The 121,896-nt window shown below is 42.3% G+C and overlaps 3 protein-coding genes and 1 long non-coding RNA gene across 7 annotated transcripts; 3 read left to right on the forward strand and 1 right to left on the reverse strand.

Annotated features, from left to right (window-relative positions):
- Nucleotides 1-16,981: 16,981 nt before the first annotated feature.
- On the forward strand, nucleotides 16,982-37,422 carry LOC117270327 (E3 ubiquitin-protein ligase pellino homolog 2). 2 transcript variants are annotated; one of them, XM_033647857.2, is made up of 7 exons: nucleotides 16,982-17,329; nucleotides 25,565-25,694; nucleotides 26,093-26,194; nucleotides 27,722-27,919; nucleotides 29,003-29,188; nucleotides 29,318-29,535; nucleotides 29,667-37,422. In XM_033647857.2, the coding sequence occupies exons 1-7, from the start codon at nucleotides 17,250-17,252 to the stop codon at nucleotides 30,049-30,051; spliced, it is 1,299 nt and encodes a 432-aa protein (XP_033503748.1). In that variant the 5' UTR covers nucleotides 16,982-17,249; the 3' UTR covers nucleotides 30,052-37,422. The 2 variants fall into 2 exon arrangements, with proteins under 2 accessions (XP_033503748.1, XP_033503749.1); XM_033647858.2 differs by having other exon boundaries at nucleotides 29,318-29,523.
- A 5,164-nt stretch (nucleotides 37,423-42,586) lies between these two features.
- On the forward strand, nucleotides 42,587-105,923 carry LOC117270484 (uncharacterized). 2 transcript variants are annotated; one of them, XR_004502806.2, is made up of 5 exons: nucleotides 42,587-42,648; nucleotides 43,950-44,025; nucleotides 62,393-62,459; nucleotides 103,381-103,454; nucleotides 105,335-105,923. It is a non-coding gene; the product is annotated as an uncharacterized LOC117270484 (long non-coding RNA). The 2 variants fall into 2 exon arrangements; XR_013493085.1 differs by having other exon boundaries at nucleotides 42,603-42,648; nucleotides 43,950-44,029.
- LOC117270483 (homeobox protein OTX2-like) lies at nucleotides 72,491-77,533 on the reverse strand. 2 transcript variants are annotated; one of them, XM_033648117.2, is made up of 4 exons: nucleotides 77,443-77,533; nucleotides 74,580-74,794; nucleotides 74,190-74,341; nucleotides 72,491-73,906 (listed from the first exon to the last, which is right to left on the reverse strand). In XM_033648117.2, the coding sequence occupies exons 2-4, from the start codon at nucleotides 74,674-74,676 to the stop codon at nucleotides 73,277-73,279; spliced, it is 879 nt and encodes a 292-aa protein (XP_033504008.1). In that variant the 5' UTR covers nucleotides 74,677-74,794; nucleotides 77,443-77,533; the 3' UTR covers nucleotides 72,491-73,276. The 2 variants fall into 2 exon arrangements, with proteins under 2 accessions (XP_033504008.1, XP_033504007.1); XM_033648116.2 differs by lacking the exon at nucleotides 77,443-77,533 and having other exon boundaries at nucleotides 74,580-74,961.
- An 829-nt stretch (nucleotides 105,924-106,752) lies between the features above and the next one.
- Nucleotides 106,753-118,425, forward strand: naa30 (N-alpha-acetyltransferase 30, NatC catalytic subunit). The gene is made up of 4 exons (XM_033648269.2): nucleotides 106,753-107,837; nucleotides 108,621-108,744; nucleotides 109,064-109,119; nucleotides 116,626-118,425. Exons 1-4 carry the CDS (start codon nucleotides 106,974-106,976, stop codon nucleotides 116,761-116,763), a joined length of 1,182 nt encoding a protein of 393 aa, XP_033504160.2. The 5' UTR covers nucleotides 106,753-106,973; the 3' UTR covers nucleotides 116,764-118,425.
- The last annotated feature ends 3,471 nt before the right edge of the window (nucleotides 118,426-121,896 follow it).

The raw sequence follows: 121,896 nt of genomic DNA on the forward strand, positions 1-121,896 counted from the left end.
CTGTGCATGTGGAAATTCCAGAGTAAAACTCTTTTTTTTCGTCGCTCAGGAGAGGAAATATGGAAAGAGAGAGCAGTCTGAAACAGCCCCCGATGTTACATCAGCGTTGAGCCGGTGAATCACGCTGCACATGTCAGGGGCCTTTTGTACAGCTGTCACTGCTCTCAGCGGCAGATGCAGTTGCACACTTTGGCTGGTGTCAAATGCTGTCAGGCTCACCTGTGGCCCTCAGTTAAAGGACACAATTTAAGAGTTTGTCACTCTTACTTAACCAGGTCTGTTTCACTGAATTTTTGTCAAGGAAAAAAGTCAGCTGCTGCTCATACTACCCTGAAACTGCTCATTTACCCTGCAACCTCACCGAGACCATGACACATTTCTTTCAGTTCCTCCTCATCATCATCAGTCACATCAGGACTTCAGATGTGATTCACTCGCAACGTGTTTCCTGTCACCAGTCTCCCAGTGAAAGCTTACTACGGAAGTGTTGGATTTGAATGAAAGCCCGAGCAGACCTGCTTCGCTTTCGTTCGGCTTTAGCTCCCAGCACTGCCATTGTGCGCTGCTGGGTGGGGGTGGACTGAACTATTGTACGCCTTTTTGAAGGGGGGAGGTTTCAAACAATACTTTCAGATGGAGCTCACTGGCAGTTTCTCTGTCATTTGTTTACTCAGGCTCTTTGATTTTAATCTCACCTCAGTTCTTCGATCAGCAAGCGAGGAAACTGTCACACACGGACAATGTGCCTTTCAACATGAAAGCGTCAGCTGCTGCTCATGAACTCATATTTAATGAAATATGACACAGAAAAATGCCTCTAACATGCTCTCTAGGAAATACTCACCTTTTAGCCTGGTGCTGAGCCAGCTGTAAATAATGTGTGCTAAATGCACAAGCACTGATTGTATGTATGTTAACTACAACCACACATAACTTGAAATCTAGTGAGTCAAACAAACAAACTTCTCATCGTTGCTCTTCTCACACCTCAGGCGGACGTTCCCTGTCTCTGCCCACAGTTGTTTCCACAGAGCTGGGGACTTTAAAGACAGTATGCTCACTTTACTTAAAGAGTCAGAGACTCAGTGTGTGTTTGACCCTCAAGCTTTTGTACAAAATGTGTGTAAGTGTGTGTGTGTTTGAAGGCTGGAGTAGATATGTGCAGAATCTGTGGAATGAAAAGTGAACAGAGAGACACAAGTTTATGATTTAGAAAACATCATTGCAATGCATGGAGCTCCTACAACCAAGCCTAGTATGTTAACTGCAGTCATGTTTTACAGTCATTAATGTTGGAATACTTCTCATTACATTCACTATGTAATTATTTAATATTAAAGGAACAGTTCGACACTTTGGGAAATACACTTATTCGCTTCTTGGTAGAGAGTTAGATGATACGGAACACAATTAGGGCCACATATAAACACATTGACATGAATATAAACTTTGGTTAAACACAAATAATTTTGCATGTGGCCCTGATCTTCTTATGTAAAATGAAAAGATAATGTTTCTGTCTGTTCAATACAAAGCTACAGCGGTTAGCTACCAGCCTTCCAGCACCTCTAAAGATCACAAGTTGACAGGTTATATCTTGTTTGTTTAACTTGCCCAAATAAAGTTTCATTGGCGGGTATGTGTCGGACTATTTTTTGCCGGGAACACTAACTTCCTGGTGTCTCCTCTGATTCCCTGACAACTGCTCCAGACCAAGGTATAATCATATACTTATGCTGTGTTCACGCTACAAGCGACACAGTGTCAGCATACTGCGAGTCGCCATTAAAGTGTTGCTCAAGCGTTTGTAAACATAGTTTTTGTCACAGGCTTGTGTGACTGCTACTTGCCACAAAGCACTCTGACTGAACATCATCTAAATTTTGTATTTAGTCAAAAAAATGCATTTAACATACATTTTGCTATCCCATTGCATTGGTGTTTACGTGGTTAGTCGTATAACCACCACCGCTATGCAACGGCAACATGGACGCTACTATCAGCCTCTAGAAGCCACCAAAGCAAGCTGTCATGAAGCAGTAAATGCACAGGCACAGTGACAGAGAACATAAAAGATGAGCCCAAGTGAAATATCAACATTTTCCTTGTACATAAAGTTAGGAAGAAATACTCTATTCTATTGTTTCAACTCGTGAACTCTAAGCGTTTAAAAGATTTCAACTTACGAGGTCATGAATACCACAAGAGGAGGGCGTTTAAATCGACTCTTCTGGTGAACACGCTATATACGGCCAAATTTTAAGGCACAAAAACCTCAAATATCGTATAATATCATCATATACATAGAGAAGGATGTGTTAATAAGGAGTGTTAGAGGTGCTGGGTGGCAGATTTTGTTACCTTTGGACAGAGCCAGGCTAACTGTTTCCATCTGTTTCCAGTCTCTGTGCTAAGCTAAGCTAACTGGCTGCAGGCTGTAGCTTCATATTTAACGGACAGACATCAAAGTGGCCTCAGACCTCTCATGTAACTGTTTGTCGGAAACTAAATAAGTGTATTTTGTAAAACATGTTGAACTTTTACTTTATGCAACATAACGTAGAGAAAGCTATCATAATCTGAAGTCTTTCAAAGCTTTATGTTCATCAGTAACTGTCTGAACCGGTTTTGGGATTTGCATGTAAAGTACACAGAGGCTGCAGCTGTGACTTTGTCTATGAAATTGGAAATTCATTAGAAAAGCGTCAAACTAATCACTGATCATCACCTGCACACCTTGTGTTTCCAGTCTTGGCACTTTTATAATCATTTACTTACTGTCACATCCTCAGCCTTTAATACCTCTGAGGGTTTACCAGCCCAGGACAGTGCATCCTTGGGTTGCCAAGGGCAACAGGACAAAAAAAAATCCCGTGCTCCTCGAACACACCCCTCTGCCTAATCTTTATCCAGCCAATTCTTGTCCAGCTCATCGAGGATCAGATCCACCCTCGGACAGCTTTTGTTTTTCCTCATTTCAAAAAAAAAGACACTGTCTTTTGATTGAATGATTATCTTCACAGGCATTTCCTGTCCAACAACATCCACTATTGACACGCACACAAAGGGACTTTGGGACTGGCTGGACGGGCCGGAGCTACGGCTCAGAAAGTCTCAGTGTCTCGGTTGTCATGGAGCCCGTTTAAACAGTGTCGTAAAAGCAGCGTGCAGAGTGACATTCAGCTTCCAGGCAGTTGTAAGCTCCTCAGAATCTCTCACACATTGCGTTTCCCTCCGCCTCGGACAATGTGCTAATAATTACAGGGAGCCCGAGGCCCGTGTTTGCATTTGGCTGAGAAGTTGTGCATTGGAAGGGATGTGTGCGGCAGTAATGATTCAGCCTCGCAGATGTAATTAATGGAGGCTGTGCATTGAGAGTATTGCTTTCTCACATCTTTCAGAGGCACTTCTTTACCACAGTCTTGAAAAATGTAAAAGAGGAGCAGGTGGAGAGGCCTTATGTTTGCATACAACAGTGTAAACAAATAACCTCAGGCCTGATACACAGATTTTCACTTTGCATGGCTGAGGTTTGCTCACAATAATCTACACTTTTAGCATCCTTAGTGCAGTTTTGATCATTGTCTTATCTTATTCTACACACCAATCATGACTTTCATGGGCCACAATGTCTGTAAACTGAACTCAGACAGTATAATATATTCAAATATGCTTTAAGGTCCAGTGTGTAGGATTTAGGGGATATATATAGGCAGAAATTAAATGTAATAAGTATGTTTTCTTTAGTGTATAATCACCTGAAAATAAGAATTGTATTGTTTTCCCTGAGCTGTTTAAATCTACAATAGCAGGCGGGTCCTCATCCTCATCCATGTTGCACCGCCATGTTTCTACAGTAGCCCAGAATGCACAACCAAACACTGGCTATAGATAGGGCCATTTTCCAAAGAGCAACCTCCAGGGCTGAAAAATGAAGCTACCAAGTAAATGCCAAAAATTCAGTTCCTCTAATGACCACTTGAGGCTGGCTCCAGAAGCGAGTAAATCCCCATAGACTCCCATGTCAAAATGCAACTTTACAGTAGAAATAAACATGTCTTGGTAAGTGGACTGCACTTGTATAGTGTCCTTGTAGTCTTCCGACCACTCAAAGCGCTTTTATACTACGTCACATTCACCCATTCACACACACATTCACGCATTGGTGGCCGAGGCTACCGTACAAGGTGCCACCTGCTACACAGTCACCATTCACACACTGTCAAACGCTAATGGAACAGTCACCAGGAGCAATTTGGAGTTCAGTATCTTGCCCAAGGATACTTCGACATGCAGACTGGAGGAGCCAATCTTCCGATTAATGGATGACCCGCTCTACCTCTGAGCCGCAGCCGTCTCTATAGCTAATTTCAACATTTCAACTGCACAGGGGGTGAATTATTATAAAACTCATCCAATTACATTTTATAAAGGCTCAGAGTTAAACATAATTAAGGGTTGTCAGCTTTGACTGACGGATTGTCTGCCGATAGTGTCCCGGCTTCTCAGTCAGATCCACCTCTCGCTCCTTCACAGCGCCAGGTTCTCATACAAATATGGTTATTTCTGGCTCCAAAAACCCAAGATGGCTAAAGCCGAAATGCCAAACTCGAGGCTTAAAAACGGGATTTGACGTCAGGGTAGCTACATCCACTATTTTCACAATCTGTGGCATTTTTGTGTCGTCCACTGCAGCTAGCAGCCCTTCTACAGCAAGAGCATCAGAAAAACACTGATTTTCTTTACATGAAACTGCTTTATTTAGGGTTTAAATAACCAGATCCGTTTACTCCAGGGAGGAGGAGACCTCTGCAGATAACTCCCATTTAAAAACCTCTTGAACAATGAACACTGAAGGAATTCTAACTTAGAGAAGTTTCAGCTGGTTGCAATCTGTAGTCCTCACCATTAGATGCTACTAAATCCCCCTAAATCTTACACACTGGACCTTTAAAGTGTCCCATCAATACATAATAATCATTAGCAAATGTAATCAGAGTCGCAAAGAAACGTAACAAATTGCCACCATTATTACTGCTACTACTAGCTCTAGTATCAAAGTGTACTCAGGTCTGTGTGTTCATTCATTGCATATTCGTATAGGATATTATAATATAATCTATATAATCTTTTAGTGAAAATATGACTCTTTGCCCTGAAGCTACAGCAGATAAAAACTATCTGAAACAAATAACAGGAAGCTACACGGTTTTCTAATTACGGAGAAACTTTTTTTCACTATAGATAAACACCTGAACTGATGGGTAGAGTTGGAGTTGTGTTTTCACATGTGACAGGAAGTGACATAAACTGCAACCTTCCTGTGTGACACATGGCACACCACAGCGACAGATGGACGCGTTGAGATAAAAAAAACGATTAACAGGATAGAGGCACAATAGACGTGTCTGCCTGGGTTTGAATTGAAGCAGGGTTAAAGTAAAGTATGTGTCTGGTTAAGAGCACTGTAATTACCTGGACTGACTTTCTGCTGAGAAACACAAGCATGATGCATAAACCCGAGGACTTTATTATGAGTTTGGCCAAGAGGAGTGGAATGAACATTATTTATATGAGTTTACTTCTCAGTTAATTTCCCTCTGTTACATCATCTTGAGTGGTACTAAAACAACAAGTGTCACAATACCTTAACACATTCTTTAAAAGCTGTGGTGATAAAAACCTGTGGTGCAGGTCAAAGGCTGCCATTCACACTTTGTGTAATTATTAATAGGTCTGCTGTGGAATATTGTCAGACAGAACAGGGAGCCAATTACTCCAAATGTTGCTCTCTTTCTCTCCGCTGCCTGTTGGCAACCTCCCACTTACACAAACACAGAAATAGAGTCACCAATACAACTTTCATCCCGAAATAACACACAACACTGAGTCCAAAAATAACCCACCACACACAGCCTCCCCACCGGCTCTTATTAATGACCTGTCTGAAGAGCCATCTGCTTTCGTGTAAGGCACTCACACCAGCAGCTGTGTGCGTGGCCTGTGTGCTTGGGTCATGTACATGTATGGCAGGTTGTTGGCAGGTGCTCTGTAGAGCTCAATGATTTGTGAAGGGACTCAGTGTGCTGAAGGCAATCAGAGAGGAACGTCTCAGCTCACTAGTCAGTGTTTAAGCTGAGCTGCAGCCGCCTACTGAAAGGTCTGATAACATAGAAGTGTAGTTTCATGTCTCACGCTGGGACAATGTTTCCTGTTTCTTGAATGATTTCTGTTTGTAGGTGTTTCACAGTACGCATGAATGGGTTACTGAACAGGCCTACCAGGCACAGGGCCCGGGGCCCCTCAGCCTTCACCTGCTAAATGTCACTCACATTAACAATTACAGACCAGGAGGGGACTCAAAATGACTATAAAGAGATACAAAGAACTGCAAACAGGCACAAAATAACTACAAAAACAGGGAAAACAACCACAGGCACACAAAAAAAGACATGACAAAAAAAGACACAAAATTACAGCAGGGACAAAAAACAACTGTGCACTAAGAGTCACAAAAAACCCACAGAGACACAAAACAACTGCAAAGAGACACAAAAGGACCCAAAAAAGACACAGAACTACCACAGAGATGCAAAACAACTGCAAAGAACTCAACACAACTACAAGAAGCAATAAATGACTAAAAAAAAGAGACAAAGAACAGCTACAAAGAGACACAAAAGGACCAAAAAGGCACAATATTACAACAAAGACTCATATAATGACGGAAAAAAAGAACACAAAACAACCCAAGAAGACACAAAATGACTAAATTAATAGATATATTAATTATATAGAGAGACACAGACCACAGAGACATAAAACGGCTACGAAGAGACAAATAACGACTGCAAAGAGACATGAAATTATCCAAAAAGGCACAAAAATACCCCAAAGAGACACAGCAACCACAAAAAGACACAACACAACCACAAAGACACAAAGTAAATATAGAGATACACACAATTACCTCAAAGAGACATAGAACGACTACAAAAAGACACAAAACAACCACAAACAGACACAGAAGGACTACAAAAAGACACAAAACAACCACAGACAGACACAAAACAACCACAAAGAGACACAGAACGACTACAAAAAGACACGAAACAACCACAAAGAGATACAGAATGACTACAAAAAGACACATTACAACCACAAACAGACAGAAAACAACCACAAAGCGACACAGAACGACTACAAAAAGACACAAAACAACCACAAACAGACACACAACAACCACAAACAGACACAGAAGGACTACAGAAAGACACAAAAAACCACAGAGACACAGACGAACTACACAAAGACACAAAACAACCACAAACAGACACAAAACAACCACAAAGAGACACAGAATGACTACAAACAGACACACAACAACCACAAACAGACACAGAAGGACTACACAAAGACACAAAACAACCACAAACAGACACAAAACAACCACAAAGAGACACAGAATGACTACAAAAAGACACAAAACAACCACAAAGAGACACAGACCGACTACAAAGAGACACAGACCGACTACAAAAAGACACATTACAACCACAAAGAGACAAAAAACAACCACAAAGAGACACAAAACAACCACAAACAGACAAAGAACGACTACAAAAAGACACAAAACAACCACAGAGACACAAAACAACCACAAAGAGACACAGACCTACTACAAAAAGACACATTACAACCATAAAGAGACAAAAAACAACCACAAAGAGACACAAAACAACCACAAACAGACACAAAACAACTACAAATAGACACAGAACGACTACAAAGACACAAAACAACCACAGAGACACAAAACAACCACAAAGAGACACAGACCTACTACAAAAAGACACATTACAACCACAAAGAGACACAAAACAACCACAAAGAGACACAAAACAACAACAAAAAGAGGAAAACACCACACAGTCTGTGTGTCTTATAGGAGAGGTGTTGGGGCCTCCTGCATATCTGTGCCCAGGGGCCCACTGTGTCATAATCTGCCCATGACGGTACAGTTGTCCTAGCAAGTATTCAGTTATTCCTCCATATTGTGATGGGACATAATCAATAATTCATTCAAAGTGAAATACTGGAGTACGTAAAGTGTTGTGCTCTAACCAGCTGACAGCAAAGGTCAGTGTTGTGCAGCATGTGCGGCAGATTTATTTGGTCTATATGTGACTGTGGTTTGGCTCAGACGTCGTTTCTGTGAGGTCCATAAATGACTTCCTTATCTCCTGCTTCACACGTGATCTCACATGATCTTCTCTCATCTTCTTCAATGTCAAAATTGAATACGTGCAATCAAACTGTCCTAAAATCAGCACATATTGAAAACCTACTGAAACTGCACCTGTGTGTGTGTGTGTGTGTGTGTACGACGGTGTGTTAAAGCTGTTATGTACAGTGTACACAGTCAGTTTATAATGCCGCTCATTTTCAGTGTTTTGCAACAAACCTGCTTGTGTGTGCAATTAGTCTGTTCTGCAGGGAGCCAGAATCACAAGCAGAGCCTGTTGAGTCTGAGGATGGGAATATGCTGAGCCATCTGCACCATCATGCTGTCTCTACGTCGGAGTCTGCCTCCTCCTCGAGTACAGAGAGTGTGATGTCTCTCACACACACACACACACACACACACACACATACACATACAGCAGGCGTGTGTGCACTTGTGCATGTCAGGTAGGACACTCTCTATTTTGTTCTAAGCCTGGCCTCATGCGCTCACACCAGCATGCATTTAAGTGAATTAAAAACTCTTGCTGCTCTGTGTGGTGTGTAATATCCAGAAGTCTTAGCTTCTGTTTCATGGGTCCATCTCAGCTGAAACTACAAACAGGAGACAGGGCTGCTAAATGACAGAAATACCTTTTCTTTGTTTGCTCTTGTCTCTATGGCAACATTGACAAAGGCTCAGCAGCAGATGGCTGTGGCACATCTAAGCGGTCTACATTGACTGTCTTGACTCCCGTCTCTTACTCACTTTATCTGTCTCCATCTTGAAAAGCGCTGGTGTGTAGGGTTAAGGGGATATAATGGCAGAAATTTAATATAATACGTATGTTTGCTTTAGTGTAAAATAAGAGTCTTCATGTTTTCGTTACTTTAGAACAGCAGTCGGCAACCTTTACTATCAAAAGAGCTATTTTTATGGCCAAAGAAAATTTTGAAAACTCTATCTGGAGCTGCAGTACATATTTGGGCCTTTTAGTGACGGCCAACACATTCTCGCTCCGACTGATCATGCTGACGTTAAAGTACATTCCAATTAGTTTTAAACAAGCATTCACTCGTAGCTACTCTGCAGTGGGCTATAGATGATTATCGGTACTTAAACTTGAGCTAGCCTCACTGAGGAGACTCAAGACCAGCTATCGATATTGAGATTTGGCAAATTTTAGGAAAGCGTGCCAGGCTGTAGACGTATGACGCACACAGTTGACAAGATGCTAAAACATTTTTTATTTTCAGTTTATATACACATTTATATAATTCGGAAATGTAAGGATGACTTTCAGGCTACAACGACACTCTTAAAATGTTGAAAAATAACCGTTATTCATTTCCACATAATTTTTTTGTCAAAGCCACAGGGAGCCACTCAAGGGCCAAAGAGCCGCATGTGGCCCCTGCGCCACAGGTTGCCCAACCCTACCTTGGAATGAGCCGTTATATCTTCATAGGCAGTGAGCAGGTCCTGGTCTATGGAGAATGCCATGTTGCACCGCCATGTTTCTACAGTAGCCCAGAACGGACAAAACAAACACTTGCTCTAGATAGGGACACTCGTGTTTTCCAAGTGGTCACTGTAGTTAGCAGCCCCCCTCGACGACAGCGTCATTAAAAGACTGACTGGGTTTATTTGTTTTGGAGAGAAAGACACCTCTGGGGATAACTAAACATCTGGATCAGAAAAAAGGTAAGCACACATTAGCAGGGGCCGGTGGCTAGTGGCCCCGTCTACAGTGTTGTGTAACATTACAATTACACCAAAAACCAAACAACTCGTTACATCATTACTTTTGTTATCACATCACTACTGACATCACATACAACAGTCACATCAGTGGACTCATTTTAGTAATCCTTGCGCTGTGCACGCACATCACAAAGCAGCAAGCTAGTTGGAGACTCTTACCTTAGCAGCTGGAAATATTCCCATTAGTTTGATTTTGTTGGGAGGAAGAATGACAAGAACACTGTTGCTGCAGGTAGTCAGACTAAAACTCTTTCCACTATGAAAAACACACCTTAAAACCTCTGGTCTGAAACACCTCGGCTACTACGACAGACAACACAACAACATAAAGCCCCAGGAAATACACCCCACCAAAGGTGAACCCTCCTCGGCTGCAGAGGTCGGCTGTAGCCCTGCACTGGCTAAACAACCCAAACTGGATTTTGATCATGGACAGCTGCAGGATACAAAAACCCTCCATCTTTCAGGCAGAGCCTTGAGAAAATACCAGTCACAGGCAACTGAAGACCCCCTGGTAAAATAGCAGCTATTAAGCCTTAGCTACACTTAACGGCAATTACCCTGATATTCACACAGACGCACTAATCTGAATTTTATTCAGTGTTTTTACCGGTGTAAATCACCTGTCTTTTTGGGGGGGTTCAAGAGGAAGAGACCTCTGTGGATAATTCAGCTCCCCTTAAAAACCTCCTGAACAATAGGCTCGTTTTCACCGCAGGAACTTCGGTAATTTTACGGGGCCGGGGTCGTTGGTGCGTGTCTCCACCGCAGGAACCACCCCCGAAGGACAGAGTTCCGGAACTTTTACAAAGGCTAAACAAGTCCCTGCCTCGGGGTAGGTACTCAGAACGGCCCAGAGAAACTCCTGGCTGGGGCTTGGGGATTACTTGGTGCTGAATGGATATACTCAAGGAGGGATGTGACGTTTTGTAAATAACAACATGGTTATTGTAGATTAGCTAGGCTAACCGTTAGCTGTTAGCAGTGTCTGTAATAACTCAATAAACGGTCCGACCTCACAGACCTGACTTCTGCACAACACAACTGATGGTCCCAACCCCATTGATAAAGCAAGAAATTCCACTAATTAACCCTGATAAGGCACACCTGTGAAGTGGAAACCATTTCAGGTGACTACCTCTTGAAGCTCATGGAGAGAATGCCAAGAGTGTGCAAAGCAGTAATCAGAGCAAAGGGTGGCTATTTTGAAGAAACTAGAATATAAAACATGTTTTCAGTTATTTCACCTTTTTTTGTTAAGTACATAACTCCACATGTGTTCATTCATAGTTTTGATGCCTTCAGTGAGAATCTACAATGTAAATAGTCATGAAAATAAAGAAAACGCATTGAATGAGAAGGTGTGTCCAAACTTTTGGCCTGTACTGTATATATTTATAATTTGTGAATATGTGGCTATATTTGTGTCTGTCCGCAGAGCTGAGTTCCTCCAGATCCTCATTTGTGTACATTCTGCATGAATGCACTCACAAATGATCAGTAGCTGCTCCTTCTACTATGTTTTGCTTGACTTGAAATACAGCCGCCTGCCAAAAGCTGCATAATGATAGCAGAGGCAATGCATTCCACATGTTCACAATTAGGCATACAATCTGTGATTTGCACACCAAATATGGTTTCTAGATGACTCGTGTGATGCAACATGGTTGTTCACTACTGTGGTACAAAGTAGACCACACATTGCTTCCCAGTTTGGGTGGTTACATCCCTGTGACATATAAGCTAAAGCAAGCTGCCATAAATGGAGATTCTCAATTGCTGTGTACTGCTGACTCGCTGAGGTGAACTATACAGTAGCAGCTACAGTAACACCAGCTGAGACCTCACGCTGTGATCAGCTCGTGAGAATTTGTCTGGCTGACAAGGCCATCACAGAACAAAGTAGCCGTCAATCAAAACTGCCATGTCCAATTTTTTTTCTTGTTAATTAACATCTGCTTCTCTTTATCACCTCGATAAAGCTGGTGATAGAGCTGGTGACATCATGGAAAGACTGTCTCTATATAAACTTGTTTCCTCGCCTATTTGTGGCAGTGGGATGATGTTGTGAGTAGAAAGAGAGTTTCTAAACATAAAGTCAACTCTGTAATGACAAGCATCTGCCCTGCTAAGTGCTCCTGAGCAGGTTGATGAATCCCTCCCACTGTTTTTTTAACCTCGGCGAGAAGAGAAATTCTCCTCTGGGGATTAATGAAGCACTAAATAATCGTTTTATTCATTCTGGTTAGACTGAGTAAATAATCCCTGGATCTTTGCCCTGCTGATCGATTATTTTGGACATCAAAAATGTAAATTAAGGCCAGACATATATTCTAGTTTAAAGCAACAGTTCACTCCAAAATCAAAAACATTATTTTTCAGTCTAGACTGTCGCAGAGTGTTGGAGATATCAGCCGTAGAGATGTCTGTCTTCTCTCAAATACGATGGAACTAGATGTCTCTCAGCTTGTGGTGCTCAAAGCGCCAAAAAATACATTTGAAAAACCCAACATCAATGTCTCTTTCCAGAAATCATGACCTGGCTAATCAAGATAATCCATACACCTTCTTGTGAGCAGTTTGATATAGGAACTATTTTCTTTCTACCGAACTACACTCGCAAACCGTATCACTGCGCAGAAGGAACAGTGCATCTACTCATGGACGAGAGGCTCATGATAGCGCAAGATGTAAACATTAATGGCGTCCTCCTCAGCTGAGCTGTAACATTAGCTAGCTCAGTGGTGCTAGGTGAGCTAGCAGTAGATCATTGCTTCTGTGTGGATGGTGATATGGTTGGCGGGTGTAGCTCAGTAGAAGAAAAATAGTTCCTACTCACCTGGGCGACCTGGGGGGAGACCATGGGGTGGCCACAATGTTACTAAATGGTAAATGTACCTTTACTTGTACACTACACGTCACAATCATCCATTCACACACTGGTGGCCGAGGCTACCAGACATGGTGCCACCTGGTACTCAGTAACCATTCGCACACCCACACACTGATGGAGCAGCCATTGGAAGCAATTTGGGGTACTTCGACATGCAGACTGGAGGAGCTGGGGATCAAACCGCCAATCTTCCGAATTACGAATATTGGGCTGCACTGCTAGCTACCTTCCGATCCTTGTGATGCACAGTGCAGAGCAACCAAGGCTAACGTTTGGTTACCAGCGAAGACCAGAGGGTAGGAAATGGGGACAACCATTGCATATGTTATCGGGGTTAGCCACCTGTCTGTCAGCAAAACCAATAAAAAATAAAATAAAAGTCAAGACATGCTACAAGATAGACTAAATGTGGTGCTAAAGCTCACTGAGTCAATGGAGCACCAGAGCAAGAGAAGGGGCCTCTTGTAATTCACTTCATTTTGCATTTTTTCTTAAAATATAACCCGTTAGTCACTAGTTAAGGAGTGTCAGACCATCAAAAGCAAAGTTAACCGAAACTGGCATCCCTTGTAGAAAGAAACTAGTTCTGACATGAATCTGCTCACAACGAGGTCTGTGGATTATCTTGAGTAACCGTGTCATGAATTGTGGAAAGAGACATTGCTGTTGAGTTTTTCATATGTATTTTTGGGCATTTTGACCACCACAAGCTGAGTGACATTTGGTTCCATTATATTGGAGAAAAAGCTCCGCAACTCACAGCAAAATAATCTAGACTGGTGCATAGATCTACAGGTAAAAGAAAAAAATGGGATTTTTGATTTGAGGGTGAACTGTCCCTTTATTGCTAATCATCAGCCAAACATGGACGGAGACAGCCAGAAAGCAAACAGCAGAGAGCAGAGGAAAGAGACAGAGAAAAATGAGAAGGGATAGAGAGATTGAGAGAGAGACAGGGAGTGAGGAGGGTGTGACCTTAATCCCAGAGTGGGAAGAAAGACACTTACACTCACTGAAACATGCACACACACACACACACACACACACACACACACACACACGCACACACATCTGGTCCATCCAGTTTCTACTTTGTACCTCAGATGAAAAGTATGTGGGAGGTTAAACTTCTGCAACTACTCTATACCCTCAAGAGGTGAGTCAGCACTGGAGTTGGTTGATAAGTAACACAGTGGGCTGTCATTCATAAGATGAAGGGTGTGGTTGTTTGGTTTTGTTTATGCTGAATCTCATTCATGAGTCATCACCTCTTCAACAGTCTCTCTGTAGTTGCAGCAGTGTGTGAGGGAAGGCACAGCCATTTCCATTCTGTACTCCTATCACTCACGTAACATCTGTAAATTTGCACAGGCAAATATTTTAATGACAGCGACATACCTGATAGAAAGGGCCAAACTCACCACACACACACACACACACACACACACACACACTGCGGAGTCACACAGAATACTGCATGGCGCCACTGTGCCTTACCTGGTGTGCAAGCCAGTACATGTTTCTCCACCCCGCCAAGAACACCAGGTAGGCTACTGTTCCCAGATGAAGGCAGTCACGCTGCTGTGGAGGCTACACAGATTCTGTTACTGACACCCCAGCTCTGTCCAAAAAGCCTGCAGCCAAGGCTTTGCTTTCCGTCTCATCAGATAACAATGAACAGCAAACCAGGTTGCTGGTAGAGTTAAATGTGTCTCCATCCCATTCATTCACATTACCCTAAACATTTGAATCCCAAAGCATTTCCCTGATAAAAAACACAAATGGGTGTTAATCACTCAGTGCACTCAGGCAAGGGAATATTCAAATATATTCAGAGTGCCTGGCTATGCTATGACAGGCATCCATTCACCATGGCCTGAAATAATCATTAGCAAATCTAATCTTTTTTGGGTCATTTGTGTCGTTATGTGGTTGTTTTGTGTACTTTGTCGTCATTTTGTCTCTTCCAGGTAATTTTGTGTCATTTTTTTGCCTCTTTGTGCAATTATTTTGTGTCTCTTTCAGTCACTTTGTGTCTCTTTCATTCATTTTGAGTCTCCTCCTGGTCCGTACATATGAATTTTAGTGACATTTTGCAGGTGAAGGCTAGAGGGGCCCCTGAGCCTTGGCCCGGTTGGCCCATTCCGCAATCCATCATTGTGACTGAGTGCCATTTTAAGCAGTCAGTCAGTTATTACAAATAGTTCTAATAATGTGGTGTACAGTAGTTCTGTGTGTGGTTTGTGCACAGTATAGTATGTCATAAAAAAGTCATAGTATGGGGCATCGGTGGCTTAGTGGGTAGAGCAGGCGCCCCATTTACAAGGTTGTTGCCGCAGCAGCCCGGGTTCGACTCCAGCCTGTGGAACCTCTGCTGCAAGTCATTCCCCCTCTCTCTCCCCTCTTCATGCTTAAGCTGTTCTGTCAATTAAAAAAATATCTAAAAAAAAAAAAGTCACAGTGTGTGCACTTTTCCTGTGTGGCCCTCAATCATACGCTGACTGCCTAAAATGGCACTCAGTCACATGGATGGATTACTGAATGCCCCTACCGGGCCAAGGCTCAGGGGCCCCTCTGGCCTTCACCTGCAAAATGTCACTAATATTCATACGTACTGACCAGGAGGAGAGTCAAAATGACCCCAGAGATACAAAATAACTGCACAAAGAGGTAAAAATGACACAAAATTACCTGGAAGAGACATAATGACTCTTAAAATTAATCTCAAAGAGAAATAAAACAACCAAGAAATACAGAAAATGATCAAGAGAGGACACAAAATGAATAAATAGAGATGCAAACAACAAAAAACTTGGCAAAGCAACAACAATGTTTGTGTGTCTTGCCCCTATGAAGACGAGCTGGTGGGGCCTTTTGCATTTCTTTGAACTGGTGTCCAAAGAGTCAAGGGGCCCCCCTAGGCCAACATGTAGTGCCGAATTTAAGTTAACTGTCACGGAAAAGAGCTCATAGAGACAGAAAGGAACCACAAAGAGACACAAAAAGAGGCAAAACAACCAGGAGGAGACAAGAATCAACCAAAAAAGAAACAAAATTAACTTAAAGAGACACAAAATGACCCAAGTGACTACATAGAGGTGCAAACAACACAATGTGATGCAAAGCCAGCACAAATGTAGAAGAGCTGGTGGGGCCTTTTGCATATGTGCCCTGGGTCCCATTGTCTCATAATACACCCACACTCAGTCATCAAAACTTGAGAACTCCTGATCTTAGATTTTTATTTCAAAATGCTCCAAGATGACTAGATGTCCAGGACTCCCCTCTCGGGTTGGGTTGCACAAGGCTTAGATTAGAAATGGTCCCAAATAGACAAGTATGGCCCTGCTCCAATGCACATGTAGTACTGCTGTTTAGACTTATAAATTAGTGTAAATAGTTCCAGTTGACCAACTTCACTGGCTGGAAAGTTGCACTTTGCAGCTGAGGTGCACTGCCCTCATGTGGTCACAGCACTGTGAGTAACTACACAGACTCTTCTTCTCTCTGTGTGTGAGACAGATACAGACAGGGAGAGAGATGGAAGTGTGGGCTCCAGCCGGCCTATATCTGTCTCCCGACTCCCACATGAAGCGCAGACAACAAGAAAGGAAGGTGTCTTGTCTGGGGCGCAATGGTGACCCAAATCCTAGCTACACCACACCCCCCGGAGCATCTCATTACGTCAGACTCCATAATGACCCACGAGAGCAGAGCGTTATGATTTCCATACGTGATGTAAAATGGCCTGGCCTTTAACTTTAAATGTGCCAGCACGCGTGAACGTGCCAAGGGGATGTCGGCACTTCCTCTGGATTTCGAAATGCCTCATTTTATTCTATCAGTGGGAGCCAGCTTCTCATCGCGGCTGCGTCCATTTCGTGTTCCATGCGGGGGGGTTCGCGCTTAAACGCATTTGTATATTGAGCTGTGAATGCGGTTTTTTTTACTGTGATCGCTAGTGTAGTGTTTTTATCATTTATATAACGTGACACGAATATGTTTGTGCTAGTAGAGGTATTTCTTTGGACTATTTTGAGATACATTTCAACAGACCTCCCCTACAACACATGGTACGCCCCACTCCCTGCCGTTAGCCGTTGTTGTATCCTATGCTACCGAACAGATACGTTACGCTACTAACTAGCTACACACTAGCATTAAAGCCACGAAAAGATGCGCCTTCACGGGATTAAAACAATAAAACAAACAACAAGAAGTCTGGAAAAACTTTACCCAACTGTGCCCAAACTTTGATAGACCACCACCCCAAATCACTTGCCTTCAGTTTCGAGTGTGTTAGCATTGTTTTATCTCACCACTATTGCCGTTGGACGCGTTTTTTTTCTTCTGGAGCAGTCCAGTCTGATGAATTCACCGAAAAAAGACGGAGATGATGATGTGCCCGTTAAAGACCCGGTAAAATACGGCGAGTTGGTCATTTTGGGGTAAGTCTCTTACAACCTAAACCGATAGTAACAGATGTGTAGGGACGGAGAAACGCTCCAGCGGCAAATTAACGTTTAATATGTAGCGGCACCATCAGCACAATAAACCAACAGATGACGTGTGAGTTGGGGTTTAATCCACCAATATCCTCTTTATGGTGGTTTTTCTGGTAGTAAATCCACTATAGTGGCACATTTTAGCTCCTTTATTAGACAATGCTGTCGTTTACAAGCAGCTCATGGCTGTGTAGTGATGTTACAAACTAACTTTATGTCACAAATGAAGGCTTATTCTCTGAAACTATGCCGCCGCGGTGTTTCCACATCATGTATGGTGCGTTTGAGTGCTAAAAAGGTGCAAAATGTGCTGTGAGCCATAGCACATAAGGGTACTACGGATGTAGCCGCTTTTTCATCAATGGTTGTATAGTGGGGGTAAAGCGGCGCTGGATTGCTCAGGCTGAAAATCCCAATGATGTCATACTATGCTGGATGTGGGTTTGCTAAAAGTAGGACTGAGGGTGATATCATTGTCTGAAAGATGCATGAATCTTGCAGATATTATTTAGTTCAAAGTCTCTGTTATTACTAATTAATAAACGTCGCAGCAGCCAGATGACCACCCATGCCAAGGAGGAAGGAAGGAAGGAAGGAAGGAGGAGGAGAAAAGCCCTTCTACATCACCAGCACACACAAGCACACAGTAGGCAGGATGTGCTGATGACAGCCACCAGCTTCCACAGCATTTCCACCCCTACAGCTCCACACTGTGCAGAGTCTGCAGGGACCAGAAATGCCACAACACACACATATACACAGTCATATCCAGGCGTACACAGGCCTCCCTCTTGCCCTGCAGAGCTTCCTGTGTATGCCAAAGATAACTGACCTAATGGCCTATCTCTTCCCCTCCGGCTGAACATGGAGTGAGGAGGCTGTAGCCCGCCGGCATCAGAATACTGATTAGTCGTCCTCCTCGTCATCTGACTGTTTGAACAGAGCGGTCCTTTTACATCCTCAGACCGGGACGAGGAATTGATTGTTTAATGCCTATTTCGACGTTCGAGGCATGCAACTTAAACACGAGCGAGCTCTGCGGCGTGTGCCACGGCACTTAATGTGCCTCGTTGAGGGTTGAGAATGCATTTGTGTTAGCTCACTTTAAAAGTGCAGTGATTGAGGTTTGGTTTGATGTGCCAGAGTGATGGCCACAGGCTTTCAGGCTATTCTAGGTATCATCTCTGAGGTTTTGAACAACGGCTGAGTGTTATCGGAAAACTAGATATCGGCTGTCTTCTGATATTGCTGTTTTATGATATGTAACATGGTGGTCCAGACTCATGTTCCCAAACATACAGCAGGTAACTTTGACAGCAGATACCTGGCGTCAGAACAGACTGTTCTTGCTACAGCTTCCTGTCAGATACCATGTTTTTCTGGCCTGTTTTGTGCAAGTGTGGTTTGACTTTGCATCTGTCAGCCTTGATGATCACATGCCCCGTGTGGTCGATGCCTGCTTCACTGCAGGCCTTGTGATCTTTGCAGTGGCTGCCTGCCATCGCGTGTTACCTTAGTTAGCCTGGACACTGTGTACAGCGCTGCCCCGGCAAAGCTCAACTCACTCATAACCCGCTCCCATCACCCTCCTGTCCTCTGCATTTATCTCACCCCTAACCCCTCTCAACACTGTCGCATTCCTCCATCTCCTGCCCAGTCCTTTCCCTGCCAGCCTTCTAGTGTTTTGCTGAGTGCTGACTTTCACAGAGGCAGGCCTCCTTGGTGGCTTGCCCTCAACGAAAATAAACTCTGTGTCGAGGGGAAGAAGGAGTGAATATTTCATATTGTGCTTTATGGTGTGCGCACATGCGTGTTGCAGGCCAGAACTGCCCAGGCAAATTTTACCATGAGGAGCTGCTCTTTCGCTGGCCTTTACCCTCGACCCTCTGCCTAACCTCGTCTCCCAGCCACTTGTCACCCTGCACCCTGCCCTTTGCTTCAGTTCATTTATGTAGCTTCTTCGTCACCACTACTCACGATGGCTTCTGACTTCTTTTCTGTCTCTGTTTCTGTCAAGGCACTGGCTGCCTTTTCTCTTTCCATAAGCTGATTTTCTCTCCCGTGCCCTCTTATCCTCAGTCCCATTTCATATCTTCTGCCTTTTAACCAGACCCCTCTGAAGCCCGTCCTCGTGCGTCTTCATTTCCTGACCCAGACCTTCCCTTGTCAGCCGGGGTCCAGTTTAAAGGGATAGTGCACCCAAAACTGAAAATTCAGCCATTATCTACTCACCCATATGCCGAGGAAGGCTCAGGTGAAGTTTTAGAGTCCTCACATCACTTGCAGAGATCCAAGGGGAGAGGAGGTAGCAACACAATTCCACCTAATGGAGGCTGACGGCGCCCCAGATTCAAACGTCCAAAAACACATAATTGAAACCACAAAATATCTCCATACTGCTCGTCCGTAGGGATCCAAGTGTCCTGAAGCCCCAACATAAAAAGTTGTTTGGAAAAACCTCATTTGAACTCTGTTTTTAGCCTCATTATTTTGTGGTTTCAATTATGTGTTTTTGGATGTTTGAATCTGGGGCGCCGTCAGCCTCCATTAGGTGGAGTTGTGTTGCTACCTCCTCTCCCCTTGGATCTCTGCAAGTGATGTGAGGACTCTGAAACTTCACCTGAGCCTCCCTCGGCATATGGGTGAGTAGATAATGGCTGAATTTTCATTTTTGGGTGCACTATCTCTTTAAACTGACAGGCAGGGCTGCAGAGGGAGCAGGTAGCACTGAGTCATCTTCTGTGATTACAAGTAAATGTGGCCTGTCTGAAGGTTTTTCCAGGTAACATACCCGACCCTCTCTTCAGCATCCCGCTGACTGCCTGCGCTGATCTGGCCTTAAGGTTGTTATCCACAGAAAATGAATTTTGGCCCTGAGATTCCTGAAAGTACAGCTCATTAAAGATACATAATGTCAACAAACTCCCGTCAGACACACAACCAAATTTAACCACTAAAAACCGACATAGAAATTTCCCCAACAAAATGAACTGCAAACCCTGATGTGAATATATATCAACATAATACATGAAAGGGTTTTCATTTTGCTTTTGCCACAATTCTCATGTCTGAGACTGACTGGGTGTCTGTCTTAATTCCCTGCCATCTGTTCAGTTCGTGTCTGATCTTCTGGTTAGATTTGTGAACATGCTATTTTTTTCAAAATTTTGTCTCAGGAAAAAATCCAATCTAAAAATAGAAAACAAGTGGCATGTTGAGCTTCTAATCTTCTTGTCTCTTTAGCCCTTTTTAAACAGGAATTGTGCAAATTTGCAGGAAAGCCCAATCAGTCTTTTTTCAGCATTGGCAGTATAAAAACAAAATCGGGGAGTGCAGCAAAATGCCGCCTACCTACTTTTGTTTACAGAATGTGCCTTTTTCGGAGCAATGGGGGGCGTGAGCAAGTAACAAAATGTGTAGCTCAGCGTGTGACATAAACAGTGACGTGGGAGGGAAGCCGCGGCTGGTCAGTCCTTCAGCAGTTCTCTCATAAGTCGGCCCGTTCTTCACCGTCCCCGTCATCTGACGGTTAATGGCCTCTTCGTTTGCGAGGACAAGGAGGGCGCGCAATTCCTTGTCTCCCCAGTTGCTCATCTTTACAGTGTCTGTCAGGTTTGTGTTTCCCTCTTGCTACTAGCTGCTCGCTAATTCCTGCTATCAGCTGTTTCCTGTTTATCCACCGCCAGTGGGTCGCACGTGCGGCGTCATCAACAGCTCCTCCCACAAGTCATCAACAGCCCCTCTTGTTGCAGAAGGCCGCCTCGGTCTGTTTTAACCAAAAAGGGTTCCGCCAATATGTCTACACTACGAGGCGGAAAATTGGGCACCTCGGATCAACTCGCCAATCCGGCTCTGTGTGTCTAAACGCTCGCAGCTTGCCGGCAAAACGGCCCAATATTCGCCGAAAATCTGGCAGTGTAAAAGGGGCTAATAGTCTGGTGACCTGTTCGGGGTGTGCCCCACCCCTCGCACAATGACAGCTGAGACCTGCAACCCCTAACAGGACAAGCAGTTACGGAAAATGAATGAATTTTTAAATAGCTGGAGATAGCAAAAACTAGTAATGTTCAACATAGATCTGCAACTCAGTCACTTTAATTATCGATTAATCTGACGGTTATTAGCATGATAAGTTGACCATTTAGTCTGTAAAGTGTCACAAAAAAAGTGAGTTCCTGTATTCAGATGTCTTGTTTTGTCAGACTGACTCCAAAACCCAAAGATATTCATTTTACTATCGCAGAAGACAGAAAACTGGCAAAATATTTTCATTTAAGAAGCTGTGTAATGATTTTATTGTGTTTTTGCTTGAAATATTACTTAAATTATTGTAAAAAATGTTGGAGATTGATTAATTAATTGTTTCAGCTCCTCGGATAAACTCCTAGTACACTAATAAGTCCCTCTCACACATGCTGTAGTGGCCATAGTGGCCATTTCAACATACCAAAGTCCCTAGACCACTTAGTCTGGAAGGTGTCTCAGTTTTGACTCCTGTTCCTGTTCCTTTTCTGAAGATCCACAGTCCTTAGACGAGACAGGGAAAAAGTTGAGAATACAAAAAAATTAAAACAAAACGGCAGGCCAAGTCCTTCCAAAATTACATCTCATACGGTCCTCTACCGACGTGATGTCCTATTTCTATATATTCTCACGTGTTACTCGTTATTATAAACTTCAACACTGCATATCACGGTCAAAAACAATACGATCCAAACCAACACAAACTTCGTGTCGTCTTTACGCACAACGTTGTTCACAATCTTGTTTCAACACAGTCACACATTCAGATCAACACAGACATTTTTACCAAACATAAATATGTGCTCTTACACAGGCAGGCTAGCGCTAAAATGTTAAGGAACGTTTTCGGCATTGGGTCATATGTGAATGGCAGCAGGGATTGATATTCAGGGAAATCTGTATCACCACTTTCCCCCCTCAAGCCCTGACAACTTTTCAGGAAAAATGCCGGTACAGCCGTGCTGTGAATGAAAGACGTAACATTGCAGAGACTGTCTGTCTAACGAAAGACGCTTTCACATGGAGCAAGGGGACCACAAGGAATCACGAAACTCTGCTGATGATTGACTCTGTGACTTGTTTACGGTTCAGCATTTACGTCAGTGCATTCGCGGGTGATTTGATTACTAACTAGCAAAACAAGATCTCTTGACAAAACAGCTCCTTGTCTGCCGTGGTCCTGAAGATAAGAAGGGATGTCATTAACAGCGTAAACGCACATCCGGCCTTGCTCCATCTTGCAAACTGGAAATTTCCCTGAATGTCATGCATGTGTGAATACTGAAAATCACAAGCAGTGCCTGAAAGGTTATTCCAGTAATTTACCAGGAACTATGTGTGAAAGAGGCTTTATATACAGTGTTATCAATCAGCCTGTTTATTCTGTTGTCAGATGATCAGATACTCTATAATGTCACACATAACAACAGCCCACTGCAAGTTGCCAGAGCTGAAAGTTATGTCTTAAAACAGAAAATACAAAGACATTTTCACATTTGAAAGGCTAAGACCAGCAGCTTATTGGCATCTTCATTTTATGTATTAATTACTTAATCAATTTTCAAAATCGTCATTGATTAACTTCCTTATGAGAGAGTGCTTGATGAATCCATCACACTTTCAGCTTTTGTGTAAAACGCTGTTAAAGCAGGCAGTGGTTTCTTCAGCCCACGCTGCGAGGCCACTGTGAGACACATCAGAGCAGAGCCAGACCAGATGTCCTCTGATCTGATCAAGTCTGAAGGCCAGTGAAGACTGTTATTGTCCCTCAAAGTCTTCTTGCCCGCTGGGCATCCTCTGAATACTTTTTAATAAGGACCATGCACTGCTGATTAGTGAAGAGCCTAAAACCAGCACACTACCTTCTGCATGAACTCAAACTGTGACAATGATGTTCCGCTCTGCTTCAAGAAGAATGTAGGGCAAAGTCAGTACTTTAGTTAGCACCGACGGCAGAGCAGTTTAAAAGAGAAAGTTCACGCCAAAATCAAAAATACATACTTTTTAGTCTTATTACTATTTATCAGTCTAGATTGTTTGGCGATATCGACCATAGAGATGTCTGCCTTCTTTCCAGTATAATGGAACTAGATGGCGCTTGGCTTGTGGTGCTCAGAGCGCTAAAAAGTACATTTGAAAACATCCAGTTTCATGGAGTAACTGTCTTCTTTCTATCAAACTATACCTGCCAACTGTGTCACTGCGCAGAGGGACATTTTTCATAAAACAATGCGTAGGATCCATACCTAAAATGTACGTACAAAAGCCAAAAAAGGAGTACACCTAAAAACATTAGACAGTTTCTGTAAATAGGCTTCCACCTCACCATCTGTGTCGCCAATTTCACGTCTCCAAAATGTTCGTAAGCTAAAGTTTCTCCCATCAAGTCTGTTTTACAGATCTCCACTTCTGCATGGGAAGTGGCGTACGCATCTTTCAGGCCTCATTTTGTGTGTACGCAATGTTTATAAATGAGACCCTGGACTAGAGGCCAGCTAGCAGTAGAGGTATGCTATGAACCGATACCTGTACCATTACCCAATAGTACCTTTCTTCGGGACTTTAGTTTATCTGTAATAACAAAAATCTAGCTGCAAGGGTGGTGTAGTGGTCTAAAACGCAGTTCTTCTCTTTTCTAATCACACATAGAGGTAACGTTTGGTCACTGCCTGTCCGTCTGCTTGTGCAGCGATGCTAGGTTATTACTAAAATAATAGAAGAAAATAGCCCAGACGCCTAAACGATTGCAGCAGATCGGCACTGCAACAATAGTTTTGGCTTGCTGGGTAGCCATCGGAGCAGTAGTGAAGCTCTGTGGCCGACTTCCTGGGTTTGGGCTGCTTCTGCCTCCTGTCTGAAGTTGAATTTGGCCGCTCCAGAGCTCCTTTGCCAACTTTGGAGCTTCATGTCTGGCTTTCAGGGCGCCTTGCGACACTTCCACCTCTCGTCTAAACCCAGCATTCTCACCCTGATGTTCTCTCAGGTACCAATATTTGGCACCACTGGATTTAACATGAACCGGTACGCCGTAGTGCAAATGTTCTTCAGTCAGAACCCTGAGGGTGTTTTCACATATAGTCCTTTTTAAACAAACCAGACTCAGTCCTCTTAAAGTGAACCATAAAGTGGACCAACAGAAAAGAGACTCAGTCCTTTTTGTGTTCATATTGTCAGTTCATTTGAAAGAGGACTCAGTTCTCTCTCTCTCTCTCGTCAACTTCAGCTCTTTCTTTTCATGGCTCTTTGACGTGGCACTGCAGTGTGATTAATTATGAACTCCCTCGCTTTCAGGTGAACTTAAAACTGGAGGAAAACCTTAGTGTGTCTGTGCTGTAGACTGTTGTTGTTTGATGTATTCTACATTCCACATCTGGAGACGTGCAGTATTTTCTGTGGACCAAACTACTCTTCGTCCTGCGTCCTTGCAAGCGTTACAGGTGTATGTGGTTTTGTCTGTTTTTTTCAAGCATCCCAGTGCAGTAGCGTGTGATCTAGAGCTGTGCTTCCCAACCCTTTTCTTGAGGGACCAATATTTTTACCATTGTAGACTTTGGTCTGAGTTCTCTTGGAGAGTTCAGTACCCGACCCTACTTAGGCGCGATGATACAGTTAGCAGGTGTAGTTTGGTAGAAAGAAAAAAGTTCGTACATGAAACTGCTCACAACAAGGTCTGTGGATTATCTGGATGAAGAGTGAACTTCGCTTTAGTCAGTGTGTGAGCATCAAGTACAAGCTGTGTGAGTGAGATCAAGTGGTAGTTGTCCTTCTCATTCAGGTTCAGCAGTTCAATATGAACTGCGAGTGGCCTGAGTGCGCTGATTTTCAAAAGACTCTACGGTAATGTTGCTGTAAAGATGCCCAAATCACTGGAGCTTGCACTCTAATTGCAGTTATTTCTTCAGACATCTTGGCAGCATCGTGGCGTTTTATTTATAGCTTTAGTTTTCCCAGGAGTAATGGCAGATCATAAATACAGTATGCAAACAAAATAACAGTGTTTTCCCCATCATTAGGCTTTCTCTATGGAACTAGATGAACTGCAATGAAACACGTGCGAGCTTGTAGACGGTCTGAGTCGTATTCTAGTTGATGTTAGCCGAGTGTGATCATGTGCTTGTGACGGCGCTCCCCTTTAATTTTTTTGTCTTCCCCCAGGTACAATGGCTCTCTTCCAAGCGGAGACCGTGGGCGCAGAAAGAGCCGCTTCGCTCTGTACCGAAGGGCCAAGGCCAACGGTGTCAAACCCAGCGCTGTGCACATCCTCAACACGCCACAGGACAGCAAGGTACGTGTGTGTGAGCATGTTTGTGTTTTATCAGTGAGCAACATTAGCTTCCTTCCTGTGACTCCCTGTTGTCGTTTATAAATGAGCCAGAGGAAGGATGACTAAGCATGACGGCTGGCGTGTGTGTGTGTGCGCCTGCCTGCCTGCCTTCATACAGATGATTGCATTATGAAAGCCACATGTTGATGAAGTAAAATGAACACAGGTCACCGTCACATGCTGCTTTCACATGTAACAACAAAGTATGAAACTTTTATTTTATTTCTATCATGTAGGTTCATCTTATGGAATTTTTGAGTTATGATATGATTCAGTCTGATGTTTGTTCTGTCAAGAAAATGAAAGACTTTACCAGAGGACGAGTCTGTGACCTCAGCTTGTTGCCGTTGTCGTTGCAGGCTGTCCACAGCAGGGGGCAGCACAGCATCTCTTTCACTCTGTCCCGTAACCAGACGGTGGTGGTGGAGTACTGCCATGACAACAACACAGACATGTTCCAGGTAACCACCACGAAAATCAAGACAACAGGGTCATCTTTCCCAAACACCCCCCTCTGAATAATAGGCCTCATTTTACAGCTAAAATAATCCTACGTTTGTGACGAGTTTCTACAAAAATATGCTGTTATCTAACGCCATCAAAGGAATTTCTACAGATTATTTTGGTTCTGTCGTGACCATTAGAGTAAAGACTGGTGGAAAATCTCCAGGAAAGTCTATTTTTATACACAGAGTTCTGATCTTATATTAGTATCACAGATTTATTTAATTTCCAACAAATGATAACACTGTTGTAGCAGAGAGATCCTTTACTTAACTAAAAGTACTAATACCACACTGTAAAAATATCATGTAGGTATAATCAGGAAAATGTACTTAAAGTATTAAAAGTAAAAGTACTCAGTGCAGACAAATGTCCCATGCTACTGTAATACCATTATATACTATATCACAAGATTATAATGACTCATGCGTGAATGTAAAAGCAGAATTTCAGAGATGCAGTTGGTCAAGGTGCAGCTAAATATGAGCTATTTTGCATGAAAAATGACTTCACTGGTTATAAATGGTGGCCAATTAATTCTTTTGTTAATCTATACTGTACCTGTACTGGTAGTTTAATGTATAAGATATAAAATTGTAAATTAATGAGCACCTGAAGTTGTCAAATGAAGCTGCAGTATGTTTCCCTCTGAGGGTGCTGTCACACCTGCCCTGTTTGGTTCCATTCAATTTAGCTCAAGTTCATTTGCCTCCTAAGTGCGGTTCGTCTGGGCAGGTGTCAACAACTGCACTCGGGTGAACAACCGGACCGAGACCTTCTTGAAGAGGTGGTCTCAGTCTGGTTCCAAAGGAACTCTGGTGCGGTTGGTTTGTGGTGAGAAGGTGTTCCGACCTGGATGTGAAGCAACTGCAGTCACATGACACATTGATTGGGTTAAACATGAGCATGTTACAGTCCTGGAGGATTATTAATGTGCACCTCCACCTGTACTGCCTTAATATGCACATTCAGCACATCCAATGCATCAAAACATTGTTTTCTAGTTGGAGCCGCGCCTCGTTTTCAAACTGTATGGTTTGACTAAAATGAACAATGACAGCAATATAGTCCACGATGAGCAGCGCTAAAATCAACCTGCGTAGTTGTCCCTCCATTGTGACATTAGAAAGTGTCACATTTATCTTGCAAGTGTACTCTTCTTCAACGTTTGCTTTACTTCCTGGATTTTTCCCACATGGAAATTCTGACCAATCAAGAGCAGAGATGTAAATGCTGCCGTGAGAACACAAACCAACTCTAAGCAGTTGAACAGCTTTGTAAAAAAAGTAGTCCCTGATGCAGACCAAAGCAAGGGAACTCGAGGTCTGAAAGCACCCTGAGAGGTAGAGTAGAAGTAGAAAGTACCGTGAAAAGAAAACACTTCAGTAAAATGCAAGTACGAATAAATATACTATACAAAATACTTGAAAAATTCCATCTATGCAGTTATGTCAGCGAGCATTTCTCTGTGCTGTGCCCTACAGATCGGACGCTCCACAGAAAGTCCCATTGACTTTGTGGTGACAGACACCTCCGGAGGGGGGAAGGAGGGGGAGGACCCCTCCATCGCTCCCAGCACCATCTCACGTTTCGCCTGCAGAGTGGTGTGTGAACGCAACCCACCTTATACTGCACGCATCTACGCCGCTGGCTTCGACTCCTCCAAAAATATCTTCTTAGGGGTGAGTAGAGTGATGATCCAACCAACAAAGGTTTTTTAAGAAAAGTGTATTATTGGAATCAGTATTGAAATAATTTTAAGAGGAACTATCGTGCTTATTTCATTCTTGCATTTTGGGTTTCTACTAGAAGATGTCCACATGCTTGAATGGTCAAAATACACTTCATTTTCCTCATACTGTCTGTGCTGCTGGAACACCTGTATTCACCCTCTGTCTGGGACGCTCTGTTTAAGAGGATGTCTCTTTAAGCCCACTTCCCGAAAAAGCCAAGTCTGCTCCGATTGGTCCTCTGCATTTCAGCATTTCTGCATCATCATTACAGACGGAATAATTGTAACAGATTATAGTAACACTCTACTGTGAAAAATCATCAATAAAAGCCTCTAAACCCCAGCAGAACTTGATCCAAAATTGGGAAGAAATTAACATCTGCAACCAAGATTACATGTTTCCCTGACGTTAGCATGTAGCTACATGTAGCAGTGTAGGCTACGTATAGTGAACACTTGCAGCAGTGTGCCTGGAGAAGATGATCATACAAAGAAATCATGAAATCCAAAGTGTGGGATCATTTTGAGAAGGTGAAGGACGAACCCAAGGTGATATGTAAACTCATCTTCATTGGTCGACTACAAACATGACGTATCATCTGAAACATGGAAGTAGCTACATGCCCATTAGCCCACAGCGTCATTAACAGGCGGCTCGCTCAGTGTGTGACGTGCACTTGGAGATAAAATATAGGCCTATATTAATGAAGGTTCATTAGTACGGTTTTGTATTTCTCTGTAATGTAGCACAGTGTTAACAATGTTACTGATACTATTCTTTCTCACACCTTCAACTCAAACCACCAAAATATATCATTTAATCATTACATTCATATCAGAAACATGTAGCTGACTAGTCAACTAATGGCCCTAAATGGCGACTATTGGTCGACTAGGAAAATTCTTAGTCAGGGGCAGCCCTAATATCCAGCATTGGAATATTATATACATGACAGAAAATATGGAAAAGCATAATAGGTTCCCTTTAAAACACCGTTAAAACCTCATTGATCTCATGTCTTTGTCGCCACAGGAAAAAGCAACCAAATGGAAAAACCCTGATGGGCACATGGACGGCTTGACCACCAACGGGGTGCTAGTGATGCATCCAGAGGGGTTCCCAGAGGACCCCAAGCAGGGTCTGTGGAGGGAGATCTCTGTCTGTGGGGATGTCTACGCTCTGCGGGAGACACGCTCTGGACCCAGCAGGGGCAAACTGGTGAGTCACCATAGCCACCCGTGAGTCAGCAGTTTGGTGTCCACGTTGCCATTTGGCTCCATCGAGGTAGTGCGGTGTGGTTTTGGTTTGATTGTAAGCACGTGTCTGTCTGTGTATCATCCTCTGCAGGCGGAGGGTGAGAGCAGTGCACTACGTGACGGTTCCCTGGTTGACCTGTGTGGTGCCACCCTGCTGTGGCGTACAGGCGAGGGGCTCATGCGTGCTCCCACTCTGCGTCACCTGGAAGCACTTCGCCAGGAGCTCAATGCGTCCCGGCCCCAGTGTCCTGTCGGCCTCAGCACACTGGCCTTCCCCAGCTTGCCACGCAGCCACAGGTGGGAGCCACAGTATGTTTCAAGAATACTTTTTCTATCAGGATCCATCTTGTTATGTATTAAAAACAGACAGTGAGTTCCTGGCGCCAAGCGTGTGTGGACGCAGTTTAAAATATTGACTTTCTCTTGATGTCTTACTTCAGCCTTGAAGAGCGTCAGCCATGGGTCTACCTCGCTTGCGGCCACGTCCACGGACGCCACGACTGGGGCCAGAGATCTGAGGGAGTGGAGATGCCAGGAGAGGGCGAGGGTTCCACGACCCGCCGAGAATGTCCCCTGTGCAGGAGCGTGGGTCCCTACGTGCCCCTGTGGCTGGGCTGCGAGCCTGCTGTGTACGTGGACGCTGGAGCCCCCACTCACGCTTTTGTGCCGTGCGGCCACGTCTGCTCGGAGAGGACAGCCAGGTACTGGGCTGAGACCCCGCTTCCACACGGGACGCACGCCTTCAGACCCGTCTGCCCCTTCTGCTCGTCTGCCCTCAGCACCCCCGGCTGGACGCGGCTCATCTTCCAGGGCCCCATCGACTAGTCGCCACTCCTCAGCAACCACTATTACAGTAACAGGAAGATGCCTGAGCTTCATTCATGGTGCAAACGTTGGTCAGTGCTCAGTGTGGATGGGTAACATCTTGAGTGTAAGGCTGCATTCACAACATATCAGGCATTGCGATGGTCAGCTGCAGAGTTGGGCAGCAGTGTGGATATGTCACTTAAATTTGTGGGGCAATCTCAATCTCACCGGCTGAGTATTCGTCTTTAGTAGAATTCCCTTTCGATTATCATCACTGTAGTATCTTTACCGCCACAAAAGACTTGATGATCACGAGAATTAGGTAGGGAAGAGGATATATTGATATCGGTATTGGTAATCGGGCAAATGAGTTGTTGCATATCTGCCTAAAATCCAATATTGTGCATCCCTAGAGTGAACACAGAATATTTGGTCTCTCTGGCAAGAACTCTAAAACTACTAAAACTCTTTGTTCACTCGATGGAAAAAAATCAAAATGGCAGATTTTACAAAACACACGACCCTTCCCTTAAAAACTTTACGGAAGAAACACAAATTCTGCTTTCCAGAATGTCCAGAATGTTTCTCTCTGCAAGTCCTCTCCTTTGCCCCCTCCGTCACTCACACACTGATGAGGATTAGGTGCGAGCAGCTCTGTTTTGTGTCACGTGCATGCCAGGAAACATTTGGTGCAGCTGTATTGTTGCTCTGCAGTGCCAGAAGCAGGTTGTGGTAATGAAAAGGAAAAATAGGTGTGAAAATCTGTCATAAAGCAGGAGGAATTCTGGAGAATTGTGATCCCGGGATATCAGGAGAGGGCGATGACAAACACGAGTCTCCCGTGAAAATCAGTTCGTTTGGCAAGTATGACAGAACACACAAGCTTTCTCCTTTCTTTCACTCACTATAATATCTAACAATAGAAAGAGACTGTAACGCAGGTAATGTGTTTGGCGAGATATTGGGTTGCGTTTCTCCAAAAGATGATTTCTGTTTTAATGTTCTGCAGCCCCACTGCTGTAGCTGGACGCACTACCCACATTTAAAAGACTGGGGCGGGTGGCGATTTTGCCGCAAGCCTGATTTGGTATGAATGTAGCCATAAATAAACACTGTCCGACGTTGTTCCTGAATGCAAGCTGAAAAATCCTTCCCCTTGTTTATCCTTGTGCTTGTTGAGAGGTATGAGATCTGGAGAACAGGTGAGAAGATCATGACAGAATGATCTCTACCGTCGCTGTGCAGTCCTCCGTCATGGAAGAGTCTGCTGTTTTTCATTCCAACCAGACACTACACATTCACCAATTACCAAATCTTCATTAAGAGGGTTCTTATAAATAAAACTGTGTATACACAGGAGGTTAAACGATGCTGCTTCCCCCTTTTCAAACAATCATTTTCACTCCATTATCGATCCAAACACTTTCGTTTATCAGAAGCCATGTATGAAATGACACGTACTTTTTTGCACATAAGAGAGGAATGGCCTTTTTACTCAGTTCATCTGCAGCGTCGGTGCACGTCTGCAGCGCCTGTGTGTCCTTAACTCGGTGAAACAAACACCACCTCTTGCACTTCTCGGCCTGATATCCGACCACCTCTTAATTTCTAAAAGACATTATTTGTAGTCGTTGTCAAATCATCAAACAGTACAACCCATCAGGTCTCAGCTGCTGCAGCTTCTTGTTCCCTTTATAGATTTGCATGTCTTCCTTCCTGACCGGCTGATTTATATTTATATTCTCAGCAGGCCACATTCATAGTTAACGTGGGAGGTTACAAGGTGAGATCAGAGGCTTGTGCTTCTGTTGAGTGTTTCAAGTTACTATTGATTCACAAAGGGAAACTTATTATCAGTTCTTAAAATGAGTATATGCAGTTTTCATCTTGTCTTCGTACATCTTTTTAGCGTGTAATCTATGCAGCATAGAAACCCCACAAATAAGACCCCTCGTGTAGTATAAGGTTGGAATGAAAACCTGCAGACTCTGATTATCTCTGAAGCACTACACGCTTTGTGATGGCGCCACAAAGAATTCACCTCTTAAGGCCAGATCTTATCCCGATTATCAAGCAGAGCGAGGATAAGCACGGGCCGGGAGTGAAACTGGGTAAAATCCACTTCATAACTCTCTACAGCAATAACAGCACTCCCATAGATAAGCTAGATGTTGTGCTATGTTTAGCCAAGTGTTAGGTCGGCGGTCGCTTTTAAACATGGCTGAAATGGTTTCCAGGTTAAGGGCTCAACCAGAGGTGTGTTCAACGTAATGATTTATTTTTATTTCCAAATGTGTGTGTGATATAACCAAAGCACTAGAATTTAAAGATGAGCAACTGAATCAGCGATTAAAGGAATCCTTCACCCCTCAAATGGCAATTTGTATATCAGTTACTCATCCCGTGTTGCGGTGAGTTTGTGAAGAAAACCTTTGTGTGCATGCGTCCTGTGAATGAAGAATCCTAAAATATAGAAATTTCTGCGCGTAAACTATATCAAAACATCTGTTTACAAAGTCTCACACAGCTTATGCAGTATAATCCAAGCCTTGTCTATCCAGTTGTATGATCAGCACTTCTCAAACACATGCATTTTCACTAACATGTTACTATTTAAAATGAACTGAAAGTAAAACGTATTTATGCTCTCTTAAAACCAGACTCCATTGACAAAAACAGTCATTTTACATCACTGAACACAGGAGCAGCTGGTCTACCGCTGTCTCGATCAGTTAGTTTGTTTGTGTTATTGTGTGACTTTGGTGTTTTAAAGGGTTGGTTCAGATTCAGCAAAGTCACACAGAAACACAAACAAGCTTCCAAATGAGGCAGCAGTAGACCAGCAGCTCCTGTGTTCAGCGAGGTAAAATTACTGTTTTTGTCAATGGAGTCTGGCTTGGAAAATTTTGCTTTACATTCAGTTGCCCATGGGAAAGGGCCATCTGTTTGGGAAGTACCGAGCACACGACTGGATAAATGAGACTTGGGTTATACTACACAAGGGATGTTTTGATATAGTTGGCTGTGGTTTGACATGGCCCCCTATCACTTCAATTCAACGGCTTTAATTCGTCAAGAATTTTCCCGTTTTTGGATTCTTCGTTTGATGTAGGGAAGCCAGAAAAACTAAATTGTCTTCACAAATTTACCTGAACACGGGGTGAGTGATTCATGTACAAATTATCATTTGGGAGATGAATTATCCCCTTAAACCTGCCATTTATTTAAATTCATTTTAAAGGTGTTAAAAGCCGAAACATGCTGACAGAAATTAACGTGTTCAGGCTGCAGGAGAACACAGCAGCTGTTGTGTTAGTTTGAACACACCTCTGGTTACTGAATTAAGCTAAACAGGGTCCATGTTAGTGTGGTGGAGTGTCAAAAAGGTTTGACCTTGCATAACCTCAAAAGATAACCTTTTTTTTTTGTTTCAAAGAAAACTATTTTGTAAGGAAATGGGGTGGGATTTATTCGGGGAAACGGGAGGAATTCTTTTAGATGTTCAGTGTTAAAAAAAAACAACAACTATTTTTCTAACTGATAATTGGTTTTAGTTAACTGATGTTACTCAGTGTAAGCAAGTTATGTATGTTTCCGAATATTATCGTGTGGTAGATCTAGGAGAGCTTGTGAGTGAGAAAACATTGCCAACACTGTGTCCAACAAACACACACTTAACACACTGCTACCGTTAAAAAAAAAAACCATTGCCCAGACAATGAATGTAGCCAAATATTCGGGCTATATTTAGCCTTCCCTGGTGCTCATATTGAATGGTCTATATTGTGATACTATTTTTGTAACTGAATATTATGGTGTAGCTTGGTGAACTAGCTCGAAAAAGTCAGAATAATTTCAATAATAGCCTCAAGTGTGGAAGACGTATAATTGATAATACACACTCACATGGAAATTGTGTCTAGCTTGCATGTGCTGAACGTACACATACAGTATGTACACTACACGTACACTTACTCGAAACTTTGCACGGTTGATTGCCAACCTGTTATTCATGCTGAGAGCGTTTGTCGCAGACCAAGATGTCTTCCGAGTCCTCAGTTGTTAAAACTGCAGCATTTATGTTTTTTTTGTTTTGTTATATTTTGGAAGACCTCTCCAAAAGAAAAAAGAAAAGAAAAAAGAGGGAGAGCCTAAAAAAAAATCCTCATACTTGATAGATGCGTGACGTTTGTGAATGAGACCTATTGAATCCCACTTTGTACTACTATGCTAATGACTTCCACCAAACCAACTCACTGCAGAAAGATGTCCACATCCACACTTGTTTTCATTTTGTATTCAGACTAATTACGGTGCATTTCAGGCGATTGAAAGCCAGCCTGCTGTTTTCAAAATGCCTTGTGAAGTCTAAATACAAGATTTAAACTCCCTATAGTGCGGCGGATAATTGACGTAGTGTTGATAATTACTGTAGCTCAGGATTAGTGATTTCAGATTCGCAGCTGGCGAGGCCTGAAGGAAGCCTGGTAGAAGACACTTTGAGTCAAAATGTTTCACAGCTGCAAAACTCACCAGCTTGATGTGAGAGTAACCATCTAATACAAATGCCAAATTGTAGAGGGCACACTGTCGGGTAGATTGCCACAGGTCTAGGATCAGTCACATACGGGTCTTAAAGGAATACCTCACCCTCAAAGTTGTCATTTGTATATCAGTTTTTCACCTCATGTTACATTGAATTCACAAAGACAACTTTGTTTTTCTCGTATGCCTCCACGGAACAAAGAATCCAAAAATGGAGAAAAGTCTTGATGAACCAGAGTGAATGGGGGCCGCGTTTAACAACAGCAAAACTATATCAAAACAGCCGTTTATAAACTTTCACAGTTGTATGCCAAGTACTTCCCAAACACAGGCATTTCATCAAAGTGTCTTAAATAGTAAAGTTGTATGACAAAAAAGTTCAGGCTGCATAGTTTCAACAAAGTAGTATGTCCCAACTGTACGCATACTCCATGTAATACCAGGTTCACACTATACGAGATCGGCCCGTCTATAGCCCGACGCAGCGTTGTACAATGTCAGCTCGGATTGTGAATGACGTGTTGTACGCGATAATCCATCGTTTTATCTCATGTAGTGTGTCATAGTAGACAACAAACGATGCCACGTCTGGGACACCTCATGACGTCCCGGCAGAAAGTCTAGCATGTTTGATTTTCTTTTTGTCGTTCACGACTTCTCCCGTCACAGCCGTCACTTTGACCAATGGGAACACAGAGCGATCTGCTGCCGACACCTGTATGACAACAACACCTCGGCCTTTTAGATATTTCCTCTTGGGATGTTACCACAACAGAATAAAAAGGGAAAACTTATGGTGTGAAACAGCAGAGGCACTTTATCAACCCGCTGAGTACTGCCATTAGCATCAAGCTAGCAAACAATGTTATTTCTTTATAATGGGGACGGACATAAAGTAGGAAAATTAGCTACCAGCTTCATTTGAAACAGACTACATTATAGACGGGCTGTTATTTATCATTCCCTCTGTGTTCCTATATTTCTACTTTAAATCTGCTCCTGTTTGCCTTGATAAAGTTAATGGATGGCGCCGTCGTTTCAAACTCAACACTTCCTGTATCGGTTTCAAATTAAAAGCCCCTTATAATTTCAGTTAAGAGAATCCCCTCACTTTCCAAACAGGCTTTAATCAGGCTTATTTTTAGGAACTTTCTGTGGAGGATTCAGTGACTTGCAGAGATTGCAGAGTCACTGAGAGATTGCAGAGATTTTTATGTTACTACAATAACATTTCAGCTCGGACACAAACAGACACAGTGACTGAAATAATAGTGAAAGACAGCCAGTGATTGGTTGTGGACCAACGTGTAGTCTGTCATGTCTGTTTGCCAAGTCAAGGCACAATTTTTGACCTCACAATCGCCTAATCTGACATAGTGACTGTCGGAACGGACAAAAATGTCATCCATTGTGAACCCGGCATAACAGTACATACTTTGTAAGGGCAGCTGCACTATGCTAAGTCTGCAATGCGGAACGCAGGGTAGAATTATACTGTGCAAGTTATGTGAGTTTTTGTAAATGGATGTTTTGATATAGTTTTGCTGTTGTTAAACGCGGCCCCCCTTTACCCCAGTTCATCAAGACTTCTCTCCATGTTCGGATTCTTCGTTCACCGTGGAGACAGGAGTGAGAAAAACACAGTTTTCTTAGCAAATTCAACGTGACATGGGATGAGAAACTGAAATACCAAGGATTAGTTTGTAAGTGAAGTGTTTCTTTAAAGCTACAGTTGGTAACTTTTATAAAGAGTTCTTTTTTCATCTATGCTGACACTGTCACTACATGCACACAGCCCGAAATGAGACACATAATGAGAGAGTTTGTGACTCAGCAGCCATGTTGGATACAGTTAAACAGGAATACCAAGCGCCACCATCAACATTCTCATTTTACAGCTAAACAGTACACTAAAATATGTTTCTGGCAACATTTGAGGTGAGAAACAGGCAATGCAGTAACAGAATCTTGACTCATATTTTATCAGCCCTCCAACACAACTGCATTAGAGACTCCTCAACTGATTGGTTGTCGCTGACTGTGCCGCGGTCTGACTTTAAACGAATGCCACTAGAGGCAGTGGGAGAGGAAGAGAACGGGACTTTTGTCTTGACTTCTGTCTCGTGTACGTCTGTGAGAATATAGTGACAGTTTCAGCAAATATGACAAAAATTACTTCCATATAAGTGACCAAGTATAGCTTTAATAAAAGGGGTCAAGGCAACAAACAGGCTTTGAAATCAAATCAATCAGCTGCCCTTTACTCAGCACGCCAAATCCAGTGAATCCTGCTTTTGAAGATGATATATAAAAACAAATTAATGTAACATCATTGGCATGTGGATGGAAGAACCGTTGCAGCACCCTCATTGGCTTCTAGTTTATAACCTGATATATTTATTTTTAGTTACTTTTCCTTTGTTTTATTCTTGGTTTCAACCCTCTGTGGGTTCTAGGTGTTCATATGCAATTTCCTCTCTCTTGTTTTTAGATTTTAATACCTGTGAATTTTTCAGAAACAGTATTTTAGGTTGTTTGATACCACCAGTAACATCATTAGCAGCTCCCTAACTTTTTTTTTACTATATGTTTTAATTGACCTTCACTCCAGATGACAAAACCTCAACCTCCTCAACTTATGAGCTCATCTTCCTGCAGGTGAGTGAGTAGCTGACATGTATTATACAGCGTAAAAACCTCACAGCTAATAATGCATTCCTTTTAATACATCGGTGTTATGTACAGCTATTTTGTATTATTTTATATCATATTCTTCTGTAATCGCCCGGTGCACAGACAATCGCTATACACATGTCAATAAAGCTGTTAAAAAGCTGCTCTGTTCATCTGACTGTTTGATTGTGTTGTCTTCAGGGTGTGAAACGCTGCAGATCAGCAAGAATCCAGTTTGTTTATTTAAAAAATCAGGAGGTGTACTTCATATGTGCCAGCAGAGGGCGCTCACCACCAGCTCTGCAGTTGACAGCAGAGCGCGCGCACACACACACACACACACACACACACACACACACACACTCTGTGATGAGGTTGCTCCGAGTTGCATCACCTCTTTAAAATAATCAAGCGTTTTAATGAGCAGTTTTGGCAGTCGTGTTCATCACCACGCAAATGTGATAAGACGCCGCAAATGTCTGCAAAATCACAGAACCCCTGATTTAAAATAGCAATTTAAACGACTTAAGTTTGTTTCTTTGAAAAGTATTCAGGATGTCTGCTGAAAGACTCCCGAAGACCTGCTGAGAGTGCCGTCATTCAGAAGTTTGTTCAGAAATTATTTCACTCTTGAACCATGGGGAAGAGGCTTTTTTTTTCTTTCAAAGATTATGAAGCCTATTTCATGGGTATCTCGGCGCCACACTACATTTAATTTCCTCCAAAGCATGGCAGGAAGAAAACCAAACGCTGAAACTCTGCAGAAGAGACGGTGTGAACTGAGTAAATTCTGGTCCATGATAAGATACTCTGTAATTTTCATACAATATATTGTAATAAGTGATACGTGTCCTTACTTGTGAGTGTATTAACTAATTTGGTTGGACAGCATTTTATTATACAGTTTGCCAAAATGCTTTTATAATGACCAGAACATTTTTTCAAGTTGTAAGTGAACTTGAGTAACAGCTGTTAGGCAGCCTGTCCTCAATGCTTTAAATGATGGTAATGTCCTTGTAGCTGTAGCCTGGTTCTCACTCAGCGATATGTTTTAATAGGGAAGAGCATCTCTAGATTGTTACAGACAAATTCTAGTTTTGTTTGTTTGACCAGAATTCAAACAGCAGTAAAAAAAAAATACAGGCATACAGGACATATTTCCATCGAGGTCCCTGATGTTCCCTCAAAATATCCCAGTCATGTACATATATGTATGATTCAACAAGGTGCTGGAAACATTCCTCAGAGACTTTGGTCCATATTGACATGATGACATCACACAGTTGATCCATGATGAGAATCTCCCGTTCCAGCACATCCCAAAGGTGCTCTATTGGACTGAGATGTGGTGACTGTGGAGGCCATTGGAGTACAGTGAACTCATTGTCATGTTTGAGATGATGTGAGCTTTGTGACATGGTGCGTTATCCTGCTGGAAGTAGCCATCAGAAGATGGGTACACTGTGGTCATAAAGGGATGGACACGCTCAGCAACAATACTCAGGTAGGCTGTGGTGTTTAAACCATGCTCAGTTGGTACTAAGAAAATCTCCCCCACACCATTACACCACCAGCAGCAGCCTGAAGCGTTGATACAAGGCAGGATGGATCCATGCTTCCATCTGAATGTGGTTTTGTCTGTCTTGGGTCTCCTTGGCGAACCTACATTTTGGATTCCAAACCCAAAATAAAAAGTCTTGGTGGAAAATGCTGAATTTGATATTGCATAGACAGATTTGTTTACTTTCGCTGCAAGGTATCAAGTATTCACGAATACCTTACAGCAAAGTAGCCACCTAATGATAAAAAATATTAAAGATTAGACCTATTAGTGATGTTGATAAGCTAATTTAGACTCATTTAAAAGGCTGTATTATAAGGCTTAAATATATTTTGTGGCTCCAGACAGATTTAATTAATTTTGTTGGGGCCAAAAATGGTTCCTCTGGTAGTAAAGGTTGCCGACCCATGTCTTATTGAGTTTGGTACCCAACCATAGTGTAGCCCACAAGTGGCTAAGAAAACTGACTGCTGCTGCTTTAAGGTGAGTCCTGCTGCAGAGGCACCTAGTGTCAAAATCCAGCTGTAATGCTTTTATAATTTAAGATACTGTTGTTTTAATGCTGCATGATGAAAATATCCCATCATAGGAAACACTGAACATGTTGCTCAGAGAGAAGAGAGAAGAGGGAAGGGGGGTTGATGGGGGCCCAGCAGCTCTTTTGTGCCATGAGACTCCCTTGCAGATTTATCCGGCCATGCTCAGTGTGTGTGTGTGTGTGTATGTGTCCTGGGACCTAGCATAGATGATGGAGGCCGGGTTTAGCAATACAGTTCGATTCTCAGTGGAGGGATTTGTAGGTTTTGATCCGAGCTAATTAATGAGAAACCCTCAATGGGGAGTAATGGGTATCTGTGGCTGGGAAGTTTGAAGGGGACTCTGTATGTGTGTGTGTGTGTGTGTGTGTGAGTGTTTACATGCATAAGTCTGCGCGTGCATTCACACAAACACAGCGTATGAGCTCGTCCCAGTGAGGATCGTGTGAAGGCATCTGAGCTGATGTGTGAGTGTTAATCAACGACTCAGAAACCTTCCTCTCTGCGGACTCACCCTGGAGGTAGCAGTGGGAGTTCATGCCATTGTTCAATCAATCCACCCATTAACTACAAACACTGGGAAACTTTAATTAATCCGAGGCCACAGACGATTAATTAACTTTAAGACTTTCACTTCTTTTTTATTCCCTTCGACACATTTCACTAAGTCACCCAGCCATAGAAAGTGTTAATTTAGCCACATAATTTACAAATCCAATTAAAGCCCATATTAAGGCATCACAAGCTGCTGTCCTGTGTTCTCCACTCTTATAAGACTTTCCTCTTTTGTGGCTCGACTGGCAGTGAATGCCAGCACACGTAAGCTGAGCAGAATGTATTAAACAGGGGTTAAGAGTTGTAATAAGTTTGATTATTTTATGGAGTTTATTATGCGGTGTTATCCTGTTAGGGAGGTGATGTTGTGGCAGTGGGTTGGTAATCCGGACTGTCTTGTGTCTCACCGAGTGGTCTCCCGCTCCGCCGCCACACGTCACCAGGAAGAGAAGGCCCAACCTGGATGTGACTGGATGAGCGTACGACAGAGGAGGGGATCTGTTTCAACACCTGTCACAAACTATATAGCTCACTTAAGCTTCGCTGCTGGTGACGCTGCTCCACCTCTTCACACTCCACTTTTATCCAAATACCAAATCCTGCTTATTTTTATATGAACATCATTTCAACAATTTCATTTGGTACACAGCGTTGGTACAGTGAGGTGACACAGAGGTCGTGTCCTCACTTTACATACAACAGTCAGAAACTTGCACATGGTGGATACTTCATCCTCCACAGCAACTCATATCTGTCCTCTGTGGGGACACGACACTGAGGCCTTCATCGTAGAAACTATGCATGCATCTATTTGACTCCAGATAAACTGTGAAAAGGACATCCTGGGTAACACACATGTTGGTGTGACCAACACAACATGTTTTTTGTCCTTTCAAAAAGGGGGGAACTGCAGCAAACACATTTTACAGCAGTAAAGGACACAAGTGATTCAATTTGTAAAGATATACTGTTTCTGTTCTTCATATGGATGCTTTTTGGGATTCTAACTAGTATATTATATTAAGATTTCAAAAGTCTATGTTCATTTTAAGCTTTTCACACCTTTTAGCGCACGACCATTTTCCATACCTCAGAAAGCACTGATTTTGAATGAGAAGTGACACCTAAGTGAGGGTTCTGATATTTTAGCTATTTAGCACAGATTCAAGGGGGGGATAAACAGATTTTTTTTTTCTTGAACACACATGCAGTAGTAGAACATCCTGTATTTTTGGCATACTGCATTTGACATACTATTCAGTGGGACTAGGGATGCAGCGATCCGATATCTGGATCAAATATCGGCCCTGATATCATCAAAATAGATGGATCAGGTATCTGAAAATGCAACCTATACCTGAGGCGATCCTTTGCCTTTAAATCTATTGTGACACAAGCTACGTCATGCGCCATGGAGCGAAGGAGAGAATCTGCTTTTGTTAAAAATAAATAGTTCATCTTTGCATTAATCTGTTTCATCTTGTTTCATTTTATCTTAGGAAAGAGCTGTGTAGTCATCAGTGCCTGATGCCTCTAATCTTTTCTGTTCTTCATGTAACGGTATATAGCTTTTTAGGTCAACCATGGTATCGGATCGGTATTAGCTGATACTCAGAGCCGCAGCATCGGGATCGGTATGGAAACTGAAAAAGCTGGATCGGTGCATCTCTAATTGGGACATACTAAATCTTTCTCTGGCATACTTTATAGTATGGTAGTATGGGTACTGGAACACACAGTTTTTCTCCACCAGGATTTCATCCGTGCAGCGTGGTCGCAGCTTTAAGGCCCCCATGTACAGAATATTAGTAAAGCAACCAAATCTCCTGCAAACCACACGTGTTACATTTGTCAATATTATGTTGAGGATACGTTCAAACTTTTTACATTTCAGCAATACGACAGTCAACGTGTGGTGATGTTTAGGCGCAAAAACCACTTGGATATGGTTACAAAATCATAATGTTTGAGCAGTTTTGGGTATCTCTGTACCGCACTTAGTAAGGCTCGCCTAGGTGACCCATCATCGACCATCCCCTCCACCTCCTGATGACACAATCACCTCATATACTACTAGACTTAAGAAACACTGATATTCTGTACGAATGAAACGTACAAATGTAACGCATTCCTGGTCTAAAGAAACGTACAATGCCAACATTTTCTTCTGGCAACAGGGATGATTATTACGTATGAAAAATCTAAACAAATACGAAAAAATATTTAGACATTATTTGTCTTTCTTTATTTTTATTTTTTCATTTATGTGTTTATTTTTTGCCTCTGATGAAACTGACCACATGACCTCAGTATTTCTCACTTACATGGTATTAAATTAGCATAAATCTGTATTTAAATATTTAAGTAGAGCCATAACTGTATCACACTACTGGAGATAAGTGAAAAATGTGTCAGTGATTTGGCTGAAGTGATGCCTATTTATTTTATTTTTAAATTCACAGATTATTTCATAACTTCAGACAAAGCTCTTCAAATGTCTGAAACAAAATCTTCAATAACTTTTTCAATTTTCACTTAAAGTTTGCTCTTTAAAAAAAAGGCAAAGTCTGCTTTACAGAACCATGTCATTCAACCCGGAAACCGTGGGAAAACGACGCACACCTTTTTTAGAATGCACGTGCCCCTCCCACAGTCTTTAAATGCGACGGGAAGCCCCGCCCACCTGCTTCCGGTTTTACACAGAACTGAATTTTCGCCGTTTTTTCTCCACATAAAAGAACTGAGGTAAGTTTCTCCTCATTATCTATCAAAAGTAATATTGTTGGCGTTTGGCTTAAACAGTATTTAGTCTGACTTTGTATTATTTGCTGACTAAACTTACAGAAACTGGTTTTGCCTCTGAAACTAGTGACCAAACAGCTAATGTTCTTGTTTGTTTGTTTGTTTTTCACATCTTATTAATAAACAGCATAAAAACAATACAAATGTTTGAGATACATTAGATAGAGTATGCCAGGGGATTAGAACAGAACAATAAGAGATATCTTACACTGCTCAAGAAAATTAAGGGAACACCTAAGGGAGCGTTTGTCAGACCTTAAACTGGTGCAGAGGGCCCTGGGTTCCTCCTGATGCAGAGGGCCCTGGGTTCCTCCTGGTGCAGAGGGCCCTGGGTTCCTCCTGGTGCAGAGGGCCCTGGGTTCCTCCTGGTACAGTGGGCCCTGGGTTCCTCCTGGTGAAGCGGGCCCTGGGTTCCTCCTGGTGCAGCGGGCCCTGGGTTCCTCCTGGTGCAGAGGGCCCTGGGTTCCTCCTGGTACAGTGGGCCCTGGGTTCCTCCTGGTGCAGCGGGCCCTGGGTTCCTCCTGGTGCAGAGGGCCCTGGGTTCCTCCTGGTGCAGAGGGCCCTGGGTTCCTCCTGGTGCAGCGGGCCCTGGGTTCCTCCTGGTGCAGGACAATGCTTGGCCTAATGTGTCCAGAGTGTGTAGGCAGTTCCTGGATGACGAAGGCATTGATGCCATTGACTGGTCCTCTTGTTCCTCTGATCTAAATCCAACTGAGCACTGATGGAATATTATGTATCCGTGAATCTGATGCTCCATACCACCACAGACTGTCCAGGAGCTTCCTGGATCCCCCAAGACACCACCATCCGAGAATAGAATTGAATTGATGTTTGAGTTCATATTCAAACATGAAGAATGGAGGGTTTATGATTTATGTGTCGGTCTCTTTTTCCTGTTTGTAATTTGCTGTTGAAGCCAACCCCATTTGTCTTCCGTGTTATTTGAGGAGGGAAGTGCTCCTGGAGCGGCGTCCCTTTGCTGCTAGATGAATGTAGGCCAAACACTCCTCTGTTCCCACATCTTCCCCAAAGTTCCTTCTCCTCTTCCCCGCTCGCTCTCAGCGTGACCAATATCAGCCCTGAGGAGGCATCGTGGTAATTCCCTGTAAATGACAGCTAATGAAGATGGTATTTCCCCTCATTACTTTGTGTCTTTGAGGGGGGGGGGCTCTCAGTCAATGCAAGCACGTGTCACCTTTATTTTTCTCTGTGCTCTCCACTCCTAACTGTTCCTCTCTCCTCAGCACCTTCTCCAGCGGTCAGGGATGAGCGCTCTCCTCTCACGGCTGTACCAAGCACACGCCCAATTAGCATCGCATGGTAGGTGAGAGCCATTTTGAAAACATTTCTCATTACACCTTATCACTGGGGCACAGAGCGGGGCGACATGAAGCAAATTAGAGGGGGTGAATGAGAAGACGGAGAGCGGGAAAAAGGAGGGAGGGCTGGAGACATCAAAGTGTTCCCGCTCTATTTAAATTGAGTGATCTTGTGTGAAAGATCCCCACTACATAAAGATTAACCCCATCCTCCCTCCCACACACACACGGCTAATATCACACACCCACATACCCTTGGATTTATGTGTCAAGGGTTAATAACTATGAGGATGAGGACACGGGGGGGGGGGGGGGGGGTCATGTGGGGTGTCCCTGCAAATGTGTGAGCGTGTACATGTGAGGATATTTGTCAGCAGAGTGGGAGAGAGGGTGCACGCAAGCAGGGAGGTAGAGATCACACAGCGAGTGCGAGAGAGGCTCAGTTTCATCTCAAAACGACGGACTGACATGTTACAAATCCCACCACTGAACAGACCTGCCAGAACTCCTCAGGAGGACACACACACACACTCACACACACTCACACAGACAGAGAGAGTTGATCTGTTGCCTGTTTTCCACCAGTTTCATCATGTCCTTTAGCTAAATGCAAATTCTGGTCCTTTTCACTACACAGACTGTGAGAGTTGTGGCATCAGTGTGTGTGTGTGTGTGTGTGTGTGTGTGTGTGTGTGTGTGTGTAGGTATGTGTCTCTATCTGTCCCCGTTGTCTCCAGCGCATGAAAGAGTGTTTGCATCCTGCGTCTTCCCCAAGTTGTCTCTCCCTGTGTGTATGTGTGTGCTCAATCCCGCCCGGTGGATTAGTGACGTCGGCGGAACTCACCCTCTCCCTCTGATAAGGCCACGCGCCGCTGCCTCCCGCTCTCTGCTCCCCGCGCTCAATTTCAGATAGTGCTAATGGAATCTGTCCTGCACGATTGTAATGCGAGCGAGACTCATTTTCCACGGAGCTTGGAGCTGTCAGCTTGGCAGGACTGTTGGGGGGCTGTATGGGAGGAGGAGGAGGAGAGGGGAGGCAGTGAAGAGAGGGTTGATGGGAGGACGAGGAAGGAGAGGCTGACGAGGAGGTGTGTGTGTGGTTGTGTGTGTCTGACGTGTGTTATGGTGGGCCTCCTCCCTCTTGTCAGGGAGCTACAGAGGAGCTTCCCACACGTTGCCCATCATGGTGCGTACCTGCGTACACACAAACACACACACTTCCAGGTTGACACTACACAGCACAGGCTGAATTAACATTAGGTAAAGTGTAGATCCCCAAAAACGTGGTTCCTGATTTACTTTTCGTCTAGCCATGCAGATATTTTTGGTTTGAAGTGTCCAGGTTGGGAGATATCTAGTTTCACGCAGTGGACCGTTAAGTCGAGCTATGGCTATGGTTACAGTTACAGCTCGACTAGGTCATTTAACTGGACTACTGTCCTTGTCCCAGTATACGGCCCGTTTCCACTGAAGGAATGTCCTCTCGCTCGGCCCTCTCAACCGCCGTGTCTCCACTGAGAGAGCGGAGTAGGAGGAAGTTTCCTGTAAAGTTACGGGCTCTGGATGTGACATAATCATTGCGCGACCATTTTGACCGGGGCGACGTAGGGATGCCGTTAGCTGTTAGCCTTTAGCGGTGTCTGTAATAACTCACTAAGTGGCCCGTGAAAAAAAAATTTTTTCCAGTGGATGTCTTAGTTACAACATGATTGAGCTAACTGGAGTAGTTTCATGTCGTAGCCGACAACGGGAGGCTTTTAACAGATGACGTCCTGATGTTAGCTTTGTTGCTGCTGTTAGCTGATGCTTTCTAGACATCGTGATTTCCCAAAACTGAATAAATACCACACATAGCAACACAAAACTGCTTTGCTAGCTCAATCATGTTGTAACTAAGATTTCCGCCGGAAAAAATATTTTTTTTACGGGCCATTTAGTGAGGTTTTTTTACATGGTGGCGGAAGCTATATGAACGAGCTAACTCTCGTCTGCTGAGTTTAAAAAATGCCGGCTATTTTGTTGCTTTCTGTTGACGTCACATCCCTCCTTGAGTATAACCAATCAGCACCAAGTAATCCCCAAGCCCCAGCCAGGAGTCTTTCGGGGCCGTTCTGAGTACCTACCCCGAGGCAGGAACTTGTTTAGCCCCTGTAAAATTTCCAGAACTCTGTCCTTCGGGGGTGGTTCCTGCGGTGGAGACACGCACCAACGGCCCCAGCCCCGTAAAATTACCCCGAAGTTCCTGCAGTGGAAACGGGCCTATACAAGCACGGGAGAGGAATCCATTTATTGAGCCAAGTATGTCCAACTCCTCTACGATAGGTGGAGATATGCCGCCTTTCAGCTTGTTAGTATTGGACCTTTTTCCAGTCGACCGATTACGTCACAGATCAAACAATCAACAAACATGTTAGCTACGGTTAGCTAGCAGCTAACTGGTACCATGGTGGACAACTTTACAGCTCTGTACGTTTCATCGGTTCAGAAGTGCACAGCTCTGGATGTAGATTAATAAAGGATTCATTATTTCTCCACCAGGATTTCATCCCTGGCGGTGTGGTGGCAGCATTCAGGCCTCCATGTAGGGAATATTACAGAAAGTATAATATAACAGTGAACAAATACCAGCAACCCGATCGCCAGGAAAAAAATGTTGGCATTGTACACTTCTTCAACAGAAAAGTTAACATTGAGTTATTTGAAGTACCGTAAGATATGTTAATTACGTTTAGTGTGTAACTTTATGATGCCCAGCCATTTGACGAAACCTAACCTTACGGGAGATACGGACTAACACGTGGATTTATTTAAAAAAGTTTCTGAACAAGTTCAATACGCACAATGTTAAAAAGGACACAGTGCCACCTATCAAGGCGGAGTCAGACGTACTTGGTCAGACATTTGATTTTATCTTCTGCATATTTACTCAGACAAGACGTGAAGTCTGACTTGACTGATTAGCCGAGCTATGAGCTTTGCTCGACTACTGCGTGCGTGTAAACGTACTGAATGTGTAAATAGCCAATGTGGCTGTTTACACCTGGGCGTCCTAACAACATTGAAATATGACGTCAGCTCGAACAGGTCTATTCAGCTCACCTGCTAAAGTTTATGTACTCTGTGTGCATTCAGCAGCTTTAAACACTCTAAAAACAACAATAATAAATCAACCAAGTCTTAAAATAATAAGCTAACGTTGACTCCAACGGGACTTGAACACCAGTCACCTGGGTGAAAGTCCTGTGCTTGACCCACTCATCTACCATCTTACTTCCTCAATGGACTGTTTCTCTCTTTATACTGCATCACCTGACTTTGTGGCAGTACATTTGTGATTTTTTTCTCATGAAGTTACCACTTTAATTTCAGAGAATATCTGAGATTGGTTAGCACGAGCCCTAATCATGATTTCTTTTACCTAATCCTTACCACTACCGACGCATCAGGATCCATTGTACTGCGTCGTAGAAATAGGTGTAAATAGCCAAATAGCTGCAGTGTGATTATATCCAATAATGGCATATTGTCTGACAGCAATTTTATAAAACACGAACACATGAATTAAACAACAATCTTGATACAGATCCCTTAGATTTGTATTTTTATAAAAAACTATTCACAGTTGGAAAAGCGAGTTGTGCGTTCTCTCTGGTGGACAAACATTTCTGTGATGGTGACACAGTTTCTAAATGACCTCAAGCCTAGTCTGCCATTTCTCAGCTGCAGTTTCTTGTTACTTCCTGGTCAACATATACAGTGATAATGAGCTGGGTTAAGGCACTGTGTAGTTTATTGTAAAACAATCAGTTTGGTGCTTTTGTATCAGTTTACAGTGTACTGTTAGATGTAGTTTGGAGGACATTTCTTTTGGGATGCACTGCTCCTACAGACAAACAAAATCTTTTATCCTAATGTGTGCTTTTTGTCTCTGAATGTGTCTCTGAATGTGTGTGTGAATGTGTGTGATGAAGCAGTGGTGTTTCATTTAGTGGCCTGCAGGTGGCAGTGTTAACATGATGAACAGTGTCAGAGTGTAGCTGCTGACCACTGGACCACCTCTCCTCTCTGAACTTCCCTCTGCTCTCCACTTTGTTCCACTCATCGGATCATCTACTATATTTGTCTTTCTTATTAATCTTTGCTGTATTTACTGCTTCTGATTATTAGTTTACAGAGTAGCATCAGCTCTCATCACACGTCTTGAACGTGATGCATTTTTTCCTTTTGTAAACACCAACACAACAAATTCCTGAAACAAATTCTCGTAATGATTCTTGGTGTAAACTTGTAGAGGATATCAAAGAGGCATTCAGTCCTCCCCAGACACACACAGGGCCAGGGAGTTCAGTCAGATCGGGCCTCGCAAGTGATGCTCATTCTCTTCCTGTCCCAGTCTCGGCTCATTCAGTTCAGGGAAGGGAAGGAAATACCAATTTGGCAGCGCTACAGGGATTACAGCAGTAGTGGGCATTTTTAATCTGGGACAGACTGTGGCATTTGTCTGCACTTAAAACTGTCATCAGTCCTGCCCCATCTATCGGCCCGTCACCCCGTCCCATCCTGTTAAGAAAAAAAACATGAAACACTGCTGGAGCTGATTAGACTCTTCAAAATAAATAAATAAAATAAACAGCAACCTAAATCTCACAGCCAGGGCTTTACGCAGCCAGAGCCCCCATTACTGGTGCTCTACCCCCTGGGAAGAGTTTAGTGTCAACAGATCCTCCTTCTGCAGGGGTGGAGGAGGGTCTCCATCATCAGCAGCCCAGCTGTCAGAGGGAAATGTTGGTATTGTGCATTTCTGCAAACTACAGATTTGTTACATTTGTATGTTTCATACGTGTCATATCAGTGTTTCTAAAGAATGGTAGATGGTGTAGACCAGTCTTCAAGACCAACAAACAACAGCACTGGTTGTTTTTTAGCAACACATTGACGGCGATTCCTGCAGCAATTGTGCCACCAAAAATGTCTTTTTTTTAGCAAAACATCGGTGGCACTTTAGTAGAGACTGTGCAGCCAAAACTGGGGGGTTTTTAGTGAGACATCGGCAGCATTTCAGCAGCATTTACCACTAAAATTTGACTTTTTCGGAGAGACATCATTGGCATTTCAAACTGTGACTGTGTTGCCAAAACTGGGCATTCTTTAGCAAGACAACAGTGGCTTTTAAGTGGTAATTGTGCCACCAAAACTCTTTTTTTAGTGAGACAGTGGCAGAATTTTAGCAGTAATTGTGCTTGAGAGGAAGACAATTGACAGTTTTTTAAAGCAAGACATTGACAGCATTTCCAGCAGCGATTGTTCCACCAGAAGTGGGCATTTGTCAGCGAGACAACGGCAGCATTTCAGCTGCGATTGTACCACTAAAACTGGACTTTTTTAGGGAGACATCGTGGGCATTTCAAGCAGCAATTGCGTCACCAAAACTGTAAGACATAGGTGGTATTTCAGCAGTGATTATGCCACCAAAACTTAGTGGAGATTGTGCAGCCAAAACTATAAATTTCATCGGGACAAACTGGGTGTTTTTCCGGGTGTTTTAAATAAGACATTGACTGCATATCCAGCAGCAATTGTTCCACCAAAACTAGGCATTTTTAGTGAGTCATCAGCAGCATTTCAGCTGCTTTATGCTACTAAAACTGGGCTTTTTAAGGGAGACATCATGGGCATTTCTAGCTGTGATTGTGTCACCAAAACTTTGTGTTTTTCAGTGAGACAACAGCGGCATTTAATCACCGATTGTGCCAACTAAACTGGGTGTTTTTTGTGAGACATCTTTGTCATTTCCAGCTATGATTGTTGCACAAAACATGGTCTTTTTTAGAGAGACATTAGCAGCATTTCCAGCTGTGACCGTGCTACCAAAACTGGGCATTTTTTAGTGAGACATCTTTGACATTTGCAGCTGTGATTGTTGCATCAAACATGGTCTTTTTTAGAGAAACATCAGCAGCATTTGCAGCTGTGATTGTGGCACCAAAACCAGGTATTTTAAGCCAAAAAAATTATCCTTTCCGTACGATAACCAAGAGCTTTCTGTCCCTAACCATAACCACAGCCATGCTGATAAGACACCTAAAGCTGCAACATATCTGCTATATAATAATGTACAAATGTTACATACCCATGGTTTGCAGAAACGTACAATGCCAACATTTATTCTGTCAATTTGTTTGATCATGGACATTAAATGAAATGTCTACATGAAGGAGGAGCACTTTGATACAAACAGATAATGTATAGAAGTTCATAAGTGTCAGACCTGTGAAGTTTTACACTAATGCAGTTGAGGAAAACTGCAAGCGAAGAGCAAAGTACCTCTAATGGCTTCAAATCCAGCGTTATGTAAAGAGTGTGAGGAGACATATATGCTTCTGCACACGAACACCAACAGAACAGCACGCATGCAAAAGAGCATATGCTTAATCACCACTGGAGTTTCCCAGGAAATAAAAAAAGCGTGGATTAAATCCTTCGAGCTGAACATTAGAGAAGTGCAGAGTTCAGCTCTTACAGAAAAAAAGCAAATCATTATCTTCCGGAGAGAGAGAGAGGGAGAGGAAGAATCAGAGGTTGAAGGCGGCAGGCTGTGATACTGAGGAAGAAAGGCGTCACGTTGAGAGGAAGACAGACTGATAAAAGAAGGAAGCCGTCGGCGGAGGAAGAGAGAAAGGGCCCCACAAATTGGCAAAGGGAAGTCAGGGTCTCTCTGCTTTGCATTTCATTTACATGGCTGGCCGTATCGACCAATCGGATTGGGAGCGGAGCCCGTGGCTTAGGAAGGCGAATAAAGACTCCAAATGCCTTCACTGCTCTCATCCCTCTCTCTCATAATACCCTGTCTGCCCTTCTTTTCTCTCGCTCCCTCTCTTTTCTCTCCTCACTGTCATAATACCCTTTCTCTCCCCATTCTCTGCTCTCTGGCGTGGTACTATAAGTAGACCCTGTCCGATGTGATAGTGGGATGAGGAGAGGGGAGAGGAGGGGAGGAGAGGAGGAAGAGGAGGAAGAGGAAGAGGAGGGGGGCTTGCAGGGATGACTTTTGCTGCCACCCACTAAAAGTATATATTAAAAAAAAAACAAGATTGTGCATGTGTGTTTGAATATTTGCATGTGCACACGTGTTGTCTGTTTGTTTTGTCAGGTTTAAACCAGATGCACTTTCATCCCATGTTGTTTTTGTTGTTGTTGTTGTTTGGGGGAAGGGTTCCTGTGGTGCTTACCTGCACGACACACACACACAGTGTTACGCCAGCATTTTGTTAACCTGACAAATCCATTGCCGCAGAGCAAACGCAGACTCTCTCACACACACACACACACACACACACACACAGAAGACATAATTAATATATAAATGCTCAATGCTATAATTAAGGGTGATGTCTTTGTAATGACATAATATACATCGCAGGTGATAATTAACACTGATAGCTATCATGTGACTTTATTTGATGTACAATCGGTGGTGCAAGTCCTCAGTGGAATGTATTAATACACACACACACACACACACACACAATGCCACTCTTCCCCTTGAATTCATTTGAATAATGGCATGTAGACAGACACATTAGAGAAACCCATGAATGACCCCGGGCATTTCTCACAGAAGACATGCAACCACTTAACGCTTAAGCACACAACCACACACACGCTCACACACACTCAGACGCACACACGCAGACCTTGAGGATATAATTTTGTGCCATATTACGAGTCTAATAGTTTACCTCCCATCCGTGCAGGAGTGGCCTCCATTCTGCGAGTCAGAGGAAAGTTTTGCAAAAAGAGGTGGAGGATGAGACGGGAACTTATTCACCTCCGTCACAGATAATAACTGGATCCACCACATTAGTGCAGCATATTTAGATGTTCCATTGTGCAGCTGTGGTATTGTGGTAGTTTGCTTTAGCTAAAGGAGCAATATCTCACAGGTACGAAAGTATTTTCTAAAACAACCAGCGTCAGTCTGATGATATGTTCTTATACACAGTCCAGTGTGCTCCACTTCAGTATACATCCATTGCTTTCCTCAGTTTTAGGTTTGACTGGGGCTCTTTTGATGACCTCATGTCCTTGTGCCCTCTTCAGTGGCACCTGACTGGAGAAGTAGTGGGCACTACAGAGGTATTATGTGAATACTGGGAGTTGATTTGTGGCGCCACAAATCAACTCCCAATATTCACATAATACCTCTGTTACTTCCACCAAAATTAGTGCGTGTACATATGGGGTATGTGCCGTTTGTAAAGTGGCTCACACTGAAATTAACAGCAACATTTTGCCACATTTAGCTTCAAACATTTAAAAAAGTGGTGTGAATTTTTTTAAAGTCACTTTTTACCACATTTACAACAATATTTGTTATATGTTAAATATAATGTCACAGTTAAATTTAGATATTAAAACTATCTATCTATCTGTCTATCTGTCTATCTGTCTATCTATCTGTCTGTCTATCTGTCTGTCTAATTTAGATTTAACATTTAGGTTTATCATTTAGATTTAGATTTAACATTTAAATTTAGATTTTAACATTTAACATTTTAGATTTAGATTTAACATTTAGGTTTATCATTTAGATTTAGATTTAACATTTAGATTTAGATTGAACTTTAGATTTAGATTTAACATTTAAGATTTAGATTTAATATTTAGGTTTATCATTTAGATTTAACATTTAGATTGAGATTTAGATTGAACTTTAGATTTAGATTTAACATTTAGATTTAGATTTAGATTGAACTTTAGATTTAGATTTAACATTTAGATTTAACATTTAACATTTTAGATTTAGATTTAACTTTTAACATTTTAGATTTAACATTTAACATTTTAGATTTAGATTTAACATTTAGGTTTAACATTTAACATTTAGGTTTATCATTTAACATTTAGGTTTAGATTTAACATTTAGCATTTAGATTTGAGATTAACATTTAGGTTTATCATTTAATATCTAGATTGAACTGTGACATTATATGTAACATATTTCAACTATTGCTGTAAATGTGGTAAAAAGTGACTTTTAAAAAATTCACACCACTTTTTTAAACGTTGTTTGAAGCTAAATGTGGCAAAATTTTGCTGTTAATTTCAGTGTGAGCCACTTTACAAACTGCACCCCATATGTACATGGGTTTCTTAAACACAGGTAAACCCACTAAAACTAGCATAGAGCAACTCTGCAGCAGATGAACATGCCTTTCTGTGTGTGAGGTGGTTTTTTTTTTTTTTTGGTGTGTCACGTTCGATGTAATGGACAGGCCGGAGAACAGGTCAACAGGATCATGGAGGCCTAAGAATACGTCATGGTGGTTATTTCTTTCACATATTTCAGTTATTTGGTCTCTCTTGCAGACTAGTTTGGATCGATGTTTGAGCACATCTTGGGCAATGGCAGGTGGTATTTTGTGATGGCTCATCATTGCGTAGTAAAAAAACGAAATAAAAAACAAAAAGGTTCGCTCACCAAGTAGCTCCTGTTTAGAGGGATTTTAATGCAAAGCGACATTTCGAATAGCCGTGATAAAGTACTGTATATTAGAGGTGCCTCTGTCTATTTATCTGACCTTGAACAAAGTTTATAATGGACATGTAACAGCTCATCATTGCAAAAATGCTACAGACACATGACCCAGGTGTGAATGCCGATTAAAACGTCTCCCATTACATTAAAAAGCCGGGTGTGAAGGTGTTTTTTATGCAGCCAAAAATGGGCTTGAAAGTAGTGGATGAGAAAGCACATAAATTTGTACCTTCATAAAATTTGGTCAATTTTTGCAGTATCTTTAATTGAATAGACAACTGATTCTGGACCATTTGTCCACATTTTCTTCTTCTTCTTTTAGTCACAAGTTGTTGTTTGTGTTTTGTGCTGTCTGTTGTTTACATGGTTAACAGGTTTTTAAAAATGGCTTTTGCTGGTTCATGTGTTTAAGGTACCAACTCTGAGATCAGAGCTAAAAAAAAACGTCCCTCAAAACGGCATTCGAAGAACTGAAATTATTCCTAGTTCTTGCAGTGCAGACACAACAAAAAGGGAGCTTCTTAGGACTATGAAAAAGTTTCACTGGTCCGAAAACGCCTTACGTTAGGCTAAAAAAGATAAGTAACAGCTAAGAAAGACGAGACTTCCACAAAGACGGCCTCATCATGAACAGAGCACGACAAGTAATAAGTGTCTCCATCATTCGTTATCTTTATAACCACCACTTCTCTCCATGCTGAGGTTTATCTGGTCACACCTCACTCGGCATCATCATTCATCACCTACATCATCCTCATTATCCTTTTCCCTGCCCCAACACACACACACACACACACACACACACACACACACACACGCAGAGTACCCCTCATTGCCGTTAATCATCAATAACAATACCTTATTTGTCAGGGAGGAATGTTTACAATGAGCTCGCCCCCCCAGGCGTGTGAGCCCCTCCCCCGACACCGCAGTGTGTCAGTGTGCCACCAATTACTGAGCGCAAACTGAATGAGGTCATAACGGGATGGGGTCATTAGCAAAACAAACCCGCCGACCCCGTGGGGCAAAAGGAGGTGAGGAAGAGGGGGCAGACAGTAGCAGAAGCACCCCCCACCCGCCTGACCCCGACATCCCGCCATGACTTCATTTAAACACTCACAGAAACCCACAGGTCTCCCTACTCGTCATCATCGTCCAACAAGTGTTAGAGGTCAAATGTTTTTAAACAGAGTGCTTCATGTCCTGGCGGTACATCAGGATGTTGGCGTCCTTTTACATCACCTTACTGTGATTTCTGTGATACTTCAAACGTGTCATTAAAATATATTTAGATGACACTGAAGTGCTGAATTACATCATGCATACAAAAGCAGATGTTAAAGCTGTGACTGTTAAATTAACATGCAAGAAACTGATGGTTACTCTGAAGTATGTGGATGATGCTTGTATTGCTTTGTTTCATCACTGGTGACATTCCTAATTCATGTCCCTGTCCCTGTGAGGAGTTACTCCCCTTTGACTTCACACAGAAAACACAACATGTTTTGACATTTATGAAGCTGAAGTTTCCTAAAACATCTTCACTGAGCCATAAACTGCTGATTTAGATTCAAGTTTTTTGACAAATGAAGAGTATCTTGTTCCATTTTATGCATTTTAGGGTGCGTTCACACCTGCCCTGTTTGTTCAGATCAATCAAACTCAAGTTCGTTTGCTGCCTAAGTGTGGTTCATTTGGGCAGGTGCAAACACAGCAATCAAACTCAGGTGTGCACCAAAACAACCGGACCGAGGCCTTCTTGAAGAGGTGGTCTCAGTCTGGTTCCAAACAAACTCTGGTGCGGTTGGTTTGTGGTGACTGGGACTGATTTTACTACAGAGTTGGATAATTGCCTAGAGTTGGTTCGTGTTCTCACGGCAGCATTTACAAGAGGACCAGATCAAATGCCTTGTGTGAGAAAGCTGCTCTTGATTGGTCAGAATTTCCATGTGGGAAAAATCCAGGAAGTAAAGCAAATGTTGAAGAAGAGTACACTTGCAAGATAAATGTGACACTTTCTAATGTCACAATGGAGGGACAACTACGCAGGTTGATTTTAGCGCTGCTCATCGTGGACTATATTGCTGTCATTGTTCATTTTAGTCAAACCATACAGTTTGAAAACGAGGTGCGGCTCCAACTAGAAAACAATGTTTTGATGCATTGGATGTGCTGAATGTGCATATTAAGGTGGAAAATTTGGGTCCCCTTTATATTAACATTCTGCGTTCTTTGGATTCAACCAACCAAAGGGATCTGACTTTTCCTGGACCGACCTTAAAGGCGCTGTATGTAAGAATGTGGCCGAAACGGTTACTGCACTCAAATTCAAAATACTGCCGCGAGTCATGTTCGCCCCCCCTCCCCTACAGATTCGAGGTTGCTGGACAGCGGCACACTGGAGACTGATTTGTTTGCCCACGGACGGCTGCCGTGGCAGGGCTACGTCGCCGCGTCCTTGATCTTCGAGTTTCCAGTGGACCATTTGAGCAAGTCCGGCTTCTCTGGTGCTCACGCTGCTGCCGGCTGCTAATGCTATGTACTGGGACACTGCTAATGCTGCTATAGCTTCAGTTGTAACTGTAACTGATGCTGAGACTCTACTGACTGCGTGACTGGTAGACGGCGGTGGGTGGCGCAACAGGCCAAAACACAAATTCAAAACATAAACATGATTTGCGGACCGTAAAATATTTTTTTAAATGCGAATATTCTGGCTGTACTGTTGTTGTCGGTGAGATCAGTATGTTATATGAACATTATTCCTTAGTCTCTGTGACATATTAGGAGGATTTTACAACTGTTTGCTTTAGATTTCTTACATACAGCTCCTTTAACTTAAAATATTATGTTGATTTTGTTATAAAAGGTGTTCTCAATACCAAGTACGCCAAGTTCGGACTTGTGCACTTAGGAGTTAGGACTTGGCAAGTTCGACTCGCAAGTCCGAACTCCCAAGGATGGCCGCCATTGCCGCTGGTCTGTGAGAAATGCATTCTGGGATATCTGGCTGTCAAAAGTCCACACAAGTCACCTCCTGATGCATCCCCAATGGATCTCACATCTGGGCCTTTGGACTGTACTTGGCTGGATGCGGACTTTGAATTGAAACAGTACTTGGGCTGCGACTGATGACGTTTCACAAGTCCGCAAGAACACAAGTACACGCAAGAACGCAGATTGAGAAAGGCCTATAGTCTCTCTTATTCATATAAATGACAGAAAATGGAGGACCATACAGGGGTGGGGCGATGATACGTGCACTTTTTGTCTTCACAGATGAACACCACTTTTATGAGGCCTAAATGCAATCGTCAGAAATAAAAGCGCTAACGTTAAGCTTTAAATGACCTACAGCATGGTCGCATGACTTAACGGTGCCCCCACAGCATCAGCCCCTTGTTAGCAACTGTCTTTTTTCAGACACATAAAAGCTTCAAGGTTCACGGGTGGGGTATTTACTGATGTATTTTATGTCGTAGAACTAAACGTGAAAGTCTCTAAAGCTCGTGTTAACCACAGACCTTATTTCAGGGTAACCGAAAACCCGCTGTCTTTAAGAAGAAGGAACCAGGAGTGCTAAAATGCTAACTCATTCCTGGGGCACTCTGATAACTAGATACTGGATGGCAAGATGGCGTCTATGCAGTCCAATGGAATTACTCAACTGGCACATAACCCCCCAAGAAGTTTCTAGTTTCTAGTTTACCTTCTCGGTATGCAGCCCACTGAATATGCGCAGTAATGCTTCCTGTCAGATTCAACATGATAAATGGGACAGAAAAAAGCCCCTTAGCGCCGACAAGGGCAGCAGACGATCACCAACAGCCCAACTTTGACGAACGGCCAACCGCCGGCTTGGTTTGTGTCAGGGCCTTTAGAGAACGTAGCCTTTAAATAACACACTTCAGCTGCCAGTAGTTGTTGTGATTGAGAGTTATTGTTGTTTATGTTTATGTTGTCCATGCTGTTGTTGTCAGTGTTGATGTCGAGGATTTTTCTTGGTAATGATCGCCTGTTGGTTCCTCCGATTTGATGTCAGAGTGTTTTCATGGTTGAAAAGTAGGACAGCAGATCTGTTGTGGGTCAAACACACACACACACACACACACACACACACATACACACACATAGACACACATATTTAAACCCAGTTAATGGTGCAATAAGCAACAATAATCCTCAATAAACATAAACAATAATGAATCCACGGTTAAAAAATCTCTGCTCCTGCACCTGAACGCATCAGTCAACATTAATGTCGCCTAATATCATCTGCCATGTTGTGCGCTGTGTCCGGAGTCATTGTTTCCCAAACTATGAAAATATTGAAGATGCTAAAAGCGATTAGCGATGAGGCTGTCCGGTGTGTGTGTATGTGTGTGCGTGTATCCTTTGTTGGCCGAGGGCATATTTGTGTTTGTGTATCTCCATTGTGACGCGTGTAATCCGCATGCTCTCTAATCCCAGAGCAGGTGGTCAGGCGTGTGGCGGCTGTGGGGGTGCAGAGAGGACACACTCCTCCTGCTCCCCTAAACACACACACACACACACACACACACACACACACACAAACACGCTTACACACATATGATTGATCCACAAACACATTAATGCTTGTTCTTCATGTTACCACAGGAAGCATATAGAGACACCTGCGCTGGCTCACACACACCTAACACAACACACACACACACGCCCTGTTACAGGACTTGTAACTGGAGAAAGATCTCCGCAGGACAGCGTGTGCCAGCATTTCTAGTCCGCCCCTCCCCGGCCGCCTCCTCCCGGCGTGCGTCCGCAACAGACACGCTCGCCTCCAGGAGCTCGCTGCTGCCCTGAACAGGTGGGCCGAGACGAGGCGGGGCAGGGAGAGAGGCATCTGTCAACAAACTCTGCATCCGTCCTCCTCTACTGTACTACCTCTCCATCTGCCCAGACAGACACAGAGCGAGATGAAACGTGGAGCGTGTGATGGTCGGGCCTGTCCTGAAGCTCGCAGCCTTGTTTTTGTTTTATCTTTTTAAATCAGGTCCCACTTGTCTGTAATTGTAGTAAAGATGGACATGAATGGCTGTTGTTTGGTGAGGTTATATAACACTGTATGGTTTTCTGACAAGCAATGGAGGCCCCTTGACCTTTGACCTTTGTATTGTAACTGTAGTAGAGGAGAGGTTTGGTGGTTTTAGGTCACTGAGTGTTTAACAGGTTGTCCTTTTAGCGAGCTGTTGGCCCAGATGTGACCTTATTCTACGGTATTCTCACTGTTTTTTATATATATATAAGTGTTTTTTATATATATATATAAGTATACGTGTGTGTGTGTGTGTGTGTGTGTGCGTGTGTGTAGAGACAAAGAGACAGAAATTGATGACTACTTTTAGTTGTGAAAAGACAAAATAAAATTTCCATGACATCTCTTTGGGTATTGGTCAGTTTTTGGGTCAAAGTTAATGGAAATTATTTCACTTTATTTGAGGATCAACGTTCATAATCGTAGCTTCACAACTGAGCAAACTCTGTCCTCTAAAGAAGACTAAACATCCTCCACAAATGATCATTGGTATATCAACTGCTCGACCCGTGTTACATTAAATTCTTAGAGAAAACGTATTTTTTCTCGCGTGCCTGTACGATGGATGAAGGATCCAAAAACTAAGAAAGTCCTTGATAAATTAGCTCAGATTCACCAAAGTCACACAATAATACAAACAAATCAACTGATGGACCAACAGCTCCTGTTTTCAGTGAAATCAAATTGCATTTTTTGTCAATACAGTCTGGTGTTGAAGAGAACACACCTTTCAGTTCAGATCCTTGTGGGAAAGAGCTGTCTGTTTGGGAACAGGGCTGGAACTAATGATCACTTTCATTATCGATTACTCTGCCGATGTCAAACATTGTGAAATCACAACTTCCCAGAGCCCAAGGTGACGTCTTCAAAAGCCCCAAACCCAAAGACTCATTTACTATCATAGATGACAAAGAGAACAGCAAATTCTCACATTTAAGAAGCTGGAAGCAACAAATGTTTGACATTTTTGCTTGAAAAATGTCAAATGATTAATCAATTATCAATAAAGCTGCTGATTTATTTTCTTCCAATCAACTAAGCGGTTAATTGACACATTATTGCAGAGAGTCGGAACAGATTTTGATAGTTTTACTTTAGTTAAACTATTCCTTTTAATGCCCATGTAATGTGTGTATGGAAACAAACCACTGGGAATGTGTAGTATATGTATAAGTTGCAGAGCCGGCTCTAGCCACTTTGGTGCCCTTAGGATTAGGGTCCCCCCCCAGTATGTCCTGCAGACAACTTGAATAAATATTGATAGTTGCACTATACTTTGATTATATTTTGAGTTAGGCCATATTTACTCTGTAAATTGTATTTGTCATCAAATATATTTCATTGTGCTACTTTTACCATAATAACAGAAGTATGTAAGACAGATTTTAATAATAGATGCTGTTGGTATTCTTGAATGGACTCCTCTTAAAAAAGTCAAATATGTGGCAATATTGCATTCAAATAAAAATTGGGATCTGTGTGCAAGCTACAGTTGGCTTGGCCAACTTATTGACAACAACAATAAACCAGCTCAGCAGCTTAACTCAATCCTTGGCAGCGATCACATCATTATCTACAGTAGTATTATTAGGCAACTTTGCTTTATTTCAGCTTCGCAAGCTGCTAGCTCGTACAACTGAAAAGTCAAACAGCATTTTTTAATGTTATAAAAGACAACATACTTTGATACTGGGACCTCCACCTCCTCTTTCCTCCGCTTCCTGTATGTGGCACCTAAGGGCTTGGAGGTCTTCTCATGATGATAACCCAATAATTCGACAAATTATGACCTCTTGTTGTCTGTCAGTCACAACCGCTACCTACCTGAGATGTGCACAGATAACTCGTCCCACCCCCCTCGCCCACAGTGACGTGACTGAGCACGGTGCAGGACAGGTTCAGGGCCAGGTCAAATAATGACAAACAACAGGGGGTTGTTGTTTACTTTCTTTTTATTTGTTCTTTTTTTTTGCAAGACAGAGCATGAGGAAAGGGCTCCAGTTGGGACTGCAAATTATTATTAGTATTTACTTTATTTTACTTTTTTGAGGGCTTGCAGCTGCGCCCCCGCCAGCATGTGGTGCCCTAGGCGACCGCCTATACGGCCTTTGCCAAGAGCCGGCCCTGAATACTTGGTCTAATATTACAATAATGGAGCATCATCAGAGCTCAATTTAGCCCTAAAATGGCTGTTACTTACCAAATATAATCATGAAAAAGTGTATATCTTAATTATTGTATTGTCTTGTTTGTCTGTGTCAGTGTTTTAGTCTCGTCCTGTTATTCTGTTCAATGTTATATGTGAGTTATTTTGTGAACTGTCACAAATGTAAAGTTGTTGTGGGGATCCTAATGAACTGAACTAAACTAAACTAAACTAATCTAAACTAAACTAAACTAAAAACTAAATGAAACTAAACTAAATTAAACTTAACTAAAAACTGAACTAAACTAACACCAAACTTAACTAAAAACTAAACTAAACTAAACTAAAAACTAAACTTGACTAAAAACTAAACTAAACTAAAACCAAACTTAACTAAAAACTAAACTAAACTTAACTAAACTTAACTAAAAACTAAACTAAACTAAACGAAAAACTAAACTAAAACCAAACTTAACTAAAAACTAAACTAAACTAAACTAAAAACTAGACTAAAACCAACTTAACTAAAAACGAAACTAAAACCAAACTTAAATAAAAACTAAACTAAACTAAAAACTAAACTTGACTAAAAACTAAACTAAACTAAAAACGAAACTAAACTAAAACCAAACTTAACTAAAAACTAAACTTAACTAAACTAAAAACTAAACTAAACTTAACTAAAAACTAAACTAAACTTAACTAAACTTAACTAAAAACTAACCTAAACTAAAAACTAAACTAAAACCAACTTAACTAAAAACTAAACTAAAATAAACTTAACTAAAAACTAAACTAAACTATAAACTAAACTAAACTAAAACCAACTTAACTAAAAACTAAACTAAAATAAACTTAACTAAAAACTAAACTAAACTAAACTAAAAAATAAACTAAACTAAAAAATAAACTAAACTAAATACTAAACTAAAATAAACTTAACTAAAAAATAAACTAAACTAAACTATAAACTAAACTAAACTAAACTTAACTAAAAACTAAACTAAACTAAAAACTACACTAAACTAAAAACTAAAGTAAAAACTACACTACGCTAAACTAAAAACTAAACTAAACTAAAACCAACTTAACTAAAAACTAAACTAAACTTAACTATAAACTAAACTAAACTTAACTAAAAAATAAACTAAACTAAAAACTAAACTAAACTAAACTAAAAACTACACTACACTAAACTAAAAACTAAACTAAACTAAAACCAACTTAACTAAAAACTAAACTAAAATAAACTTAACTAAAAACTAAACTAAACTATAAACTAAACTAAACTAAATTTAACTAAAAAATAAACTAGACTAAAAACTAAACTAAAAACTAAACTAAAACCAACTTAACTAAAAACTAAACTAAACTTAACTAAAAACTAAACTAAATTAAACTAAAAACTAAACTAAACTAAACTTAACTAAAAACTAAACTAAACTAAACTAAAAACTAAACTAAACTAAACTAAACTAAACTAAACTAAACCTAACCAAAAACTAAACTAAACTAAAAACTAAACTAAACTAAAAGCCAAACTAAACTAAACTAAAAACTAAACTCAACTAAACGCCTGTGCCTTCATCATGAACTTTCTTCGTTTCCAGATTCTTTGTTCACCGTAGAGGCATCAAGACAAAGACAGTTTTCTTCATGAATTCAACGTAACACAGGGTAAGTAACTGATATCCAAATGATCATTTAGGAGATAAAGTATTCCTTCAAAATGCAGTTGAAATGCAGTTAGAAGCTATAAAAAAACAGCTGGAAAATGGACCCTAAGTCAAAACATTTTCTGTCAAATGTTTCACATTGTGTTTGGCTGACTTTTTGAAGGTAAAAGTAAAACTAAAGTGAGTCTCTGTAAAAGTTTGTAGTTTCATAGTTAGTACACCAACCTTGAATTCATGTCAGCTACAAAAAATATCAAAATGTCCATAGAGACATGTCAAACCAATCCTGAAGCTTAATCCACCTCCATACTGTCCATTTGTATTCTGATATTTGTGCCAAAATATGGCATTACATGCATTAGGTGCTCTCATGTTCAGCCGTTAACATGACCAGCATAAGCTACTGAGTCCAGTTTGTACATGTCATATAAATAGTGGCTTTCCTTTTTGGATTAATGAGTATAATGTTTCCATGTGAACAGGCTCAGATTTTAGGTTTCATGTTGGTCTTCATGCTGTGTTGCATCCACATCAGTGTGTAAATCGTCATGGTAATGATAAATGGACTGCACTTGTATAGCACCTTTCTAGTCTTCTGACCACTCAAAACGTTTTTTGCACTACATGTCACATTCATCCATTCACCCACAGTGGTGGCTGAGGCTACCATACATGGTGCCACCTGCTGCTCACTAACCATTTACATGCGGTCACACATCGATAGAACACCTGTCGAGGAGCAGTTTGGGGTTCAGTATCTTGCCCAAGGATACTTCGACAATTTAGTTTGAGAAGTTATAGACTACTGTGGCCACTTTATTAGGTACACCTGTTCAACTGCTCGTTAACACAAATAGCTAATCAGCCAATAAAGGGGCAGCAGCTCAATGCATTTAGTCATGTAGACATGATGAAGACGAGCTGCTGAAGTTCAAACGGAGCATCAGAATGATGAAGAAAGGTGATTTAAGTGACTTTGAACGTGGCATGGTTGTTGGTGCCAGACGGGCTGGTCTGAGTATTTACTGGGATTTTCAGCACAACCATCTCTAGGGTTTACAGAGGATGGTCCCAAAAAGAGCAAATATCCAGTGAGCCAAAATGCCTTGTTGATGCCAGAGGTCAGAGGAGAATGGCCAGACTGGTTCAAGATGATAGAAAGGCAACAGGAAGTCAAATAAGCACTGGTTCCAACCAAGGTGTGCAGAAGAGCATCTCTGAAGCAACAACACCTTGTCCAACCTTGAAGCAGATGGGCTACAGCAGCAGAAGACCACACCAGGTGCCACTCCTGTCAGCTAACAACAGGAAACTGAGGCTACAATTCACCAAAACTGGACAATAGAAGATTGGAAAAACCACATTCAGATGGAAGCATGGATCCATCCTGCCTTGTATCAACGCTTCAGGCTGCTGCTGGTGGTGTAATGGTGTGGGGGAGATTTTCTTAGTACCAACTGAGCATGGTTTAAACACCACAGCCTACCTGAGTATTGTTGCTGAGCGTGTCCATCCCTTTATGACCACAGTGTACCCATCTTCTGATGGCTACTTCCAGCAGGATAACGCACCATGTCACAAAGCTCACATCGTCTCAAACATGACAATGAGTTCACTGTACTCCAATGGCCTCCACAGTCACCAGATCTCAGTCCAATAGAGCACCTTTGGGATGTGCTGGAACGGGAGATTCTCATCATGGATCAACTGTGTGATGTCATCATGTCAATATGGACCAAAGTCTCTGAGGAATGTTTCCAGCACCTTGTTGAATCTGTGACACCTAGAATTAAAAAGGGGGTCCCACCTGGTACTAGCAAGGTGTACCTAATAAAGTGCCTTGTGAGTTTATAGTGTCATTCTATAGAAAGATAAGATGGACATTATAAACTGTCAACAATCACTGCTCAGGTAGTTTTGATTTGATTACGTTTGTAGCCACCCACGCTGCTGTCTCCTCTCTGTCTTATATCTTCCTCGATGAAGCTTCACTCACTCATCTGTTTGCGTCAAATGCTTTCAGCTTCAGCTTATGGATGTGAATTTGGCCATTAAATGCATGTAATCTGTTATTACAGCATCTCCCTTTTGCTCTTATAAGGAGCTTTATGATTTTTTTCTCCTGCTAATGGTCTGTTCTCATAAGGGCAGGAGTGCTTTGTTGGCTGGATGTCCACTGTCGACATAATCCAGGGTCATAGGGTCCTGAAAGCTAAAGGGATGCTTTAAAAAAAAAAAAAGAGGAAGAAACATTAACTAGGCATTAACTTTAAGCACTAATTCTCTGATGGCAACTCATTGTTTTACATATGCTGGATTTTCTTTAAACCTCTAATCAGCTTTGTGCTTTATGTCTGTGTGTATGTGCGACATATGTGTTCTTACACGTTGTTTCCTCAAATGACTTTATCTCATTGTATTAATATTTTGGCTCACATGTGTAACTGTATGGTGGAGAGGCCCGGCTCAAATCTAGGCACCCTTTAGTTTAATATGTCACTAATATTTTCTTTATAAGAGGTTTGCATACATTCCTAACAGGCTCATGTCTTCAAAATCAGTTATTATTGGGTCAGATTAATGCACAGATTATGATACAAATCAGATTTTAAAGCAAAGGGGGTTTCTAAGCCTGCAACTCAAAAAGATGATTTAGAGAAATCAAACAGCCTTTAATTGATTTAAAAAGGACTTTAGAATAAATAAATACAGCCATGTTCTTGACCATTTTATCACAAACGCCAATTTGTGCCTGGCAGTGTCCCCCTTCTCACAAGGAAATAAAAACATGTTCACGCAGTGTGCCATGTTTGCACTACGAAAATAGCATCAACAGAAGGCAAAAGCAGCTATTAATATTGGAGAAACACTCAGGAGGTCCAGTTAGTGAATATTTTCTGCAGCAGTTTCCATCGTAATTGGAAAAAAGCCAAACAGACCTTGTAATAAAGGTGCTTCACGGCCCCGTGAGGCTAATTTTGTGCACAATAATCGCCAAACTCTCCATGGGCTCCTGACAGAATCTGGCACAGACTGTAGATTCACGTTGTCCAACAGGGTTTTATATCTAATATACTTAAGATTTATAACAATGTCATGCTCACTTTGTTACACAAGTTAAACTTCAGCTTCACACAGTATCACTTGTGTCCTGTTTGATGACCCGACTGAGGAACATGCAAAGTCCTCTTCAAAAATGTATAAAACTGATGATCAAAATGACACATAAATCACCTAAATTAATGACTTGGTATTTGCTGAGCTTCAGTGGTGGGATGTAACTAAGTACATTTTCTTATGTACAATTATAAGATACTTGTATGCTAAGGCTTTCTTTGTATGGGACTTTATACTACGCCACTACACATCAGGGAGAAATACTGTACATTGACTTTGCTTTCACACAAAAAACTTAATTATTGTTAAGACAAAACCGTGGGTTCCCAGTGTCCTCTTATCTCCACCAGGAGCATTTAGTTGTCTGTATGTGTCTGAACTAGTTTTGCATACCACTGGACCAATCAGCCTAATATTTTGTGTGCATTTTTATGACTGTATGCCCAAGAACCGTTCATGATTGCTGTTATATTGACTGTTTTACACCATCATTAGCTGCTGACTTCTCACTCCTCTTAACCACAAGAGGAGCTGTACGTCCTCAACAAAAGCATGCAGCAAAAGCATGCAGCAAACTGCATCTCTGAACATTTTCTGAGCTAAAAACAACAGGCTTTACCATCTGTTGCAGGAAATATTTTGCACCTCTCAGTTAATTTTCAGTTTATAGACCTACAACCAATGAGAGCAGTGAAAGGTTTTCAAGGAGATTCATTTTTTCTCGCGACCAGTGGGGCCCATCTGTAAATAAAACTGTTACCAAATTTTGTTGGAAGTGTGGCGAACTCGTCTTTCTTAAATACAAACAACTCAGTCTCGCTCCAAAGTCATCAAATTAGTGACTTCCGGCGTCAGACACCAACAGAAAAAGATGTCCTTTCATGTCGACATGAAATGCAACCGGTAGTCTTTATTGTGTAACGTGCCTGGTGGCATCAGGGGAAACACGGCCAGACAATAGCGTAAGTTAGAAAGAGCGAAAGTCCGAGTAGGGCAGGCAGGAGGTTGATGGATGGGTCCAACAAACTCCAACTTTGCTTCGTGTGTTATTGTAAAGCCAAACCCTTCTTTTTTCCTAAACCTAACCATGTGCCTGTGTTGGCCAAACACAACCACGTACAACTGGCGGTGCTGTATCAACGTAGCGTGTTCATTTTGAAAGAGACTGTATGCAAGCTGTACATTTCCTGTGAAAACAGAAGTGTATTTTGAAAACAGTCAGTGCATGTAGCAGGCTGAAGTTGACACAGCGTCCCAGAATGTCAACACCAATGCATGCAGGATACCTAGCACGTCATATCTCGTTGTGGAAAGTCCATGACCATATGTTGATATGTGACGAGGTCGGCGTGAGAAGGTGTGTGAAGGTGTGTAAAACCATCAGCATCATTATTAGACAGTCAGAGCAGCGGGTGTCGTATAAAGATTGAGAAAGTCTACATAGTGTTGTTGGATCTAACAAACAGGATTTTGACCTAGGAAACTTGTGTTTGTGTCCTGTGTGAAACTAAACGTCAACTTTACATTATTTTGTCACATCACTCAACTCACATGATGTACATCAACCATGATGTTTTCCTACCCCGAACCAAGTAGTTTTGTTGCCTAAAAAAACAACGCCCTGTGTCAAGATACATCGCAACAGGCTGCCTCCTTGACAGCCACTCATAATATCTTGTGACTAGCGTGTTCCCGGCTTGTGAGCGTGTACCCTGCAACTTCATGTGACGAGGTCGGAGTGAGAATGTGTTGAAAAAAAAAGCTTTAAAGGGAAACTTTGCTGATTTTCAACCTGGCCTGTGTTACCACAGTGTATACAGATGTTTGGCTAGCCTTCATGTTGCAAGCACCCTTGGTTCCCCGCTCATCGATCGGTGGGGATGTCGCGTCACCTGGTGGGCTTTTGCCAGAGGATGAAGAGGGAGCTGTGAACACTGGCAGCACAGAGGGAGGTTAAGCATTATTCATTTCCACGTACTGCTCATGTTGCAACGACAGAGCTGGTTGAAAATCGGCAAAATACAAGTACAGCTGATTGTTCTTCTTTTAGAGAAACTATACCAGCCAGTTTGTATAATAGAGGATTCAACAGAGCGCTACCCTCTTCCTGTTTTGGTCGTGCAGTGTTTGATGCACTTCTGTTGTGCCGTAAACAGAGCCTTAATTTTCCTGGGAGATTGTAAGTAAGGCTTAAAGGGAACCAAACTAAATGCTAATGGTTTCATTACTCTGTAGCCATTACATTCTGCAATCAGCATTTACTTTATAAAAAGTTAAAGCAAAAACTTGTCTAATTCCTCTTAAAGCAGAGTCTTAGTGCTTCATCCACACTGCTGAGCTTCTTCAACAAAAACATCAGCAACATTTACAATTAAAACAGTTTCCCCCTCGAGCTCTGCTTCACTTTGTCAACTCTGTGCCTCTTTCTCAAGAAACAATTCCCAAACGTGGAAACAATGTTTTACATTAACGCTGAATGAGTTCTCTTTGAGCAGGCGTCGCCTTCGTCAACAACCCCGTGGCGTTCCTGGATTCCAATTAAAAGAACATTTTGCGCCGCTTTAAGTCCCATTAAAACATCGCATGGCAACATTTAGCGTGTGCATCTGATAGAATTGAGTTTAATCTCATCAAATTGTGTAATCCACAAGATGAAATCACTCTTAACATTACACGGCTTAACACAGATAGAGAAGGTCATAAAGAGTTAAGGCTGTGGACGTTTGTAACCAGTTACCATATTCCTCAACTGCCAGTCTGACAGGAGCACAGAAACACTATTGTTTCATTCATTTAAATGAGAGCCCGTGACTGTTGTTGTTGCTGCGGATGAATTATGTATGTGTTGCTGTGTTGATATGTGATAGACATCGTCTCTCTGGGAATGTAGGACACATACTTATGCATAACAATAGTCTTCGGTTATATTCTCACCAACAAATTGGCCGTTTATCTCCTTTGTTCTTTTCTTCATGAAAGAAACTACATTCAGTTCATCTTGTGCTTATTTTACGCAACTGCTTTCGAGAAATCAGCTCCACTCTCACCAAACGGCGGTTACTGTATTCAGATACGCGGGACTGTTGCCCTGTTGCCCCAGTACTTTCACTAATGCCTTAAAAAAACAAAGTCATATGCCTGTCACTGACATTGTGCAGCTGATAATAGCATGGCCTGTTTAAATTAACTCTGATAGGCTTGTTTAAATCACGGATTGTTCATCATAAACATTTCTTGATGGTTTACGTCATGCCTTTCCTCTCCACAGACAATAATTGACATATTGGTTTGTTCCCAATAAGGCCTTTTATTGGTCTGACTCAACAAACAATCAGTCTATAAACTGACTGCAGTGAGAGCTGGAACAGGAGGCAGGATGTGGTTTTATATGAGCTGATACATCTGAAATATTTTCACATCTAAATCAGCCGTCACTGATGTGGATGTATTTTGATTCAGATTAAAACAGGTGAAACTTCTGAGACATGTCTGTTGTTTAAAGACGACTTTGTGATTTTATGTAATTGCTAATATGAGAGACATGATGTAATGAGTGAGTTATGGTTTAATAAAAGATCATAAAGAACACCCAGTTCCAAAAATGGCCGACGTTGGCAAGAAAAAAAAGAATATTATTGCTTTGTGAAACTCATATTAGATAAACCAGATGATAATTATTATCATATTTCTTCTTCCTCTTCTTCTTCTTGTTCCAGGGTGTCTACAGGTCCTTCAGAAGTCTTAAAATGTCTTAAAATAATTTCAATTTTCAATATTAGGCCTCAATAGTCATTAAATAGGCTTACACTTGAATTTCTGAGGTCTTAATTGCTGCAAACTTTTTATCATTTTATTCATTTATCCATCTTTTTATTCCTTTTTTTCAACATGAGTCGAGCTCTTATGCGTTAACAGATGATTTGTCCAAAAATGAGCCTTAAATTTGTTAAGATGATTTAAAAAAGCATTAAATGCAAGTGTTTTATCCCTGTAGATGCCCTGTCTTATTCTTCTTACTGTTATTTTATTCCTATTTTCCTGCAGTAACTCAGTCTGTGGTGGACTTGGCCTGGGAACCCGAAGGTTGCAGGTTCAAGTCCGCATACAATCCAAACACAGAGTGCAGACTGGTGGCTGGAGAGGTGCAAGTTCGTGCTCCACGGCGCTGCTGAGGTGCCCTGGAGCAAGGCACCGAATTCCCAACTGCTTGGGGCACCTGTCCATGTGCAGCCCACACGTTCTGACATTTCTCCATTGATACACATGTGTATAGGTTCTGTATGTGTCTGTGTTTCAGACCTGTGTGTGCAATCTGTAAAAATAACAACAGAGTGGAAAAATTTAATTCCCCCTTGAGACAAATAACGGAATATTTTCTTTCTTTGTTCTTTTTCTTCTTCTTCTTCTTATTGTTATTATTATTGTTATTATTATATATGAGTGTGGAATTTTTCGTTGTATTGTTAAGATATTTTAATCCAATTTTGCACGAAAGGCACTATATAAATGAATAATGTTTGAGATTTTTTTTACTTCTTCTCATCATCACAATCATTATTGTTATTTATAGGTAAAGATTTTAGATAGGATGTAGGGTACACGTCCCCTTTGATGTTGAGAACATGTGCAGTTGACTTCTCATCATAAAAACATTAAAGTAGCTTTTATTTTTGACAGAAGACATTTACACCATAAATTGATGCACAAAAATTCACCAGAATGCAGGAAGTGGAATTGCTGAAGGACCCCCCCAAACCCCCTATTTAATATGCATTATCTTTATTATTATTATTATTATTATTATTATTATTATTATGATAGCCTTAACTGACCAATCTCATAGATAAATACAGTCTGTAGATTTTGCCAGATGCAGTTATTAAAGGAGCCTCTTTGTGTCTCTTCTGCAGAGTAAATCTTTTTAAATCATGTGGTTTGTTCTTTATTAAAACCAGTGTGAAATTGCAGTAAGAAAACAGCCACATAAATTATATAGCAAATGAGGAATCTGTAACAAAATATAGGAAAAATAAAATCATAGATAACTAATTATATATACCTAAACCAGATCATAAAGATTGAGCTAAACTAGGGCCTTAATCTAGCTTTAATATGTTACTGACCAGCACTAAGTGATGTTATATACAGGATCTTATTGGGCTGTTGAAAATCATATAAATCCCACATGAAACTCCAAGGCCATGATATTTGACATAGAATGTTATTTGATATTTTTAGAATGGGAAACAAAAGTGTACATGCACTGTATACAGACACACTGAGTGCAGGCCTGTGAGGGATAAACACACGTTTATAATTCAGGCTTTGTGCAATGTTTCAGATGTTAATAATCCCTAGTCTCAGTATTTACCTGCTGGTGTCACATTCTGTGTCACCTGTAAAACAGGAGTGTAGTGTGGCTCCTCTCCAGGCTCGGATCTCCTCTCCTCCGCCGGCGGGGAATCCTGGAGAATCCCCGGCCGCGGTGAGGTGGTGCTGCCGCTTGGGGAAAGCCCTGCCTCGGGGCGACGGTCGACAAAATGTGCGGTGGCTTCAGCCAAGTAGGAGGCTTCCGAGGCTCTCTGTTTTTTTATTGTTTAACATCGTCAAATGCGATGAGGGGATTAATGGAGCGCGTCTGCCGGACCCATATGTCCCCTTCAGGGCCGCTGGTGCTTAATTAAAACCGAATGGATACTCGGGGCCCCTGGTGCTCCTGACTTACTGCTCTCTGCTGAACCTGTTGACGCTCTGAATATCACTCTGGAGTCAAGGGAAGATATTTATTTAGAGGAGTAAGGTGACAAAAAATATATTAATTTATTTTATTTATTTTTAGTTGTGATTAATATTCTATCCCAGAACTTGTTATAAATAAAATGTAGGAGCTCTGATCTTTATGGACACTTGTATTATGTTTTATTAATCTAAACCCACTGGAACTGAAAGTTTTATTTCCACAAATTATACCTAACATACTGTAGCTCAGATTACATCAACTAAATTAGGCCTATTTTTATTATAAATGAATGTGTTCTTCCTCAGCTGCACTTTGCAGCAGTTTGATTGTAATTATGTGTTTTATTTATTTATTTATTTATATGTATCAATTAATCTTCATTAGAGTCCAGATTTTAGGTTGCCAGACTCTTTTGTCGTGATTAAACACACATTATCCAGTGTTGTGCATAAAATACATAAAGAATATAATACATGTATAATAATATTTAATAGGGTGCGCCGGTTGTTTGTTTCTCTGTGAGTGTGTGTGGTGCTAATTGGAGGTCAAATGGACAACAACGGCAGCAAAAAGTCACGCCAGAGTTATTAGGAGATGCTCCTGTCACATCCTAATTACAATCATAGCACGAGCCTTCTTCTTTAATCCGTGCACGAGCCCTCGGACCTCGGACTAAGACCCCCAAAAAGGCCACACAAATCCATACGTGCAGATTACAAACCCTGCAACAGATGCCTCCTTTAAATGGATTGTAAATGCTTACAAATGATTGTTATTTGAAGCCTTAAATGTGCACTTTTATTCGTCTTAAAACTCATGTTTGCACCTGGACTTGTGCACTTTCCTGCGTGTGAACTGGGCAGCGGTGCGCCCTGAACCAAAGAGCAGCCGTCAATAAAAATGTTGGATTATCCTCTTTATGAGACGGGATTAACATAGCTCTCACATAATTCACATTCCTCCCTGCCTGGACAGAAATCACGGACTCTAGTGATGCAGGAGTGGAAAATAAAAAGTAATTATAATGACATTGTGGTGGTGAGGCATGAGGATGGAAACTGGCACACTTGAAAACAAAATGTGCAACATCTATAAAAGTGGAAGTTGCAGACGTGTTTTGCGCAGAAACAGGAAATAGAAACAGGAGATTGAGATGCAGACATGCAGCCACAGTGTTGGATCAGGTCAAGCGGTCTTTATTGTTATTTAGTGTGTTTGTGGCCTTCACTTTACAGCTCAGATCGCCTGCTTGCTGCTGGCTCGCTTCACTCTGCACTCCCTATTTCATTCAGCTAATATGTCCTCAGAATAATTTATCATTTAACACCGGAGACATGGAAATAAATCTATCAAATTCACAGCTGTGGCGCGAAGCAACAATTGCATACAGGTTGTACAAAGAATCACATATTTAAAAAGAAAAATCTAACACATGGAGGGGGATAATCCAAAAACACTTAAAGGACATTTATGAGCACACACACACGGACTGATTGTCTCTTATAACTAAACATTTCTCATAAATTAATAGTGCATCCATGTCAGAGCTGCTCTCTTTCTCTCTCACACACACACACTTCCTCTACAGCACACACACTCATGCACAACGCTTTGATCAAAGGGGCCCTTCAGCTGCCAACAAAATAAAAAAAAGACAAGAGAGTGGAGTCTTTAAGGAGCTTAGAAAAAACCCTGACCTATTCCTCCAACTCAAGTTTCACTCTTTTGATCCTTTTTTTCCTTTTGGTCGACACATTTGTTCCGTGTCCTTGATCAAAGTTGGGGAGAAGTCAGTGAATGTTCAATAAGTTAACCCAACATGTGAGACAGCCGGCTGGCAGTCCTGCTCTGCGCTGCGCTGCTCCGCCCGAGGAGGTAGAAGTTGGGGCTTGTTGTGGTGCTGCTCCCAACCTTGGGTTTATTTTAAAGTCTGTGACAATTGTTCCTTCAATTCTCTTCTCTCACAACACTTGAAATTTCCACGCTGCCTGGTCTTTGTAATCCAAACAGTCCGCGTTGAAATTGAGCTTCCATGAGGAGGCTGTTTGGTCCTTATAGTCCAGGCAGTCTGCAGCGCCGCTGAAGCCCAGCCCCGCCGCGCCGTACGCCGACGAGGACAGGGAGGACGCGTTGCTCAGGTGGCCAGATACCCCGTTACTACCCATGGGGCTCATGGCGGAGCCCGCGGCTGAAAGCTGGTGGTGCATAGGCGAAAGGTAGGAGCCGCAGTCCATGCCGGTGAAGTAGGACGAGGAGCCCGTGTAGCCCTGGTTGTAGCCCGGCGCCTGGGTGTACGTCATAGGATAGGAGCGCTGCATGCAGGAGGAGGAGGAGGTAGACAGAGGGTCGGACAGCGGGGAGATGGAGGCCGGGGACCAGATAGACACCGGCGCCGCGCTGCTGCTGCTCACAGCCGGGAGTGGGGTGCTGGAGGGCGGCGTGAACTGACCGCTGGCTCCGCTCTCTGAGCTCGCCTCTCGGACCGGGGAGCTTTTCTTTTTCACCGGTTTGCTAATCGCCTTGTTCTGCACTCCGCTTTGGGTTTGCTGGGCCTGTTGGCGATGTTTCGCTCGTCGGTTTTTGAACCAAACCTGGAAGAAGAAAAAATTAAATTAATTTAATTTAGCCACAAAAATAACAACAAACAATTGTGCATTTTTCCAAACCATCCCCTTTAGTTAAAGTTTCCTTTTACGCGTTAAAGTCTTTACATTTTGTCAAACTTTACTCTGAAACTAGAAAACAAAGCAAAATATCCCCTCAAGACTTTCATGAAGCACTGAAGTGTCTCCGCTCTCAAACAAACAATGACTAATTATCGAGCCTCCATGAACACACTGTGTGGCTGCAGGTACGTGTGTTTGGGAGACTCACCTGCACTCTAGATTCGGGCAGGTTGATCTTTAAGGCCACCTCCTCTCTCATGAAGATGTCAGGGTACCGAGTCTTGTTGAAGAGACTCTCCAGCACGTCGAGCTGGGCCCGGGTGAAGGTCGTCCTCTCTCGCCTCTGTTTGCGAGGGGTCCCTGTTAGAGGAAAAAAACTTTTTGAATAAGATCGGGAATAACGCAACTTGACTTTAAATAAAATAATTTCTTGGTTAATTGATTTATGAGTAATATTTAAATAGTTGCAAGTGGTAAAAATTGTCATTCTTGCTGTTGTAAATAAGGCTGGACATCCATTACGCACAGACCATCCAAACCACCTGCTTATTATTTGTATTTATTTACATCTAAACAGTTTCACCCTGGGGTATATTACCGTGGTATCCCACTGAAGGATGCAGCAGGTCCGCTCCCGAGGTAGATAAGCTCAGTCCGTTCACCGTGTACGGCGGCTGCTTCAGATAGGACATCATGCTGGCGGCCGGACGGAGGGGCACCGATGAGAAGAAATAATAATAAAAAAAATATGGCAGAAAATTTGCTTTAATCCTCTCGTGACTCCGTTTGGTCTTTCACCTCGTCCACATCGACCTGAATCAGGACACAAAACAGGAAGATTTTAAGCTTGTTGAGAGTCGGAGCTTTACGCGCAGCCTTTTACGCACCGCGGTGGGTTTTAAAGAAGTGGGCGTCCTCGGACTCGCAGGGCTCTTAAAGCCGAGTGGAGACCCCCAGCTGTCCCTGCTGGACTGAGGATGCTCTGTCTGGCTGACAGGCGTTTACGCCATCACCCCCCCCCCCCCCCCCCCCACCACCACCACCACCACCACACACACAAACTGCTACTATAACCCCGCCTCTTCCCACCCCCAAACACACTCCTCTCCCAGCACCACCAAAACAAAACATTGTCGTTAAAAATGCGCACACTCGCTGGGGCCCAACCGGTCTCTCAATTAGCATATACCCACAGGTTAGGCGAAGCTAAATAGACAGCTGATTGGGGGGCCATTTGCAGAAACAAAGCCCACTGTTGACCGATAAGTAATGCTGATAACAAAAGACTTTAGGGAGCAAACAAAGAGGCCAATACTGCAAACTGAGCGCTCATTCACACACAGCCCAGCATCTTCATTTCTATATCTCGGGCCCTTTGTTGGTTTCCACTAAAACCCTTGTACATTTAAATGTAACGGAATTAAAATAACTTTGGCAAATAATTAGACACATGGATCCCCCCCCCCCCCAAAGTGATTTGTGACATATTATTGACACTCCTCGCGGCGGTTCCCCCTCCTTTTCCTAATGAATGGCTCCCGGTAATTAGATTTGGAAGGTGAGACTATCGAGAAGTGTTGATTAGAGAGGAGCACTTAATCTTAATCTAAACAAACAAGGAGATGGCTCATATAAATTTGTCTCCAGGTGAAAAGTTTTACAGGAAAAACATTAATTTCAGCCTCATCTTTTAATTAGAGAATAAATAAAAAAAACATAACATACCTTCCTGGTAAAATAAGGACCGCTTTATCCAAACGACATTTTTTATATTTAATTGAGCAAAAATGGTTTACCCCAAAATGACAAAAAAGAGACACAGTGTAGCCTAAATAAAATGTCCGAGCACTTATATGAATATTATAGAAATATAAGTATAATAAGGACACCACTACAAAGAATAATCTGTCAGGATTGAGTACGTTTTTATAGGAATATTATGGAAATATCATTAATAAATCAAGTATAACAGGACTACTACTACAAAGAATAATTTGCAAGAGTCGTGTACGTTTTTATAGGAATATTATAGAAATATTACAGGTATATTAAAGGACATTAAATACCCATAAATTCAATAGTAATTAATTTGAATATTGTGATAGTAAATAAGAATATTAAATCTATATCTGTATTATTATTTTTCTCACCAAAGGGAATGAGGCCATTGGCAGGCCTTTAGGAGAAAATATATTTAACCTATGTTTTCTTCTTCTATCAGCTCTTTTTTAACAATAGCTAATTAGTCTATATTCCATATGCTGCTGCTGTCTGAAGCCTCTCCAACGTCTCCACTGACACCTACCTGTAGAGTAAAGTTCCCAGGACCCCTGGGTGCTCCTCCTCTCCTCCTCCTCTCATCAGCCGGACCCCCTCGATTTTTATAGAGCCAATAACGGCCACTCCTTCAGCCTCTCCTCAATCTGTCACTTACTTCACCCCCCAGCTTTGCTCCACATCCGTTCAATAATAATAATAATAATAAATACCCCGCCTGCTCGGCCATTAATTATTATTGGCTACACGAGATTTTTTTTCTTCTTCTTCTCTCTGTAAGAAATTAACGAGATAATCCGGACGGCACGCGCTGGCCTGATTACAGGACGCCAGCCACGACTCCGCATTCAGGCCTCCTTAATTTTCTGCGTCACGAAAATAAAACAAAGGCTGGCATTGTATTTATCAGACCAGCTGACTGCCAGACAACCGACCCCCCCAATGCCCCCCCAAAAACCCAGCACAACCAGCCCTGCAACTCACTTTCCAAAGCTGACATGCACCCTCAATAATATATTATTATTAGTATTATTATCGTGCATTTTCTGCAGCAAATGCATTTTCTAATTATAATTTTATAATTGCTTCCGGTCCAGTGACTTCCTGTTTATTTGCATTGCTTTATGTTAACAATTTTTATTATTCATGTTTTATTTTTTGCAGAAGTTGCACCTTATTAATTCAGCCATATACGAAACTAAAAGTCGTGATTGTTGTTGTGCAAACTGACATTCAGTTTTTAACTGTATTCTCTAAAATGACACATCATTACGACACATTTTGTTTTTTTCTATTTTTTTTTTGCATCTAATTTAAGATTAAACATAAATTCCGTCGACCTTAAACTTGACTTCAGGAGCGCACCCTCCCTCCTCTGCATGCCTGAATAAATCCAAAGTCTGTAATCAAACATCAAGCAGTTAGAGCAGTGTGTTATGTGTGTGTGAGGTTGTGGACTGCTCCACCGGCCTGCCATTAACCGCCTGAGTGCCCCTTTGCTCCGAGCAGCAGCCCTCAGAGGGGACACGGAGAAAAGTTTCCTTTCAAAAACACGCCTCCCCAATTATCTCCCTGTAGGCTGCAATCTGCGGCTCCATTGCGCGCAGCACCCGGTGGCTCCCACAATAAAACTTCTCACTTAAAATACACGCACACAAAATATTTAAGTTGAATAAGTCACTTACTTGAGTTGGATGTAAAAAGGTCTTCTCCTGAACGCCTCTCTCGGCGGAGCACAGCGCGTATATCAGGCGGCTTTGGTTAGTTTCCTCCCGGGTAAGCTCGTTGGATGCGGATAATACTGAGGGATTCTCGGTATTTATGGAGAGAGAGGGAGAGACAGCGAGTTTTTTTTTTGCAGCCAATGGAAATGAGAGAAAAATATGATGATGTGCAGAGGTGTGAGAGGCTGCAGCAGCTGGAGGAAAGTGCAGCAGCTCCAAAGCGCCGCCGGTGCCCCCCAGCTACACTCCATTATCATTTAAAGACAAATAAGATATTACAGACACCTCTCAGCATTAATAATGACCATTTGTTTTATGTTTAGATTAAATATTCAGTGTTTACAGGTCTAAAGATGCCAATATAGGTGTGATGCATGAACCAATCAGAGCCGAGCACCTGCACGGACTTCAGCCACCATCAAATAATAGCTTATAGACCTCATAGTGAGAATCAGAAGATTTAAGCCGCAGCTTCGCAGATTTAATTGTCAAAATAAGCTGAGCAAGCAAAACGGAAGCAGTGTTTTGTAGCGAGAGGTGAAAATAACTTCTCGGGGATCTGTCACGCTTTGAGTCTGTGTAACCCTGTAAAGGAGATTTAAAGAAGGAAAAAAAATGGTGGCCTGAGAAGCTGTAGCGTACACCACCACTTCTCTTTCTCTCTCTGAAAAAACAGCAGCCTAAATTATCTGTTGCTTATCAAATTTTCTGGATTTACACCATACATGAAACACTTAAAATTATTTTACTCTTGTGTTTCCATAGGCGGAGACGTCAGGGGGACAAAGGGGCCACGTCCCCCGCAGTATTTAGTGGCTGAGGACTTTTATTTGACCTAATTTAAGACATTTACACTAGGGGTGTAACGATTCATTTTTACAACAATTCAATTCATATCATTTTCCATGGTTCCGATTTGATTCAAGAACGATATTTGGCTCATCTAGAACGATACGATTTGATTCAATTCAAGGGCTAGAAATCGATTCAGTAACTTTTTTTGTTTTGCCAAAAACTGAACCAGTGTGACTGTGAAATACATACCTGAATACTGTGGACAGTGCAGGGGAGTTTTTTTCTTGAAAGAGAATCAGGGATTAATTAATTTTGGATATAAATAAGTAAACACAACGATTAATGGCAAAAACATTCACCTTTTATTAAATACTATAATTATCACAAGTTCAGAACCTGCTGATCAAAAAGTGTGATCAACATTCCTCCAGGCTGAATAACAACTGAACAGTAGGTTTCCCTGCTTCTTCTCTTGTGATTTTCAATCAGTATAAGAGAAGTACAATAATACACAAAAATAAAGTGCAACCTATTAGGTTGAATGGACAGTAGTTTTCCCTGCTTCTTCTCTGTCATTTTACTCAGTCAGTACACATTTGACAGACAGCCACCAACTTGTCCAGAACACCTCCTTTTTTGCAGAAACCAAAGTGTTTCCACACACTCAACTTGAAATTCGGCTTGAAAATCTCCAGCTCGTCCACGTCCTCTTTGCTGTTAGCCATGCTTCGTTTTGTTTTGAGTCGGCACTACCGGCACATGCCGATGACATCACACTCAGGGAGAGTGAAGCGAATCGAGCAACTTTACGATTAGAAGTGATAAAAATACATGTTTATAACGTTGTCGTGCTTAAATACAACACACAAATGCTTAGTAATCGATATAATTGATTTTTGACCTTGTAAATCGATTTCATAGCGATATTGTCATCACTGAGGGACAACTTGCCAAGGCTCTATCGATGCAGTTAGATTGTAGGAAAATAAATCGATGCATCGATGTAATCGATGAATCTTTACACCCCTAATTTACACTGTAAAATGATGCAAAAAATGGTGCAGAAAAGTTCCCCAGAATGCAAGAAATTGGTTGACCTATTGCACGTCATGGTGCATGTATTGTCTTGACACAAATAGAGACTTGATGTTGGACAACATCAACATGTAAATACAGCAGTTACATGTGTAACAAACTCAAGTGTACATTTCTAAGTATTATAATTACACAAAATTTGTTTCACTTGTTATTACCTGACACACTTAGGCCTCCATAGTCAATGTGTGGAACGTTTGATACTCTGTTTCTGTACCCCTACGCTCACTTCTGGGTGTACCCCACCTATAAAGGGGTGTCTCCCGTCTTTCGTGAGTGACATTGTTCTTGAGGTAATTTCCGTGTGTAAGTGCTGTTAAGCTGTTTATAAGTTAATTTTTCAGCCTAAACTTATTGTATAATATGCTGACATATTCCTGTGTCACTTGATTTGTGTAGGGGCTCGAGTTTATATAGTTTTAATTGAAGGAGGATTTAGTTTTTATCTACTGTCTGGGCCTCTTCACACAACACAGACAACACTAGAGTCCACTGGTTACAAACATATATATTTCCCAGCAATCATCACTGCATACCCGACAAAAACCCAAAGGAAATAAGAAATTTATCATTTAATTTAATAGTTTTCATTGTAGTATTAGTCTATTAATATTGTAGCGTGTAGTAGTTGTATTTATAGAATTTATAGCTTATATAGAAAAAGCATATCATTTTGTTTTAGCTACTGACTATTTAAAAAAAGAAAAGAAAAAGGAAACTATCACATATATATATAGCAAATAGCACCATTTTTAAATTAATAATCTTTTTTTTTTTTTTTGCACTTTATATTTAACACAGGTATATTTTCAAGGTGGCAATCTGAGTCACTTGCAGTCCTTTTTTTGCTGGTTGTTTTGTCTTTACATTGCAGACGTAGGCAATGAGCCACCTTTATCTGTGCATCAAAATGAAACAATGACTCTGAAATTCAGCTCTCAGCAGGTCCCTGAATGCCTCAGAAAAAAATAAATAAATAAAAAAATATTTGCTGAAACATATAATGTCGTGTTGACAGTGATGGTTTTACTCTCTGCAGCTTATTTTGATTACAAAATGGAGTAAAAACCAGAGAACTCAATGATGATGTTGTCTTTTTGAGGACATATAGCAAATGGCATCATTTTTAAATTTATAATATTCTCTTTTTTTAATCATTGAGGCAATCTGAATCACTTGCAAAGGCCTGCTCTGTCTATGGACCCCTCCACTCCAGGGGCCCCGGTGCAATTGCACTGCCTGCACTGTCCATAGGTTTTGTTTCATGATTTTGGGGGACACCAGGGGCGTACCCTGGTGTCCCCCAAAATCATGAAACAAAACCTGCTCACTTGAGTGCATCTACTTCTCTTTGTCACCCTTTCATTTTGTGTCCAAGGAGACTCCCTACATTTAATAAAAACATCTAGATGAAAATTTTAAAATCTAGTTTCCTTCCATTGTGACAAAACTTTGGCCCCAGCAGCTCAGACTGAAGGCTTTGGTTGACGCTCCCAAACAAGCAGCAGGTTAGAGAACTAATTAGGAGTCTTGATGCCAGATGAACAGACTGTGAGGCTGCTGGCCTGTTAGACAGGACTAAAATCAATACAACCTTTTTAACTGAGGACTCTATTGTATAGAAAACCAGTGACACTATTTATGGAGTATATCATTAATTATGATTGAGTGCAGTTGTATGAATTAAGATAAAATAGTGTATTATTCTGTTAACGTTGTCATTAATGGGCTAAAAGAGTTTTACTGTAAGTGTTTTCCCATTTTCCCTGAGCGATCACTCTAAAACAAACAGCCTAACCGAGCTTAAGTATCTGGTCCCCTTGTTGTCCCACAGCTATGTTCTTGGCTCACGCAGAGTCCTTTCATCTTCAGCTCTGATATATAATTCATCGGAAAATATCTAATAGCCCTGGGGAGCGTTTCAGCTAAACGTTGCCGTGGTTGTAAAAAGGTGAAGTCGCTTGTTAATGTCTGTGGCAATATGCCCTCCCCCTGTCTCCGGGCCAATTGACGGAGTCACGGTTTCTCCTGCTGTTAGGGAGACGAATTGAAGGCTAAGAATCGTGGGACTGAGATACCACTCTCTCACAGTGTGCTGGATAATACTGGCTGGCATGAGGAGAGTGTGATGTGCTGCCTCCTCTCTCCTCCTGCAGCCTTTTGTTTGCTCCCTATAGGACTGGGTAACATGGTTACAGACCATAAATCATATAAATCATAACAATCCTTTGTGAATATTGCATTTCATCTCTCTAATTTACCTTCATCATTATGGGCATTTTATTTTTTTATTACATAACCTTTCAAATTTGTGTTTTAAAGGGGCATTTCAGTGATTTAGTTTTGTATTTGCACCTTATTAGACACAGATTTTAAATATATCTGATTTTATTTATTAATATATTACTGTTCAAACCTCAGTTTTTGCACCGACCATTTCAGTTCACTTCAGCTGTCCATACTCAAGGTCAAATCAATGACTTGGCCCACTCAGCCAACCCCATCTGTTACACACTCACACACACACACACACACACACACAGTAAACTGTAGCTATTGGACATTATAACTGCTTGCTTTCTGCCATCTGCACCGCACAACTCACATTGATAGGTTTATTGATAGGCATGGCGGAGCAACATGTAGCCTATTGATGATTCGACAACAAACAATGAAGTGAGCGTCCACACATATTGAATACTGTCCTGTTATCAGACGAGTCGACATGAGCTTCAGACAGCAGGTGTTTCTGAAGAACAACACAGACATAGCTGGCTGTAGAATGACAGTTTAATAAAGGGCTGGTCACAGCAGAAATTAGCTCATCAAACTGCATCAGTGGAACTTTGCGAAATAGATGGTGGTAGAGGCTTGTTGACACGGGGACTGGTTGAAGGGCACTTGGGAACACGCTAGTCATGTAACGTTTTGAGTCCCTACTCGTCATATTTTAATGGTTGTCAAGGGGGCAGCCTTTTCATTTTATCTTGATGCAGAGGGTTGGTGGTTTATAGGCAACAAAACTTAGGAACACGTCATGGTTGGTGTACGTCATGTGACAAAATAACTTAGTCTCACACAGGACACAAACACAAGTTTCTGTTTGTTGGATCCGACCCTGTTATGTGGACTTTCTTGAGCTTTATACTACGTCTGTTGCTCTGATCGTCTAACAATGACTCAGATGGTTTTGTCAAACAACACATTCTCACTCTGACCTCGTCACATATCAACGTGTAGTCGTGGACTCTTCCCGTCAAGATACAACATACAAGGTACCCTGGGAGCGTTGGTTGTTGACGTTCTGGGACGCCATGTCAACTTCAGGATGTCACATTGTCTGTTTTCAACATGCACTTGAGTTTTCACAGGAAATCTACAGTTTACATACAGTCTCTTTCAAAATAAAAGCACTACATAGGTACAAAACTGCAAATTGACGTTTGTTTCCTTCAACAACAAACGCATGTGGTTGGGTTCAGGAAAAAAGAACAGGGTTTGCCTTTACTATCTTACAGGAAGCTAACGCTTACCTCGCAGGGGAAAGTTGATGGATGTTGGACCCATCCACCACCACTCCCACCCTACTTGGACTTCAGCCCCTCTGCCAGGCATTGTGTGCATTGTGTGTCCATATCTGACGCTGAGGGCCACTTCCCAAGCTGCATTTTTGTTGTTGTTGTTGTTGTTGTTACTATGGTTGGTGGTATGGTTGGTACTATGATACACATACTGCTGGTGGTACGTGACACGTCTCAACTGGAAAAAAGTGTAACTGGTGTTGGTTCAAGTTTTTAATTTTGGTTATTGTAAAATTGGTCTCAACCAGTTCTTAGTGGCTTAATATAAGTCTGGGAAATTATTAAATCGAACTCGCCTTCAGCTGTAGGAGCCCTGTGTTATAAATGGGTGTGTCCATAGCTGGATAGGGTAGGTCTACTTTATTTTATTGTTGGTCATAATGGTGAAACTTTGAGAGTCCTAATATTTTCTGAGGTGGTTTGTGGTTTAAAAAGTGTGAGAATCATTGCATTAAGGTTGTGCAGCTTATTTAAGGGATGCATTTCTAGCTGGCGAGGAAACAGAGAACATGTGAGCACTAGTTAGTCACAAAAAAACTCCAACACTCTTTCTGAAAAGAAAAAACACTCCTCCTACTTGAGCTTAGTCGCTCATATTAATACTCTCTATTCAAGAGCTGTATCTCTTTCTTCAGTTTCTGTCTCTCTGTCCAAAAACAGTGTCTTTTAAGTGTATGGCAGAGGAGAGGTAAATAAAACTGGATGATGCAGCACAGATAATTAGCTATAGCTCCAGCACAAATGCGTGCTTCAGATTTCACCAAAAGTGAACCTGACGCGTAAGATGTGCACAGATTTACTTCGACCCCTCAAGTGAATCCTCTGATTGCAACAGTGCCACCAAAATTAATCAATTTTCTGCAAAATTTCTTTACTTTTATTTGTTGGAGTACTTGTCTTTGATAGCTGAGCCTTAGTCCACTGAGTTTTTAGATTGCACCTGCAGTATTATTACCATTTAACCCCCTCTGCACCCACTATCACACAGCCTACATCATATCATATTCATGCCCTTCATTGAGACACATCCACCACTTATGGTTTTCCCCCTGGGAGGGTTGAATGTCTTGTCCCTGCTGGTACCTCGTTAACCTCCCGCGGCCTGCGGCTATAGTGTTAGCCAAACTGAGAGGCCTCATACCTGGGTATTGGTCAGCAGGGACCGGCCCCAGGAGCCCTGGACCCCCCACCGGGGCGAGGGGAGGGAGGCAGGCGGGACAGAGGAGGGCCAAACAAAAACACAACCTGGCATCCCCACGGCAAACAGCCCACCTACTGTTAGCCAGCATCTGGGGCACAGCACACAGCCGCTCTATTCACATTCTGATGACGGCAAATAGTGAGGAGCACACACACACACACACACACACACACACACACATTCACTGCTTGCAAACTTGCAACAGAATGGAAAAATGATCTGGTTTTAGTTTCTGGCTTTAGCTGACAATCCCTGAAAGTACTTTTGGAACAACCGAGTTGATACACACATGCCAGCTGCAACCAATCGAGGTTTTTTATGAAGGGGCGCCCCCCAAAAATATATAGAGCTATGCAGCTTTTTTGAGCCACATCTAAATGCTTTTAACGCATTGTTTAACTGTACTTTGAAGAGAATAAAGAGCATGCGGAGAACAGAGTTCAGAAATTGCAAGATTGAAGGACTGACAGGCAGAGACTGGGGGAGAGAGTGACGGAGAGAAACAGGGAGGAGGAGTGTAAAGTTAATCCAGTCTGAATCGAATGGCCCGGCTGCAGGAGTGACACTGAAAACAGTTTTTCTTTTCTTTCTTTTCTCTGCAAATTTGCTCTCCCCTCTCTCTCTCTCTTTGCTTCCTCCCGTGCCTCTCGCTATTTTTCTGCCTTCTTATCCTTTTTAATTAGAGGGGCTATTCTGCTGCACAGAGGACCTTAATCCCCAACTGACCAACAATGCAAAAAGCCAGCCTTTGAACAGCCGACCTGCACCCCTACTTGGCCCCCCCAACCTCCCCACCACCACCACCACCAATCGCTGTGCTGCCCAAACACTCCACGGCTCCCATCATTGGGAAAACCAGGCCTTTTCCCTTCTCCATCTTTTCCAACATCTTGGACAAAGCACTCGGGGGACCACTGCAAAGAAAAAGTGTCTGAAAGAGCATTTCAATATCCGCTAAGGTTCTCAAAAAGCTTTGGTTTGGTTCTGGGACAAGGCCGAGGTCAAATGGCAGGTGACTATGAATCAAGAAAAGTTACTAAAATGACCTGCGAACATCTGACGTGAATAAAAAGAGCTAAAGGTTACGCAGGAGGCATTAGGCGAAAAATCAGTAAAGGGGAAAGGTTGCAGCTGCTAAATCTCAGAGAAGTCAAATCAGCACATCTTTAAAATGCATCTTAAAACATATTTTTTTGTTAGTATGTTGGGTTTTCATGATTTAATAACTTTAACTTTGTCAGTTACGTATTTTCCAGCTTATAAGCTTCGTGCTTATAAGACTTCCTGTCCACATGAGCACGGCCCTAACCTTAAGGCTAAGCAAAAAAGAAGAAACCTGAGAAAAAGTATAACTGGAAGGCTACCTGAGTAAACCCCCAAGAAGTGTGCCAGGGTTTGAAGCCATTTTTCGTAGTGGCCAAACAGTGTAACTACAACTTACAGATCCATCACGTGATGCAAGTGGGCCCAAAAAGACTCCCCATATACTTACATTGGGAAAGAGACGTCTGTAAGTCAGTGGATAAACTGGCGGAACATCGTGACTCATTTCAGTGAAGGGATTTGATCCATTTGGTCTGATAACATTACGAAAGTCTAGAAGAGCTGCAAGATTGAATCATTTTATCCCAAGATAGCTGAGCGCTAAATGGGACGTTAGCTACTTGCCTCTGGCTTCTCTCACAGCAACGGTACATACAAACACATACAGACCCTCAATCGACACCCAGACGGGAGCAGCTCAAACTCTGAGTGTAATGGACGTGAGGCATCATCCATAATATGTTTGGCCTTCCTGTGTACAGCACTGTCAGATATATCGCTGAGTTGTTTCTGTGACTTGCCAATCACTTTCTCTGCAATGTTGACAATCCTAGAAAGCTTGTTTTTGCTCTCTGCACTCCAGTCAGGTCCCGTTTATACGACGATGGTTTCAACTGAAAACGGTAAACTTTAGTTGCGTTTTGGCCGATGGTTTACACGACAGCAGCTTTTTGGGGGCCTGAAAATGCAACGTTTTGAAAACGGGATCCAGAGTGCATTTTTTTGGAAACGGCAGCGTCTCCGTTGTCATGTAAACTTGCAATATGCAGTTCCTCTGAAAACGGAGACTTTTCGCACATGTGCATTACGGTTCCAGTCACTAGGCATGCGTGAGAAAGTCAACCGTCACGACAACAATGCCGAGCTCTGTTTGTGCTGCTCACCCTGTTGATTTGAAGTCGTTGTCCATCCAGACAAAGTTATCTGTGCATGCTTTCGCCATTGTGTCTTCTTCGTTTTGGTTTGTATTCACCACGTTGTAGAGGAAGGCGCTTCAGTGCAGGCGCATGACGTCATGCCATGGTGTTGTTTTGCAAATTTACACTGCCACCCATTGGCCTGCCGTGCATACTGCAGCGTTTCCAGTAGATTTTGCGGCTCCGTGTGAACGGTGATCATTTCAATAACGTCGTCATATAAACGCAGAAGTTTTTTAAAACGCAAAGGACAGATTTTTCCGTTTTTAGAGAAACCATTGTCCTCTAAACAGGGCCTTGGGGTCGGATCAATATACCCGCAAAGTCCAACTTCTTTGGCTTCATGCACCACTGAGCAACTGACTGACCTCCATAGGGCATTCTGACACCTCTGATCCTCAGTGTAGTGGAAGAGTGACTGTATATGTATGTGTAAACATGTAAAAAGTCCTGTTAGCGAGGTCAGAGCCAACACTATTTTGGCCAGCTCTGCCATTGCGTGAAATGTCGCCCCATTTCTGATGCCTTAAAGAAGGAGATAAAAGCGCACACTCTGATGTTAAGAGCCCAAAACTCATTTTTTTCCTGATTATCTTCACCCTCAATGGAGTTTTACAGGGAACCTTAAACACAGTTCACCTATGGACAAATCACGTAGAAAAAGCTACATAAATATACCTGTGCACGTCTACGGCCTAAATGTGCTGCTTGCTGTGGTTTATTTCATTGGTGATTAACACAGTCGGAACAGTACAGCACATGCACACTCAGAGAGTTGTAGTTTGAAGGGATTTTGTTTCATTTCTTTTCCAGATGAAAGAAAAAGTCACAGATGAGTTCAAATTGGCCATGTCTCATTAAGTGAGCAGGTTCAAGGGCACAGTAACAAAGAGCAGAAACTGAAGCAAATTCCCCCACTGGGCCTCATTTCCATATGTATATGCATCTCAAGATGGAGTCTATTCAGACTGACCCGTGTTGTCTTGTTGGATGATTATATGTGAGCATTATTAGTAAATGACCTACAGATTGAGATGATAACTCAGGTCAGGGAGGAGAACATCATGAAGGTGTGAGTAAATTACTCATCATTGATAAAGACACAATACCTGGCAGTGCCAGACTGAGCACATTCAGCACCGTGGGGAAGCTTCTCCTGGCAGCCACCCAGAAATATTTATTTTATCATCATTATCAAACAAGAGCAAGAGCTAATGAGAAATCAAAGCAAATAAACAATTTCGCCAACAAACAATATGCACATGATATGCGCTGTTTTTGCAACATTTTTATGCACTAGGTGCTCTGAACTCCTCGAGTGGAAAAAACTTCCTCTCAGAGCAGAAAAGCGCATCACGTCATCGCCGCTTTTTTCCCCATTGTCCAATCAGATGATTTGAGAGGCGGGCCTTCTGTGGTGGTCACGACAACAAGTTTACAGTTGGTAAACAACGGAGGAGAAACTGGTGGTAGTGGTTGCTGGATACCCAGAGCTATACGGCCTGATGATAGACAGCAGGTTGTCAAACTGCCCCTGAGTCATCCTAAAATATGCCTGTAAACGTCCATGATGGAGGAGAAGCTCCTGGACCAACTGGTGGTACTCCCCATGATCCAGCCTCTTTTTTAGGGTCTCATGTACCCACACAGATCTCTGTTTATCTGCTGACAGCCTCTCACCCGCAACCAGAGCTACAGACAGCACCCTCTGCCTCAACATGGCAGCAGCTACACACTGATTACTGTGAAAGACAAAAAGCGGTAGATTGATTACACAGGAAGGTTAGTGTAAGGAGGTGATGGCGACAATAAAAAGGCACAGGAAGCATTTTTAAACGGTGGTATTAATTTTTTTAAAGACAACCTGCAAAACACTGTGTGTGTGATCGGGGCCTAAGGTGAACTTCATCGCCAGGAGTAGAGGTGGTAATCTGCTGCAGACTGAACGTTAGCATCTTTGGATAATTTCTCACTTATGTTTGAATTTATTTGAATTTTATTTTATTTTTTTGAATAGGAAAAAGAAAAAAAAAAATCCCACAGGACATCACCTGTTGGAAGATATGCCACTGATACCTGGATAATAAATTGATCAACCAGTCACTCATTGGCCTGTTTCATTTGATCACACTGTCAGTCAGTCATCCAGGCTGCTGGTCCAGCTATTTAAAAATAAATAATTAGTTTCATAATGATGTCAGCGCTGATGATAACAATACTCCAACTCTGCCTAAAAGCAGCTGAACTAATTTTCCTGTAATTTCGTTCAAGCTGATTTTCTGTAAACATTTTGCCAACATAGCAGTCTGACAAATTGCCACTGGAGCACAATGACACTTTCAACCCTGCCCCGCCATGTGAGTGACAGAAAAATGAATTTCCTTTCACCGCCCGCCGACGGCCGCAGTTTCCTATTTTTACACCCGGCGTGCTGGCTCAACACACCCTCGCACAGACAGGGAAAAAAAAAAACACAGGCCAGCCAAACCCTCTGCCTGGCTAATCACAGGCCCAATATTTCCATAGCAGGCAATTAGCATCTTGCTTTTATGTGTGAAATGGCTGAGGCGAGAGTAGGAGCAAGTCGGGGAGAGAGGCACGGCAGAAACAGAGAGAGAATAAAAGAGCAATTAAGATGTTGGGTGAGCGGAGGACAGAGACAGGCAGTCTGCTGCCGTGTGATTTGAGGCTTGCAGGCCCAGTAATTAGCCCTTCATTGTGAGATAATGGACTTGGCCGGTCTTCCTGGTTCCCCAAGCTGCCCGGGCTGACTCGACCCATGGAAGGTCAAAGGGCACAATGTGCAGTTTGGCTCCTATAGGCCTGTGTGTGCATGTGTGTGTGTGCGACTGTAACCATCTTTCAAGACTTGCATCATGTCATATTGAAGTCAGGAAAGCAGAGAACAATAAGAACACAAGTCTTAGTGTTCAGGTAAATTAATATCTGCATCTCCAAGGCTTTTGGGTAAATCTTTACCTTTGTAGGAAAGAGCACGCCAGTGAAAGCAGCGCCCGGCTTTGAGGCGTTGGAGTCATCACTCTCCCGGCCTATCAGTCCTTTCTCCCGCCATCTTTAGAAGAGCAGTAATCTGTGAACCCTGAATCATAAGCTTTGGGTAAATCTATGTAATACGGGTAATTCGATGAAGCAGTATTTTCCTGGTGAGAGGCAAAATCCTGTTGACTATTCAAGGATTGAATCATCCAACAGTAATGCCATTAGACCAGTGCCACGGATTCCTCGGAAAATGCTGTTTAATTGCCAGTAACCAGCCATTGTTTGGTGACGGGTAAACACTAGCCGAGAGGGGGGGCGAGTGAAGAAGCGTGTGAAAAAGATGGCCCCTTCGGCTTCAGCCAATCGCCATTGAGAGACGGATTTACTCGGGCTCGATGAAGCCCGCGCTGCGGAGTGGCAGAGGCACTGGCTTAACTAAAGTCTTCAGGAGTATAAATGCAGAGTAACTCTTTCCTTTTAATACAGGATTTGCTCAACAATGCGATTTGGGGGGGGGGGGGGGGGGGGTCTATTCAGGATAGACATTTTTTCTATTCAGAATAGACATTTTTTTTTTTTGAGTGGCGAGGTTTTTAAGGATCAAGCCTTGTTGCTCACGTTTATTAGTGCGGGACTCTGCAGCTCAGGGATTGTTGGTTGTTGTAATCGTGGAGCAATTTATCCATGTTTGTGTTTGGCTTTACATATATGCACCCTGACACTAAGTCCCATTCTTTTCCACCTGTGTTGGAAAATCTTTAAGAACAATAACCCCTACCTACACGCCGCTGTTGATCCTAAGCCACGCTGCGTCACAATAAAAACTGATATTAACTGTCCAAATCGACGTGAACTGATCTAAAGCTACTTGAGGAGTGTTTTTTACTAGTTAATCCAATTCTCGGCACGCAGGGATTTTTTTTATGAGAATTTGAACATTTGAGGTGCATTGTTGTCCTTCCGCGCAGCCCCCTGCTCTCAGGCCTGTCCTGGAGGATGCAGATTGGAAGTGAGAGGTGTGGCGGCCGAGGCTGGCCTCCATTGTGAGCCGGTGCCTGGGAGACGGGCAGCGCTGCCAGACCAGACACTGATTGGGTTTGACACTGCGTCCAGGAGGCGAGAAGAAGCTTTTCTTTTGCTCTTTTTTTTTCTTCTATAAGTAAAAGAGAGCCTTTTTTGTATGAAAGGCCCCTCCTCTGCTCTCCTCCATCCTCTAACTCCCCCTGGTTCTGTTGTGCTCCTCACCCTCCTCCTCCACTTCTCTCTTTCTCTCCTCTCTATACGTTCCTATATTGACTCCCTCGTTTTTTTCTCAGATTAAAACCAGCGGACTTCTGTTTCTTTTGTCTTCCTCTTTTATTGTCCCTCTCACTTGGATGTTGACCAGTGAATTTGATCCTCAGCATCAAAACATCAAAAATGACTTAGTAGTAACAGTTTTTATATTCGTCTCCTTCCCTGAGCCTGCCACATACTGAGCCCACCAGTATACCTTAGGGTGGACACTTTGCCACATAGGGATCTTTAATCACCACGCCTCAGGCTATGGTCGCACAGCGCTCAACACTGAGCTTTAACACAGGATTTATCTTTCAATTTACAATGCCTGGGCTACTTTTTGTTCCCAGAGAGCCCAAGTGATGCACTGTGGCCGCTATTTGTGTCATACAGCATTATTTTGAAGGAGTAGTTTGGGAAACAGCCAGCTGACGGTTAGCTTAGCTTAGCTTAGCATAAAGACTGGAAACAAGAGCCCTTTTCACATCTAGATTGCGCTATAGGGCCCTTAAAAGTCCCTTCTTTATGCCGCCTTTATACATTTACACAGAACCAAACAACGGCTGCATCACAGGTGTTTGATTTAAGAAAGTATGCTGACATCTCGGAAGCGAAAGAGGCGTGCTTGGCGTGACGTAATGCAATAAATAGGCCTCTAGTGTGACATATAACATGCTAACACATTCTCACTCCGATCTCGTCACATATCAGCATATGGTCATGGACTTTCTACGTTGAGATAGAACATGCAAGGTACCCTGGGTGTGTTGGCTGTTGACGTTCTGGGATGCCGTGTCAATTCAGCCTGTTAGCCTACATGCATTGTCTGTTTTCAAAATACACTTTGGTTTCACAGGAAATGTACAGTTTACAAACAGGCTCCTTCAAAATAAATGCGCTACATCGCAAATTAAGAACAGGGTTTGGCTTTACAATCTTGCAGTAAGCAAACACCGGCCTCAGGGGGTAAAGTAGGTGCTTGTGGGACCCATCCACCACCTGCATTCCCCCTTAATTTTTGAAACATCAATGCAATCACGAGAAGTAAAAAGCTAATGTTAGCATGACTTTAGCGTCACCACCACTAAGCTTCCAGCTTGTAATTTGATTTTGCACATTTACCTCTTTTACAAAAGCCCCTCCTCTTACTATGACCTGGTCTAGCTAGTGTAAATGGCTGTGGTAATTGCGTAGAGTAGTTTGCAAGAGTAGGCAGACTGTTGAGTGGAGAGTTTCCATGTTTGGCGTGATTACCGTACGATTTACGGCATACGAACAGCTTCTGCAGTCTCGTTTATCCGCTTGTTAGCAACCACCTTTTTTATGAGATGTAAAAGCTTCAAAAAATTTTTGTAATGTAGAACAAAATGTGAATGTGAACCCATTCAAAAAACACATTGACTTTGAGACAAGGGAACTTGAAGTGCAAAAACACGAACTCATTTCTTGGTTTACGACTCATTCTGTAGCGCTGTTTCAGCCCTGACAGTTATGTGCAAGTGAGCTAAAATATTGTCATACGTCCACTGTTTGAGTACCGAAATAGGAGAATGTGGGAAGTTTTATTGGTATTGATTAATCTTCCATGCCGATCACCAAAGAGCAAGACCCTCTCGATCCGCTTAATAGAGGCACTAATGACGAGCCCCATTAGTTTAATATATGCTTTTATCGCTGCGCCCTTAGATGACTGTAGCGTTTCATTAGACATGTCTGCCTCATATCTCACTTTGCACCCAGAGGAAACTGTGAAGGGATTAATTTTATGATGGACCCCCTGCCTCCTCCTGCCTCCCTCCTCCTCCTCCTCCTCTTTACTCCTTCCCTCCTTCCCTCCCTCCTCGGCTCAGCTCAGCTCCCAGCCACAGCCAGGGGACCCAGGAGGAATAGTGTCTTTGTCGTCCTGCCGTTTTTCAGAGTTGAGGAACAAGAGGAGTTTAATCCTCATTGTCCAGGAGACTGCAGAGGGTGAGGGGGGGTCCTCCGGCTGTAAAATGATCCAACTGGCCTCGGCTAATCCCCTCCTAACCCCCACTCCTGGGCCTGACCCCCCTCCCAGCCTTAATTCATGCCCTCGTACTACCACAGTATCACACTATAAACACACATCCAATAAAGCAGAGCTTGGATTGAATGTGCATCTTGAAAACACAAACCTGTGTTGAATAATGAAACAAACCACCCATTATTAAATGTTACATTTTTTCCCACCTTTTCACACACAAACAAGATAACAGTGTCATTCATAGTTATGCAGTAAGTGGTTTAGGGGGTACGTTAAGTGGGATTTAACTTAATCACCTGCACATAGGCTTCAACAACTAGTAACCCATCTTCCACTGCACCAGTAGAAGTGTCTAATCAGGCTGGTCTCATGCACTGTTCGTACACATCTATTGAAAGTAATGCACCAGAATTTATATATAACTAATGTAATCATGAGCCAGTAATTTGTGTATAACCTACAAAGGTGTGATCACATGGTCAATGCTCTGATGAGAGTAATGAAGAAAGTAGTATAAAGAGAAAAAGTCTGCATAAGGAGGGAGGTTGTGGTGACTGATGGTTCAAACAATCACAGGACTTTCGCCCACGAGACGGCGTTCATGTCCTGTGGGAAAATACGTGAACTTTGTATTATTTTAGGGTACATCGTCACCTTGTTTCCTAAGCCTAACCTATGTAACTTTACGTTACATACATAACTTAATTTGACGTGCATAATGTGATGATGCCAATCTAGTCTAGTGTCCGAATGGCATATTCTTGTAACCTGTTTTTTAGGACCCTAGTGGTGTCTAGTTAAGAATTTTTCTTGTTGCCAAGGACAACTCATGGCCCACTGGGTTCATTTGGCAGCCATCTTGAATTGATTTCCACACTGATGGTGAAAAACGCAGATTTTCATAACTCCTGAACCAGACAACATTTTGTTTTGCAGTTGTTTCCTGCAATAGCCAAAAGTAGCTACTGTATTATCTTACATAAATCTCAAGGTTATTAAATGGATGAGGACTATGACACCAAGATGAGTCTGTTTCAAGCCGGTGAGGAGGAACTCAAATCAGACCAGGTAAAGTGTGAATAATGCTGTTGAGTGTTAAGTATGTTTAATAAGCTTGGAAGTTTCACAGTCTTACTTATATATGATATCACAGCTTTGTTCAGTATAATTACCTGGGGTAGTTCTGACTATCAAATGTGAAGAAAAGTCCGCCATGTCCCCGTTGTATGTAAGGGAGAGTGCCAGGTCATTGGTCTTCTCAGAGAAGAGGAGCATGAAAACAAACTGCCTGCAGTCCATGACAGACAACAAGAAAACCGCTTTCTTGCCAAGATGATACTTGCAGACTTTGTCTTGGTACTCCAGATGATGCCTACTGCAGATGAACTCCACAGGTGAGCGGATAAATCGTCACATTTGTCTTGTCTGGTGCTTGGGATTTTTTAGTGTTAGAAGACTTGGCGACTTGTGCTTTCTATAGAATTGGACCTCTGCAGAGTGGTGACAAATGGCGGATGTAAACTTCCCATGCAAATATCTCTATGTCCTACTGTCCATCACTTGTCCTGAAGCAAGCAGCTGACCACCATTCTGCACAGACTGGGCCACCCTGAGTCATATGATTTTGTGTTGAAGCTGGTGACCACCATGGCCAAGACCATGAAGACGTATTGACCTTCCTCACTGCCTCCATCATCGCAGGGAATGGTAATGATGTGTTCCACAACAAGTAGGACAACCTCAGCAAAATCATAACTAATGTCCGCAGCTCAAAATCAACAGTGAGAGTCCACGAGACCTTGAAGCCTGGTGCCACAAATGCTGTACACACCCAAGACCATCGCTCTGTTAAACATAAGCATCAGAGTGGGCCCCAAGTCTCCTGCAAATGCATCCTTCATCCTTCAAGGTCAACTTGTCACATGTGTAGCCAGTTTTGTGAAATGTTTTATTATAAGACCATTAGTCTGAGTGGGCAGAAGTTCGCTGCATAGATCAGCCTCTCATTGGGCGGAACGAGCCACCTGCTGAAGTCCCGCCCTACCACCTCTGGTTGTGTAGCAGTTTTCAACACGTCCTTTACTAACTTTTGCGGTGTTTGATCTTGCGAGGATGTAGCCATTTTTCTGCCATGGTTCGCGTCCTGTAGGCGATATTTTTGTGGGCGTGTTACACCAAAACCTGTTTCCCCCGGCAATATTTTTGCAAGAGCACCGTTGCTGTGGCACCACCCAGAACGATTGTGATTGGTTGAAAGAAATACAAGCAGCCGGGGCGTTTTTTTCTCCAATCTTAAAGTGAGAGTCGGCGCAGCAAGGCCTTTCTTTTCTTGAGAAAGGTCTGGTGAGCGAGACTATAAGACCATGGACTCTATAACCCCTTTCCACTGCACAAAATACTCATCAACACCCTGCTAACATATGGCTCTTGTATCTAATGGGAAAGGTTACAAACACACATTAAACATGGCTTCACTATAACTTGCAGCATTCACAGACAAATTTTACATTGTATAAATTAGCCTAGCAGCTAGCAGACTTCTCTCTACTCATATGAAGCCAGGGACAACAGCAACATATAACAAAGCTAACATTACAAAATTTGGCTCCATTACAGCTCACAAGGTTCACTGACAAAACAACTGTCTTATACTAAACACGTTTTCTAAACAGATATAAGATGCTAATGTTATTAGCACAAGCCTATGGCATTTTACATTGTATAAATTAGCCTAGCAGCTAGCAGACTTTTCCTCCACTAATATGAAGCCAGGGACAACAGGAACATTTAACAAAGCTAACGTTACAAAATTTGGCTCCATTACAGCTCACAAGGTTCACCAACAAAACATCTGTCTTATACTAAACACACATTCTGTAGGACTTTTCCTCTGCTCATATGAAGCCAGGGACAACAGCAACATTTAACAAAGCTAACGTTACAAAATTAAGCTCCATTACAACTCACAAGGTTCACTGACAAAACAACTGTCTTATACTAAACACATTTACAAACAAATATAACATGTTAATGTTATTAGCACAAGCCTATGGCATTTTACATTGTATAAATTAGCCTAGCAGCTAGCAGAGATTTCCTCTGCTCATATGAAGCCAGGATAAATCACACACAAGACTTAAAATGCTATTTTAGTGGAGGCTTTACTGTCTTCACAATTTATTGTTTCTTATCTCTGAAATTAAAAGTAAATAAAAGCTTTGTTTCCACTGAGGGAAATGGTTTCAGCTTACAATAATAGACAGGAAGTCTGCATCACCAGGATGTTACATTTCTGAGGAGGTACAAGTCAGGCTAGGGCGTAGGTACGGCATCGATTCAACGCAGAGGTATAAATACCACTTTAGCTACCTAAACATGCCATCAAACTTTTCACTTCTAAAAACTGTATAACTAGAGCTGTATAACATTCATCAATCTATAGCTAATTTGTTTTTATGCTAACTTCCTGTGGCACAGTGCACACAGGTTTGCATAGAAATGAATGGACTTCCTGCTGACTTGCGTACGTGCACACCTCTTTGTGGAAATTAGGCGTTAGAGAACCGCTGCGTGCATTTTCATAAGATATCATACAAACTGTTTTATGAAGATACGTTGGTCTTATCAACTGAGACAATACACACTTTTTTACCAATACAGGTGTGTGTGTGTGTGTGTGTGTGTGTGTGTGTGTGTGTGTGTGTGTGATGTGATTTATAGAGTTATTTAAAGAAAATGAAAACAGCCTGATGTGTGAATGTGTGTGTGTTCGTGACAGAAAATAACAACAAACAGCCTCAAGTCATCTTGATGTGTGTGTCCGTGCACGAGTGTGTGTGTGTGTGTGTGTGTGTGTGTGTGTGTGTGGGTTGACAAAAATAAAAACCAATAAATAGCCTGGTGTTATTGTTCCTCTCATTAGCTGAAGGATTATTTTAAGATTAGGCAGGACAGGGCTGGACGTCTATTTGACGTTAAGTCTTTCTCTAACAAGACGGATGCTCTCCAGTCTGCACAAATCTTCTCCTTTGAATTTTCCTACCTTGCACAGACCCCTCCCTCCCTCCCTCCTTCCCTCCCTGCCTCTCGATCTCTCTCCCTCTCCGGTTCTGTCTTTATTTCTCTTCTGTTTCTCTCTCCCCTCCTCTCTTTCTTTTTCTGCGCTCCTCCCTGAGTGACAGCTCAATACCCAGCTCTCCCAGGCTTATCTAGCCTCAGCAGATGGTTGACTTGGATCACTGTTCATACGCCACGATCTGGGCTGGTGATAAAGACTGTTACAGAGGGAATATATGCTATCTCTCTCTAGCTTTCTCTTTCTTCCTTTTACTCCTTCTCCTCTCACCTCCTCTTGATCTGCGCTTTCTCTTTCTCCATCCATCTCTTTTCAACTCGTCTCTTTTATTCAGCAGCTCTTTCCATCTCTTCCTGGACATGTCTGCTCTTCTCCTTGTCGCGTCCTCCACCTTCCTCAACTGTGCACTTTGTCCCAGCATCCCCCCCTCCCTTCAATCCTCCCCTCTGCGTCTCCTCATCTCCCTCCATCCCTCCATCTCTGTGCATTGAATCTGGTGCTGCGTGATTGTCTCTGCTTCCCTGCTGGGCTGGCGCCTGTCTAAAGGGCCCCAGGACCCTCACACACTGAGGGGCTCCAGCCATGCCAGAGATGCCCTCTCCTCTCTCCTCTCCCTCCTCTCCTCTTTCTCCTCTCATATCAGTTCATCTGGTCCCTCTTCATCTCCACGGGACAGAAGAAAAGGTCAAATTGTGTCTCCTCTTACTCGTCTGTTATCAAAGTTACACATAAGTCTGCATCTGAGTGCATATTTCACACACTTCTAATAAAAAAAGCCACCTTAATGTAGTTTAAAATTGTAAATACACGCCAAAAGTACAATGAGTAAACAGGTAACCTTCACAGTGCTGCAGCCTGAAGCTTCTCTACACTCACATCTACTGTTTCCACTCGTTTCATTTACATGATCACTGCATTTAAACAACTGATGTTCACTTCACAGGCTTGAATTGCCTCATTTTATGTATACTTCACTTGTCTGGACTGGTCATTTGATGTCCTCCTCACATGTTTCTCATTCTACACAGCCAAGCGACAAAGCGAAAGAAGAGGGTATAGCTGCCGCTCGTAGATGAAAAACAAAGGGGGCTGAGTGCTGGGAGTGATATGAGAGGGAAGATACAACACCTTCTATGGCAACTGGCAAAGACATCACTTGTACGCACCATACATTAGATCAGCTCTGTGTGATGTGTGCCAGTATACTATGAGAGGGAGGAGACATGAAGGTAAGCTGGAATCATGAATATAAGGTGGTGGTTTTGTGGAAAATGCAAAGAAAAGCTGTTGAAATGTATCAAATACGTGATGAAGCATGGGTGTAGAAGGAGCTGCCTCCCCAAGTGTGGTGGAAAACCTGCGGTGGCTCTCTCCCTCTTCTGAATACTCCAGACAATTTGCAGCCATCTTAATCTGAACGGTGGAATCTGGCAGCCACACCAGAGCACCTGCATCCGTCCAGGCTGACCCGCTTTTGTTCTGGTCCGACCCCCTAACTTTAGCCTCTAATTAACCCAACAGAAACTAATTAAATATAGCTCTAGTGGACCAGACACCAGACAGAAAACTAAAAAAAAAAAGGAGAAGAAGAAGGAGGAGGAGGATACAGGGACATGAGCAGAGTGAGGAGGGTGAGCCAATGTAGGAGAAAAGGGGAGGAAAAAAAGGAGATCCAAAGCTTGGCCTCCAGCCCCTGAGATCATTTCAGACACCCAGAGAGACGGGGAGAAAGATTCGAAGGTGTTCGGGTGTCATTGTCAGCCTGCTTTTGTCCTGAGCGCCACACTGACCTTATACTTCTTTACAAGCTGTCGTTTTTCAAGGTATTTTGGGTTCTTCCTCACATGAGTGTGGTTGCCAACTGCTGTAATCACAAGCACACCAGTCACATGACGCAACCGATGCCCTGGAGATATTTGGAAAAGGGTAGAGACAGGATGGGGAGAGCCACGGAGAGACAAGAGCAGCGTGGAATGAAAGCAGGAGGAGGAGGAGGAGGAGGTGGAGGAGGGGAGGGGGGGGGGGGGGGGGGGGAGGAGAGAAGGTACGGGACGGGATTGTGAGAAAGAAGATATATAAATATGGGTTCAAACCAGCCAAGTGTCTCTGGCAAGACGCTGCTGCTCCTAGTCCCAGGCACAGCTCGCTAAGTGATAGAGAAAGTAATTAAGAGAAGCCTGTTCAAGTAGATAGGCCTGTAAAGAGATTTGAAGAGGGGAACTGATTGTGCATGTCTGATTCCAGCTCTTCAGAGAGTTCTCAGCCCCAAGGCTTATAGCTTTCAAAGGGCCGTCGTCTCTCTCTCACTGTCTATCTCTCCGTCTCTTTGCCTGTAACATACATCTACAAACAAAATGTGACTCTCTCTTTTCCCACATATCAAGCACACATGTGTTTGTGATAGTTGAATGTAGGACAGGGAGGGGGACTTAAGCAAGAAGAGAAGGTGTCTCTCAATGTAACATCTATCTATCTATCTATCTATCTATCTATCTATCTATTCAATTCAATTCAATTTTATTTATAAAGCCCAATATCACAAATCACAATTTGCCTCACAGGGCTTTACAGCATACGACATCCCTCTGTCCTTATGACCCTCACAGTGGATAAGGAAAAACTCCCCAAAAAAAAACCCCTTTAACGGGGAAAAAAAACGGTAGAAACCTCAGGAAGAGCAACTGAGGAGGGATCCCTCTTCCAGGACGGACAGACGTGCAATAGATGTCGTACAGAACAGATCAGCATAATAAATTAACAGTAATCCATATGACACAATGAGAGAGAGAGAGAGAGAGAGAGAGAGAGAGAGATGCAGGTAATGACAGTAGCTTACAACAACATTAATGAAAGTAATAATATTATAGTTATAGTTCTGGCTACTGTGGTACAATATGTTGAAAGTATGTATTAATATCTGACAGTATACTTGTGTGACAATAGTCATATGTGTATAACAACAGTAGAAGTATGACTAATGACTAATGATAACAGCAGCAGCAGGAGGCATCTGGCAGGACCACGGCAGCAGCACAACCACACACGTCACGCTGTCCAGGCACCGCTGCGATATGAGTTAATCTGAGAGACAGTGGAGCACAAAGGCTCTGGAGAAGAAGCCGAGTTAGTGACATCCAGAATGGCCAAGTTAGCAAGATGCAGTAATAGGATGAGAGAGAGAGAGAGGGAGAGAGAGGGAGCCCGGTGTATTATAGGGGGGTCCTCCGGCAGACTAGGCCTAAGTCAGCCTAACTAGGGGCTGGTACAGGGCAAGCCTGAGCCAGCCCTAACTATAAGCTTTATCAAAGAGGAAAGTCTTAAGTCTAGTCTTAAACGTGGAGACGGTGTCTGCCTCCCGGACCGTAACAGGAAGATGATTCCACAGGAGAGGAGCCTGATAGCTGAAGGCTCTGGCTCCTGATCTGCTTTTGGAGACTTTAGGGACCACGAGTAACCCTGCGTTCTCAGAGCGCAGTGTTCTGGTGGGATAATATGGCACTATGAGCTCTCTAAGATATGACGGAGCTTGACCATTTAGAGCTTTATAAGTTAACAGTAGGATTTTAAATTCAATTCTGGATTTTACAGGGAGCCAGTGCAGAGAAGCTAAAACAGGAGAAATATGATCTCGTTTCTTAGTTCCTGTTAGTACACGTGCTGCTGCATTCTGAATTAGCTGGAGAGTTTTTAAGGACTTACTAGAGCTACCTGATAATAGAGAGTTACAGTAATCCAGCCTTGAGGTAACAAAAGCGTGGACCAATTTTTCTGCATCTTTTCGGGTCAGGATAGGCCTAATTTTCGCAATATTACGCAGATGAAAAAAGGCAGTCCGTGAGGTTTGCTTTAAATGAGAATTAAAAGACAAATCTTGATCAAATATTACTCTGAGGTTTCTTACGGTAGTGCTAGAGGCCAGAGCAATGCCATCTAGAGAAACTATGTCATCAGATAAAGAGTCTCTGAGTTGTTTGGGGCCAAGAACAATAACTTCAGTTTTGTCTGAATTTAACATCAGGAAATTGGTGCTCATCCAGGTTTTCATGTCTTTAAGGCAATTATGAAGTTTAATTAATTGATTACTTTCTTCTGGCTTCATCGATAAATACAACTGTGTATCATCCGCATAACAATGGAAATTTATAGAGTGATTTCTAATGATGTTACCTAAAGGAAGCGTATATAGAGTAAATAGGATTGGTCCGAGCACAGAACCTTGCGGAACTCCAAAACAAACTTTGGTACGTAAGGATGATTCATTACGAACGTCAACAAATTGAAAACGATCAGATAAATAAGATTTAAACCAGCTTAGCGCTGAACCTTTTAGGCCAATTAAGTGATCCAGTCTCTGCAGTAGAATTTGATGGTCAATTGTGTCAAACGCCGCACTAAGATCTAATAAAACAAGAACAGAGACGAGTCCTTTGTCTGAAGCAATCAGAAGGTCATTTGTAATTTTAACTAGTGCTGTCTCAGTGCTATGATGCACTCTAAATCCTGACTGAAATTCCTCAAATAAATTATTATCCTGGAGAAAATCACACAGCTGGTCTGCGACTACTTTCTCAAGGATCTTTGACATAAAGGGAAGATTGGTCTATAGTTGGCTAACACCTCTGGATCCAGGGTGGGCTTTTTTAGGAGAGGTTTAATTACAGCTACCTTAAAAGACTGTGGTACATAGCCTGTTAATAGGGATATATTGATCATATCTAATATATGAGTGTTAACTAAAGGAAAGACCTCCTTAAGTAGCCTAGTTGGGATGGGGTCTAAGAGACACGATGATTTAGATGAAGAAATCACTGCGGTCAATTCTTGAAGAGAAATTGGGGAGAAGCAATCTAAATATATATTAGATTCTACAGCTGTGTTTGAGGTTAGATAGGTAGGCCTACCATCTGAGGGCAGGAGGTCATGAATTTTGCCTCTAATAGTTAGAATTTTGTCATTAAAAAAGCTCATAAAATCATTACTGCTAAGGGCTAAAGGAATACAAGGCTCAATAGAGCTGTGACTCTCAGTCAGCCTGGCTACAGTGCTGAAAAGAAACCTGGGGTTGTTCTTGTTTTCTTCTATTAATGCTGAGTAATAGTTTGCTCTGGCATTGCGGAGGCCCCTCTTATAAGTTTTTAGACTGTCTGTCCAGATTAAACGAGATTCTTCCAGTTTGGTTAATCGCCAATTCCTTTCAAATTTTCGCGATATTTGTTTTAACCTACGGGTTTGAGAGTTATACCAAGGAGCAAACTTTCTTTGCTTTGTTAACTTCTTTTTAAGAGGAGCTACAGAGTCGAGCGTTGTTCGCAGCGAGGCTACGGCGCTATCAACAAAATGATCAATTTGGGAGAGGTTAAAGTCGGCACGGGAAACCTCTGTTACTGAAGGTATTGGTATTGAATTTAACGACGAAGTAATCTTTTCCTTAAATTTTGTGACAGCACTATCTGATAAACATCTAGTATAGTAACTGTTGCTGAGTGGCGTGTAATCGAGTAAAAAGAAATCAAAAGTAATCAGATAATGATCTGATAGCAAGGGATTCTGTGGAAAGACTTTTAGGTTATCAATTTCAATTCCATACATCAGAACTAGATTGAGGGTATGGTTAAAACAGTGAGTGGGTTCATGTACACCCTGACTGAAGCCAATGGAGTCTATTAATGAGATAAACGCGGTAGCCAGGGAGTCATTATCAACGTCGACATGAATGTTAAAATCGCCTACAATAATAACTTTATCTGATTTAAGAACTAAACTGGATAAAAACTCTGAGAATTCAGATACAAATTCAGAATACGGGCCAGGAGCACGGTACACTATAACAAATAAAAGTGGCTGCGAGGTTTTCCAGGTCGGATGTAAAAGACTAAGAACGAGGCTTTCAAATGAATTATAATCTAGTTTAGGTTTAGGGCTGATTAACAGACTAGAGTTAAAAATGGCTGCAACTCCCCCTCCTCGGCCGCTGCCTCGAGGAATGTGGGTATTATTATGACTGGGAGGAGTGGACTCATTTAGACTAACATATTCATCTGGACACAGCCAGGTTTCAGTGAGACTGAGTAAATCAATGTGATTATCTGATATTAATTCTATCTATCTATCTATCTATCTATCTATCTATCTATCGTTCTATCGTTCTATCGTTCTATCTATCGTTCTATCTATCGTCCTATCTTCCTATCTATCTACCTATCATCCTATCTATCTATCGTCCTATCTTCCTATCTATCGTCCTATCTTCCTATCTATCTATCGTCCTATCTTCCTATCTATCTACCTATCTATCTATCTATCATCCTATCTATCTACCTATCTATCGTCCTATCTATCTATCGTCCTATCTTCCTATCTATCTACCTATCTATCTATCATCCTATCTATCTATCTACCTATCTATCGTCCTATCTATCTATTGTCCTATTTTCCTATCTATCTACCTATCTATCTATCATCCTATGTATCTATCTACCTATCTATCTATCTATCTATCTATCTACCTACCTACCTATCTTCCTAATACAAACTATGACTCTACAGAAGCATATTGTTTTCTCTTGGTATGTACAAGAAATAATTTAGTACTGTTGGACTTGAAAGTTCTCACTGTCTTTTCCGAATAGTGATCCACCTCTGAGTGCATGGATGCCACAATAGAGCAACACTGCCACCTAGGATGGGCTGCACCACCCTGCAGGTAAACTTAGACTAAAGTAAGACTCAGGGTTCTCATGGAGAACCTGGAAAAGTCCAATAATATCACTTTCCAGGCCTGGGAGGGTCATGGAATTTGTCAAATCTGTTCAAGTTTTAGAAAAGTCATGGAGTTTTGTTTTGTGTAATGAAATTAAGAGTAATGTCTTGTGGATAACCTTCAGTGTAGTGTAGCATAACGGGGAATTTATTTTCTGTGGCTGTTGACGAAACGTAGCTCTAATATGTTTCCTGATTTTCTCCCCTCATTCTGCTTCTCCCTCCATGTTTGCCAGCTAGCTGGAATTATGCTTGAATAGAGTTTGAGAAAGAGAAACATGATGCTGTGACAGTGAGATTTAACATGTAGGATCATGAATCTCAAAGTTTCCTGTGCCCCACTACTACTTTTAAATTGTATAAAATGTGATTGGTCATGGAAATTTTATAATAGATCTTGAAAAGTCAAGGTAAGGTTTTGACATTTTGTCCATGAAAATGTGTGGGAACCCTGAAGACTGTTGTCTCAGTCTTTGAGGATATCGGTCCAGTCTGACCTGAGCTGAGTGCTTTGGAAAATGTTTTTGATGAGAGGGTTTTTCTTTTTGTTTATTTCATTGTCCGAACTATAAAACAGTCACATAGTAATTTGAAAAAATCCACATATGTACCATACATTTCCCTCTTTTTTTCCATTTAAGAGAAAGCTCTTAAGATTTCGGGGAGAAGTGAGTACAGTGTGCAGCCATACAGGCACAGACAGACATTTCCCTGATGGATAGATATTTGTCTAGATTGGTTTTCTTGTGCTCCTTTCCATGTTTATATGTGTTATGGTCAGCAATAAGAGCGCAGGGGTTTTCTCTTTTTTAAACCTTATATATAAACTTTATTCCTTCTTGTCTCTTCTTCTGTTCTCATTTGTAGAAGAAAACCAGCACTGAGTTTTAGGAGACATTTTATGTGAGTTTCACATTATTATTTTTTCTTTTTTTTAAAAAATCAACAAGATAAGATAGAACTTTATTTATACATACATTTGTAAATATTTAAAAAAACAAACAAAACAAAGGCAGGATATGCGCACTGAAATGTCCTCCTGAGACCCGCACTTACGTCCCAATGTCCTCAAACGAGTACTTCCTAATTAACAGTGTCTTAGTTTGTAACTGTTGCTAAAATCGGTCACGTGTTGCCATATCAAACTACAGACATTATTAATCATAAATAAACAAGTTTCAACCATAACATGTGATCAGGTTTTGGACCGTGTAAAAAAATATATTCTGATTTTAATGAACACTTTAATCTAAACAACTTCTTCTAAAACGGGTCTTTTGAAGCACAAATATATGTTACGATGATTATAGCATTCTATAATGACCTTTCACTAGACAATTCATTCTTACTTTAGAGAGATTATAAGCATTTTTAGGGCAGCTGGAGACTTGAGGACTTGCCTTTGGAGGCTGAAGTGATTCCTTCTTCCCAGAATCCATCACTGCTCTCTGTTGTTCACTGAGTCCATCAAACAAGGTCAAAACCACATCGCACCTACTGAGCAAGTCAGTTCGTCAGAATTAAAGGTTTTCAAACACAAAGCATGTAAATGCAGAATTATTGTTTTTAGTTGCTTCAAACTAAAATGCATGCTGTGGAACAGTGTGGGGAAAAAACCTGGGTTACTGCAGCGATCAGAAAGCTTGACTCTGTTCACTCACTGTTTGGTTGGGTTCAAATCATCAGGAGAATGAAAAATGGCCTGTGTTACCTGCAAATAATGAGGTGAAAAGTACATTATTTATATTGGAGTGAAAGTATTAAGTGACACAATTTGGATATTACTGACTATGACCTCATAACAAAGTTGTACATACCTTCCAGGGATGGAGACCACAGCACACTGCTGAGGAAGGGAAAGCAAAACTAACGAGTGGCGACATCTACTGGATAAACTGCAGTATTGATGCTAGGCGTCCTGTGCTACGTCAATATAAAGTGGGCCAACCATAAAATAAAGGTTGAAATACGTACGGTCCGATTATCTAATAATAATAATGAAAGAAATAAACGATTTTGTTCACAGCCTTGCTTCATATGTTCTGTTAATAGAAATAAAATGATTTTAATTACGTATATGATTTTTTTCACATCCAAAACTGTAGGCTACAGCTTTCTTTTTCTGAAACAGCTATATTCTACACATTTGTTATATTAAAGTGCTTTTTGATGTATCAGTCATAGTTTTATTGTAACTTTTCTATTTTATATTTATGTTCTTGAGTATTGCAGCACATTCCGTTATTTGTATTTCCTCATCATATGTTTAAATGGTTAATGTGTGCACTAAAAAACAAAGTCGTTGTAAGTGAAAACCCTCTTAGTAATTAATGATTATTATTCTGACGATAATGAGATAATTTCTATGGTTCTGTCAATACAATTGAGTAGAAATGCAAATAAAAGTCAAATGACTGAGGAGGGGGAGTTGCTTTATTTTAATGGTGAGCACATTTTAACATTCTTTATTTGAACAACGGTGTGTAAAAATGACTCAGTATACAGTTAAAATTATAGAAACAACAATAACAGAGAGGCAGGGGGAAACCACACGACACCAAGATATTATAAGACATATAGATGTCAAGTGTCTTAATAGCCTTTCATATGGTGTTCAACATCCCTTCAGAAAAACACAAATATGAGGGTTATTAATGCTAAAGTAATATTTATGGATAAAATACTGGAGTATTTATCAAGTTAATTATTAAATGTTTTTATTACTTTGACAATATTAATTTTACTATTATTGCTGGATTTTTTTTTGCAGTCAAACATATTTTCCCATTAGTAGTTTATCACTTGTATTATTTTATGTGTTATTTATTTTTTCTGTACTTTTGAGTTCTTAACTGTGAACTTTTTATTAAGGGGAGGCTTTAAATAAGCCCTCTGGGTTTTTTGCCTCTCCCTGCGCTGTACTTCATTATTCATTTACCTTTTATGTGGTTTAATCGTGCAAAAAATAAACTATATATAAACTATTAACTATAAACATTTTTTTTTTCAAAGTGTTGTCTTGTTTTCTTGGGTATTTAAGGACATCAAACACCATATTTTCCATAATAAGAAAGTCTTTGGAGATATGGTCCATTATAAATCTTTAAAAGTTCTTCCAGAGTGTCTTGGTGTGAGAAAAATGCCAGGAAAGGTGTTAAAACAAGGTGAACTCATTACAGTAGCTAATTGGCCCCTGCATCTGTCATGCGTTACACCACTGTCGTAAAACGTCTCTGTCTGCTGTTGCAATGGCGTTTGCTGCGACAGCACTTTCCGGCAGCAGGGAAATCGAGGAGAAAGCAGCGACAAACGTCGCCAGCGGATACGTTATCGCCTCAAAAAGCTGTGGATTTATGCGATATTCGGTGAACTAACGTGTATATTGATTGTATATCACTTCGCTTCGTGGATGAGCTTGTGTTCAACGTTTTCACAGCTTGAATCTCCACCTTAATGCGGTGGGATGGCCACAGTGCCGCCTGGGCCTAGTAGCGCACTGCCTGCATCCCCGGCTGAAATTCCTCCTTTCCCCGGGGCTGAGAGCGCGGAGCCGGCGGGGGAAGACGGAGAGCCGGCCTGTCACAGGGAGGACTGTGTCCCCGCCGGTTCAGGGAAGACGTCGGAGCCGGTTAGCGAAGTCAATAGGTCGGTTACGAAGAAGCAGAAAAACATGCTAGCGCGAGCTAGCCCGGCGGCGCTGCACCTCAAAATGCAAGCCCGAGAGCAGCAGCAGCTAAACGGCTTGGCCGGCCCCTTAGAGGACGCTGACAGCCACCAACACACAGGAAACCGGCCTGACAATCCGAGACCGTCCGTGGACAACTGTGACAGCAGCAGCAGCGGCAGCAACGAGGAGGCTCCAGCCGCTAGAAACAATAGTGAGCATTGCCAACATGAAGGCCACAGCCCCTTCTCCAAAAACGGCAGTCACTCTCCTGTAGTTAACAATAGCATAAACGGGATGCCGGGTTTAACAAGAACTGAAGCGGCCCACAGCCAACCCGGGGACGAAGGGAAAGAGGAGTTTGACCTCACGGAGCCGCCGAGACCGCCGAGCGACGAGCCGCCGGACGCCGGGCCCGGCCGAGAGGAGAGCCTCGCTGACCCGCAGCAGCAGCAACCGCCGGCCGAGGAGCTCGCCCGGCTCGACCTGAGCAGCTCTCCCGGCCGAGCGGAAGAGGACAGCCATGGCATCCGCTATGTCCGCTACGAGTCCGAGCTGCAGATGCCGTGGATCATGAGACTGATCACCAAGGACTTGTCTGAGCCTTATTCAATTTACACCTACAGGTACTTCATCCACAACTGGCCGCAGCTCTGCTTTCTGGTGAGTGTGACTCTGAAAACATGTCAGTGTGATGAAAATGCCTGCATTCACCTTTTAAACTCTGAGCCAGAATAAAGTGTCAGATATCATCCCAGCCTGTGGACTAAGGTTACCTAAGGGTGCATAGCATTATTGGGGCTGGGTGTGACTGCATGCTTGTAGCTTTCATCACCTGTCAGTGTGTCTCAAAGGCAGCCAAACACAGAGCACACACATCGATGAATGTGTTACTGACAGCACACTGGTTTGGAAATTGTACTGTGACAGTTGGCAGCTACAACACCCACTTCTCTGTCACAAAGCCTTGATCCTTTGTGGATTTTAGTTGGAATTAAGACCTGTTAAATCAAGTAAAGGTGCCCCTTACTGTTAGTCACTTATCTAAAGGTCCTTGACCTGTCACATGTGCAGGAATTCAGAAGCAAGCAAACGTATAAACCCCTTACTGTCCAGTTTTGAGAGTAATGTGCTGTGAGTGTGTGTTTCCTCTTGCACTCAGTGTCCAGTCAGGATTTTCTACTTTGACAAACACTATCCTTTCTTTGCGTATCCTCTGAGCCCCAAGGTCGTAAACTTCCCAGTTCCAGTTTGTCTGGAACGACGCATGTAACACAAGAGGAAGTGCAGTGAAACAAAGGTCAGAGTTCAGCTCAGGGAACCAGCACAACTGGCAGGGTGACAGGAACTGTGGAGGAACTGTTGCTAGGCTTTCAGCGACCACCCCAGCACACACTCAGGAGGATCTAACTGTTGTGTGTTTGTGTGTGTGTGTGTGTGTCACAGGCCATGGTGGAGCAGGAGTGTGTCGGAGCCATTGTATGTAAGCTTGACATGCACAAGAAGATGTTCCGTCGTGGCTACATCGCCATGCTGGCCGTGGACTCGAAACACAGAAGGAAAAGCATCGGTGAGATCTGCACTCTGCATGTCACGTACAGGATCAATATAAAAGTCTGTCCTTTTGTGATGTGGAGCCGAGACCAAGTTGTGCAATTGCGTCTTTTGTGCTTTCTTTGACAACCAAATCTCTCAATGCAAATGCAGTATTTAGATAAGATGTACACTCTGAGTTGATTTGTTTAACTTTAAGTGACATAGTTTACCTTCTGCCTGTCTTGCGCACCAGACATCAAGCCAGAAAAACAGAAAAACCAAGTGATATTTTCTTAAATGTTTGTGTTTTGTGTGTTTGCGTGCCGTCACTGACTTTGCCTCTTTTGTTTCAGGTACTAATCTGGTGAAGAAGGCCATCTACGCTATGGTGGAGGGTGACTGTGACGAGGTAAGATACAAAGTCCCATTCCTGCAGGAGGATTTCTCAGGCAAGCAACATGATTTTTTTGTACAGGGATGTCAAACATACAGCCTGTAGGCCAGAACCAACCCGCCAAAAGGTCAAATCTGGCCCACTATATGATTAGACTAAGAGATGCCAGCATTCAGGAGCAAGTTAAACATTAGCCCTTTTTAAATAGGAGATGTGCAAATTTGCAGGAAAGCCCAATCAGTCTTTTTTCAGCATTGGCAGTATAAAAACAAAATCGGGGAGTGCAGCAAAATGCCGCCTACCTACTTTTGTTTATACAGAATGTGCCTTTTTCGGGGCAATGGGGGGCGTGAGCAAGTAACAAAACGTGTAGCTCAGCGTGTGACGTAAACAGTGACGTGGGAGGGAAGCCGCGGCTGGTCAGTCCTTCGGCGATTCTCTCATAAGTCGGCCCGCCCTTTACCGCTCCCGTCATCTGATGGTTAATGGCCTCTTCGTTTGCGAGGACAAGGAGGGTGCGCAATTCCTTGTCTCCCCAGTTGCTCATCTTTACAGTGTCTGTCAGGTTTGCGTTTCCCTCTTGCTACTAGCTGCTCACTCATTCCTGCTATCAGCTGTTTATTCACCGCCAGTCATCAACAGCTCCTCCCACAAGTCATCAACAGCCCCTCCCATTGTGGAAGGCCGCCTCGGTCTGTTTAAACTAAAAGGGTTCTGCCAATATGTCTACCCTACAAGGCGGAAAATTGGGCGCCTCGGATCAACTCGCCAATCCGGCTCTGTGTGTCTAAACGCTCGCAGCTTGCCGGCAAAACGACCCAACATTCGTGGAAAATCTGGCAGTGTAAAAGGGGCTAATGCTTTGCAAGACTTTTCCACCCTGACCAGGATACAGCTCTCTGGTATAACAATGAATATTCACTGTGACCGTGTTGAAATATATTGATCATTGTGCAAAATGTTGTCAATCAGCAGCTTCAGTTCGAAAGAATCTGTATCAGGAAATGTCTGGATAAATGCACGTGTAATAACAGTGAGAAGTAGACTGACTGAATGTGGAAAGACATACTAGTGAAGTTGCACTCATTTTTCTTAAGACATCTCAGGCTGTTTATCTGTTTTGTGAAAGGATGAACGTCTACAGGATGTACTTGTAATTCTTTAGACACAAAAAAGGGCAAATATTGGAGCTGATGATAGTTACAGCTTAATGTGCAATGGTTTTATTGGTCTGGTCCGTCTGAGATCAACTTGGGCTGCATGTATCCCAGGAACTAAAATGAGTTTGACACCACTGCTTTAGCACATCCAGAGAACATCTACATTTTTAAGAAAAGCCTGAAACACACACATGGGTTGGTGTAAACATGCTCAGGGTTTATGCCTGAGATTGGCCCACATTTGCATTAGCAGCATGCCAGCAGTAGACGGGAGGAGTGTGTTGCATTTACATAGCCAGAATATACAGAAAAAAAAGACAGAATTGCTGGAAAACACAGTAAATACATAAAAAAATACACTGCCCAACATTGAAATCTCTCCGTGAGCATGAACTAAAAGTAAAAAAAAAAAATCTGCTTGTATTTCAAGGACCAGGTTCCCTTCCTGTCCTTCACTTATCTTCACAGTTTGCCTGTAACCTTGGTTTGATTGTCAGCTACTCCGAGCCTTTCAGTCTCGTCCCTCTCCTACGAGCTGTTTCTCTTGCTCCTCTCAGCGCCGGCGCCAGACAGTTGTCAGCGAGGGGGCAATGATGTTGATATTGTGGTGGGCCACCACAAATAGAAGAATGTGGGGGAGACCCTGGGGTCAGTTTGGATTCATCAAAGTCGTACAGTAACAGAAACAAACTAACCGACCGAGGCAGCTGTAGACCAGCAGCTCCTGTGCTCTCTGAGGTAAAGTTACTCTTTTGTAAAAGGAGTCTTGCGGCTTTGAAGAGAGCAAAGATAACAGCTTCAAAACGGGCTGTTTGATGGTGAGGTGAAGCAGTGAAAATATTCTAAATATAGCGTACACTTAAACTGATATTGATAACAGGCTTTTTTAGGGACTGAAAGGTATAATATGCAGGATTGTCGGTATTGTTTGTACACCTGCCGGCCAGCGAAAGTAAAAATAAAAGCCAACCCTGGATTCACTCCCGTTTGATGTTTTGCCTTGTTATATTTGCAGTTAATCTGCACTGTGTCTCTTGGATGCCTGCTGCTTATGGTCTGGCACCTGGTTGCTGCCTTTCTATAAAGCCCCAACCTCAAATGAGTGTGCCGTTAAAGTCCAGCGCACAGAAAATAAGAAGAAGATAAGAAAACCAGGCAGAGGGCAGAGTCTCTGCAGATAAACGCACCACCACACACGCTGGGAGGGAAAATTTCTCCATGAGGCTATACATTAGCTTTGAAGAGAGCAGAGATAATGGCGTCAGAGCGGGCTGTCTGATGGCGAGATACAGCAGTGAAAATATTCTTAATATAGCGCACACGTAGACTGATATTGATAACAACACTTTTAAGAAACTCAGAATATTAGATCACTTCTGAAAACAGAGAGATAAGAGTACTTAATGTCTACATGATGCCGCTGACCATGATTTTATTATGAGTATCTTTAACTCACAAATTTATTTGCAAATTAATTGTTTTAATTGCAGTGGAAACTGCTTATAGTGATCACCGTTAAGCCCTGTTTCCACTGTGAAAAGTTGTGGATGGTACCAATGGAACCCCATGTTTGGTCCCCCCTCTGTTGGGGTACCTAGCACACAGGTACTGGTACTAAAAGGTGGAGCTGTGAACACTGCAGTCTGATTGGTCAGTAGAGAACGGTCTCTGCTCAGGGCTGAGTTGTGTCTGGTTTTGAAGCTCATGTAACCTCACATGTAGCCTACTCTTGAGCATGTATACTTGTGCAGTGGTGTGTCTGTGTCACTCTGCAGTTACACCTCCAAAACACTAGTCAGCGGCAGGGTTACTGTGAAGTGAACACACATTAAACACACATTAAACATGGCTTAATAGAGACAAACACAGGTACACAAATCAGCTTCACTATAACTCACAGCATTCACAGACAGACACTTGTCTTTATCTGGACACATTTTCCCCACAAATACAACATGCTAACGTTATTAGCACAAGCCTATGGCATTTTACATTGTATAAATTAGCCTAGCAGCTAGCATTTTTTCCTCTTTTCATATGAAGCCAGGGACAACAGCAACATTTAACAAAGGTAACGTTACAAAATTCAGCTCCATTACAACTCACAAGGTTCACTGATAAAACAACTGTCTTATACTGAACAAGTTTTCCAAACAAATACAACATGCTAACGTTATTAGCACAAGCCTATGGCATTTTACATTGTATAAATTAGCCTAGCAGCTAACAGAGATTTCCTCTGCTCATATGAAGCCAGGATAAATCACACACAAGACTTAAAATGCTATTTTAGTGGAGGCTTTATTGTCTTCACAATTTATTGTTTATCTCTGAAATTAAAGTAAATAAAAGCTTTGTTTCCACTGAGGGAAATGGTTTCAGCTTACAGAAATAGACAGGAGGTCTGCGTCGCCGCGACATGTAGTTACATTTCTGGGAAAGTGCGTTCCCTGACGTTGATGCTGAGCCTACGCCGTAGCTTCGGCGTCAGTTCGACGCAGAAGTATATATTCCACTTAAGGCCTGGATGATGGGATATTCTGAGACAGAGAGCCTGCACATATATGGATATATAAGATTTCGTATTAGAGCAGGGCAGGTAGGCACACTGACATTTCCAAACATTTGGCTGGCACTTCACCATCAATGAAGTTTAAGAAGAAGTCTTATGCCATTGTTATAGGCCACATTAAGTCTTTGAATGTTTCTCTTCCTATAGGAGCGCCACAAGTGGGCGAAGCCGTCTGTTTCATTACCATATATTTAAGTTTTAAGTATACAAATGTCAATTAGAAAGTAATCTGTTAGAGAAATAAAGGCCGCTGGCTGTGGATATGCTTCTCTCTGAGTAGCTGTAAACTCACTCACCTGCTTCTCTCTCACACACACACACACACACACACACACACACACACACACACACACTCACAGTAGGTTTTGAAATCTCTAGAAATGGCAGGTGTTTGAGGTGGAAATGAGATTCCGTATTAAACTTCCTCTGATCTCTTAGAGGCCAGAACTCTGACGATGATTCACCAGAGTTGTGATTTTCTTGTTGGTTTGATTGTGTACACACAAACGGCACCAAGTGTGCTTTTATAGAAATTTATTTTTTCATCAATCAGGCCACTGTGAACACTGTAACTGTGTCGCAAGCTGCATTTTTCAGCTTGTGTATCAGCAGGCGGTTTTTATAAGTATCATAACCCTGACTAAAACACACCACTTCACTCAACTGCCAACTATTGTTGTTATTGTTTAATCTTCCCCGCTGGCTCGTGGCTTTATTGCTGTACTCAGATGCGCATAGGCAAATATCCCGGGCTACCAAATTCAGTTTGTCTTCAGAGTTTAATTTCCCAACTGCTTTGCTTCTAAATGTAATATCAGTCGACGGCATACTTTTACAACTTTAATATAGACCAGCCTTGAACGCACAAACACAACCGACTGCTTAACTCCCTTCTTGCTGCTGCATTATTACGCAAACACACATCTTTCACAGAGAAATATGTTACTGAAGGTCACTGTAGCAGTGCAGTGAATGGAAGCTAGTAGCTGCTGGGAAGAGAGGAACTTGAGTGCGCTTTGGAAAATGGTCGTTCGCTAAATGCACAATATCTATGAGAAATACTCAGCACCTCCTTAGATGTTGTGTTTTATCACAGCGTAGTCAGTGTCATCAGATTACTTTTTACACTGCCAGTCATTTTATTGCACTCACAAAATATTGTCTTGTACATGTGCCTGCTGGCTCACTGTCACACTGTCCTGACTTACTGGGACAGAGACATTGTGAGATGTTACTCTGCTGTGTACTTGTCTCTCAAAATGTCTGCTCCATGACATGTTATTCTACAGGAAGTAGTGGAAAACCCCTAGCTTAGCTCAGGCAACTTCAAAACTGTCCTGTTCCCACTTTGAATGTGTGTATTTAAATAGAACATGAGACGTTGTGGTGTAATCAGCAGCAGCTAGTTTACTCATTGAAGCTATTCTTGACCATCAACAACTGACCCCAAAAACTACACAGCAGCTAAAACATCAGGTGCCTTAAAGGGAAACTTCGATATTTTTTAAGCCTGACCCCATCCTCCCGTGTTTTTCTGTCTAAGTGACTAATGGAGACAATTATTCAAAGTGGTCAGGTATTGACAGAGAGCGCTGCAGCCACAAAACTAGCTGCAATGTAACCACTATTATGCACCCTCAGTTTACGTCCATTAAAGGTGCTTGTTTTTGCCACTGACAGGCTCAGTTTGTTATTTAAGTGTCTGATACCATAATGGAAAGGATCCCTACGGAGATAGACCTTTATGTTAAAGAGTAAGATTCTTTCTGTCGAACCAGAAACAGCCCCGAAATCGCGGTCACCAAACCCACCAGACTCCATTTAAAAAACAGTACTTTTATCTTTGTAAAATACAGTTCAATCAAAATTGACAGTAACAAAATAAAACTCATAAAAACTGTCTTGATATGTCTTTTCACCCTTCCAACAATCACCAACTCTGGTTTGGTTGAAATAAACCCTTAATTCACCCAGTTAGATGTGAAAACATGCTGCCTCTATACACGCTAAAATCACTGTTTATTTAAATGGAGTCTGGTGGGTTTGGTGATGGTGATTTAAGGGCTGTTTTTGGTTAAATTAAAAGGATCTTACCCTCTAACAAAAAAGCTCTATCTCTGTAGGGATCATTTCCATAATGTTGTCAGACACTTAGAATAATAATCTGAACCTGAGATGATTTTCTTAGCTTTGCTCGACCTGGTCTGTTTGTTAGTGTGTAGCCAAATCTCGCTCAAGGAGAAGTCTTTTCACATTTTCAAAATCAGCTAAATACTCAACCATGACATTGAAACATTTTAGATAAGACTAAGCTATGTTTCCTGTAGTCCAACATAACATTATCTTCCTGGTTCTCTTCTCTCCAACTCCCACTAACATTTACACCGCTGTCTTAGTGCAACAAGTCACCTCTCATGAGATGATAGAACGAGACTCCTCCTTGAGCGAGACTTGGTTATACACAATAACAAACAGACCAGATCAAGAGAAAGGTAGAGTAAAATGTGTCATTTCTCTGTAGGGATCCTAGACGTTTATGATGATAACAATCTGAGCCTGTCAGGGGCAAAAACAAGCACTTTTAGTGGACATTAATTAACAGTGCGTAATTGTACCAGGATGGTGAAATTGCAAGCTGTTACGCCACTGCGACCAATTGCAAATGTTTCCATTAATCACTTAGACATATAAATATGGAAAAAACAGGGCCTCGTTGAAAAATCCCAAAGTTACCTTTACAGCTATTTTACTGGCTTTGCATGCCGTTTATAACGATGTACTAAACCCAGCTGACTCTTGGAGTATTGGAGACTAGCCTGCTAGCTAATGAGTTACAACATGTAACTGAGACAGGGTTAGCACTAAGACTATGATAAACTCAAAGGGCAGTCAGAGAGCGCAGACCAGTCGTCCAGTCCTCTGTGTTATGCAAATCTGCAAGTGCAGCCCTGTATACTCTGTGTCTGGATATATTTCCAAAAGTATTAGAATGATGTCAGAATTTGGTTATGCCTGAAGCCTCATCATCTTAGCTGTGTGTTAATATGTACTTCTGTATTGCAACCAATATTACTGCTTGCTCTCGTAAAGCAAGAACATTTTGTTCTAATATCTGCGGTAGAGTTTATTGCAGAGGATTCACATTTGAATTCGAGTGAGAGGCCCTGGCACACCAAGTGGCTGGCCATCGGTCAATATTTGGCCATCGGTTAGCACCTGTGGCCCTCGTTGGTGCTAGTTGGCTTTTTTTCCACCAGTGCAGCTTGTTGAATCAGCATCTGCGACTGCAGAGAGCGAAAGTCAAGAGGGAGTGAGATCAAAACAAATTTGTCACATGATGTCATATTATTTGTCTTTTGCAGAAACACCACATGATGTTTTGTGTTATTGTTCACTGGCACTCGGTAAACACACTCTGTTCTTTCAACATTTGCCACTAGTTCTCTGAAGACAGTTTGGTGTGTCTGGGCCATTAGTCGCATGATATGTGTGTATTTACGTTCCCATAGCCAATAAAAATCAGGCCAGTAGTTTTCCTGTAAGCTTGAGCTGAGAAACTAAATTCCTTGACAGAAGTAACAACAGCTGAACTAGCAGAGAGGAATTTGATATAAATCTTACGGCAGAGGATAACATAATAATGATATTTTCCTTTAACAGGCTGAAACATGCAAAACAACTGTTTGGGTACACAAAAACCAAATATATGTTTTGTACCAGGTTACAAGGATCAGTCAGTCCATTCATGTATAAAACAACACACTGACATGTCCATGTGTGTGTCCCCAGGTCGTATTGGAGACTGAAATCACCAACAAATCAGCCCTGAAGCTGTACGAGAACTTGGGTTTTGTCAGAGACAAGCGGCTGTTCAGATACTACCTGAACGGAGTGGACGCGCTGCGGCTCAAACTGTGGCTCCGCTAAGAGGAAAGAAGAAGAGGGGACGGGGGAGGACGGGACAGCGGGTGCTGTTCACCTCGTACGCTATCGGCTTGACAGCCTCAGCTCTGCCCTGGTCATTTCACTCTTATACACAACACATACACACACACACACACACACACACCTGTGTACAAACATAAGGAGTATGCACATAGGTATGCATAGACACGCAGACACACCCTCTTTTTGTCCTCGACCTCCGAACAACTGTTGTTTAGGCAAAAATGAACTGACATCCCACCTGATGTTCTCATGAAGGTGCCCCTGATACTTCCTGTGACGAGGACAGGGGGGCGAGAGAGGGTGGTCTCTGGGATGACCTTGACTGGGGACTAGATGACCTTTTGACCTTCGAGCTTGGATGCCGCATTGACCCGGGACGTGAGGCGGGAGGCAGCTCAAGTGAGGACGTGCGTCCGAACCCCAGAGGACATGGCACCACAGCGAGTCCTCCTGCAGAACACAGGACACAAACAGACTTAAAGAAAACAACAACACGTGAAACAAGGAGGCGGGGCGGTAAAAACAGACTGGGAAGAAAATATTTGTGGAGTTTATTTTTGTGTTTCTTTTTTAACCTTGTGAGTTGGACGGGGGGACGGGAAAAGCTAAAGTATGACTGCGTGTTTGTACCGCCTCATTTTGTTTTTGTTTTTCCTTTGGAGTGTTTGGCTTGTTTTTGTGTGCATGTGTACGTGGCGTGGTTGGTTTCACTGTGAGCAGGTGAACGTGTTTGTGCGACTGTGTGAGCGCATGCTTGGTTGTGCGTACTGTTGTGTGTTTTCCGTTTCCCATCATCCTGTCCAGCGGGGCGCAGCGGCTCCTCGCTGCTGTTTCCATCACCTGCCTCAGCCTCTGGGACTGAAGCCTGTAAAGATATGCATGCATTTATTTTAAAGTGAGTGCGGGGGAAAGTGTGCAGAGTGTGTGTTGATTAACCCAGTCGAACCCCCTTCCTGCGTTTGGTGTAAGCATGTTGGTGCAGAGCAGTTGATCGTAAAACGAATCACTCCATTAGCGCCTCAAACTTTGCCCGACTGGTGGATCTGACACCTTTTTGCTTCAGTGTCCTTCTCTTAATCTCATCATCAAACCCCTGACAGTATGGATGAGTCTTTTCCTTCCTATTTTTGCAAATCAGAACGTGTTTTCCCCGATTGCACTGCCAGCCGCTGGAAAATTCCCCAGAAAAAAGAGTCTTCTAAAGAGACTCCTTGCCAATGATGGTGTGGTCAAATGCGTCCTCGCCGTCTCAGTTTACTCCTTTTAGATTATTCGTCTGTTTCTCCTCATTGCAAGTGCCACTCAATCCATCAGCACTCTCAGCCACGACTGCAGTGACGTTCCTGCCAACAGGCGTCACACGGCAGCCTCGGCCCGCTTCTGGTCTGCGCTCGGCGCCAGACCAAAGGCAAAGTGTTACATATGCTGGAACCTTGTTTGAGTATGCTGTGCGTGTGTGTGCGTGTGTGTGTGTTTAAGGAAAATAGACAAGTATTCTTAGCAGATTATATTTTATTCTTTCAGTTTGTTTAGATTGTCTAATATACACCTGTATAACCTCACGCTGCTTGCGAGCGGCTGAGTCCACAATGCACTTCCCAGGTGCCCTAACTCAATGCACAACCAACCTCGCTAACATGTTAAGATCTCCAACCTGGAACACGTCATAGATGCACCCGGACGTTCCAATCCACACTAATTATGGCAAAGAAAATTTGCTTCAACTGCTTTTTTTTTTTTTTTTTTCTTTAACATAATATGAACAAAGGTCAGATGCACTTCTTTGGAAATTGCTGCAGTGTGTATGTGTCCGTATGAATGTGTCCTGTTGTTTTTGACAATGGTGTGGATCTGTTAGACTTTTATTTCTCTACTTTCAGAGGCCCCGCACAGGAAGATCATAGCCTTTGAGGTGCTGTGTTTTGTTCCGACCTAATAAGGACAAGAGAAAAGAACAAATCACACACTTCGTTTTTTGTTGTTTTTTTTTGCTTTCCAGGATTCGACTTAGTGCTCAGTGTGACAGAAAGGGCAGGAGACAGTTTGGATGACAGTTGAGGGGAGAATAAACCCTAAATCAGCTTTGATTTTTTTTTTTTTTTTTTAAAGTCAAATTAAAAAACCACCAGCATCACAAGTGGTTAAAGAAATACTTCACGTTCACAGTGCCCATTTCACTCAGCGTATTGTGTTAAAATTGTGGTTAAAAGTTTGTTTTTCTCGCATGCCTCCCGCGTGAACGGAGAATCCAAAAAATCCCCCCCCCCCCCCCCCAAAAAAAAAAAAAAAGATTTAAAACACCTCAGTAAAAACAGTCTCATGCACAGCTGAGAAGCCTTTCTGGATGTATGCATGCTCTTGAACTCTGCTGAAGTGGAGCTCATACACAACTGCGTGCTCAGGCCCACTCAGGGCAAGTTATTTGCCGACAGAAGTGTTTACTTTTGTCACGTTTTAGCGAAAATGCATGTGTTTGAGAAGTACTACACATAGTGCTGGATAAATGAGACATGAATTGTACTGCAGGAGTTGTGTGAGAGTTTGTAAATGGATGACAGTGACTTCAATTCATGAAGCATTTTCTCAGTTTTTGGATTCTCCACTCTTAGTGAGGCAAGCAAGAAAACAAAGTTGTCTTATGAATTCAGGGTAACAAACGGAGAGTAATTGATTATCAGATGGTCATTTTGCGGGTGAAGTATTCACGTAATGCCAGTTTAACGGTAAAATTCACCACCTGTTACGTGGATGTCCAACCAGTGTTGATGGTAAATGTAGTCCGTTGAAGAAAGTGCGTGCTATATTGACTGAGAAAGCAAAAGTCCTGTTGTAGGGCAGTGCCTACATGTACCAGGATGCATTGTGTGCGATACTACTTTGCTGCCCAAAACAGCGTTGCGAGTTTATCAGCTGCACGTGTGCTTCTGCAGGCAGCTAAATAAAAATGGGGAGGCTCCGTAGTCTGAATCGGCGAGAACCAAGACGCCAACACTATTTATTATTTTTCCCATGGCCCATGGCAGTGCATCATCACTTCACTCCCTCTGTATTTTACCTTTCACAATAAAAGCCCAATGTAAATTACTCACAGCATTTCGTTAAGAGGCGGTTTCAGAACTTATCATCTATCTACGAAAAAGCCTCTGGGGGCGAGGGCCAATATGTCAAGCTGATCCAGTGAGGTTGCAGATAACTGGGCCAAGACTACTATTTCTGTACATCGTTCGTTTTGGCTAATCTCTCTAACCAGATATCTGCACATGAATGCAAATAAATTACTAAAGTTAATATAAAGCTAACTCATTGTCAGGATCTGAACACTGCAAATACCAACATTTAGTGGCCCACAGATTCTGCATACATGTGTAGAATCTGTCAATAGATTACCTAAGAGGCACCCCAACAAAATAGCTTACAGTAGGGTAAGGTAACAAACACTCAGTGGTCATCTGCCCTCTCGGCCCTGCTGGTCTTGGTTGTCCTTTCTGTTTATCTTTGGGATCCTAAAAAAGGTCTCCAACACCTCTGTCCATGTGAGGAACAAAACTTTAATGCATTGTTACGCGCACACGGGCTCTCTTAGGCTCTCCCGGTGTCGCTAATAGCATTCAACAAAGACTCTTGATGTTAACTGCAGCAGGATGATTCTGTCAGCATCGGAGGGCAATTTGAGCAAAGTCTCCACCAGTCGGTGTTAACTCTCAGCAGCTCAGATTCTGGAGGGTCTAACACAGCTCATGCAGTATCTCCATCTGTAACACCTCTCCACTCATATTTCAGGATGCCATTAATGGTGTTGGAAACTAGTTTGCAATACAGGCAAGGAGAATAAGGAAGGTCTGTTTTTGAGGGTCATCTAGAACACGCCCCCGGGTTGCCCCAAGGCAAAACCCAACCTGTAGTTCTTCCTGCATCCAGCCATGTCACTGTCACATCAAATGACGACGCAGGATGCAAGAAGAGAATCAGATATGCAGCTGCAAACTCAGCTTTCTGGGTCAGCAGAATTTATTGTTTCAATTTTAATGCTTTAACTACATTTACCATCCACAATGATTGGACATCCACACAAACGTTGGCGAATTTCCCTCTAAGTAAACTTCAAATTATGCAGTTGGACATCTGCGTGCTTTCATCCTGCCTACAACATTCAGAGTAGAAATCACTGCGAGACACTGCCATGTGGCACAAGCAGAGGAAAATCTGCTATGAAATATTGGCTACAGAACAAACAAAAGCCTCCTGCAAACATTAGTGGAACTCAGATGTTTTAACGATACAAGGACTGATCTCGTCTGAGCTCCATGAATGACACTACCGGACCTCGCTCAGTTTATGGGTTTATCTCCCCTTCTACATTTCACCGCAGGAGCCCAGGACTGAAAGGGAGAGTAGATGTTTACAGAGTCCCCACCCTCATAACAGCCTGTGTATGTACGTTTGTGTCTGTGCATTTGGAACAATGGATCAGATGACCTATTTTTCTTTTCTTTCTTTTTTTGTCCAGATTTGTATATGAGTGTTGTTCTATTCCTCGGATATATTGAGAGCATGTTTTTTTGTGAATCATCTGTTGGGAAGGGGGCGGTTTGGGTTGATTTATCAGATTTGATTTTTATTTTTAATTTCTGTGCTACTTTAGCCCATCCAGAGGAGAATTATGAGCGGTTCACAGTGTGATACGAAATCGCTCCAGACTGTCAACACCAATTATCTTTACTGCTCATGTGACACTCTAAATTTCAATCATCACCCTGTGTAAACTCCTAGATTATTTTGGACATTTAAATCTTCTGTCCCTGCGTTGGACACTCGTCTCCCCCTCCTCTGTCCCCTCACTGTCCGGGCCTTTGCTTATTTTATACAGTGACTACTGATGGATGAAAGGACAGGATAGGTAACACCGTATAAAATGAACTCTTTCAAACCAGCTGTCAGTATGAGGAGGCGTTTTAGACTTTGAAGGAAAAGTGTCTTTTTTTGTTTTACTCCTGTGAAACTCTGGCAGTTCCATGTGGGCATTACAGCCTGTCACAAAGAGCCAAAGTGCTCCGTTTAGCTCATGATCACAGACTGAAGGGCTTCGTCATCAATATCAGTTTGTAGCCATGG

This window comes from Epinephelus lanceolatus, chromosome 13 (genome assembly GCF_041903045.1).
Source record: "Epinephelus lanceolatus isolate andai-2023 chromosome 13, ASM4190304v1, whole genome shotgun sequence".
NCBI lineage: Eukaryota > Metazoa > Chordata > Actinopteri > Perciformes > Serranidae > Epinephelus > Epinephelus lanceolatus.

Excerpts from the sequence above, each read along its gene's own strand:
- LOC117270327 (XM_033647857.2), top strand. The coding sequence starts at position 17,250 with ATGAATTCACCGAAAAAAGACGGAGATGATGATGTGCCCGTTAAAGAC. Across the intron at positions 17,330-25,564 it reads GGCGAGTTGGTCATTTTGGG|GTACAATGGCTCTCTTCCAA; the intron begins GTAAGTCTCTTA and ends GTCTTCCCCCAG. Across the intron at positions 27,920-29,002 it reads CCAAAAATATCTTCTTAGGG|GAAAAAGCAACCAAATGGAA; the intron begins GTGAGTAGAGTG and ends TTGTCGCCACAG.
- LOC117270483 (XM_033648117.2), bottom strand. The coding sequence starts at position 74,676 with ATGATGTCCTATCTGAAGCAGCCGCCGTACACGGTGAACGGACTGAGC. Across the intron at positions 74,342-74,579 it reads TCCTTCAGTGGGATACCACG|GGACCCCTCGCAAACAGAGG; the intron begins GTAATATACCCC and ends TTCCTCTAACAG. Across the intron at positions 73,907-74,189 it reads TGCCCGAATCTAGAGTGCAG|GTTTGGTTCAAAAACCGACG; the intron begins GTGAGTCTCCCA and ends TTCTTCTTCCAG.
- naa30 (XM_033648269.2), top strand. The coding sequence starts at position 106,974 with ATGGCCACAGTGCCGCCTGGGCCTAGTAGCGCACTGCCTGCATCCCCG. Across the intron at positions 107,838-108,620 it reads GGCCGCAGCTCTGCTTTCTG|GCCATGGTGGAGCAGGAGTG; the intron begins GTGAGTGTGACT and ends TGTGTGTCACAG. Across the intron at positions 109,120-116,625 it reads TGGAGGGTGACTGTGACGAG|GTCGTATTGGAGACTGAAAT; the intron begins GTAAGATACAAA and ends GTGTGTCCCCAG.